General features: G+C 41.9%; 2 protein-coding genes across 4 annotated transcripts; one reads left to right on the plus strand and one right to left on the minus strand.

The window, feature by feature from the left end:
• Positions 1-3,336: 3,336 nt before the first annotated feature.
• On the minus strand, positions 3,337-27,040 carry ACTA2 (actin alpha 2, smooth muscle). 2 transcript variants are annotated; one of them, XM_061635426.1, is made up of 9 exons: positions 26,983-27,040; positions 17,960-18,130; positions 14,594-14,722; positions 12,850-12,960; positions 9,148-9,232; positions 8,895-9,056; positions 7,687-7,878; positions 4,988-5,169; positions 3,338-3,723 (listed from the first exon to the last, which is right to left on the minus strand). In XM_061635426.1, exons 2-9 carry the CDS (start codon positions 18,086-18,088, stop codon positions 3,580-3,582), a joined length of 1,134 nt encoding a protein of 377 aa, XP_061491410.1. In that variant the 5' UTR covers positions 18,089-18,130; positions 26,983-27,040; the 3' UTR covers positions 3,338-3,579. The 2 variants fall into 2 exon arrangements, with proteins under 2 accessions (XP_061491409.1, XP_061491410.1); XM_061635425.1 differs by lacking the exon at positions 26,983-27,040 and having other exon boundaries at positions 3,337-3,723.
• Positions 27,041-54,565: 27,525 nt separating this feature from the next.
• On the plus strand, positions 54,566-86,031 carry FAS (Fas cell surface death receptor). Of its 2 annotated transcripts, XM_061635428.1 has the most exons (10): positions 54,566-54,802; positions 61,166-61,217; positions 71,569-71,743; positions 74,933-75,070; positions 76,596-76,707; positions 79,704-79,768; positions 81,550-81,648; positions 83,605-83,666; positions 83,969-83,993; positions 85,044-86,031. In XM_061635428.1, the coding sequence occupies exons 2-10, from the start codon at positions 61,200-61,202 to the stop codon at positions 85,322-85,324; spliced, it is 975 nt and encodes a 324-aa protein (XP_061491412.1). In that variant the 5' UTR covers positions 54,566-54,802; positions 61,166-61,199; the 3' UTR covers positions 85,325-86,031. The 2 variants fall into 2 exon arrangements, with proteins under 2 accessions (XP_061491412.1, XP_061491411.1); XM_061635427.1 differs by lacking the exon at positions 61,166-61,217 and having other exon boundaries at positions 54,568-54,802.
• The last annotated feature ends 58,148 nt before the right edge of the window (positions 86,032-144,179 follow it).

Below are 144,179 nucleotides of genomic sequence, written 5' to 3' on the forward strand. Positions count from 1 at the left end.
AATACTTCTCTCCCCTTCCTTCACTGCCATAGGCCTCCAAGCTCAATTGTGAACTGTTTTTAGATTTATACTGTAGGGCCCTGCTTCTCAGTGTTCTGCTAATGCGGGAGCTCCCTGAACTCCAGCTGATCATGCCAGAGGAGGGGAAGATCAGCTGTAGCGTGCTACAGCTGATCATCTCCTCGGGGACGGTCAGACTCCCACACTCCAGCTGATCACGCCTGAGGAGGGGAAGATCTGATCTTCTCCTCCTCTGGTGCAATCAGCAGGTTAGATTCCAGACCCACTGCACTACAGCTGATCCGCTTTCGGGAGGTTTTCGCTTTCTGGCAAGGGTCTGGAACCTAACCTGCCGTATGAGTGGGGCCCTACTGTATCACACTTTTCTTCCAAGGATCTCAATGCAGCAGGCATGGTTCTTTTCCCACTCTCTTTTGTCCTCACAATAATGCTGAGGTAGGCTGAGAGAGAATAACTGGCCCAAGATCACCCAGTGAGTGCCATGGCTAAGTAGGGATTTAAACCTGAATCTCCACAGCCCTAGAGAGCCAGTGTGGCATAGTGGTTAAGGTGCTGGACTACGTCCTGGGAGTCCAGGATTCAAATCCCTATTCATAGGGTCGCCATAAGTTTGGCTTGAAGGCAGTCGGTTACCATTTCTTCACAGCCCTAGTCTGCCAGTGTAACCACTGCACCATGCTAGCCCTGAAAGTATTTAAGTAGATTGGCAGTTGGGAGCACAGATGGGCTTTTGTTCATGGATCCACAAAAGGTTAGAATCAACTCTGAAACTTCCTAGCCACCTTGATAGTAGTACCCATCATAGTGGAAGATTGGTGGTTTAAGGGCAGTTGCAAAAGTGCCAAAGGGTCAACAAGGAAAGTCACAAGTAGAATTGCAATTCAGACTATCTTTTCAAGGGTTGGTTTGCACAGCCATGCTTTATACTACAAGATTATATTTTTTGTAGTTACAATAAGTATTGACAATGAACATTCAAAGGAAATGAGGTCATAAGAAGTATTGAGCATGAACTGGGGCTATGGGCCACCACAAATTCTTGATATGTGAGAAAATCAGACTTGGGTCATTCTGGGATCTGAGCACCCACCAGTCAAATCATAGTACAGTGGTAGCAAATAAACCAAAGTAGGAAAAGCCATTCTAAGGGTCAGCTCAAAAGCTGGCAGTTTTTTCCATATGGCTGAGGAGATAGAGGGAGTAACAGGACTTGGTGTGTCTGTCAGTGCAGTAGTTAATAGATTGGCAGTAGCCACCATATTTGTACAAATTGCCAGAGATATTTCTTCTGTCTGATATATATACTGGTACAGTGGGCTCATTTATATGAGTGTGAACCAGTCTGTAAGTTGAAAATATGAAGATTTTTACAAGGGCAAAATCTTTTTCACATTTTGGGTGAAGGTAACCATTTCTGCTTACGGTTTCTCTAAAATTAGTATATTCCTGTCCATAATATCATGGCATGTTCACACAAATAGTTTTCAGATTTTTTAAAATCACCTGTATGCTGCTAAAATATGTAAGCAAGGGATAGTCTTTCAGTATGTTATACTTCTGATGAATCCTGACAATTACCCAGTTGTGAACTAGCTGATCATATTTTAGACATATCTGAACAATGTGAACTCATCTTCCTTTCCATTTAGTCCTGACACAGTTTCCAAGCAGTTTGTCTGAAAACACTTAAGGGGGTAGCCTTAAGTATCAATAGACTTACACCTCAGTCCTGACAGTGTGGTCCATAGTGGCAGTGTGAATTGCCCAATTCTTTTTCATCTTTTACAATGAACCAAGTTCCACTGAAATGAATGTGACTTGTTTCTAAGTTAGTGTACTTAAATTTTAGTCCCATATACTTCGAGCCTCCCACTGGAGTGCATATAGGCCCGCTTTGGAAAGGGCTTGTGTAATTCACCTGCTCAGCTGTTAATCTACCCAAGTCACTGATAAACACATTATTTATATAAAAATAAACTGTCAAGATTTGTTGCAGCTGGATTATCTCGATAGCTTTGATTGTGTGTGTAAAGCAGAGAAAGCAGTAGCCAAACCTTTTGCTCCATATTTCTGGTAATACAATCTCAGACTTGGGAATAGTCTATAGAAAGGTGGAAAAGGCTTAAGATATCACTCAGTAATATCCAATTAATGGATCAGCAGAGTATTACTGCTGCTTTCTCCTAACTAGGTATCTATACCAGGTGATAGCTAAAGGGCAGGATAATGTTGGAGGACAGATCGCATAGGTATTAACTACTAGTACTACCAGCGTCATCTGGAATGCTGACAAATAGGAGCAGCTTGGGAACTGGCCATGAGAAAGTAGCAACCATAATGGAAGGTTAGGGCTTGTGCAGAATCGGGACTAAGCTGAAAATGTGTTTTTCTGTGGAAAAAAATCCTCTCCAGTAATTTTTCAGCACTCCCTTTCACTGATGTGTTTGAATTGCTTCACTTGCCCTCATTGTCAATTGCTTTCATTTGCCTTCTGTGACATCATCATATAGCCATATCTGATTTTTTTTCAACTAACCATTTCATTTACTGACATCTGGTAATATCACCACATCAGACATAGCCTTGTCATGAGTAACATCATACTATCAATCAAATTACTCCTATTTCAGTGAGATTAACCATGTGACTAATTTACAGTGCAATCCTATCCATGCTTACTTGGAAGTTAGTCCCACTGTAAGGGTGCAGCCTGAGGGAAGAAAATGGTGAATGGCACTAAAATTATTTAAAAAAATGTTTTCCAAGAAAATTTCAAACCCAAATTTTTATCCAGAAACTGAAATACTTAACACAGTCCCATGATTAACTGCACCTTCAGCTATCTCAACATTATCATAGGAGTTCTATTCCTGTGTTCCTGGAATCTGTTCTTTGCTGGTACCGACATGTGTGTCTGTATCATTTACTTCTCAGAAAATAAGACGTTACTGTGCCTGGCTTTAAGAACTTAAGCCAGCTGGATTAGACCCAAAAGTTCAACTGTTCTAGCATTCTGTTTCCATCAGTGGCCAGCCAGATGCTTCTAGGAAGCCACACATTCAAATAACTCTGCTTGCCCAAGCAGGACTTTCCCTTCTACTCCTTCCCTTGCATGCCCCCCCCCAAATCTCTGGAGGGTTCCCATTCCTCTGGAGCTGATTCTGAGAGTTTGTAAGGGGCTGCAGAGAGGAGGGGAAAGTTCTGCTCCACAAGTCTCTTGCATTCAGAACAGGAACTTTGGATACCACCAAGAGTATTTACCTGCTATGCCTGACTATTCTTGTTCCTAAATAAAGGAATTTTCATTTGCTGCAGTTAAGAGTAAGAATAACTGGAGATGTTTTTATTAAGAAAATTTGGAAGCACCTAACTGATAGCATGTTTACAATTTATTCCTCATCACACACAAAAAATACACATAAATCTAGTTGAAAACATAGCCAGATATGAAGATGTGTGGAATAAAGTTATAAAAACAACACTGTTCCTGAATATATTCACATTAATGTACTTAGAGAGCAGGGAAAGGGGAAAGTAAGAACGAAGGAAGGCAGCAGTTTAGAAGCATTTGCGGTGAACAATGGATGGGCCAGCCTCGTCATATTCCTGTTTGCTGATCCACATTTGCTGGAAGGTGGAAAGAGAGGCAAGGATAGAGCCACCAATCCAAACAGAGTACTTGCGTTCAGGAGGAGCAATAATCTGTACAAAAGAGAAAAATTGAAGGCTATAGTTAAAATGTTGCAGGCTTGAATTGCATGAAGACATTTAAATCAGTGGAGTGATGCAAGCCATTCCTATGCCAAAATGGTAAACAAAGGAGTTGTACCTGTCCATACTTGTGTGAATGCCACAGACAGGTAAGAGGTGCTCTTAAAGTCTCTGCATATCTAAGGGTGAGCATACTGTTATGGGATTTGGGGGTTGAGATGGTTGATTTCTATGAATCCCTTTGCCAGCCTCTGATTTGGGATCTGCAAAGGAAGAAACCTGCTCTACTGGTCAGACTAGTTACATTCATAAGCTAATAGATTCAGCCAAATCTGTCAAGTGCCCCATTAACAAGTGTAAGAATCTGCCAGGAAAGCAATGTGGCCCATTAAGAACTCTTCCCCCCCCCAGCAAGTAAGTAGTTTGTGTGTCTGTTAGAGTGTGTCTGAGGAAAGGCTGGAAACTGGAAACAGACACAGAGGCTTGCTAGCTTTCTGTACCCCCTAAGTCATGCGCTTTGGGGAGCAAGATCTGATGGACTGATAATGCTGAAAATCCGTCTTTCGCTCAGGCTGAATATATGTGTAAATAAAAATCATACAACCTATAAGACCCCACAGTCTCTGCTGACCTTTCCAATGAAACCAAGCCCTGAGGAAGTGTTGACACCCCTAGAGGTCTCACACCACTCAGAGGTTAGGGTGGAGCACTTCAATATGCACTTGTTTTTGACAAGAGAAAAGTCAACACAGGGTTTCTCTCACAATAGCATCTCCATGTGATCAGACTGATATTTTGCCTTGTTTTAAAGGCAGTTTAATTTGTGTGTGGCGGGGGGAGATTTCCTGCAGAATATTTGTATTGTGCCATGTGTGTAGGGACTATCATCAGGGTACTTACATGAGCTTAACCACAATATCAGTAAATTATGTGATGACCGTTTCTTGCAAGAAAACTAAAAATGATAGTGTAAACCTGCCCTAGAATCATTGTTATGTTGGGAACTCCTAGGGGTTGATGCTTTTCTTCTTTCAGTTCCTGTATTTCCCCATTGGGGAATTAAGGTTTAGGAGTGGGATGACTTGTTTGCTTTGCTTTACACTTTACTGCATAAAAAGGTTATTAAAGGGTTTACCTGATTCTGATTCAGTGGCATTACAATTTTAAGTTAGCTAGTCACCTTGAAATATGCAATCATTACCTATAGCTGGTCTATTTGCCACTATGAATTAGATAATATCCAATAATGGAGTACCTTTATTTTCATAGTGCTGGGTGCCAGGGCAGTGATCTCCTTTTGCATTCGGTCAGCAATGCCAGGGTACATAGTGGTTCCACCAGATAGGACATTGTTTGCATAAAGGTCTTTTCTGATATCGATGTCACACTTCATGATGCTATTATAGGTCGTTTCATGAATGCCAGCAGATTCCATGCCTGTGATGGTTTGAGAAATTATTTATTTTAAATATCCTCACTTTGCCTTTCCACCTTTTGAGCTACCTACCTAAAGGTGATTTATAGTCAAATGTTAAAACAGCAGTCACAGAGAAAATAGCACCAGAAACAAAACATATTCAAAAAAATATATACAAAAATCACAAATTCAAAATTCACTTAATAGGTGCCACATGTGAACTGACAGACAAATGTCTGGGAATGGCATTCTACCCATGTCTTAAGACAGTATCTGAAAGCCAAAGACTGGGTGCCACAACTAGAAGACCCTGAGCCCAGCAGCCACCAACCTGTTAGGGTGGGGAACATCTACGCAGGGCTTGCAGAGATTACCTTCAGACACTGGCAAGATGTGAGAATGAACCTTAATGAAGTAGCCTTGAATTAAAGGCCTTCAGTGGCACCCCCAGCAGGTTGCCCAGAATCTGAGCTTTCATATTAAAAAAAATAACCCTCTAGCCCTCCAAGAAAGAAAGGAATGGAGCAAAATGTGCAAGTACCCTTCTAAGCAATTCCTATGAAGCGAGTCAGCCTGGCTGCTCCTGCCTGTCAGTGTTGTTAGTCAATAAGTGAAGTCAGAGCTGTGACTGATATGTGAGTTGTTTTGACACCACACAATATGACCCCACCCAGAGTCCTGAAGAGCTAGCTCTTTTGCACTCCCTTTTGGTGCACTTTTCCTGCTTCTGTTCCCCACCCCTCCAGTTCTTAGAATCTCCATAGTTTGCCCTTCTTTTTTCTTTAGCAACCAGGATGCATCCTTCTTGTGCTGAGTTCACCTGAGGTCTGGTAGTCTGTAATTATTTTCTGCAAATGTTACTATTTTCTGCAAACACTGCTAATAAGTGTGGATGAATGTTAAAGAATCCCTCTGCCCGCAAATGTGAACACTTTGCAAAGAGGCTTAGGCATGTTTCTGCTTTGCAGGAGCTAAAGACCAGGGACTCATTAAGAATTCACTGTATAATTAACTTATGGTACAATGGTATACATGTCTACTCAGAAGTAAGTCTCTTTGTGCTTGATGAGGTTTACCTCCAGGTAATGGGGTACAGGATGGTGGTTTTGGTTTAGGGTTGGCATTGGGGGAAAATGGGGTTCTTATGCCTTTAACAGCTGTATAGCAGGCAGAAATTCAACAGGGCAACACTTTTCTAATATGGAAATACAATTATGGGGAAAGCCTCACTATGACTACTCATTTTGTGTTATGCCATGCCCCCCGGCAGCCATTTTGTGACTGGTGCCCCCAGCACTCTCTCAAAATTTGAAATGTTTCCTCCAGTCCAAAATGGTTGGCAACCCCAGAATTGAGTTGAAGGGAATGTTATTTGAAACCAAACATGTTAACAATGTCAGGTAACTGTGTGTTACACAGAAAAACAATATCTTGCAGCAGGTTAGAGTTGGGCAAACGTTATTTGAAGTACAACAATCTGTTTATTAAAATTTGTGTCTTATAAAGCGAATAACTGTGCTGAAAGTAGAGGCACCTTTACAATTTTCAATCCAGGCTAAGAATTTCTTATATGGTTATGAATCCAGTTAGAGTTGGACTTCTGAAAACATGTCAGGTATGTAACAACTTGGGCCATTTTCTTGGCAAGGAATGCTGCTCCTATACTCATCTGATTCTCAGACACACCATTCAAAATGTTATCGCTGCTGCCAACTATAAAATTCATTTTTTAAGTCCTAGTTTATGCTATTTTTGTACACTTGTCAGGGAGCCACAAATGGCCTTAGCTCAAGTGCACTTGGTGGCAATTCCAGGTTTTTGCCACATAGTGTGTGAAATGGCCTTCATAGCCTCAAGCATTCAAACAAATCAGCAAGTGAAGTGAATTGAGGGATGGTTGTTTTCTTGGCCTAGAAGCAGGGCTGGGGAACTCCCAGGGATGATGGGAGTTGCGGGTCAGTGACACCTTGCAGGCCACAGGTTCCCTATCTGTAAGAACTAGCTGGGTGTGGCCATTTAAGGAGTGGTGGCTGAATTTCATACTAGGGTATGATATAATTAACCAAGATTAGGGATGGGGAGAAATTCAATTCAGTTTGCATTTCAGGCCAAATCTATCAAATTCACACTTTCCGAAACAATATAAGAATTGAAACACAGCCATCCTTCTAAATTCTCACTTACTTCTAATTTTGGTTGTTAACCAAATAATGTTTATAAAAATGCTTATGTCAGGGAATAGTGTGCATAAAAATGAAAATATGAGTGAAAATAACATACAAATATGTATTATATGATGATAAATTGCTTGCAAAAATGTGTACATTAGTCCAAACTTCCTGCAAAAATGTGTTTATTAGGATAAAAATGCACTAAAATGCTGGAGAATTTTTTATGAGGATTTTTTTTAAAAAAATTGCAAATTGCTGCAGAAATGTGGAGAACTAAATTTCAGATTGGAAAAATGAGAATCAGAAAGAACCAAAATTAACAGATCTTTCCATCCCTAGCCAAGATATATATATAAATGATCTTACCAATGAAAGAGGGCTGGAAAAGGGTCTCTGGGCAGCGGAAACGTTCATTCCCTATTGTGATCACCTGACCATCAGGTAGCTCGTAGCTTTTCTCGAGGGATGATGAAGAAGCAGCAGTGGCCATCTCATTTTCAAAGTCCAGAGCAACATAGCAAAGCTTCTCCTTGATGTCACGGACAATTTCACGCTCAGCTGTAGATGAGATTCAAAAGAATTATCAGTGTGTGACCTGCAACTCCTTTGGCAATCATAAGAAAGAATATAGCATTCTGTCTTAGTATATAGTATTTGTATTGCTTATCTATAGTTTAGATATCGATTCAGATATTTCTCTGAATTTTGTGAAACCAAAAAATGTGTCCATTTGGGGAAAGTGTATATATAAATGTATACATTAGTAAAAGCAATACACAAAAATCCCCACTATTTGGGGAAATGCAAAAATGTGTATATTAGGCAAAACTGCATACCAAAAAGTGTGGCTTTTTGAAGATATGTATGCTAAGGTGCTGATGAATTTTCATGAGGTTTTTTTTTTTAAAAAAAGGAAATTGCTTTGCAAATGTGGTGAACTGAACTTAAAACTTCGAAAATGAGAAACTGAGAAATCAGAATTGACAGATTTACCCATCCCCACTTTATCGATGGACTATTATGTGTGTTACCAGTTGCATGCAATAACTTGGTGCATATGATTATCTCTGGATCAGAACTAGCTTCACTCTATCGAAAACAGTGTCTTTCATACAGCTTTGGGGTATTCTGGGGTCCTTAAATATAGCACAGATTTGTCAATAAGTAAGTCAGTAACAGTGAACAAGTTTTTTTTATTAACACATCTCATCTACCACCTTGAATGTTACTTTGCCATGTGCCATTTCATAAGGATTCTACCTGGGCACACTCTCAGTTCACATGGGGCAACATAATCCATGGGGCAGATAAAAAATTAGTATACTGTACGATGGCAAAATTTCATTATGATTTTTTGAAACACTCCAACTGAACTGTGTGCGCACCTTAGAATACTCTTCAGAAAATTCTGCAATATGCAGGGGGTCCTTATCAAAATGTATATGGAAAGGGTTCCTCGAAAATGGAAGATTTGGCCTTTTATATGGAATGAAACAGTATAACAACCACATATCTATAAACCTCCTAGAAATATATCATGCTGAACAAATCTCAACCCTATATATTTCTCTTACCCGTAGTAACAAATGAGTAGCCACGTTCTGTTAGGATTTTCATGAGGTAGTCTGTAAGATCTCGGCCAGCCAAGTCCAGGCGCATGATGGCATGAGGCAGTGCATAGCCTTCATAGATTGGCACATTGTGGGTGACACCATCCCCAGAGTCAAGCACAATCCCTTGATATGACACAGACAGATACCATTTAGCCTCATATCTATGTACTTTTCTTCAATTTCAAAAACCCCATAGTGGATATCATGTTCATACCTGTTGTACGTCCGGAAGCATAGAGGGACAGGACAGCCTGAATAGCAACATACATAGCTGGGACATTGAAAGTCTCAAACATGATCTGAAAAGCAATGGGGGAAAAGTCAAAGGAAGTATTGGGCTTGCGATGCTATATTGTCTTCGGTATTTCATGCAATAGGGTTTAAACTACGGATGGGATCCATTGGCCGGTACCACTTTGAAAGCATTCCGTTGACCTGAGAGGTGTTACCGATTTGTGTTTCTTCTTTGTCCATTATTCATTGCTTTTATTGGTCCAATTTTTTCTCCCCAAAAATAGTGATATTAATATAATTGTTTCCAACTATGTTTTAAAGGAAAGTGGCTTCCCTACCTCCACCCCCTACCTTCCCCTCCTCCTCCTCTGCTGTGACTGAGGCTGGTCAGTTTTCACATTAGCAAGCAGAGACCAGCTGTTTTCCTTTGGGAAAGGAAAGTGAACAGCTTTCAGTGCCCCCCCATTCCCCACCTCCTAACTGGCAAGCTTGGAAATGGAAATGGTCTGTCTTCAAGTCAATTCCGACTTATGGCAACCCTATGAATAGGATTTTCATGGTAAGCAGTATTCAGAGGGGGTTTACCATTGCCTTCCTCTGAGGCTGAGAGGCAGTGACTGGCCCAAGGTCACCCAGTGAGCTTCATGGCTGTGTGGGGATTCAAACCCTGGACTCCCAGGTTGCTTGTTCTCTAGGCGAAAGGCAAGCCTAAAGAGTCCTGCCCATGCTAAGGACTCTCTAGAGAGTCTCTAGGCTTGCCTTTTAATCATTTGATGTGTTGACACTACAGAGATTAGAAGGCAAGCCTAGAGAGGCTTGGCTTGCTTCCTCCTCACTTGGAGCTTGGGTTATTCAAGTGGAGGAGGATGAGAGATACCTCTACCGCTGTGTTGTGCTGTGAGTAAATTCAGTAGAACACAATATATTTGGGGGGGGGAATGGCGTCGAGGGAAAGCCTCTGAAGTTTGGAGCAAAAAGGATCACTCTGCAAAGATGGAGTATATGCAGACCACTCAAAAATCTGGTGCTAAATCTAAATTCAGTGGAATTCTTGCCCATCCCTAGTTTAAATCATTAATTACCCACAGCACATAATTTTATGCATTTCCCCAATCCTTCCAATAAAGACATTCAGAATTATTATTACTAGCAGTAGTAGTAGTAACAGTAGTAGTAGCATTTCATTCATTCCTTCATATACCGCTCCATAGCCGAAGCTTTCTGTGTGGTTTACAACAATTAAAAACATTAAAAACAGATATACAAATTTAAAAACACATTTTTAAAAAGCAATTTAAAAACACATGCTAAAATGCCTGGGAGAAGAGGAAAGTCTTGACCTGGCGCCCAAAAGATAACAGTGTTGGCGCCAAGTGCACCTCGTCAGGGAGATCATTCCATAATTTGGGGGCCACCAATGAGAAGGCCCTCTCCCTTGTTGCCAGCCTCCCAGCCTCCCTTGGAGTAGGCACCCGGAGGAGGGCCTTTGATGTTGAGCATAGTGTACGGGTGGGTTTGTGTCGGGAGAGGCATTCCATCAGGTATTGTGGTCCTAAGCCATGTACGGCTTTATAGGTTAAAATCAACACCTTGAATCGAGCTCGGAAACATAGAGGCAGCCAATGCAAGTTGTTTTGTCAAGTCGTTTTCAGACACTTTCTTTATATAAAATGACTGATCAATGGAAATAATACTAACATTAATAATAATGCATTCAGAACATAGAAATGCAACAAATAGTATTGCTTGTTTTCAATAAATGGATCAATAGAACTCATGGCAAGGAACAGAAATTTCATTTAATTTAGAGTGAGCCACATAGAGTAAAACATGACAATCTTTCCTAAGGGGTAAAAATCAATACCATCCACTTGGGGTATTTTCCACAACAAACATAAGCTGGTTTAATAGTTACTGCCTTTCCCTCAGAAAACTACCATTCCCAGGCTTCCCTGGGGAAAACATGGGGAAATGACAATTAAGATTGGTTTCAAACCAATATATTTTTATTGCCATAGAATATTAACCACTTGGACTGAAATCCCAACCATTCAATGAAAAAGTGAGGAATGATCATTCCCTTTATTATTCTTAGCAACTCCTTGAACTGTATATAAGGTATATTAAAGTGTGATAAGGGGTAATTAATCTGCACTGAGTGATCCTGAGAATGTTCCCATGAAGTGACCTAGAGAGGTGCACTTAAGGTCCATCCCTGGCAATGCAACCATGGCTGCAAGTCAAAGAAGTAAAAGCAGTGGTCGAGGTCAGCAGGTGCTGAACCCAGAATAAGGATTGTTTCATGTAAACCGAACCAATATGTCCTCTTCTCAACATGCCTATCCCAGAAAACAGAATGAGTGTAGATGGGGTAGGTAAACAAAGAGAGGTCCTCATATCAAATGGGCTAAAAGGGGAAGCAAGGTCTGGCTTTACATTCAAGAGTAATACAAAGCCCGTTTGCAAAATGTGTGGAATGGATGAAAGAAATCTGCAACTACATTCCCAGTTCCGCATAGTACAGCCATATGGAGCACCTGGGATTGAAGGAACAGACACTTTTAAAAATTTTGTTCCTAGGGAATTTTATCAATACTAGCTCAATTTTCAAGGGGAAAGAATCTGACTTAACAGGGTGAGCATCAACTTGGAATGCTCATACAACTATCCCAACACAATGTGTGATATCCAGTTAAGGCATATTCATAGTAGTAGACCCACTGAAATAAATGGGTGGTATTCAATGCTAGTCTTACTCAGAGTAGACCCACTAAATTTAATGGACATGACTAACTTAGGTTTGTTAATTTCAATGGTCTACTCCAAGTAGGATTTATGTTGAATGCAACCCCAACAGGTTTAAGTTACTTATCACCCAGGGGGCTGCCCAAGCTCAGGGCAGTCCACCAACCATGTTGGGTAACTCACCAAGGTCTCAATGAATCTGTTTTCTGCTATCTGTAGAACTGTCAAGCATTTAAGAGGTCACAATCCATGGAAGGTGGGCAATACTGGGCTTGTTGGGTCACAGGCCTGATGGAGATATAATGAAGGAATTCTGGGAGCATTCATCACAGGAAAGCAATCTGGGTACCACTCTGAAATTTGGAAGTTCAGATGCTTGGTGCTATAATACTTGTAGTACTTTCTAATTATTATTTAGGAATATGCAGATGTCCCCTCATCCTTGTTATTGTTGATCCATAGGTTAGTTTTGCTCCAGGTCCCCTCTGCCTGCCCAAGTTTAATTTAGATAATTTCTAAATTTGAATTTTGGAATTGATGCATGTCCAGTTTGCTTTGGTTTTCATGTTGCATCTAAAGCTAATCAGGATCATTTTCTACAAACTCAGAAGTAGGAACTACCAAAACCAGAATATAACACCCAGCAATAATCAGAAATACAGCTGGTGTCTGCACTACACCAACTGTAGACATCTCTCTTCACCAAGGCATTTGGGGCCAATTGATCAGTGTTGCCCATTTGTAATGGTGTACTGCTTTCTGCTGTTGGTTTAGTATGAATTTTGGTACTGTTTTAATATGTTACTGTGTCTTATAGCTGTAATAATTTAATGTGTGCCGTCCATCATGATGCTATTTATGATGAAGGGCTATAGACATTTATTGAAGAAATACATAAATGATTAAAAATTCTTGAAGCTCTGAAGATGCCGGTTACCTGTGTCATTTTTTCTCGGTTAGCTTTGGGATTCAAAGGTGCTTCTGTAAGCAGAGTTGGATGCTCTTCGGGGGCAACACGCAGCTCATTGTAGAAAGAATGATGCCAAATCTATATTAAAAGGCAAATTGAACTTTTATTATTGTAATAAACAATGCCATCACAACCAAGCACCACCACACCACCTTAACAAAATTTCTAAAGCTGTGATAGGTACATAACATTTCCAGACACTAGAAACTGTGCATGTTTTATATGCGGATGAACAATCTTTTTTGGGGGGAATTGAAACCTAATTCAGAATTGAGGTAGTAGTGGCCTCATTCAGCAGCTTAGCTTCATTTTCAACACAGAGCACCATTTATGTGAGCAGTCCTCACACAAAAAAATTAAAATGTTTACCATATTGGAGAAAATGCTGGTTTTTAACTCTGGATTGTTAGCATTTTTGTCTAACAAGATAAATGTTCTGTGGTGGGTCACCATCTACACAGTGGCTGCTTCACACAAGAAAATACAGTGGCAACATGACCATGTGAGAATTTTACTACGTTAGAAATAAGCATGTGCAGCAGTCCTTAGAATTATTATTGAACCAGTAGGCTGCAAGACCCATATTAGTTAACAGAAAAGATCCACAGAGTTGCTCTGATCCCATGCACCTTTTACAAATCACCTAGAGATGCATGGTTGCTACAGGTAGTGCCATAGCCATTGTTTCTCCCATGTGTCTAGGTGGGTGGATTAACAGAGGAGAACATCTTCATCAGGGGTGGGTAGACTTTAGGCTTGTGGGATCTACTTTGTTTTTCACTGGAACCCCATGGCTCAGAAAGGCGGGCATACCATTGCAGGCCCAGGCGTCTCTGGACACACTCAGCCCAGGAATATGCTTTCAAGTACAGAACAAGTGCGTACACACAAATCTAATCCTGTTTTTGCTAAAGCTTTCTTAATTTCAGCAGCCTAATTTAGGAGAGGAGAAAACACTTTTTTCTTTTCACTGTTGTTAAACCACTGGGATCCTGTGCAAATCAGGAACCCCTTGTAAATCCTGATATATATCTTTTTCCCACCTCTGATATACATCTTCTGACCATGTGGGTAAGCGGATCACATAATTTAGTGCCATACTAGCAGTGTCTAATTCACTATGGAATACAGTGGTGTTCCCCATGTGATTACAATATTTATCACAACTGCACATGTGATAGCAATAAGGAGCAGTTCCCAGTCAGCTTACTGTGTGTGAAGCTGACCTTATTCAGTTTTTCTCAGTGCCTTCTATATTCGTTCTTATGTAATTCCCTGTCACAGTAACAATCTGCATTCTTCAGGTGTACTTATTGAAAGAACTAATTATTCAAATATCCACTGGCCATTTAGCTAAATGACACTAAGCTCCACATTAAATTCCAACAAGCAAGATAAAATGTGGAATGAATTAAGGGAAGTTAAACTATTAAGATCTGGATGACTGGCCCATCAGGATTCTTGAGTTTTCACACACAGATGTGCACACATGGTATGTTCATCCTTTTAATTATGCACATACCGAGGTATGAAATATTCCACTTTTAAGTGTCCAGAAAATGAAAAATCCTTCTGACAGAAGATATGCAGATTGTGTTCACCAAAAAGACACATGCAAAACACAAACAAAATAAAAGCACAAATCCCTGCTTCTGCTTTTTATTCATTTTGTACTGAAGTCTGTGTACCTTCACATTTGTGATTTAAATACCTTCTCCATATCATCCCAGTTGGTGATGATTCCATGTTCTATGGGATATTTCAGGGTCAGGATCCCTCTCTTGCTTTGAGCTTCGTCTCCTACGTAGCTGTCTTTCTGCCCCATGCCTACCATCACACCCTATGTGACAGGAGGAAAAAATGACTACATCAGGCTCATAAGCAAGCAAACAGCGAAATAAGATGGCACGTATCTTTTATTTTTAAACAAGAGGCTGAGGAAAACTGCCTCAGTTGTCATCCCTCCCTCACAAGCATTACTATAACAAGCACAACAGAATAGGGTTCAATGACATATGAAACTTACCTTATCTTGGGTCAGATCATTCGTCCACATAGCTCAGTATTGCCTACACAGATGGATGGTGGCTCACAGCTTCTTGGGCAGGGATCTTACCTGGCGTTGCTTCCTGAAATCCTCGCAACCAGAGTTGCTCAGAGACTAAACCTGAGGCCTGCTGCATGCAAAGAAATGCTCTGCCACTGAGTTATGGGTCCTCCCTGTTTCTTGTATCACTGTTTTGACCATAAAAATTGATTTACATTGAGTCAAAAATGCCACTGCACTGAGATAAGAACAGAAGAGCCTGCTGGATCAAGCCAGTGGCCCATCTAGTTCCTCATCTTGTTCTCACCATGGCCAACCAGAAGCCTATGGGAAGCCCAAAAACAGGCCCTGCGTGCAACAGTGCTCTCACACTTAGGGATGCAATACACTGTTGTGTCCCTTTTTGTTCACTTTGTTCGTTTCATCTTCAGTCGATCCCAGTTCATAGCTGTTTGGGTCTCATGATTTTATGGCTTTTTCATTCCGGTTTACAGTGGCTTGTGAAGATTTCATAATTTTCATTTTGCCTTGTGGAGGGCAAATGCCTCTTATGTAACTAATGCTGCAATATTTTCTTTGTTTACACTACTCTACTTAGGTTCAAGTAGCCATCAGGCTTATCTGCTTTCACACACACCTTAAGCATCTTTTTTTTAGTATCTATATGTAGTTATTTTGTAAAGTATCAAATTCAGAATATTGTCTGCACAATCGTCCATTTCTTTCATTTGCCCCCTAACACACAGTTTGTGTGTGTGAGACTGTGATGCTGAGGAGGGGCTGGGGGATGTGTGTGTGTGTGTGCAAATTTGAAGCCAAAACGATGTGTTCTTCTCTCACCTTACCTATTACACCCACATGAACCAACCCAAACTTTATAATGCTTGATCCACTTGCACAGTAATGAACTCTTTTGAAAATCTCTTTTGATATTTGTGTGTGTGCATATATATATAGCATTTTATGTATTTTAATTTATTTTACATATTTTAATTTATTTTAATGTTTTTATGATCTTTATTGCGTACAATTTTATTATATATGTAGGATAGAAGGGCAGGATAGAAATATTGTAAGTAAATAAATAAATAATAGTCGTTTTGTGATAAATATGAAGTAAAGAGCCATCTAGTGGCAAATATTGAACAGTATATTCTTTCCAAGTGCTCCACGTCCACAGCCCAAATTGCTAGCTACATTTATAGCCTGCTCTCTCAACCATGTTTACTGAAATGTAAGCTCCAATTATTTGTTAGATTTACTTCTAAATAGATATAAGGTTGCAGTCGATGCTAGTCCTACTCAGAGTAGACCCATTGAAATGAAAGAATATGACTAAATTAGGGCCATTCATTTAGATGTAAATAACTACATGAAACCGCTGGGAGAGGTTGTCTGGAGATTTGGGGTTCGGTGCCACCAGTATGCAGATGTCACCCAACTCTACTTCTCCTTTCCACCTAATTCCAAGGAAACTGTCTCGGTTCTAAACCAGTGTCTGACAGCAGTGGTGGACTGGATGAGGGTGAACAAGCTGAAGCTTAATCCAGACAAGACAGAGGTGCTCCTAGTCAGTCGAAAGGCGGATCAGGGAATAGGGGTTCAGCCTGTGCTAGATGGGGTTACACTCCCCCTGAAGACGCAGGTTCGCAGTTTGGGTGTGCTCCTGGACTCAGCCTTAAACCTGGAGGTCCAGGTCTCTGCGGTGGCCAGGAATGCTTTTGCACAGTTAAGATTAGTGCGCCAACTGTGCCCGTTCCTGGAGTCGTCTGAGTAAAATTTAGTTGAATCCCTATACTTGGGATTGCAATCTTACAATGAAAAGAAACAATTATTTCTGAATCATTTCTTTAAAAATCTCTATTAAAAATCTAATTAAATATGTGCATGTTCTATTCTTCTTAGGTCACAAGAATTATATGATACATGCCACAGTTCCACTGATCTGTCAAGTGATCAAGGCGTGCAGAGGCTGAGCACCTAAGGGCCGCCCATCTCAGGTCTGTAGCTAATAGATCTCTCAGCAGTTTCAGGGTCTTCTTAGGCTGTGGATTCAAAGTTTAATGACATGGCTATTTATATTTAGGAAGGGATATGTAAATGAGCTCAATTAGCTAATATTATTGAAAAATGGAAATGGACTGCCTTCAAGTTGATTCTGACTTATGGCAACCCTATGAAAAGGGTTTTCATGGTAAGCGGTATTCAGAGGGAGTTTACCATTGCCTTTCTCTGAGGCTGAGAGACAGTGACTGGCCCAAGGTCACCCAGTGAGCTTCATGGCTGTGTGGGGATTCGTAGTCCAACACCTTAACCACTACACCATACTGGCTCTCCAGCTAGATACTTGATATTATTTTGTACTTCCTTTCCCCATCTCTACAGCAATCCATGATTAGTCTGCTAGCTGACAAGATGGTCTAAATTTGTAGTCGACCACAAAAATGGAAACAATTTTATTTGTTGATCAAAGTGCCCCCACTCCACCTCAGCAAAAATAAGAAAGTGCTGAAATATTTTCTGTATATTATTTATTATATTTTTCTGTATTAGAGGCAATTCTTTTCAGCTTTGAAAGAGACTGAATTGAAATTGTGTTAAAAAGTGAAATGACAATGTATTTTTTAATTTGATATCATTGTGATTGGATTGTTTATCAATGTTTATAAAATCCATAAAATCATTTAAAAAAGTATTTTCCGTACATTTATTGCTGCACATTGATTACTGATCTTTTTCAAATAAAAGAGATGGGCTGAAGAAAAAGGGTTGCTATTCTCCAGAGAAAGATGGCTACCTTTAAGATGGCTGGTCAAGAGTTTAAACTGAAAATGTGTTAGAGCACAATATGGTGCAACCCCATTCATATCAATTGGACTAATTTCAAATGAATTTTATAAGGACTGTGGTATTGTAAATGGTGCCATTTTGGGGGTGGGGCTCTTTCTTTCCAGGTTCATGTTACCAATTCGAATGAATCTTTTGGTTACTGTACCAAACAATGTTTCAACAGCTGAACCAGACACTCACCTGGTGCCTGGGACGTCCCACAATGGAAGGAAAAACTGCTCTCGGAGCATCATCCCCAGCAAAGCCAGCCTTACAAAGTCCCGAGCCATTGTCACAAACCAGTGCAGTGCTGTCTTCTTCCTCGCACATCTTCTATAGCAACTTTCTCAGACCTTCCACACAGTTACAGACCTATAAAGAGAACAGAGAAGGCCCAGTGTAATAAAAGAAAATAGAAGAAGAAGAAAGGTTAACTGTGAGAGTAAAGTGGTCTGGCTTCACTTAGAATTCACAACAGTAGTTAAAAAATCCCCCCCTCCATTCTCTGATGTGTGTAGCAGAGCATTTCATGACTTTAAAGAGCGGTGGCTTTCAGAACTAGTAGTTTTTCCATGCCCCAAATGGCCACCACTCTTTAAGTCATGAACTGCTGCTCTGCAATGCTTCAGGAAGGACAGCGAAGGAAGAGTCGTGTTACCATCTCCATCCTTGCTTGGCAGTGGGTAAAGGGAAGGGTTGGGAAGATGCTTTTGAGATGGGAGATAGTTGGCAGGGACGGGGGGAACTTTTTTGGCAAGGTTGGTAGGGGCAGGGGGACCTTTCTCTGGCTGTCCAGCATGGATTTTGATCTGAGAAGGAAGAGTTTGGGGGAAACAGAAGCTTGCCTCTCCTTTGAGACAGCCTATTAAGAACCCTGCTTGAAGTTCATTTCTGAGTCATGTTCAGGTGGGTGAACTTTTATCAGTATTGCTAGCAAGCAACAATAGAAAGAAGAGGGGGGAAATTGAAGGGGATGTGCGGAGGTTGTGCACCAGTGGGATACTGTAACTGGGCAATGTAACTGTCACCAAAATCTTGCACAAAATGTTGGCCCATTTGCTATTTAATGTTACATAAGCTATTCCTTCATATAAGTGTCACATGCTTCTGGGATGCCAATTCTCTCCATCCAGATTTTACTACCTAGTCATCAACAGCTGACTTTTTGAAGGGAGCAATGTAATCACTTAGGAACAAAGGCCATGCGTCAAAGCCAAGCTCTGTGCTTCTTAATTAGGGCCCATAGAGCCAGAAGAGTACAACCAAGGGGATCACACACCATGCCCAGTATAATGGTCATTATTTACTTAACATCTTCTTCCAAACCAGCTCCAGGACATGTATGGTAGCCTAGCCTCCAACTCACCACACATCTAACATGCAGAGGCATCAGAATAGATCAGGGCCAGTTCTAAACTTTACATCCTCCTCATGGTTTTGGAGTTCTTACATTTTATTTATTTATTTATTTTATTTTATTACATTTCTAGACCACCCTATAGCAATAAGCTCCCAGGGCGGTGAACAGCATAATAAAACAGATTAAAATACAAGCGGATGTAAATACAATACAGTACACAATAAAACATAATTAAAATTCCAAATTTAAATTCAATTTTAAAATTTTAATTTTTTTTTAAAATGCCTGGGCAAAGAGGTAGGTCTTTACCTGGCGCCGAAAAGATAACAGAGAAGGCGCCAGGCGTATCTCGTCAGGGAGGGCATTCCATAGTTCGGGGGCCACCACCGAGAAGGCCCTAGGTCTAGTTGTCGTTCTCCGTGCCTCCTTATGCGTTGGGACACGGAGAAGGGCCTTCGACATCGAGCGCAGTGACCGGGTAAGTACATAGCGGGAGAGGCGTTCCGCCAGGTATTGCAGTCCGATGCCGTTAAGGGCTTTATAGGTAAGAACCAACACTTTGAATCTGGCCCGGAAACATATTGGTAGCCAGTGCAGCTGGGCCAGAACAGGTGTTATATGATCAATTTTTTTAGTCCCAGTAAGGACTCTGGCCGCAGCATTCTGCACCAGCTGAAGTTTCCAAACCGTCTTCAGAGGTAACCCTACGTAGAGTGCATTACAGTAGTCCAATCTAGAGGTTACCAGAGCATGGATAACTGTGGCGAGGTTCTCCCTCTCCAGATAGGGTCGTAGTTGGGCTACCAGCCGAAGCTGGTAGAATGCATTCCGTGCCACCGAGGCTACTTGAGCCTCCAGTGACAGGAGCGGATCTAATAAGACCCCCAAACTACGGACCTGCTCCTTTAGGGGGAGTGTAACCCCATCTAGGGCAGGTCGGACATCATCCATCTGGGCAGAGAGCCCCCCCACCAACAGCATCTCAGTCTTGTCAGGATTGAGTCTCAGTTTGTTAGCTCTCATCCAGTCCATTATCGCGGCCAGGCAGCGGTTTAGTACATTAACAGCCTCACCTGAGGAAGATGAAAAGGAGAAGTAGAGCTGCGTATCATCAGCATATTGCTGGAAACGCACTCCAAATCTCCTAATGACCTCACCCAGCGGCTTCGTATAGATATTAAAGAGCATGGGGGACAGAACTGAACCCTGTGGGACCCCATATTGGAGTATCCAGGGGTTCGAGTAATGCTCCCCAAGCATCAACTTCTGGAGACGATTCTCGAGGTAGGAGCACAGCCACTGCCAAGCAGTGCCTCCAACTCCTAAGTCCGCAAGATGTCCCAGAAGGATACCATGGTCGATGGTATCAAAAGCCGCTGAGAGATCAAGGAGAACCAACAGAGTTACACTCCCTCTGTCTTTCTCCCGACAGAGGTCATCATACAGGGCGACCAAGGCTGTTTCTGTACCAAACCCTGGCCGAAAGCCCGATTGACATGGATCCAGATAATCAGTTTCATCCAAGAGAGCTTTCACTCATTTGCATCACATGTATCACTTGTATCTTTTGGTTCCCACCTCAGGAATTTCATGATAGTTTTCCGTACTATTCTATTTGCATTGTAATTATAACATTTACATTAAGTTCATATGTGACAGGATTTGAGAAGAAGCTGTTTGTCTGCAGTTTGCAGAGCAGGTTGTGTGATGGCCAAACTGGCTGATTTTGCAGGGATAACCTAGCCCTCTCTTTTCCTATGGCTGTATGTGAAAGAACTGGCACAAAGGGAGGGGCTCATTCAGCTGTGCAAGCACAGCAGCCATGTTAGGTAACAGCACACACTACTGCACAGAGACAGATGGCAAACCTTATGTTTTAGGACTATCTATGACTGATGTCTACACGCACACGGGATAGGGGCAGAAATGCCACACATCACACAATCCTCATTTAGAACAGGGACAGGGAACCTGTGGCCCTGTGGATATTGTTGAATTCCCATCAGCCTCAGCCAGCATGGCCAGTGGTCAGGGTTGATAGGAGCTGGAGTCCAATAACATCCAGAGGGCCACAGGTTCCCCATCCTTGGTTTATAGCAAAAAAAACCTGTGACAACCTTATACCTCACTTCCCATGCCAGCACCTAGCAATGTGGTTGAGTGCAATGTTTAGACTTGACCTAGTTTGACCAATGAATTTACAGTAATACTTACTGTCACATTGGCCTGAGTCCAAGATTGAGCACTGGGGAGACTCTCATATTCAGAACTTTTCCCCGCTGTTCCACGTCTACAGTGTGGCTCATTTTGTTTCCATGCTAGGCATAAATAATCCTAGTCAGGAGCTCCACTCTCTATATACTGCAGTATAGTGGGCTTGCTTTTGGGGGGAAATTCAGTGGTTTGGAGATGCTGCATGCCTCAGGCTCAATGAAGTTAAGAGAGATGTTTAAAGTGATTATAGCACAATCATTGGTTATTAGAAAATTTGTATTTAGCTTGTAATCCTTGAAAAATAATAACAGGCCTTGGGAATTTAGCAACTGCAAGAGTGAGTACTGCTTTTGTCAATCCAAGCTTGCAATAGAAAAGGAGAGCCTTCAATTCTGAGCACTAGACTGAGGCAGATTTGTGATTTACAATTTATGTAAGGGTCAACTTTCAGTTCATCAGTCATTGTCCTTCATTTAGCCTTTGTAGCAAAAATGATTCAAGGAAGGTGGTGCTTCTGTTTCAATATACAGAGCTTAAACCTTTTCCCGTCATTTGTGGGTGCAAAGATGAGATCTCCAGCAGTGGCAGCTGGTGGTTCCATGTTAGTGGGGCAGTGGAATCTGCTCCAGGTTTTAGTCTGAACTGTCAAGGAGCTGTCCAAGGTGGGAGTAGGTTTCAGCTCCTTGAAAGTTCAGACTAAAACCCAGAGAGGATTCCATTGCCCCACCGACATGGAGCCACAAGCTGCCACTGATCTCCAGTGTATGACCCATGTTATTTTAGGTTGTTCAAAACAGCATTTCCATCTAACTGCTGGGAAGATTAGACAATCATAATGACAGGTAGATGGAAAACTTAGCATATCTTGCTTTCATAAACAGTTGGAGAAGGGTCATAGCTCAGTGGTAGAGCATCTGCTTTGCTTGCAGAAGGTCCCTGGTTCAATCTTTGGCATTTCCAGGTAGGGCTAGGAATGTCCTCTGTCTGAAACCCTGGAGTGATGCTGCCTGCCTCAACAATACTGAACTAGATGGTCTAATGGTCTAAGTATAAAATAGCTTCCTATGGTTTTAAATAAACTGATATGCTGGCTCTTTCACCAACCCTCAAAAAAGGTGTGTGATTTGATTCCAGTTTGATTCTGGAGAAACATGGCATACATAACTAATCTTCAAAATTGTATTTTCCCATGATGCAGTGAGAGTGAAGATAAAGCAAAGAATATGGCTATTGGGTGCAGAATTAATCTTCCTGAACATCCCAAATGACTAAGAAAAATAAAGCAAAATTTCTAGCCATTATCGCTACAAAAAGTATTATTTGTCATTACTTACATTTATTTATTTCATTTATACCCCACCTTTCTTTTTTCATGAAATGCAAGGTGGCTTACATATGGTTTCCAGGCGGTCTCCCATCCAGGCACTGACCAGACCTGACCGTGCTTAGCTTCAGCAGGGAGCTGGCCTTATGTGCCTTCAGACCATAGCCTGGGACTATGGGATTTATATCCCATCCTTTCTGCAAGGGGTTCAGGGCTTTTGTCTGTGTGGAGGACTTTAATGCAGTATTTCAATTTGTTTGTACAAACAATTAAAAGTGCTGTCGCTAATGTAACTTAACCCGATCCCATACTGCCACTCAGCTCCTTCACCGCAGCCTGCAGTGCTGGATTCCAATTGCCCTGAGCTAAAGAGTGGCAATGTACTGGGCTCTGTTAGTATAAATTCCTTATAAAGGACTTTATGTTCTCTCCTGAAACAGGTACCATGAAACGTCAAACTGGCAAAGATAAAATTGAGTTGTCTTATATGAAGACAAAGAACACAGACTCTGAAGACCACTTAAGAAACAAAGGACAGTGTTTCTCATGCCTTTCCATTGGTATCCGCTGTCACTAACATTTCTAGTGCAATTTATTCTACTGTAGAATTCAAGGTGAAACATATGGGATTTCCAGGTGGCTTCCCATCCAGCCCCATTATCTTTGCTTCAGCAAGGTGGTGTTATCATGTGCCTTCAATCAGAACATACCTTGGGACTCAGGAATGTGAACTAAGAGGCTGCATTCAAAGGAAATGCTTTGTGAGCCAGTGAACAAATTGCTTTTGATTTGAATATGAAAGAGAACCAGGCTCAAATGCCTACTCAGCCAGGGTCAAGAAATATTTAAAGAAATATTTATACCAAAACATAAATATAGATAAAGGCTACTTTTACAGACATTACACAGGGAAAACTGGGGATATATCAGGACTGCTCAGCAAAGAACTCCAGCTATTGGCTCCCTGATAGGTGGAATGATACCCACATTTGTGAATATATGTTTGTCACATTTACAGTTTACATATTTAGGTGTATACCTCAAAGAACATGATGGCTGGGTGAATAAAAACTGGATAAAGATATAATATAGTTCATCTGAAATGCTTGGTACAGGATAGGGATTAAATTAAAATATTAATAACTATAATAATTAGAAGAGTTTTTTAAAAATCTGTTTTTAACTGAAAAGAAATATTTGATTGCATATATATTTTGTTAGTATAGGGGCTACATATAGTTGAGAGCATTTTACTTCAAAGCACAGAGTACCTAGCATGGGTGCCTCTAGCCAGATTGGAACAAACCATTTCCTAATTAGGAAACAAAGTCTTTCAAAAGTCTGTTTTTGGAATAGAGCTGGAGAGGTCAAGGGGGGTTGCTCAAACTCAAGCCAACTGAGCCAAAAATCCTAAGAGGGAGGGGGAAGGCGGAATGCTGCTTGTCTGCCTGAGCAGGGTGAACTCTCTAAAGGAAACCATATTTAGTATCTAGCAGAAATTCACAGAAATCAAACCTTTGAAACAAGTCTTCTAGTGACAGCCAAGCAAGCAGTGATTTGAAGCCCCAGGGATGCTCCAGAGTGCAAGGATGATAATCTGCGGTAGCTAATTTAATGCAGAACCCTGCAATAAACCTCTAACGTGCATCTTGCATGAGTGATTAACAGAGCAATCCCATGCATGATTACTAAGAAGTTAAGCACCATCTCATCCAATGGGGCTTACTCCAAAGCAAGGGTTCATTGTATCCTAACAGTTTAATCCTATAGACGTCTACTGTGAAGTAAGCCCTATTGAGGGCAAAAGGACTGGCTGCCAAGTAAATGGGGTCCAGGACTGAAGCCTAAGGGTACCTTCCCCAACCTGATGCCCTCCAAATGTTGTTGAGCACAACTCCCATTATCCCTGACTCATGCTGGCTGGGTTGAGCTGGAGGTCACCAGTGGTGTGGGGGCTGATTTAAGGTATGCAATTAACTGCTAATTTCTTGCTTCTAGACAAAGCTGAAAGGTTCCAGTGTTCTACAGCAAAGGCAAACCTCATTAGAAATATACTATCTGCAAGTTGCTCCTTACTGAGAAATAATAATAATAATAATTAATAATAAAATAATAATAATCTGATTTATCCCATTTTTCAACCTAACAGGCTCACAATAAGTCAGAGCAGTACAAATGGAAATCTTTAACAAATACAATTTGAAATGACAAAAATCAACACAAGAACACCAAGAAGTACAAAAACAGCACGACTCTAGCTAAGTATCACTACCCCTTGCAGGTGCTAATCTATGCTATGAAAGGTCTTACAAAGAGGGGAGTTGCCCTCCTATAAACCCTGAAATGAGCAGGCCAGACAAGCCTCTTTTGGAAGGGAATTCTATGGAGAAGGCTCTGGGCTTTATCCTCTTTTCCCCACCGCCCACCTCCATCCAAACACTGGGCTGCAGCTGGAGGAGGCCTTTCTTGATGACATTCAGCCTCAAGGTGGGGAAAGCTCAACGCAAGCACTTTGGAGAGTCAGACAGACCCGGGCAGTGAACCTTTGGAGGAAAGCAAATAACGGACTCTCCTCAGTGGTTTAAATGTAAATGAAACAATATACAAGTCTTGTAATGATAAAATGCCCAAATATATTACTGTAGCCAGGGCTTATCTAGAGTTCAGCAAGTACAAAATCACATACAGGAGAACAGCAACTGTGTAATAATGAAATGCTACAGTAAATATTGTGGTATGTAGACAAACTCTCCTCACCCCAGTTCAAATATCAATGTCTTTCAGCCATGATGTAATGGAACTGAACCTCATATGCATCAATTTGCTCCTTCTGTGTTTCGGGGGGGGGGTTGCCTTTGCACTTCTACTAAAAGGGGATGGAGAGGAGGTTGTCTGTCTTGGATTATGCTCAGAGCCAGTGCCTGTGAGAGATTCTAGTGGATGTACTCTCTATTGGCACTGGACTATCTCTAAATCCCAGCTAGGTATAGGGCATCTATGAAAATCTAGACTATGGCTATTATTAGGACAGCCAGATGCAAAGGGGGGCAGGGAGTAGAAGAAGAGGGGTTTTCAGCAGTTGTTGCTTGCATGACACAAGCTACACCTGATGAAGAATTTCCCTTTTAACACAACATGTGGAACTCTGTCCCCTTTTGCATTTGGCCACCCTAATTATGTTTTTTGCAGTATTTACCCTATAGAATTTAATTTTACCCTAGTTAGTTGTCACCTATACTTACAGTGAACTCGAGGTATAGTGAACTTATGACCCACTATATTTTTATGGTTACTTCTAATGAATTTCCTCTAGATCTCCCTTAAGAATAATAGCAGCAAGTATAGTAGTAGTAGTGGTAACTTTATTTGTGCAGCACTATCAATGTACATGGCACTTCACACCAGGACACAAGTCAAGTTTCTGCCCCAAGGAGCTTACATATCTCCTCTTGCTCTGAATTTAAGATCACAGCTAGAAATAAATGCATCTACTGCCCTTTGGGCAAACCAACCAAACCAACCATATGAAAAGTCCACATATATATATTCACTTAGGCCCCAACAAAGCAGTGGAAAATCCTTTTCAGGTTCACAATGCAGAAGCAAATCATGCAAGATTCATGTCCACACAGCATCTAAAGAGCAAGTATACATTAGGAACAAATCTGAACCATAAGAGAGAGAGAGAGAGAGAGAGAGAAGAGAGAGAGAGAGAGAGACACCCCACCCCATCAAGGATGCCTTTTAATGGTGCTTTAAAGAAATAAATACATGGCCAAAAACAGCAGAAAAGCTTACAGAGGCTTAGATATAAATGACATTTCTTATACCTGTTCATCTTGAAATACAAAACACTCATTCTAGACAAAAATATCAACCAGCATTTAATTGATTTCATTGGAAGAATTAAGCATGAGCTTAAATTGTCTCAGTACATTAAATGCTTAACTGGTTTATGTCAAACAAGACAATCCTACGCTTGTTAAAAATGTTTAAAGAAAGCATGCCAGCCCAGTAATGTTTCCTTAGGATTGCAGCACACTTACTTGGGATTGAACTCCACTGAGTTCCGTGGGACCTACTTCCCAGTAAATGTACAGAGCATCACCCAGCAGGATTGCAGCCTGAGGATGCACTCCACATTGCACGAAGGTATAACGGCAAACACTATTAATGGGCATGGATTATTTATTGTGGGATGAGATCTCAAAGACACCACCAATATATTTGATCAAAACAGGAAGGCCATTCCCTTCCCCCCTGCTTTTCTTATCTAAACAGATCAGGCAAATCCAGAAATCATTCCTTTGGTTCACTGCCACTTACCCTGTCAGTGCTTGATTGGGGAGAGCTGCTCTGGGATGGTGGACTGGGAAACTGAACATTCACTGCTTATATAGCTCCTTGGCCTTTTCCCCTCCCACCAGCTTTCCAAACAAGGAGCAAACCCGGGCTCCATCTCTCTCTCTCTGTCAAACAGAACCATATAGGGGCTTCTGCACAAAACTCTCTGATCTGGGTGGCCACAGGGCCCTGGGTCTCCTCCGCTCTGCATTCCATTTGGCTGTTCAGAAAGCAGCAGGAGGCTTCAGCTGCATGGTAACATAAACACAGCTATGTTTCAGGATAGCTGCCGAAAGTCTACTGGAGTAGCACACGAGGCAGCATCTGGCCAGGAGTGTCTGTTTCAGTAACCCATCCCATGGCATCCTCCTTGGAAGTAAGGCAGCTGACAAATGGGGCAAGAGGATAACTGCTACTGCCTTGACAGGCAAACATCCCGCAGAGTTCCCATTTGCTGTGGGCTTGGCACGAATTGTTCACAGATTTAAGAAGCCGAATGCCCCACCCTGCTCAAAGGGGTGGTGAATAGAGCTCTCTCAGGGGCCTACATTTTGTTTTATAAATCTAGGGTATACAAAACAAAGGAGACCAAAAAAAAGTCTCAATTTTGAACTATTTTTTATTTTTAAAAAATTACTCTAAGTATGCAAAGCAATACTGGGGGAAAACACAAACAAAACATTATACCTGTGCAGGGATGGCCAAATCTGTGAATTTCAGGTTCTCTGTGTTTCTCATTTTTCCACTCTTCAGTTCTCCACATTTCCATATCAGCATTTGATTTTTTTAAAAAAAGAGTGCTCATGAAAATCCAGCAGCATTTTAGTGCACGTTTCTCCAAACAGACATATTTTTGCAAAGCAAATTTCACTAACAGAATGCATTTTGTATGTTATTTTCACGAATATGTGTGTTTTTATGTAGACTTTACCCATCCCTAGTATATGCATTTTTGTACACTTTACCTGCCTGGAGAACTGCATTGCAAATGTCAGAGAAAGTCAAATTACCAAGGATGGCTGTGTTTTGGTTCACATAGTTTCAGAAAGTGAATTAAGGTTTGCCTTTAAATATGAACTGAATGAAATTTCTCTCCCATTTCTACACCTATCCAAAAACACAGGATGCAACCATTTCATAAATTCTAAATCTGAGAATGCCTCCCATCTGCGATCCTGTACATATTAACCTGGGCATAAGTCCTATTGAGCATGGAGGACCTTTCTTCTGAATAACATACCTAGGATTATACCCAGGGGTCAGAAGCCTGTGGCCTTCCAGGTGCTGTTGGAATACAACTCCCATCATCCCTGACCACTGGCCATGCTGGCTGGGCCTGGTGGGCCACAAGTTCCCCTCCCCTGTATTGTACTATTAAAGGCATGGTTGTTTTCTTTTATGAAGCCTACTGCAATCATATTTATTTATAAAAGTATTTCTATACTGCTCTCTCCCAAAACATCAAGGTGGTGCACAGCAGCATAAAAACATTGAAAAGCAATACAAATCAGTTATTAAAATGACTGGCTACTTAAAAAAGAAAAAACATTTTAAACAGCTGCATAGGCCTGACAGCACAAAAGAGTCTTCAAGACACGTCTGAAAGTTAAATGCGAGGATGCCTGCTGAATTTGGGCTGGAATAGTTTTCCCCAGCATGGGACTGGAGACTGGAGAGCAGTCCAACTTAGTGGAGGCTGGCAGAAGAGAAGGCGGGTAAGGGGCCATCTCCGTTCAGGAGCCACTGGGAAGGAAGGATGCTGTTTGTGCTGGCAGAACTTTGCAGAAGGAAAAGAAAGTCGTTTTCTTCTGCCATGTCTTTTCCCAATGCATTGACTGCCAATAGTGGGGACTGCAGGACCAAGCCAAATGGGCTCAGGACGTGGTATTTAAGTCCCCCTCCCCTTGGTTCTGCCCCAACACCCCCCCCCCCAGAACACTCCTTTTTTCAGGCCTTCCACCAGCTCCACTTGCACCGGTCTTGGCTGAGCCAGCTGGGCCCCTGCTGCACCCGGGCAGTGGCAAAGTTCTCCAGCTGCACCACAGCTGTGCTGGGGGTGTGATTCTGCCGGTGCCACATCCTGTTTCCCCTGAGCCTGGTGGATTGCACCCTAAATCTTTATGTCAAGAATATTTTGAATATCTTTATCTTTATATGCTTATCTGTTTTACCTTTGCCACTTGTTTTGATGCGCCTTTCGTATGTTTTATTGCTGAGCTGTTTTATTTTGCTTTTATTCTTGTGGAACTTGGTTATAAGGCAGCATATAAATGAAATCAACCAATCCATAAAACATTTATTTACACATTGGGGGTTGCTGCTCCTGCTCACTTCGCTCACCAACCCCCATCTACTGTTGCCAAAACTCCCCCTCCCCATAGGTCGCTGAATCTCCCCTTTACCCAATGGGTCAGCAAAGCTCCCCCCTTCCTCCTCGATTTGTCATCACAGCCCCCTTCCCCCCATGGGTCACCAAAGCCCCCCATCACCCTCAGGTTGCTTAAGCGCCCCCCACTTCCCCCACAGGTTGCCAAAGTTTCACCTGCCCCCCGGATCACCAAATCTCCCACTAGCTTCCCTTCCACCCACCCACCAAGTCCCAGGCCAAAACTTTCACATCCACTATCGCCTCTGCGGCATCCTTTGCCTCTATGACCTGCATATCCTCCGCCACCACTACAGCCTCCCCCTCCATGACCTGCATGCCCTGTGCTGCCGCCTTGGCCTGCACTGGATAGCCCACCTGTGCCCTGTCCCCACTGTCACGCCATGGGACAAAGTCAAAGATGTTGAGAAAAGAGCAACCAAGATTATATTGGCAAATTTATTTTCAGTTCCTTTGCTAATGATCCTTAACACAGAATTCACCTTTTTAATTCACACTGGGTTGACATTTTCATTGAGCCATCTACCAAGAACCCAAGATTGCTTTCTCATCAGTAACTGTCAGTTCATACTTCATTGATATATATTTGAAGTTAGGATTCTTTTGTCCCAATGAGCATCCTTTTACACTTGCTTACATTGAGCTGAATTTGCCATTTTAATACCCATTTACCAATTTGGAGAGATCCTTTTGGAGCTTCTTGCAATCCCTTTTTGTTTTACCAACTTGAATAATTGGGTGTCATCAGCAAACCTGGCCACATACCTCACTGCTCACCTCTTAACTCTGTATCATTTACGAACATTAAGAAGTACTTGTCACAATACAGATCCTCACACTTCTTACATCCCCCCATTGTGAGAGCTATCCACTTATTCCTACTCTCTGTTTCCTTTTCTTTAACCAGTTACTGATCCATAAGAGGACTTGAACCTTATCCCATGACTGCTAAGCTTATTCAAGAGTCTTTGGTGAGGGACTGTATCAAAACCTTTTTGAAAGTCCAAAGTACACAAGACCATCCCTATCCATATCCTTATGACACACCCAAAGAAGTCTAAAAGGTTGGCGAGATAGGACTTACTTTTGTGGAACCCACAGCAAGAGTTGTCCTTTAATATGTTTAGTAATTTTACCTTTAATAATGTTTTCCACCAGTTTTCCTGGAACAGGCATTAAACTAACCAAGTTGCATTTTTCCAGATCCCCCCTCAATGAAGACATTCGTGTTGCATTGGTGGCTTTCTAGTCTGCAAATGCAGAAGCCGATCTTAGGAACAAGTTACAAATTTTTTGTTCGAAGATCAATTAACATTTGAATTCTTTGAGAACTTTCAGGTGGATGCCATCTGAACCCAGTGATTTGCTCATTTTAAATTTGTCTGTAAGTCCTAGAACTTGACCTCTTGTCCTTGCTATTTACCTCAGTTCCCTTGCTGAAAAGATTTGTTCAGGCACATGGATCTGCCCTCCATCTTCTACAATGAAGTGGGATGCAAAGAATTCATTCAGCTTCTCTGCAACCTCATTTTTTCCTTTAGCATATCTTTTACCCCCTTGACATCCAAAGGTACAGCAGCCTCACTAGCCAGTTTTCTGCTTTTAATGTATTTAAAGAATGCTTAAATTTTGGTCAGTGTTCTTAGCATTATCTTCCTTGAAATCTTCTTTTGCATCCCTTATTGGAATGCAGATTTAAATGGGAAGAAAGTCAAGCATCACTGTAGCCAGATCCATCTCCTTAAGGAAGGGATGCAGCTGGTATACCAGTTGAAACTGGCAAAGCAGGGCTGGTGTCAGAGTCTGGGAGGCCCTCGGCACAGTGCCATCAATGGGGCCCTCAACACACCCACATCTGATGTGGCTGAGCTCCCCTCCTCTGCTGTTGATGCCATAGGTTTTGGGCAAATTAAAATAATGAGTGGCAACTATGGATGGGATTTTGCCTCCTGCTCTGCCCAGTGCTAAAAGGGTCACCTAGGGACCTAGCAAGGAGGGTGGCAAGGTGGCCCATACATGTTAGGCCAGTAAGAGGCCCTTCCGAGCCATTAGAGGCTTTGTCGATGCCGACTGCTTATGTTGAGCCTGGAGCAAAGGTACTAAAGGCCCTATCAGTCATCTGAGCATCCAGAAGAAATGCCAGATCCAGAAGCACTCCAAAGCTATCGACATGATCCTTCAGAGAGAGAGTGAGAGAGAGAGAGCAACCCCATCAAGAACAAGCTGTTCTCCCAACCCAAGATTGGATTGTCTACTGATCATGAGAACTATGGCATATTCATCAGAAACATCTGGTATGGTATGTATCCCTATAGCATGGGATTCAGAGGTTCTTTTCTGCATGGGGAGTTGGGCTAATGAACCATTTTCATCATGAATGGATAATCTAGCTGCATCCAAATAATTTCTTTTACGTGCAGAAACCTGATTCAGAATGCTAATTGTGCAAGGACATTTTAGGTCACACACAGAACGACACGAACAACATTATTTTCTTTCTATCTTCTCATGGAAAGGGCTACAGTGGAGAGGGTGGGTAGCCACAATATTAAGAGGCTAGGCGGCAGATGTTGGAAAGGTGTGGGTGGCAGGCCATGCCAGTTTAGGGGAACAAGGGATAGATGCTTAATATCCATTCCCTGTTCCGGGCCTGTTCATAGCCAGAAGACAACTGGGGGATGCGTGACTCCATCCAACCTTCGACTGCTGTTGTGTAATGCCAGGTCTGTGGTACAGAAAACAACACTCATCCACGATATGTTCGTGGATGAGAACGCAGACCTGATGTGTATTACGGAGACCTGGCTGGATGAGGCCTCAGCTCCTGTACTTGAGGCCATGTGTCCAGCCGGTTTCCAGTACGCACAGCAGCCGAGGGTTGGTAGGCGGGGAGGGGGAGTGGCAGTTATCTATCGGGAGTCTTTGATTTTTGCCAGACCACCTCTCCACGAGACCAAGTTTGTTGACTGCATGTACTGGAGGTTGGGCCCAAAGGGCAGTTTAAGGATTCTGCTTGTGTACCACCCACCCCGCTGCACAGCAGACTCCCTGACCGAGGTGCTCGAGGTTGTCTCGGCTGTGTGGGTCCTTTGCCCCAGCATATTGGTTTTGGGGGATTTTAACCTGCACGCCGAGGCGGCTCTCATAGGAGCTCCTCGGGATTTCATGGAAACCATGGCTTCCTGGAAACTGCACCTTAGTAATATGGAGCCCACCCATGTAGCCGGTCATGCTCTTGACCTTGTGTTTGTCTCGGGAGGGGGAGGGAGTGCTCTGAAGATGGGGGCTGTTTCTCTTAACCCCGTGTCATGGTCAGATCACTATTTGGTAAACATAGACTTCTCAATGCCGCACACCCTCCGCAGGGGTCAGGTACCTATTAGGATGGTCCGTCCCAGACGCCTGATGGAGCCCAAGGGATTCCTGAAGGCGCTGGGGGATTTGGAGTTCCCTGAAGGTCGCCCAATTGAAACCCTGGTGATGGAGTGGAATAGGGAGCTCACCGGGGCAGTAGACCGGGTGGCTCCGAAACGTCCTCTCCCCCTGAATAGAACTCAGATTGCACCCTGGTACACACCACGGTTGCCGGGTCTGAGACAGGAGGTGAGACGACTAGAGCGCCGGTGGCGGGAATCTCACTCCGAGGACGACCGGACACTGGTTAGAGCAGCAATAGCGGCCTACCAAGTGGCAACAAAGGCAGCAAAGAGGGATTTCTTTGCCACCTCTATTGCGTCCGCAGAGTGTTGTCCCAGGAGGTTGTTCCAAGTGGTCCGCAGCCTGGTCGGTCCAGTTGCGCAGGAACCCATGGAACATTCTAAAGCCTCCTGTGACGCATTTGCTCAACACTTTGCTGATAAAATTGATCGCCTGAAGAGTACGATTCCATATGCCGTGGATACAGGAAGTGGGCCAGAGTCGGCCAGTTGCATTCTGGTCAAGTGGGATCGGTTTCAGCCTCTTCCCTCTGAGGAAGTGGACAAGGTGCTCTCTACTGTAAGGCCGACCACTTGTCTGCTTGATCCTTGCCCCACATGGCTTATTATGAGCTGTAAAGAGAAACTGGGTGAAGGGATCATGGCAGTGGTGAATGCTTCCTTGGAAGAAGGTGCAATGCCATTAGCCCTCAAGGAGGCGGTAATAAAGCCCATTCTGAAAAAGCCCTCCTTGGATACCCAAGAGTTGAACAACTTCTGCCCAGTCTCTAACTTACCATTCTTGGGCAAGGTGATCGAGCGAGTGGTGGCCAAACAGTTACAGACACACTTGGAGGAAGCAGATTATTTAGATCCGTTCCAATCGGGCTTCAGGACTGGACATGGAACTGAAACAGCCTTGGTCGCACTGGTGGATGATTTAAGGAGGGCGTTGGATAGGGGAGAATATGCCTTCCTCGTCCTCCTGGATCTCTCAGCGGCTTTTGATACCGTCAACCACGGTATCCTCCTGGATCGCCTGGAGGGAATGGGAATAGGGGGCACTGTTCTACGGTGGTTCCGTTCCTATCTCTCAGGCAGGCATCAACGGGTAGCGTTGGGGGATGAGGTTTCAGACCCTTGGCCTCTCAATTGTGGTGTGCCACAGGGTTCTATCCTCTCCCCCATGCTATTTAACATCTATGTAAAGCCGCTGGGAGCCATCATCAGGAGATTTGGGCTGCGGTGTCACCAATATGCGGATGACACCCAGCTCTATCTCTCGTTCAAGTCCTCACCAGAGTTGGCTGTGGATACCATTTCCAAGTGCCTGGAATCCGTAAGTGAATGGATGGGAGGTAATAGGCTGAAACTAAACCCTGACAAGACCGAGGTGCTGCTCATAGGGGATAAAGGAAGGTTGGGAGATATAGACCTGGTGCTTAACGGGGTGAAATTGCTCCTGAAGGACCAGGTCCGTAGCCTCGGGGTCATTCTTGACTCCCAGCTGTCCATGGAGGCTCAGGTTTTGGCAGTGAGCCAGGCAGCTTGGTATCAATTACATCTGATACAGAGGATGCGACCCTACCTTCCTACCCATCTTCTCCTGCGAGTGGTTCATGCCCTGGTCTCCTCTCGCTTAGACTACTGTAATGCGCTCTACGCTGGGTTACCCTTGAAAACGGTCCGGAAACTACAGCTGGTACAGAATGTGGCAGCTCATTTGATTAAGAACAGCCGTCGCCGTGATCATATCACTCTGGTGCTAGAAGACCTACACTGGTTACCAGTTGCTTACCGGGCCCAATTCAAGGTGTTGGTATTAACCTTTAAAGCCCTATACGGTTTCAGCCCAGTTTATCTAAAGGAGCACCTCCAACATCACCAAATATGCCGCCTGACAAGATCAGCCACTCAAGACCTTCTCTCAGTCCCACCAGTTAAAACAGCTAGGCTGGTGCGGACCAGAGAGAGGGCATTTGCGATTGTGGCCCCCACCCTCTGGAATTCTTTGCCCTATGATCTCCGCCATGGCCCCTCCCTGCCAAGTTTTCGTCGAGCCTTGAAGACCTGGCTATTCAGGCAGGCCTATAAGATCCCCGGAGTAGATTAATCTTATCTTGATACAGTGGTGTATGGTTTTAGATTAATTTTAGATTGAATGTTCTGATTTCTATGTTTATTTTATTGTTGTATTCAATTTTAATTGTACGTCGCCTAGAGTGGCCGCTGACCCGGCCAGATAGGTGACCAAGAAATAAAATTTTATTATTATTATTATTATTATTATTATTATTATTATTATTATTATTATTATTATTATTATTATTATAGAAACCCTATTACACAAGGCAAGGGCCCCTCATCCACACTTGATAGCAAATGAATATGACTTCTCATGCTCCACCTCACCCACAAAGGGTTATCAATACTATGAAAACATCATCATCATCATCATCAAGTTTATTGTAGGGCCATAGGCCAACACAAGATACAATACCAAACATTTAATATATATTAATAATTTTAAAAGTATTAAAAGTATATGTATATATAAATCATGTAAAATTTAAAAACGTTGAATTGTGCCAAATCTAGTAAGCTCTCACATGGTAACAATCCAATAAGAATTAAATATAGGCTGCTATCTTGTTTGTAATTCTAAAACAAATTTAGCTCTTAATTTTTGAACCGCTAGTGCAAAGAGAGAGACGTCATGAGTAATCTCTGGATTTAAGTCAGAGAGTAAGAGGAATATTTTGTCTACTTCCGTGCTCGTCCCGCCAATGTCAAACCACTTCCATAGCAGTTTTGCTCTAGGGATCTGGTATATTGGGCAATTTAAAATTATGTGTGGAAGGTCCTCTGCCCCATTATAGCCGCAAATACATTTTCTTTGATCCTTAGGAATGTTTAATATTCTTCCCTCCCTTTCTGAGTTGGGGAGAGTAAAAAAACGGATTGCCGTAAATGCATGCCTAAGGTGCACAGGTAGTGTCTGAAGAAGATAAGAGGAGCATGTGTGGTCTTGCTTGAAACGCCAATACCAGGGGGCAGTTCTGCAATTGAGAAGGGACAAACGATCTAAGTATTTGGAGTGTTGAAACATCTTTGCTCTAAGGCTTTTCTGTGAATCTATTAAATTAAATTATTGTATCGTTATATGGTATCTGTGTAATATGGCTTCAATTTTAACACCCCAAATAATTTGTGAATATGGGTGATTTAGGCATAAATTTAATAATTCCCTACCTTTCTGTAACATAGAAGATCTTATAAATTTTAACAGCGTTAAATGAATACAAGCACCTAGCGATGGTAAACCTGTCTCCGCACGAAGCATTGCCGCAGGAGTTCCTTGGGGCTGCGACAAAAGGCGCCTCAAGAAATTAGTTTGAATTGTCTCAAGGGCCAAAACTGCTTTATCATCCCATCCCCATATCGGTGTGCCATACAGAATCTGGGAAACTACTTTGGCCTCGAAGATTTTAAGAGCCGGAAGAATTAAATATCCACCGCTGGTGCGGAAAATTTTTAAAATTGCACCCACTGTTCTTATTGCTAGTTGCTTAGTCGATAGCCAGTGAGGTTTCCAGCAGAGGGTGTCCGAAAAAATCACCCCCAAATATTTAAAAGTATGGCACTGCTCTAGTTGGTGCTTACCTATCAGCCATCTATGGCTCACCGGTCCTTTCCCGAAGACTAAAACTTTTGTCTTCTGGTAATTTATGTTAAGCCTCTCATGGTTACATAGAGCGTGTAGTCTTCTCATCTGTTTTCTCAGACTGATTGGTATTAAAGAGAGGAGAACCATATCATCTGCATAAAATAATGCAGAGATCTTCCTGTGGCCGATGGAGGGAAGAAAATATTGGGGATCCGATAGATCAGCAATTATGTTAGTTAAAAAAAGATTAAACAATAAAGGGGTGAGAGGGCATCCCTGCTTGACACCCCTCTCAACTACAATTGGAGACGACAAATTCCCCTGACGGTTTACTCTCACCTGAGCTACAGTATCAGTGTATAGGGCTTTGATTAAATACAAAAGTCGACAATCTATTTTCATATTGTATAATTTTGTCCACAGTCTATGCCTATCCACAGAATCGAAAGCTGCGGATAGATCTGCAAATGCCGCATAAAGATGTTTAGTGGGGCCTGTTATGGTCTGGTTTGCCAAAAAGTTCAAAGTTTGGCAGTGGTCAATTGGAGAAGACCCTCTCCTGAACCCAATCTGTTCTGGGGGTATTAGATGATTTAAGTCGGCCCACTGCTCTAGCTTTTGCAGGAGGTATTTGCTGTACAATTTGGTTGTCACATTCAATAGACTGATTGGGCGATAGTTGGATGGATCCACCGGGTCATTTTTTTATATATATTGGGACTATAATACTCCATCTCCAACCCTCCGGGATTATACCAGAATCATTGATTCTGGTAAACATAACAGCTAAAATGGGGGCCCACCATTCAGGAAAATGTTTAAACATTTCCGGAGGCAGAAAATCATTGCCTGGAGATTTCCCTTTTTTTAACGAATTTATTAAAACTGAGATTTCTTCGATGGTTACAGGGGGCCACTGTGGTAAGGACGAGATAGTTAAATCCAAAGATGTAGTTTGAGGGGGTGAGAGAAGAGAGTATAGTCTCTCAAAGTGACTGAACCAGTCAGAAGATGTAATTTGCTGTGTTATAATGTGGCTAAATGATCCCATTCCTAGATTAGCTAGCTGCCAAAAAAGACGCTCTTGTTTTGCCGAGACCGCTTCAGCTAATCTCTGCCATCGATAGATAGCAAAATCTAGTTTTTTTTGTCTCAGCAAATTTCTATACTTAACCTTGGTAGTTTTGAAAAAATTTACATAGGCTTGGTCACTTGGATTTTTGAGTACTAGCCGTAGATGGTGTTTAAGTTTTCTTTTTACCGCTCTACATTCCTGATCGTACCATGTTATGCGTGAATATGATCTATTTGTTACTGGCGGTTTCCGAGTCAGGAAGGGTTTTAGCAAAGAAAGAATGTCCTGAAATGCCAATATTGGATCGAGTGTTCCATCTAATATTCCCTGGTGTATCAGTTGATATGGATTAGAGCTAAGTTGGAATGCTATCTGATTCTTCCTATTCTCAGACCAGAGAATCCTTTTCAATGGACTAGGGGATTCCGTGTGGGGTGATGGAAACTTAACAGAATTAAAATGCATTAGATTTAATTGAAGAGGGAAATGATCACTCTCAGGTCTATATACGACCTTGAAATCGGCTATAGCTGACAGCAATGTTTGAGATGTTATCATGTAATCAATTAAACTTGTCCCCAGAATAGATCTATAGGTAGCAGAGCCATGGGAGGAATCTACTGGAGAACCATTTAGTATTTCTAAAGAGTGTGCTGACACTAATTCTAATAGGAGCGGGCCCTGTTTATTTGTCTTATGGTCTTGAAGAGATCTAAATTGATTAGTATTTTGACCCTCTGGAGCCCAGTTCGATGCATTGATGCTAATCTGCCGTGGGTTCCCAATTCTAGCATTAAAATCCCCACTTAAAAGGAGGGAGTCATTTGGATATAGATCTTCTAACTGGTTAAGGATTTCATTCAGTTTACCCCACACATTGTTATCCTCTAATGCTAAAGCATCTGTTGGAGGAATATAGACGTTAATGCAAATCAGGTTCTCATCCATTATATCCCTAATCCTGAGAGCCAATATTGTATGAGATAAAGGGGTTGGTAAAATGTTTACTTTGGATGAGTACATACTTGATATTAAGGTTACTAGGCCTCCTTTTGGGCGGCCTTTCCCTGAGGGTTTTACGGCCGGCATTAAGAAAGATTGGTAGTTAGGAAGGAGATGATCTTCAGCAGAGGTGATCCAAGTTTCTTGTAAGCAAATAATTTTATATTTGCTCAAAAAATCTAGAAAATCTAAGTCATCTTTCTTATTTGCCCATCCATTGACATTCCATGATAAGATGGGAATCTGTCACAAGGCCGTAATCTCGTCAAACAGAAATGGATGGGCTATACTGCCGTTTGAGGGGTCAAGCCGCTTATAGGGCCAAAAAGCACCTGGCTGGCTGTTATGTAGAGGTTCCACCTCCCTAAGTTCTAGAGGAAGGGTTAATGTCCCTAGTTCATGTGCCTCCAAAAAGCACATGCTTTCCCACTTACCCAGGGGATCAATTTTCGCATGTCTAGCGAGTTCATATCGAGGGGAGTTTTCCAAATTATTATCAAAGTAACTAGGAGGAGGGGAAAGATTTTCCGCTATACCCCTCTCGTTTGATCCGATTGGGGCAATCTGATTTGGTATATCACTGTCATATTGAATTCCCAATGGACCATCCATCGATCTATATTGAGTTGGTTTTAATGGCTTTACCAGTGATTTCGGAGTTGTTATTAGCTTTGACATTTCCGAGTGGGTTGATTTTACATTCTGTAGCCTTAATTCAGTAAGACACTTTTTTAAGAAGTCTAATCTAGTAATTATCTCCTTTTGGGATGATTGTGGTAAAGCGCCAAATGTATCAAGTAATGAAAGCTCTTCATAAATAAAAGGTTTATGTTTCCCATGTGACGAGGAATATAGGTCCTGGGTAGAAGAGTGATCTTCTCTTTCAGTTTTAAAAGTAATTAGGGGCTCATATGAGACTGGTGCAACAGCCTTCGGGCAATAAAGTCTATGTGAAATTCTGACATTGGGTGAAATTAATTGAAGAGATGAGTTTGGGAAAAGGGGTAAGGGAGGGCCTTTGTTTTCAAAATATCTTAAAATATTAATACCAAAAATGACTAAGGTTGATCTAGCTGCTAGTATCTTATTTGCTACAGTTTGGGAAGAGAATCGGACCACAGCCCGAGCTTTGTGTCCATTGTAATACAGATATCTTATCTGTACTACATAATTAGGACATATTGATACCCTTGGTTGTAATAGGTCGCAAAAGTGCGCGATACGCTGTTGTTGCAGGCAGCCCCACGGTTCAGGGAAGTTTTCAAAAACTAACTGATGTGGATCTAAAACTAATGTCCAATGATTACTCATCTGAGTCTGTACTGGTGATTATCTCAACAAAATATCAGTCCAAGGGTCTTGAAGATATTCTGAGGGGTCACGAGCACCATTTTGGAAGCTCATAGAGATATTAAAAGAGTCATTATTTGTTGGTTGGGCCGTGATCTGAAAATTTGGAGCTAAGTCCTGAGAAGCGTTATTTCCTTTGGGGAGACTAACAGTTGGATTTGTCTTATCCTTCTTACCATTCTTTCGAGGCAGAAGACCAGCACTTTTTTGATTATTTGCCGTTGTATTTTGTTCCAGGAGCTTGAAAAGTTTCTTAAAATTCATTTTCCTTTCTTTACGATTCTTATAACTTTTGACATTACTTGATTTTTTTATTTTATTTTTGTTTTTTGTCGGCTTGCGCTTGTTTTTTAAGTTCATTGGAGCTGAATTAATTTTTTTTGAATCACTGTTGTCCCCTATTTGTTTCTTGCTAGAGGGACTGGTGGTAAAGGTTGATACTGATCTCTCTTTGATGTTCAGTATATTAAGAACCGCTGTTAAAAGACGATTAGTTTCTTCAAGAGAGTTCTTCATTGCATCCAAATCGAAAGCAAGCATAAGGAGCCAACCTGTAATCGTTGGTCCAATTTCTTCTGGTATATTAGTTGGAGTTGCCTGTGTACTTTTCAAGTCGGCCTCTTCCTCTGTCTGAGGTTTTCCTTCGGTTGAGTCAGTCACCTTACATGGAGTAGGAAATGCGTTCAATTTTCTGAACTGGCTCTTTGTTTCAAGAGGAGAACTTGATCTAAGTGGAGGGTGGCTGTTTCGTTCTTCTGGGTTGCTGAATGTATCCGCTTCTATGGGGTTCCAAGTAGATGTAGGGTTGGAGAATTGGGAGTCAGCTTTAGCACATTGTAAAAGATGTTCATTGGAAAGTAAAGCCGCAGTAGCTAATTCCTCTGCCAGGTTAGGTGCTCTCTCATCAAAAAAGATTTTATAGTTCTTATCAGAAATATTCGTGATGGACCAATCATAGTTTGTATTAGTTGTATGAGATGCACTTTGGGGCTCCTTTAAATAGATCTTCTCCTTAGGTGTAGTGCAAAACTGTGTAATTTGCAACTGTCCCTTTAAATCTGCTGGCTTTAACTCAGCTTGGTGTAAAAGTGCTGTCGGAGGCTCTTGAGAATTATCTTTGCTGATAGCATTCTTTTTCTTCTGTATAGTCTTCTTGTTTTGTTTCTTAATAATCTGAGAACTTTGAGGTAAGTCTCCCAGAGCTCTCCTTTCGCTTCTTGTCAAGACCATAATGTTATAAAAGTTATCTTAAAATTATCTGAGGAGTTAAATTGGACTTTGTTTGCTACAGTCAAAGTTTAATTAATAAATAGTCGGGCAGCTCCCACACATCCTTGCTTCTTCACTTCCTCATATCTTGGCTCCGCTCAAACAGTGAAATGCAGTAGAAATGAAGGAGTTTTTGAGTTTTTGAGAGCAGGGAAAGTCTTCTATAGAGTTTCTTATCAATATTGATAACTAGCAGAATGGCTATTGAGTTGATTAAAATAATAAAGAACAGAGAACAGAGAACTGGAACGAAATCCAAATGCTGTTACCCTGTCGCCATCTTGATTACTCTCTCATGAAAACATCAAGGGTTTGCATATCATCCAAATCTTCTGTGCTTGATTCCCCCCACCGACTACCCATAGCAGTGTTATACTTAAGTAGTTCTTTCTTTCAAATAAACTTTGTGATGTATTGCAGAAGCTTTTGGAAGGGAATCTTTTCTAGTAGTAGCAAGGGTCATTGCAGTACATTACAGTAAATGTTGTTGAGAACTAGGAGTGCACACACTGCCTGTGATCCTATTAATGTTCATATAATTACTAATAATATATTAGTAGGAGGAATGCTGCTACTAATAAACTATAAATACACATTATAATAAATGTGATTATTAATAATAATAATCTGCCTTTTAAGAAAAACTCCACACAAAGCAGCATAGAAATTAACCAATCATAAAAAAGAGTAAATATCTTATAAAAGAGCCAGGACAAAAACTGCCCAGCAAAAATGCAGTACTGACAGACCAGAGAGGGAGAGTGTGTTTGCAACCCTATTTAGACTGAACCCTAAAGGAAGCAGAAAACAGATGAGTCTTCAAAGCCTGTTTAAGCATATTGAGGTATGGGGCTTGCCTAATCTCTCATTTGTAGTTGTACAATTTTTAATTTGTAAAAATTGAATACTACAAATCTGGGGCCATCACCAAAAAGGCCCTGTGTTCACAGGTGGGCACTTAAGCAGGGCCTCAGAGTTAGGACTAAGAAATGTGACTTACATTTAAAGCATGCATACTGGACTGACAGACTCATTTCTGCAGTTTTATTACATGATGATTAAAATGATCATGATAATTATAATCACACTGACAGTTTACATGACAATTACTAAAATAATATGCTTTTTCAATCAATATAAGCTTCTAAAAGTGGCACCCAGCGTTATGAAGCTGGGTGCAAAACAGCTCCACTCCTCTAAAGGGAGAAAATACATACATGCTTTTGCTTTATAAGGCAAGGAAGTTGACTGTACATATCCAAGGGTCATTGTGCTGAATTGGGTGGTCCTACTAAAAACATCTTTGTCTCCCTTTTGATTTAGAAAGTGTCTGTCATTTTGCAAGCAAGCAAGATTTCAAAATGCAGCTGCTTCACCATAAGTCATGGAGGCTCTTATTAAAACACGGTTAAAAGAAGAGACACAGAATAGTTAGGGAGAGGGAGAGACTCTCCTAATAGCTTGACTTATTGCAGCTGCCATATAGTCTAGTGTGTTTGTAAAGCATGAATCAAAGGTGTATAGACAGACTCAAATACAGCCTCTCTGAAAACAAAGAAGAAAGCCTAAGTTGTGCTGTAGACTTAATGTAGACAAGACAGAGCAAGACAGAGAGAAAATGGAAGTGGAAACTAAAGGAAGTTCATCTTCAATTTGAAGTCAGAGTGATGCCACTCAATTTTTCTCACTCTGTGAAAACACCCCTCCCTTACAGCAACAGGAAGGGGAGGCATTTTCAGTGTTGTGAGATACTACAAAGAGAGCACTGCCACAGCACAATCCCTACCAGCAGAGGCTCATATGGTGGGTGGAGGGCACTGGAGGCAGTGGCATCTTCCCAGCAGTAACAACGCTGTGCTCACACGAGTGAGGATGGGGCGAGGATGGGGCGAGGTTGGGGCAGCAGCGGTGGCAGCTCTGCAGATTAGGGTTGCCAGGTTCAGGGCCTGAGACTGACCCTGTATCTTTAGGAGAAGAGAAAGTCAGCCAAGTGCAGGTGTTCTTGCAATGCTGTAATGGGAAAAACCACAAGATGGAATTCTCCTTTCCCCCTGCACAACTTTTAAAGATACAGAAAACCTCTTGGTTGCCAGGCCCAGCCTCCAAGAGGTCTTCTGTATCTTTAAAAGTTGTGCAGGGGGAAGGCAGAATTCCACCCTGTGGTTTTTCCCATTACAGTGTTGCAAGAACACCTGCACTTGGCTGACTTTCTCTTCTCCTAAAGATACAGGATCAGTCTCAGGCCATGGACCTGGCAACCCTACTGCAGATACATATGCATCTGTGGTGCTTGCTGATGTCAACTGTGAGCTCCTCCAACTTCACTGCCTCCTTGTCCTGCCCCATCCTAATGAGGTCAGTGCTCCCACTGGCAGGAGGATACGGTTCCCTCTCCTGCCCCCCTCTCATGAGCCACTGCTGATCCCCAGCCCTCTTTTTCTATACTCAGGTTTGGCCCCACCATTAAGCAGGATGAGGCAGTTGCCTCAGCTGGCAGGGAGTGGCTGGCAGGGAGTAGCAGTGAAGTGTCGAAGGCCACCACTGTGTGTATGTCTGCCTGTGTCTCCTAAACCAGTCTGCTTCCACCCTCAGGTGTCATGGGTTACGCTATCCTCTCACGAGCATTGAAGCAAGATTCAATGCCAGTGTGGTCAGCTTCTACCTGTGAAAGGGTGGGGGCACCATCCTGCCCTTTGCTTCAGGCAGCAAAATGTCTTCAGCCAGTCCTGCCTACATTTCAGCTGCTGCCAGGACCAGTCCCAGGTGTGACTGGGCCCTTCAGCACCAGCCTGCCCCAGGCCCACAGTGTCATACAACCCAACACCCTCCAGCGATACCAGCCACAAGGCTTATATAGGCCTGGGTGCCCCACCTACCTCTCTTTTCAATGTGTATGCTTGCCAGCTGCCTTCAGCCAAGATGGCAGTGGGGGCATCAATCCCTTAGGAATGCCCCCACTGCCATAATGAGTGATGGCAGGCAGGCATGCACACTGACACACTAATGCACAAGGTGAGTAGGGCAGGTGGTCTTATTGAAGCCCACACTGTCTGTATAATGTATGTGTGCCTGGGAGCTCCCACTCCACAATGCCATGGATCAGGAGCGCCACCCTCCCACCATAAGGAGGGGCCCCTCTGGGTCACAGGGGCCCTCAGCCAGGGCCCAATCTGGTCACACACTGGTGCTGGGCCTGGTTGCTACTCCCTAAATGGCCATAGCCACCTGTTTCTTACAGATGGGGAACTTGTGACCTTCCAGCTGTTGTTGAACTAAAACTACCATCATCCCTGACTATTTGCCATGCTAACTGGGGCTGATGGGAGGGAGACATGATCCCCATCTCTGGCATATGTAGTCCAGTGAAAGCAGCATGGTTTTGATCCCTCCCAGAGAGGCTGTGTCATCCTTTGCTTGCCAAGAGGAGAGCTGATGTCCCTGATTGCCTAAAATCATATCTGAGTTTGATCAGTCTAGGAAGCATTACCCTTCATCTAACTCATTTGGTTTGTTCTTAGTTACATCATCTCACTGAGCACATGGTCCCTGATTGGCTGGGCTTGCCTGCAGATGAACCGACATAAGAGAAGAAGAAAAGAGGGGACACCTCTGGCCCCTGCAATCTTGTTACTCTTCCTTAATCTCCAAATAGTTAATTGAATGAGTGAAAGTATCCTTCATTCCCATTCCCAGCTCAGTTAGGAAGGTTACATTAGTATGCATAGCTAAGAATTACATTGCCACTTTAATTTTATTTATTATTTGATTTATATCCTGCCTTTCCTCCTAGCAGGAGCCCAGGGCAGCAAACAAAAGCACTAAAAACACTTGAAAACATCATAAAAACAGACTTTAAAATACATTAAAACAAAACATCTTTAAAAACATTTGTTTAAAAAGCTTTCAAAACATCCTTTTTTTAAAAAAAATTACAGCCTGTTTTTGAGTCACTCTGTGTTCTGGGTTTACTTATTTATTTATTTAATTCTCCTCCAAGGTGGTGTACAAACATGATTATTTCCCTCCTGATTTTATACTCACAACAACCTTGTGAGATAGGTTAGGCTGAGAGACAGTAACAGGTCCAAGGTCACCCATTGAACTTCATGGCCCATTAGAGATTTGAACCCTGGCCTCCCACGTCCTAGGCCAACACTATAACCTCTACACCACACTGGCTCTCACTGGATTCCAAGCCATTCTGTATAAAATAAAGCTTTGTGTTCCCCCATTCACTATAATCAGGAATCTAAAAATGACCATAACATTTTCCTCCTCTGGGAACCTGCTGGTGAAGAGCAGATGATGATAACAACCACCACCACCACCAAAGTGGATGAAATTTCCAGGCATAGGCTGGAATAGTAGCTTCCTGGCAGGGGTGTTACTCCTCTTACAGAGAGAGGGGTGAGGTGGCGGTGAGGTTGGGGCTTTGCATGTACACTGGCAGAGCCAATCTGGCAATCCTGCCAGTGCACCTACTGTTGGAAATACATCAGAGATCATTCATTGTGTAACTTGAAGGGTTACTTCTGTTATCCGTAAGCCAGCTAACTAAGAACATGGTAGTGGTGAAGGAAGCTCAGCAACTAGGCAGAGTGGCATGATCTTTAGTGAGAAAGCATGGGCTCTGATTGGCTGTGTAGTTCTGGGGGAGTTTTTCTCTGTATGTTTGGTTGTATGTCTCCCTGCAAAGTACAAGGCCTAAGAAAAACAAACCCTCTCTCTAACTCTCTCCTGAAATTATTCACTGTTCTTGTTCAGTTTGCTCAGTAAAATGTTATCTGCATTATTTAAGTTACTTTGCTAACACCTACACAGCCCCAACTTTACCACTTTTCCTTTCTCACTTCCAGTAAGTGGCAGTGATGCTGCTGCCAGGAAGCTATTGCTGTGGCTCCACCCCACCAGGCAAGCCATTCCTGCTCCATAGTGGATTAAGGCTTCATTTTCCTCCATAATCTCTTATTGCCTCCTTCTTAACTTAAAAGAATCAAGTAGTGGCTGAGCAGTGTATATTCTTGCTTATACTGTATATTTTTTAAAACTGAGGCTCCACACCGGCCTTTCTTTCTGTTGGTAGTCTATATCCTCCAGTAGGGTTTATAGATCTCCCATTAGGCCTTTACCAGGTCTCCAACAGCCCATACAATGTAAGTCTGCCTAGAACCCACACAGAGAGCTGACACACATTCCAAGTACCTTTTCCCTCCACTCCCTTTTCCATCTGTGTCTTGTCTTTTTAGTTTGCCAGCCTGATGGCAGCTCCCTCCTTCTCTTTTTTTTTTAAATTGTGTGAGCCATTTTGGGAGACAATAATCATCTGAAAAGTGGGATAAAAAGTACAGCAAACAGTAATATTCAAATAAGTCGTGATCCTTGAACTAAAGGACTGCCTGCTCTCAGATGAGCTTGCCCAGCCATTAAGATCAGCATCAGAGGTGCTCCATCTGAAATTAGGACAGAGCTTTCTCAGCTGGGGGAGTGCCAGTGTAGTGTAGTGGTTAAGGTGTTGGACTACGACCTGGGAGACCACGGTTTGAATCCCCACATAGCCATGAAGCTCACTGGGTGACCTTGGGCCAGTCATTGCCTCTCAGCCTCATGAAAACCCTATTCATAGGGTCGCCATAAGTCAGAATCGACTTGAAGGCAGAACATTTACATTTTTTTCTCAGCTGGGACACTTCATGTGTAGAACTTCCTTCCCAGAAACACTTGCTTGGTGCTATCATTATTGCATTTTTGGTGCAAGCGAAAATGGTTTTATTTGCTCAGGATATTTTTAAAGTTGCTTGTGTTTGGTTTCTTAAAAAAATTGTGCGAGACTTTGTAACAGCTGCTGCATTCTGCTAATGTTGCTTGATACTGTATTGTATATTGGGTCTTATGCTGTTGGCTGCCCTGAGAGCCAAGGTTCAAGAGCAATGAATGAATGTTTGTGTTATTAAGTAAATCAGTACTAAATATACATTACATTTCTGATGGAAAGTTATCTCAGAGCTTGCAAAGGTGCAATACAAAGGTCACACTAACTGGGAAAGCCCAGGCAGAGGATTCTTTTTGTAACATTGACTGTTCACGGAAGCCTCATGGCTAAAATAATCTAGATACTCTGAGATAGAAATGCATTTACATTTAAGGCTAATGCTGCAGTGATTGGCTGTGAGCATATTCAGGCATCAAGCCAAAGTGCTTTTTTGGTCTAAGGAAATGCTTGGACTATTTGAGGAAAAATGTTGATTCTACTGCAGACAACGTGCTGATAATTTTCAACATATGGTTATACGGTAAAACAAATTAAATAACATTCTGTGTAACACATCTCCCTTTTAGTCTCTGTCCAGCTGCTACAGGGTAATGGTAGGCAGTAATCTTTGGATCTAACCATCTACTACTTATCCCCAAAGGGACCATTTAAGGATAAAATGGTTCTCCAAGGTTCTTCAGCTGCATTGGCTTCATTGGTACTCAAGTTGGATGGCTTCAGGTTACATGAAGAGGCTGAAGTTCTGTAGCCTGAAGCCCAACTTATATTAAAGACTTCAGGGTGTATTAAACAATAGTCCTACTCAGAGTACACCCATTGAAAGTAATATACATGACTAACTTAGGTCCATCGATCTCAATAGGTCTATCTTATGTAAGGGAGCAATCCTACTCCCCACCAGACTGGCAGGGTAGCAGTTGGCCTCGGATCACCCCAATGCTATCACATGAACACCAGTTTCTAAAAACTGATCAAGAACTGCCCCTTAACAACATTATTTCTATGCTGATGTTCAGATAGCAACGAAGTGCAGAGAGATGTTCTCAGCAGAGCTTGGAAAAGTTACTTTTTTGAACTACAACTCCCATCAGCCCCAGCCAGCATGGCCACTGGATTGGGCTGATGGGAGTTGTAGTTCAAAAAAGTAACTTTTCCAAGCTCTGGTTCTCAGTCTCTGCCACAAAGTTACAGAGCTTGGGAGATTTGCCAATGTCTGAGCTTGATCAACTTTCAGAAGCGTTAGAAGAACGATTTAATTAGGCTGACTATTGGAGGTTGGGATTGAATCATAGGGACATAGGAAGCTGCTCGATACTGAGTCAGACAGAGCCTTGCTCCATCTAGCTCAATTAGCCTACACTGACTGGCAGCAGCTTCCAGGTTTTCAGATAAAGGATATTCCCATTCCTACCTGGAGATTCCTGGGATTGAACCTAGGACCTTTTGCATGCAAAGCACATGCTCTACCACAGAGCCACGGCCCTTTCCCGAGTATTAAGGAGAGGTGGGTGTTCCATCTCCATTAGGGTTGGAAAGGCTGGCTTGGAAAGTATGACCTGAGTGACCTATCTGATGCTTTCATAACAATGGCTAAACTCAGTTCAAAATTGGCTTTGTATTTTCAACCTTTCTCAGTAAGTACTCAGAGGAAAGTTCACTTGTTTCTGAGTTTTCTCATTGGCTCATAATGTTAGTACATGCATGCTAATGGTCCTGTTCATGCCACATGTCTTTTTCTATTTGCTTCTGGGAATTGACGTTCCCAGCACCAGTTGTGCCAGACAGCCACTTGGAAAATCAGCCAGCCTTCCCTGTCAAAAATAACACACCTCAGAAACAAGACAGCTTTAAATCTGTTCATGACTAATCACATAAAATACTAGCCAGAAATAATCAAGATTATTAACCTAAAAAGCGAGGAAAATATACTCACCTGACAAAACAGCCACTTAGGGCTCATCCAAACGGAGCGGGATAATCCACGTTTTCCATATGCGATTCCTCTTCTGACAGTCCTCACTTTGCCTGTTTGTTCACTCTTTCCCAATTAAAAAAAACACTTTTTTTGTGCCCACACACGCAGCGAGAGGACCCGTACTTCTTCTCGCTTTTTCCCACCTCCGCCCATAACACTTCCCCCATCAGCCAATTGGTCCTCAAAAATATGACTTATGCTCCTCTCCCCCTTTGCAACAAAGCACAACAAGGCACATGCGCTTGAATGTACAAGCGCGAAAGTTTGAATTTCCTGATGGTTTGGTAGTAGTGGCTGTAATGGAGTTCCTTGTCGCTCATCACTCTGGAGCAGCGCGGGCCGGCGGGGTGTGTGTTTCCAGGTGCCCCTGACCATCCAGGGGGATTTTGGGCAGTGCAAGGGATCATCGCTTGTAATCGCCGGGCGAATCCCCCCGTAAACCTTGGGATCATTCACTGCAGGGTTCAGCCCTGGACCGTTATGAGGCTCGGCGGCAGGAATGCTGCCCCTGAGGGAAGCAAACAGCCCCCCCAATGGGTGGCCACTCTTGGCTCAGGCAGGGAATGAGGGCAAACAGCCCTGCGTGCTGCTGTGTCAATCTGCGCTGAAGCGACCAGCACAGGCTTTGCGGTGTTCCCTCTGATAAAAGAAACAAGCAAACCACTTATATGCCTATAATTCCTGTATTTTTGTTTGTTTGTATTTGCGATATTTCGCAAAACCAACTGTATGCTTTTCTACCTTTAACGTTTCTGGAGATACACATGATTGCAATTCCACTTATTTCTCCAAAACAGCAAGTAACGATGTGTCATGTCTAGGAAGGTAGACCACCAGTCTCTATGGTTGCGGGTGGCTGAGACGTTCTAGCAAACCACTTATATGCCAATAATTCCTGTGGGTTCTTTGCTTGTATTTGAGATATTTTGCAAAAGCGACTGTATGCTTTTCAGCTCAGCTGGGCTGCAGAGAACCTGCAGGCTGTGGTTGAAATTGACAAGACTCAAAGAGAGTAGCCTTGCAGGCAGGAAAGCAAAATTGACTAAGGGTGTGTGAGTGTCTGTAATCCAAGAGGAAAGCTTCTATTTCTCTTCTCCCCCCTTCTCCCTCGACTCTGGATGCCTGGAGGCAAAGACCAATACGTTCAAGGAGGGCATTTGATGCAGGCGGGGGGTGAGGGGTGGGAAGTGGAGGTTAGGCAAAGATAAATATTTTCTCCCTTGAAAAAATTTACAAACAACCACAATTGCAGATCTCACCCTGAGTGGCTGCCCAGTTTGCAGGCTGGCTAAAAATTAACCGCTGTTGCTGCTTCTGCGCAAATGCGCTTTTTTCCATCTGCGCAGTAGAAGTTGCAGCCCCCCCCCCCCAACACCACACCATTGCTCTGATAGGTTCCTTTTTCCCGGGCTTTCCCCGGACATTTGCACACATGTGCAACAGTGGAAATACGTGATTGGCTGAGAATGCAGGAAGGGATATAGGGAACCGCCCATCAAACACCCACAGCTGCAAAGTCTGCGGTATTGCATCCGAGCGCCTGAAGGTACAGCGGATGATTCCTGGTTTAAAAAAGCAAACTGCATGATTTGCGGTATTGCAGGAGCGGATTGAACAGCGCGTAAATGCACAAAAGCGCGCAGCGTCATATGGACAACTGAAAAATAATGAAAACACAAAGCAATCATGTCACATATCTTACAGTCATCTGTATGAGCCCTTAGTCTGGTGTTCTGGTCGTATAGATCACAACAATCAAGAGTTTCATTAAGAGTAAGAGAGCAATCCTACATTGAGGAACCCAGTATAACATAAGCCGGCTGAAGTTATGCCAGTTTAAAGGATGCCAGATACTAGCTCCATTCAGGAGCCCTTAGGAGGGAAGAATGCCAGCTCAGCCAGCAGAGCCCTGTGGGAAGAAAATAAAAGCAGCAAAAATAGAGGTATTGTGTGCTGTTACTTATACCACCATTTTCCCCAGCTTGATTTACACTGGCATTGGAGGTCACATGATCAAGCTGAGCAGATGTAGGATGTTTGCAAAGATGTTTTTAGAAACAATTTTTCTTTCCATCCAAGACCCCTTCTGCACTATAGACTTAAAACACTGTGATACTTTTAAAAAATCAAGGCTTACCCCAAAGAATCCCGGGAACTGTAGTTTGTTAAGAGTGCTGGGAGTTGTTAGGAGACCCTATTTCTCTCAGAGAACTACAGTTTTCAAAGTGGTTTAACAATCAATCCCTCTTCCTAGGGAATTCTGAAAACTGTAGCTCTGTGAGGGAACAGGGGTCTACTGCTATGGGTTAGGGTTAGGGTTGCTAATCTCCAATGCCAGGATATCTGTGTTATCAACTACTCTCCTGCGTTCTTCTCCCCCAGCCCCCTTCATGAAAGACAATCCTAGGATCAGAAAGGAAATAAACATCTGGCCTTTTTCAAAGTATTCCTAAGCTTTTTGTTTTAATTAAAATAATTCTACTAATTTCTTGTTCTTATCCCTATGGGGGTTAATTATCTTCCATAAGCCCATTTCAAATTTTCAGATACTTTAAAAAAATAAAAATAAACCAAAAAGGCCCAGCGCAGTCTTGGGGCAGTTTGCCACCAAGCTTCTCCTCTCCCATCCTGACAATAAAAAAGGTTCAGTCTAGGTCCAGTTAGGGTTGCCAGGTCCATGGCCTGAGACTGATCCTGTATCTTTAGGAGAAGAGAAGGTCAGGCAAGTGCAGGTGTTCTTGCAACTCTGTAATGAGAAAAACCACCAGGTGGACTTCTCCCTCCCCCCTCCACAACTTGGCAACCAAGAGGTCTTCTGTATCTTTGTTGTGAAGGGGGGAGGGAGAATTCCACCTTGTGGTTTTTCCCATTAGAGTTGCAAGAACACCTGCACTTGGCTGACTTTCTCTTCTCCTAAAGATACAGGATCAGTCTCAGGCCAAGAACCTGGCAACCCTAGGTCCAGTTGTGACGTTCCCTCCTTTAGCTCCCCCTGTCAGGTTCCCACCTGCTTGTGGCTACCGCCTTTCACTAGGCACCACCTCAGGACACCACCAGTCAGGATCATCGTTTGTTTTTTTCGTCACTCTGCTCTAGCACAGATCTCACAAGATCCCACTGCTAGGCAGCACCACCAGCCACTCCCTGTAAACAATACCGCTAGAGACTTCACCTCAGTCTCTCTATAGCTTGTTACTTTGTGTCTGGGTGCCCTTGCTGTCCACAACCCCCTTGTATCTTTGTCTATAAAGCATACAATCCTGGGTTGCTCTGGATACTTGACATTGTTACAATATCTCCCTTCACTGCTGCCACCATATGATACAGTTTCCCTTCAGCCCTTCTGGTCTGTGTATTCCCAGCCAAGGATCAGGCTTTTGGTAAACCAATAAAAGTATTTATTTGATAACACCAGGAAATAACAAGATTACTTTAGGAATGTTTAATAAGCATATGGTTTCATATAGTGTCACTCTTTATGTTTCTGGTCATATATATACTGTCTAAATATCAGCCAAATATAATCCAACCCTCCCTCAGAACTGTGCCAACCAACCCATCCAAATAACTCTCCACTTGACTATCCAACAACTCTCACCAACCGACCCCCTCTCAATTGTCATCCTCCTATTTATACCTTCAGCCGTTCAAACACTCAGCCAATCATCATCCAGCATTCTCCAGCATTCCCCGCTCTCATTCAATTCACTTACCATATATCCCTTAATAAACCCGCACTTACCATATTTACAGGTTTTAACATATAAGGACATCATACCAGTCCATGAAGAAACCAGACACTATATCTCCCTCTCACTCACTTATGATGCCAGCCAAACATTTTTTGGGGGTGGGTCGCCACCAAGAATCTCCTCTTTCCCCCACCCTGCGTACCAATAAAAAGGCCCAACTTGACCCATGAAGAAACCAGCTTCTCCCCCCTCCTTATGATGCTAGCCAAACATTTTTGGGGACAGTTTGCTACCAAGAAGAATCTCCTCTCCCTTTCTAGTCCCCTATAATAAATCGGGCCCAGTCTGGCCTATGAAAAAAACTGGTTTTAGAGTAATTTACCACCACTCCTCTCACTGAAATGTCTCCGTAAGTCTGAGCATATTCTGAAACAATGTGTGATTCTGAAGCAGTTAGACTCCTCCCTAATGTGCTATAGTGGCTGTGTTTGAGAGGCCTCCTAACCACAGATGGAGTAGAAGCTTTCTAACAGGGCTGACAAGCAAGCAGACCAAGGAGAGGGACCTCTTTGCTGTAGCTACACTTTGGAATACGATTGGCTGAGTGATGCAGAGAGCTGATTGGCCAGAGAACAGTAGACTGACATAAATATTTGCAGAGTTTCTCTGAGTTTAAATAGAAGTATAAAATGTGTGTGGAACAAGAAAAACTGTGGATTATTTTTGGAGGGTGGGGTTAAAAATTGTTTGACATTCTCTTTGGGAGGGCTGTTCCCCAGTAGACCCTATGGACCAGCCCCCACTGGTTCCCAGGATGCTTTGGAGGAAGCCATGGTTGTTTAAAGTGTTATCGTAGTGCATTAAATGCATAGTGTAGATGTGGCCCTAATTTCAGCAGGGAAAAGGGGACCTTGCAGGGAAGGCCTTTGGTGGCACACATATACCCACAGATTAGGGTTGCCAGGTTCCTGGCCTGAGACTGATCCTGTATCTTTAGGAGAAGAGAAAGTCAGCCAAGTGCAGGTGTTCTTGCAACATTGTAATGGGAAAAACCACAATGTGGAATTCTCCCTTCCTCCTGCACAACTTTTAAAGATACAGAAGACCTCTTGGAGGGTGGGCCTGGCAACCAAAAGGTCTTCTGTATCTTTAAAAGTTGGGCAGGAGGAAGGGAGAATTCCTTCTTGTGGTTTTTCCCATTACAGAGTTGCAAGAACACCTGCACTTGGCTGACTTTCTCTTCCCCTAAAGGTACAGGATCAGTCTCAGGCCAGGCACCTGGCAACCCTACCACAGATGCCAGATTGGTGAGCTATGAAGTAATGACAAACTTTGATGACATAACATCCCTAGTTTTCACTGTGACATGAGATCTGGCAATGGGTTCTGCCGTAGTCTACTGAGGAGCTATGACATGCTTTTTTCCATTGCTGTCTGCCTGATCATGAAACCTAACAGTAAACACAAAACTATCTTGCCTAAGCAAACTATGGAATTATGTTTTCTGCAGAAACAAGGTGAGCTTTTCCCCCTGAGTTCTCACCATCCCTTCCAAACATTTGTTTTTCGTATAGATGGCAGCTAACTATATTCTGGGAGAGTATTGTTTAAATAGAGTTTGAATTTTTAAGGTAAGCTGTGTTTTGTTGTTGTTTTTAGCGTCTTCTCCCTCATGGATGTGGAACCCTGCCTCTTCACCAACACTCAATATCAAATTTATGTATGATATCATAGACCAGAAATAACGGAGTGGAGATGATTCTATACAAAGTCTTTCAGAGGCAACGGCCAATTTTCCCATCTTAAATAACATACTTTACTTTTTGTGAGCTGAGGGATGACATCTAGTGGCAAGGGCAGGTAATATTATCTACAACGACAAATACTGTACTTCCTTTAAGGATCCCTTTGTTTATAACTTTGCCCACTGCAGGAATGACACAGCAGAATTTGAATTGAGATATTTAAATTGTCTTGGGAGCACAGCTGTCCATAGTGCTGCAGTGGAAAGGAATTTCCCTGTCTTGTGATAGCACAGACTGTTTAAGGCAGAATGTGTGTCACCTGCCCTTCAAGTCAAGTTTACATTGCTGACAAAAAGGAGGAGGAACTCACATATCACTTTCATTTCACTGGAGGCAGCCTGCCCTGACACAACATGATCAAAAAAGTTCTTCTCTACATCGTAATCCAGTGTGCTGTAAGTATTTTTTGTGGATTTTTTTTTTTTGCACACATTACTTTCCTGAAATCATAGAGAATCCCATTATTAGGCTGTGGGGTATTCTTCTTCATGACAGTTCTGTCAGTCTGCTTGTTTCCCAGATTGCCATGAAGGCTACATGAGAGGTGGAAGTTAGACAGCAATAGGTTTGACAGCTGTATCTAAAATGGTTTGGTTGGCTGGGGCTTTGAACAGCATGGTAAATTGACACAGAAATACTTTGGGTTTTCTTTCATAGTGTAGAGAATGTACTTAGAGAAATTTGCACATCAGGAAAGATTGTTAAAGCCTCTTTAAAAAAAATTAAAATGTTATTACACAAAGTACCAGATGTAGCCTGCACAGTAAATTCTTTTTCTTATCTCAAGTCTAGCTGTGCAACAATGACCACCACAAGGCTGCCCCCCCCTTCAGATGACTAGGGCAGATGAAGTAAATGCATGGTATACTTAGTTTATTATGATGCAATTCTGAGTTTGTGTAACTAGGAAGCTGGCCATTGTTATCAACAGGGCAGTATTTCAGTTTTATTCTGCATCATGCACAAATGCATTTTAGAGAAGCAACAAGAAGCTCTCTCTTAAGGTGATGCACATTAATGTGGTTGATTTTCAAAATGATGGTAGTTTTAAATTAATCAAAGGGGAATCCCAAGAAAAGTTGAAGGAAAGAGGTAGAGGTCATATGGTAACTGTCAACTCTGAGCATATGTCACTGAACTCAAGTCAAGAAGAAAGGAGCTGTGAGTCATTTTGTGCTAAAGTATTTGTGTTCAGGAGAATCATATCACAGACTTTTTTTTTTTTTAAACCTACCGTTTCAGGCTAAATAGGGAACTTTTGAATGTTGTCTTCTGTGGAAAATGCCCCTGCAATTAAATAAACTAACACATCAGGAACAAGATTCTTCCTGTTGTGCTAACTTTCTATTTGCAGGGACATTTTCACATGGGGAACCATTCAAAGATGCAAATCTCCCATCTTTAGCAATCTGAAGCAGATAATTCTGCACTGAACATGATGAAGATCAGACACAGTTCTTTGGATTCACACGTATTTGGACAATGTGGCACATTATAATCACTTTGTTATTATTATTGTAAGCATTATGTGGAAGTTGTATTACATATAAGCTCAAAATATAAGGTACTGATCTTAGGAAAGAGAAACAAGAAATCTTGCTGTGGGGGAGGGGAAGAAGTGTCCAGATGCAGCAGGTTTCTCAGTAAGATAAAACAGAATACGAATGTAATAGAAAGAGGTCTGTGATACATCAGGATGTTAAGTGGCAATTTGTGACAAACTACTGTTTGCACCTGCAGTATTGCAATACTAGTAGTTTCCCTGTACACTCAGATCTGAATTCACCAATAAAAGACCTTGCAGCTTAAGAACCTAGCTATAGCCACAGATATTTCTATCAAACTTTAAAAAGCAGGGAAATTGGGCAGCTATAGTGAATGCACCAGGGAAGCACCTGACTTCCTGTCTGAGATATTGTACTGCCCTACAAATTTGTAACACAATTTGGGTTGGTCTTTCACAGTCCAATCCACTTGCTGTGTAGCTTGGAAGAATTTGGTAATATGTGCCTCTGAGCATATATGGTGAGTGCTGGGTTTCCAGCCAGATGGGCGACTAATAAATCGAATAAAATAAAATAAATAAAATAAATAACAGAAACAAAACATGTGCTGTGCTGGTCTCGTTTTAGCAGGGAGGAAGCAACAATATAAAGACAGTTGATGTAGTTTAGATATTCACTTTAAATATGTTTGATTTACTTTGCAATTTTAGTGAAGTTTCCCAAGATAAAATCTTTTCTTTTGCTTCTGTTTCTGTGAATATGTGAAATACAGCAACACTTTGTATAATTTACATTAAAAACCTCCAAAAACAATTGTGGAATGATATATAAATTTCTAGGTGTGCTCTATTTTTTAATGTACCATGCCCACCTTTTCTTAACTGGAGTGGTTTAAGCGTAGCAGGGTGAATACATGTAGCTTGGTCAGGTCAAGTTTGCTCTAATTCTTCATCCACTCCAGGACTTGAGGAAATAATAATACCCACTGGAAACTTGAACCTTCAGATCAAAATAAATTACACTACATATTATAGTATACAATACTATGCATATAAAGTAAATTTTTTCTGTTCTACATAATGCATTTTCTGGACAGGATTTGAGTTTCTCAAACTCAAAGGCCCACCTCTTCTCCCAACAGACTGTCCTCCATCTGTTTTGAATTAAAACTCCCATCAGCCACAGCCAATATACTCACACGAGGGGAAGCTGCCCTAGATGGTGGCTATAGACAGAGAGAAGTAGGAAAGGTAAAGATTACCAAATGAGGAGAAGAGGTGGGCCTCTATGCACAGCTCAAGAACAGAAAGTTGGGAGGAAGAGTCTGGCTGGGAGAGCACCCCTAGCTGAGTGGCAGGGCTCTCACAGTTTGCATGCAGAAGGTCCCAGGTCCAGCCCTGGCATTTCTGCTTTACAAACACATCTCGTGTAGAAGCACTGTGTACTTTTATCTGAGACCTTTAGGGCTGCTCCCAATCAAGAGTAGATAATACTGGGCTTCTTGGACCAATGGTGTGGCTCAGGATAAAACAGCTTCATGGATTTTGCTTGCTATGTAAAATTAGCCTGACTTACAAAATGCTAGGTACTGTAAGTTACCAACTTGGAGGTCTAAACACCACCCCCAGGAAACTCAAATTCTATCTATCCATCTATCCTCTATCTACCGCCCCATAGCCGAAACTTTCTGGGTGGTTTACAGTAACTAAAAACATTAAAAACAAATATACACATTTAAAACACATCTTTTTAAACACAATTTAAAAAATTTAAAAACACATGCTAAATGCCTGGGAGAAGAGGAAAGTCTTGACCTGGCACCAAAAAGATAACAGTGATGGCTCCAGGCGCACCTCGTCAGGAACATCATTCCATAATTTGGGGGCCACCACTGAGAAGGCCCTCTCCCTTGTTGCCACCCTCCGAGCTTCCCCTGGAGTAGGCACCCGGAGGAAGGCCTCAGATGTTGAGCGTAGTGTACGGGTGGGTTCGTATCAGGAGAGGCGTTCCATCAGGTATTGTGGTCCCAAGCCGTGTCCTATATATAACAATCACAATTGTTCTGAAACTCATTGTTTACCATTACTCAAAAGTAATCTCTACAACTACTGTTATTTTTTTTTTTAAAAAAAGCTAGAGTGTCTACAAAGTACTGACCTTGGCTGCTGTACACCTAAGGAGCCTAAAATGACATTAAAAATAAACACACACAGCCAGCTAGCAGTGGTAGTCTCTCTACCAGTAAGGGAGGAGTGGAGGGAGGCAGAGTCCACCGCTCAGAACTTTGCACACCAAACCAAGTCCACCCCCCCACTCTCTCAGCCAGCAAGCATTGTCTTTCTCAACCATCTCCCAGACCCTGCCCTACCACCAACTAAGGCACACCTGCCCAAGCAAACATTTTCCCCTGGGGTGCAAAAAAGTTAAAACACTGTAAATGCAGAAAAGTAGACAGGGAGGGGGGTGGAGGTGGCTTCTTGTGCCAAGTGCAAACATAGTATTAACTAGGGTTGCCATATTCCAGTTCCTCAAATCCAGGCAGGCCAAATCCAGGCAGGCTAATTTGTACATTATGTAAATATTTGCTAATTATGCAAATTAGGCATATTAAGAGTTGCATTGTCCAGTTGTTTTGTTTTAGTACCTAGTAATTACCACGAAAAACTGAGGGAGGCTCTGAACAATCTTTTTTAAAAAAGTGTACATGTTCAGCCTTAAATGCCTAAACCCTAGTTTGCAACACCATGGAATATTCATTTATTTGGTTAAAAGGATTTATATCTGCCTTTCTACTGTCAAAACACAGCTCAAGGCAGCTCATAAACATAATAAAAAACAAATGAAAATAAACAATATAAAAACAAACACACACAAAAACACAAAATAGAAACAAACATAAAATAAGTGAATGCAGCAGTATCAAATGCAGCAAAAAAACAAAAAGCTAGCGAAACATCAATAAAAAGCAATATTATGACCAAGACGTTGTCTGTTCCAACAATTAGGAAAGATGAAATGAACACACCACTACCACCTGTAACACAGATAGAAATCAAGATTTCAATATTGTCAGTTCAGTCAATCATCTTATCTAAAGTGAGTAGTGTTTGAGCATGTGAGAAATGTCTTTAGTACACTGATTCTCACACAACAGATCAAGGAGAGGGGAAACACAGCTTTCTATGATAAAGGCTGGAACTTGACAGAGACTTGAGTGCTGGCAGCTCTTTTTTAAAAATAATAATAATGCAATGAATTCTAGAGAACTAGCAAACTGTGCTACCATTAGACAGGGCAACTGTTCCATTCCTGTTGGTCTTAAAGGGTGAAAAGATCGCACCTCCCCTGCGCTGAATACACTGTATATATGTCTGACTGTGTGTATGTATATTAGGGTTGCCAGGCTCAGGGCCTGAGACTGATCCTGTATCTTTAGGAGAAGAGAAAGTCAGCCAAGTGCAGGTGTTCTTGCAATGCTGTAATGGGAAAAATCACAAGATGGAATTCTCATTTCCCCCTGCACAACTTTTAAAGATACAGAAGACCTCTTGGTTGCCAGGCCCAGCTGCCAAGAGGTCTTCTGTATCTTTAAAAGTTGTGCAGGGGGAAGGGAGAATTCCACCTTGTGGTTTTTCCCATTACAGTGTTGCAAGAACACCTGCACTTGGCTGGCTTTCTCTTCTAAATATACAGGATCAGTCTCAGGCCCTAAACCTGGCAATCCTAATGCATATGTGTGTGTGTGTGTATATTAGGGTTGCCAGGTCTCCGGTTTTCTGCCGGAGTCTCCAGCAAAAGGGGGCCATTTCCGGCCTCTGGCAATACTTCATTTAAACTGGTGGATCTCCGGCTTTTCATTGGCCCCCTCAGGCACGCATGTGTGATTGACACACGCATGCGTGAAGGCTGTGGCTGGCTGCCTTCCCGCCCTTTCTGGAGAGACAGGAGGAGGAGTTGAGGCGGTGCCCTGCAGTCTCCATCGCGGCCGCTAGAGCACCTCATCGTTTGAATCAGCTCGGGATGAGAAGGCCGCTTTTCATGAGGAGCAGGTTGGAGGCCGGTTCGTAGGCTCTTTGGGCAGTGAGTGAGTGTGTGAGTGAGTGAGAGAGAGAGAGTGAGTGAGAGAGAGTGTGAGAGTGTGTGTGGGGGGCAGGCAGGCCCTAGGCAGGCCCTAGGCAGGCAGGCAGGCCCCAGGCAGATCCCAGGCAGACCCCAGGCAGGCAGGCAGACCCCAGGCAGGCAGGCAGACCCCAGGCAGGCAGGCCCCAAGCAGGCAGGCAGGCAGACCCCAAGCAGGCAGGCAGGCAGACCCCAAGCAGGCAGGTAGGCAGACCCCAAGCAGGCAGGTAGGCAGACCCCAGGCAGGCAGGTAGGCAGACCCCAGGCAGGCAGGCAGGCAGACCCCAGGCAGGCAGGCAGGCAGACCCCAGGCAGGCAGGCAGGCAGACCCCAGGCAGGCAGGCAGGCAGACCCCAGGCAGGCAGGCAGGCAGACCCCAGGCAGGCAGGCAGGCAGACCCCAGGCAGGCAGGCAGGCAGACCCCAGGCAGGCAGGCAGGCAGGCAGGCAGACCCCAGGCAGGCAGGCAGGCAGGCAGGCAGACCGACCCCAGGCAGGCAGGCAGGCAGACAGACCCCAGGCAGGCAGGCAGGCAGGCAGGCAGACAGACCCCAGGCAGGCAGGCAGGCAGGCAGACCCCAGGCAGGCAGGCAGACAGACCCCAGGCAGGCCCCAGGCAGGCAGGCAGGCAGGCAGGCCCCAGGCAGGCAGGCAGGCCCCAGGCAGGCAGGCAGGCAGGCCGGCCCCAGGCAGGCAGGCAGGCAGGCAGGCAGGCAGGCAGGCCCCAGACCCCAGGCAGGCCCCAGACCCCAGGCAGGCAGACAGACAGAACCCAGGCAGGCAGGCAGGCAGACCCCAGGCAGGCAGGCAGGCAGACCCCAGGCAGGCAGGCAGGCAGACCCCAGGCAGGCAGACAGACAGACCCCAGGCAGGCAGACAGACAGACCCCAGGCAGGCAGACAGACAGACCCCAGGCAGGCAGGCCCCAGGCAGGCAGGCAGGCAGGCAGGCAGGCCCCAGGCAGGCAGGCCCCAGGCAGGCAGCCAGGCAAACCCCAGGGAGATGGGCTGCATAACCTCAGAGGGGGGACAGAGAGAGCGGTGGGCTGCATAACCTCAGAGACAGGGGCGGCGGCTGTGGGCCGAACAATTCTCAGCGCTGATGTGCCTGTCCCTCCACCTTTATCTTGCTGTAGATAGCCGGGATGAGGTCCAGAACAGCCAAGAAACATGCACAGCAGGATCTTGGTAGGCATGCCTTTATGGAATCATATGGCTTCCTTTATGGAATCAATCCATGTCTTGTTTGGCCTTCCTCTTTTTCTACTCCCTGCTATTTTCCCAAGCACTATAAAAGATTATTCTTATTTTGTATAACCTTTTATAAGACGTTTCATCTTGATGCAATTAAAAACCATTCAATTGCTTCAGCAGGCAAAAAAGTCATTAAGTAGTCTGCCAAGACCCTCAGTAATGTTCAAGTAGTGGTGGTGGTGAGTTTGCAAATCCCTGGTCTATCGCCTTGCTGTCTGGTTGTGAGCTTACAGGATGCAGTGGACACAGGATGCTGGGTTTGAAGAACATAAGGAGAGCCCTGCTGAATCAGCCAAAGGCCCATTTAGTCCAGTGTCTTGTTTGCACAGTGACCACCTAGATGCCTGTGGGAAGCCCACAAACAGGACCCGAGTGCAGCAGCGCTGCCCCCACTTGTGATTCCCAGCAAATGGTACACAGAGGCATATAGCTTCTGATATGAAGGGCCTTTACTCTGATCCAACAGGGCTCCTCCAGCAGCATTGTGGCATACTTGTGTGCAGGGCTGGATTACCCACTAGGCCCCTGCATTAGTGCCTATGAAACTCCTACAGGCCTACAAGAAAGTTTGGGTTCTACAAAATAATTTAATTAATGCAAATTATTGTCTGATGTAGCAGTTTACTCAGCCTTCACCCAATGAACAACAAACATATGTCTTAAGTAAATGTAGATTAAAAACTCACTTTGCAGCTGTTGTTGTTAGCAAAATCACAGATTACAATAGAAGAGCACAAGCCAAGATAGCCATGAAGCATTCTCAGTACATGAGATTTTGGCGTGAGGGACAAGATGATAAAATCTGACAGTGAAGCAGTTTGCTTCTCTTCAAGATACCCAGCTTATAAATGATGAGTAATAAAAATAGAGCTCAACCCACAAAAAGAGTGACTGGAAAACCAGCCAGATGGGTTTTCCCAGCATTGTTGTCTTTTCTAATGAATCACGTCTTCTCATGATGTGTCCAAAGTATGATAACCTCAGTTTCATCATTTTAGCTTCTAGTGATAGTTCTGGTTTAATTTGTTTAACATGGCTGCAACCATATCTACTCAGAAGTAAGTCCTATTGAGTTCTATGGGGCTTAGTTCCTTAATAAGCATGTTTACAGTTGTTGCCTTCAAGGGCATCCATCTGTGCTCCCATCTAACATCTCTGCAACACTAAGCTCCTTTCTTCCAATAATGGCCTGGCCTGAGGGCACGTAAACCCTTCTTGCCAGAAGCAAGTAAGCTAGATTAAATGTTCCCTAAAGGCGTTGAACTGTGACCTGGCAGACCAGGGTTTGAATCCTCACACTGCCATGAAGCTCCCTGGGTGACCTTGGGCCAGTCACTGCCTCTCAGCCTCAGAGGAAGGCAATAGTAAACCACCTCTGTCTGAATACTGCTTACCATGAAGACCCTATCTGGGATCAACTTGAAGGCAGTCCATTTCCATTTTGCATCACCATAAGCTTGTGAGAAAGAATGACCTTGTCACTTCAGATGGACCGAGGAACACCCTATTTTAGGTAAGATTTCTATTTTAATCTCCAATCAGAGAATTTTTTTTTGAATGGTATGCTCCAAGCAACTGTGGTTGATACAATGTGTCATGTTTAATGATGTCACTATGGCCCGCCCCGTGACGTCACCAGGGCCCGCCCCGTGACGTCACCAGGGCCCGCCCCCATTTTCTCAGGTTTTTGGATGGTTCCGACCTGGCAACCCTAGTGTATATACACACATCAATCCATCTGTCTCTGGGGAGGAAATGAAGTAGGGCGATCTTTGGGGAGGAGATGCCTGCCAATTATTTTGAAGGATAAGTATTAAAGTACTTTTTAGCCTTTTCTGAATTGCTTAACAGAAGTTCTGCTGGACAACAGAGTGAGTGAGGCTGCATTTCAATGCAACTTTACTCGGGAGTAAGCACCATTTAATAGGGTGGGGACAGGGCCAAAAAATGCAAATACGAATACCTCAACTTTTTCTACAGAGAGGTTTGCCTTTATATCTTGTATTTGTTCAGGGGAGGGAGCATTTGTTGTATTCAAACTTCCTTATTTCATTCTCCATGATGGCAGGCTGACACTCCCATTGCATTTACCACTTAAGACACATACCCTGATACACAGAAGCAATTGGGATGAAGGCTGCTTCTCCTTGTTGACTCAGCCAGAAAGTGAACTAGTCTCTGGATACAGGGTGGAGCTACACATGTTGATCAAGTGAGCATATGCAGTTTTCTAAACTGCCTAGATTCTGCATATGCAGCAGGCTGGCAAGCAAAAATTTGATTTTCCAAGAATAGCTGTGGTGTCCCTCATTGGCTAAGAACAATGGAAGGTGGGAGCAGTGCTTTTTGTAAACAATGTGGTGCTGATACTCGCATCTTGATAAATTAGAAAATGTCTCTCCCATCCCTCCTCTCTTCTTGTGCCTCCTCCCCAGTGCCAGGTGATAGTTATTGGACCTGGTAGGGTTGTTAGGAAGTCAAAGTGTTGGCAATAATTTCACAGGGGCATAGCCAGTAACAATCCTGCTCTGGGCATTCTCCCTGTAGCTTCGGGAGGGTAAAGGGGTGGATTGCAAACTGAATGAAGGAAAATTACTTTAAATCAAGCTGTGCCTGTAAACAAATGGCTTCAAATAGACTCTACTCAAGGCAAGAGATAACAGAGGGCTTGAAGTTGAAGCTCCAGGGAGTTAAGCAAATGCACTAGCCCAGGGAAGATGAAGCTGCAATCCAATATAGACTTACCTGGGAGTAAATTCCATTGATTCCAATGGAGCTGAGTAGACATGTTTTGGATTGCAGCCTTAGACATAAAAAGAAAAAAAACATGGAGAAAAAGAACATTTTTGAGAACACACCTCCAGCAGTCATTCCACATGAAGTGCAAGCATACAACACCCCACAGAAAGACATGACAAGGACCCCATCCCCACGCATACCAAGGAGAGTTTTTTTTAAAAAAAAGCTTTGGAGACAGGAAACAACACAGAATTAACACTTAAGACCAGGCTAAAAAGCACACATGAGAAACACAAGCCTAAACAGTTTGAGCAAGCAATGGTAGGGCACTGCCTCACAGTGAGAAGGCACAAGTAAAAGCTGTTCTGATGCAGGTGGGGGACAGGAGGAGGGAGTGCTCCCCTCCTTTAGGTCTAAATACTCATGGGGTGCACTATCCTTGACTCCAATGCAAATTTTCTTTATTAATATAAAAACAGCTTTTTTTTTTTTTACTTCTAAATGCCTAAATATTAAGGTCTGAGGATGGGGCAGACTCAGGGATAGCATTATAGGTTGTCTACTGCCGCCCCTGACTTTTAATGAATTATGAGACCTTTTCCAGAAAAAAGTCCAAGAGGCTTCTTGATTTCCCCCCCTCACATTTTCCCCATTGACTTGTGGATTTTCTGTGGAGGGCATTGTATCAGCACGAAAACTCCAGGGTTGTAGAGCAAGCAATTGTGAGTCCAGCAGTATAAGCCTTATAAGCTTTTTTGAACTGTGGGTATACAACACACCAGAATGATATTTTCATTTAACATGGTAGAATGCGAAAATTCCATACTGGCTATAGTATACAACTGTTCTGTTTTGAACTGGTAGAAGTGCAGGGGCTTTTGTTGCAGGGATGTTGCTGATCAATGTGTTGTTTTGCTACAGTATGCTTTCATGGAGAATAAGGCTATCAATGGCTATTAGCCACGATGGCTATGTTCTACCTCCGCTGGTGGAGGCAGTATGACTCGTGATTCCCAGCAACTGGTATTCAAAGTAGGCAGTGTTGGAGTCTCTAGCTAGCTAGCTGAACGTAATTGTGATTAACCAAACAGAGATTTTTATTATATTAACAAAACGTTTCAGCTTCCGTCTTCATCAGCTGCCAACATACAAATGCTGTTACCAAGGTGGCAGTTATAGAGCTTTGAGGATGGAATGCTCAGAGGGGCTTCATTTGCAGAAGCTAAGTAGTGGTGGTACTGTCCTCCAGGTTCAGGCCATGTGGTGCCAATGTGTCCAGAGAGTATATCCAAAAGTTCTCCCTTTTGGTCAATGCTGCTGGATCTGCTGGCATCTCTATCGCTGTAATGGAAAAGTCCAACAGGCTGTGACCCTCGATGTTAAAATGCTTTGCAACTGGTTGCTCCACTTTTTTTGTCAAAATTGCCGACTTGTGGTTCCTGAAGCATGTGCATAGGTCAGTTGTGGTCTTTCCTACGTATTGGATATGACATCCTGGTCTTTTGCACTCGATGATGTAAACTATATTGCAGGACCTGCAGGTGATGTTCTGTTTGATGTAATATGTCCTGCCTGTCCTAGTGCTTGTAAAAGTGGCTGTCTCCCTGAGGTACACACAGGTGATACAGCGTTTGGAGTGACAAGGATGAGACCCTGGATTAGTGATAGGTGTCTTAAGCACAGCTCTCACCAACAGTCTGCGCAAATTAGGAGGTTGGTGAAATGCTATAACAGGAGGCCTGCTGATGGCTCTGGTAAGATGTTCAGAGTTTGCCAGCAATGGGTAGCTCTCCTTGATTGCTCGGTGATAGTTAGGAGATGCTGGATGGAAATCTACCACAAATGGAATCCGTTTAGATGATTAACGGAATCCTTATATGGATCCAGAGCAAGCTTGAGTGAAGTTCTGTTTGTTGCTTTCAAAACTGTCTTATATATATATATATATATTGCAGCAGAGTGCAGAAATAACTATAGACACATATGTAGCCACTGCAGAGCCATGAGGTTTGCACTCTAACTAGCAAAGAGAGGAAGTAGTCTGAAAAAAGCCAACAAGTAGTTTAGGGAATAGCGAGGGAAGAATAGGGGTTGCCTTTCTGTCTATTGCCCCCCACTGGTTCAGGTTGCATGTTACAAGCATTGGTGCTTTACTCGCAATAGGCAGAATGCTCTTGCATTTAGGTTCTGGTTTTAGGCTTCCCTTGGGCACCTGGTTGGCCACTGCGAGAACAGAATGCTGGACTAGATGGGCCATTGGGCTGATCCAGCAGGCTCTTCTTATGTTCTTACGTTCTGCAGCTTTGCCCATCACCTGGAGATTAAAGCTGCAATCCTAAACATGCATACCTGGGAGTAAACCCCAATAAACTCAAAGGCATTTGCTTCTGAATAGACAGTACAGGTTTGTGCTGTAAGGCAACAATCCTAAACGTATTTACAAGGAAGTAAGCCCATAGAACTTAATGGGATTTACTTCTGACAGAGCTGCATAGGATTGCACTGTTGATACTGTACTGTTTTGTTATTCTTTAGTCTGTTGTTTTGAAAGGAAAACTAAACAAGATTTATCCATCCATATTTATAACTGCGATTAATTTCATGTATAGTCTCCCATATATGTTTTGCTTTCTTTATTACATATGCATAATAGTAAATAGTTAGTAAAAATTACAATAAAAAGAAAAAGAAAAAAGAGCAGCTTGATAGACACTTGTTTTCTACTGAATTAACATTCCGTTTTTTAAAATTAAAATTATTCTACACATGAAATAACTGTAAATATATTTAATTGCAATGTTTTATATTGAATTTGAATTCAGCATTGAATTTAAATGTTGCCACCTCCCCAGTGTATTTGTTATGCTCTCCACTATATGTCTGGCTACTGGCCTGATGATGAAAGGGAACTTTTAATGAAATGGCAACACCAATTAGCAAAGCAAACCTAATGCCCAATCTGCAATAGTGGATGGTGGGATGGAGTGACAGTGCCTGCCTCACCTCATAGCAGATGAGGTGCTGCTATTTACCAGGAGGGAGAATGGGAGGGGCAAAGTGGCAGGGAGGTTGGTGCTGTGCAAATGCCCTGCAGGAGTACCTTATTGGTTCCACTGGTGTGTTTGCACAGTCTCAAATTCCTCATCACTTTGCCCCTCCCACTCATCTTCCAGGTAAGCATCAGCAACTCTGTTGCCAGGAGGTCAGGTAAACACCGCCACTCCACCTCTCTGTCTGCTACTGCCAATCTTCACTATTGGTACGCAGGTCTGGCCCTAGCGTGATGAATGCTTTCGGTGACCCCCCTCCATGATCTGCTTTGCAGAGCCACCCAGACGGTTTATGGGGCTGGTGCAGGTGCAATGTTGCGGGTCCTGCTGCTGGCCCCTACACGGACCAATGCATGTGTGTACAAAGCTAGTGGCCACATATGAGAATTATTGCATCCATGAACTACATGTGAGAATTCTCTCCTGCAGCTCCTTCTTCCCCTGGGAACAAGCAGAAGGGCAGATGTGCTTCATTTTTTTCTTACATGAGGATAAGGGAACAGGGATCGGGTTGTGCTTCTCCTGAGTACCTCCTCCAAATTCCAAACCCCTTCTGGCAGAGCTTACAGTCTCCCATGTCTTCTAGTTCTGGCCTGCTGCTAGCCTTCTCCACTGCTCACTCACTCAGGATTCCTTCCTTAAGGCTGTCCTCACACCACTCATACACCTTTCTTGGTGGTATCTGCCACAGAAAATTACTCCTCAGGGGCATCTTGCCTGAAAATCTTAGGTGGTAATCACTCACTCGCCCACTACTTGAACTCTTTCCTGTGTGGGCCTGGATCTCTTTCTGTACCCAGAACAGGCGACACACTCTGCCAGAGAATTCCTCCTTAAAGCATTCCTGTTCTTTCTCTTCTTATAACAAACTCTGTAACCAGGGCTAATTGGCCTGGGTCAGGCATAAGCCGGCCTGACAGATCTTACCTCTATTGCTGCCCAGACATAAAGAAAGATTTTACCGTATTGTGATTGGTTTAGACTACCTTACAGTTGGGCTGCAGGCCTACCTAATAAGCCCTCCCTTCCAGCCTCTCATGGATGAATTCTATAGCCAGTTTAAGCCTCAAATTAGCATCTATTCTGTTTTATACACAACCATGTAAAATATTTACTTCATCATGGCCTGGGAGAGGTCCCATTATGTATTACACGCTGAGATTCAGTGTCATCTTACATTCTAATATATTATTTCTTCTTTTTATGAAAACTTTAAACAAAATACCAGGAATTCCGGTGAGCAGTGTAGCAGGTTAAGGGCAAGTCCACTAGTACACACAAGAACTGAGGCAGGACCCCCCTTGCTTTGTGTGGGCCTGGGGTAAATTGCCCCAATCCCCCTCCCCAGGCAGCCCTGCAGCTTTGCAGTGTTAGTTGTATGGTTTGTACAGGACTGCAAAACATAGTGGTGTAACAGACCCTGCTACTCCCTAGCAATGCCTATGAAAAAGGCATTACTTCTTATTTGCTGCTCTCCTGCACCAGTTCTAGGATCCCAATGAAGTCTGTCATGTGGTGTGGGTGGCTGTCAAAGGATAACTTTCATGGAGTTGTAAGCCCCATGGAGTTGTAGGCCTATATTCTTTATTATGTTCAGCACCTACACAAAATGGCTTCTTCAGCAAGCTCTCCTCCCTGAGCTCCAACACTTCCTCCTCAGCTATTACAGGTCTTACTTTCAATAATTTTTGTTTTCTAGCATTTCCTGTCTTTTTGAAAACATTCTTTATTTTAGAATATCCATTATTTTATCTATAAAAATAATAAAGAAATGTTATAAATAAAAAGCTATCCAACTGACCTTTTACAGCTTAAGGCTTTATTTTATTATTATTTATACAGTGCTTACAGTGTTTATAGTATTTTAAGTGCTAAGTGCTCAGTAACATTGCCTCGGAGTAAAGGTGGGTTCCACTGATTTCTAGCACAAAGTAGAAACTGAGAAAAATATTTTAAAGTTAATTGAAGGAAGATCATTTTTATAGTTAGTTCCCAAACAACTGTAGAGCCGGGGGGGGGATGGTTACAGATATTTGCTTTTTGTCACCCTAGCTCACCACAGTGCATTAAAAAACACAGCCACTGAGCTCTGCTCCGTGACCCCCTCAGCTCAGCACCCTGGGCCCTGCGTGTGTGTGTGTGAGGATTCCACTGAAGAGGCCCCTGTTACACCCACAGTGGAGTGCATGCTGCCACTGGCAGAAGGCCCCCAAAAGATAATTGTGCAGGTAGATCGGGGCCTGTGATGGATCCATGCTTTCCAAATGGTCCATTTCCTGGTGAGGAGCCCAATCTGAATCTCTCTACTTCACCAGCCTGATAAATGGCCAGTAAAAAAAAAAGAGAGGAAGAATTAACTGCCCGCACTTCCTGGCTAACAGGAGCCAGCAGGGTTGTGGAAGTGTTAGGAAATCCACTTACTCACCCTGTCCCGGTTAGGATTGCTCCCTAACATTATGATGTCATCACCCTGGTTTTGTCACTGAAGTTTGCTTCCACTGGTGTTAGAACAAATTCTGTTGTGACCAGTAGGAAACCAGTAGAAATTGGTCAGATGCACCAGAAATAAAATGTCCTTGAAACAAGACTGGTCTTTAGCAAGCCTTTCTTACAGGAAATCAGTAGAACTTCAATTATTCTAATACTGTTTGTTTTAATTGTTTTTTTTTATTGTGTGTTTTTTTTTAAAATGCTTTGAATATTGCCTTGGGTGCTATGGAACATGGAAAAGTGATTTTTAAAATTTGAAGATAAGTAAAATATATCAAGGGCTTATTCCTATTCTAGTCATACTCTAGAGTCTAGATGTTTGTAAGCAGATCTAGATATGCATCCCCACCCATTTCAGTATCAGATGCATCTTCCATAGGACTCTGGTAAATATCACCACGTCTCTAGGGATGTGCTAGAATTCTGCTCAATTCAGATTTGGTACCATGTTGCAATTTTCTGTGGCTGTTTATGGGAATGGGTTTTTTTAAAAAAAATCTGCCATAATATTAATATTTCTATTTTTATTTATATTTCCATTAATATATTGACATTCCCTTTAAAATATCAATGTTTAAAAATATTGGTATTGATATCAAATTTTTTTAGGGGAAAAATGGATCAATACTAGCCTGTTAGGTCAATGGAATGCTTTCGATCCCATCCCAACTCTACCATACCAGCTGAACATGTCATGCAATTTTCTTGCTGGACGGCAGGGCTGCCCCAGGCATTCTGGGGCCCTTGGGCACCAGTTTGCCCCAGGCCTCAGCATGTGCATGCAAACGCATGCACACATGCATGCGCACGCATGCACACATACATGCGCAGTCACCAACATGCACCCCACCTACCTCTCTCCTGTCTTTTGGGGTTATGTGGGCTGCGTGCGCAGCACTACCATTAACCAAGATGGTGGCCAAGGTTTCCCTAAGGGGCTGAAGCCTCCATTGCCACATTGGTTGATGGCACTCATGTGTGCTATGTGTGTGCATCTCTGCCATCAACCAAGATGGCGCAAGGGGCAACAGCACCTTGGGGAAACCTCTGCCGCCATCCTGGTTAATGGTAACCACAGCCACAAAAGAAGTCAGCAGAGAAAGGTAGGTGGAGCAAGGGAATGGTGGGTGGCTCGGAAGCTCTGCAGATCGCGGAAGGGGCCCTCGGCCAGGGCCCCACCTAACCACCCTTTGGAGCCGGTCCTGCTGGACAGAGGCACAAATATTTTGCTTGGAACAAGGATATGGCACATGCTGTTGAAGGGAGAAATATAGCGTCTGTACTAAATGTGAAGGCACCCCTCTGTCCTGACTTCCTAGCTGAGCATACTCTGGTTTCCAGATGGGGAAAGGCTTACAACGTTCACCCAGCTTCTAATTTTCCTCAAAGAAAGGCTTAAGCTCCTTGAGGTCCTTAAATCCTCTTTGGGATTATACCAGTAGCCAAATTTGTTCCCAAAACGACCCACAAGGAAGCCTCCCCCCTCAACCTCCTGCCTTGCCCTCATCTATAAGCCACACAGACTTTATAACCCCTTCTGTGCAGCCTTTTGTCCTCCCCTCTTTCCCATACTTCAGTGGTGGAGGCATATAGAAGGCCTCAGATTCAATCCCTGGGAAAGTCTCGGTCTGAAATCCTAAAGAGCCACCGCCAGTCTGAGCTAGGTGGGCCAATCGCCTGATTCAGTATACGGCAGCTTCCTGTGTTCCTGATTCCCACAGCCTTCACAGCCTTTATCTCATTTGTGTCAGCACTCTTGCTCTCTGGTCTTGTCTTCAGGCTGCAGCTTGGCTTTGCCACCCATTTCCTCACCTTCTCCACCCTCTCTGTATGGTAAAATTTGCTAAATGTCTGTATATCTTCACAGATGAGTTTCTTCCATAAGGTCCACACTGTAGGTGGTAAGGGAGTGGCAGTAGCAGAACACCACTGTATCAAAAACAAAAGGGTACACACCCATAATATGCTGAAATCCAGTAATTATATTCCCTTTCTCTCTCTCATAGGCATTGGATCTGATTGCTCCTGGATCTTCACATAACAGTGATTCTGTGCCTGTGACACACAGAGCATATAAAAAACTTGCAGCAGTGAAAAATGTTTCTAAACGGGATGTTCCTGTGTGTCAAAATTACACACAATATGTGTTTGGAAATATCTGTTGTGATGCTTGTAAGCCTGGTAGGTATTATCGTACAATAACTGAGGACTGTTTTAGTTTTTAGAGTTCAGTTTTCAGGTACGGAGAGCCAAAATAGGGGCACATTTTGTAAATATTTTCAGCCCCATGAAACACTAAGCCTTCCTAGAGATTTTTATATCCCTTTCCTTTTGCATGAAAGTGATTGTAAGGTAGTAGATGTCTGGGAAAGGGATATTGCCAAAGCAATCAGGCCGATGTGCCCTCACTCTAATTCAGTTGGAGCAAAATAGAGATGGGGGCACATATTTGGAGTCACAACTGAATCCACATCTGAAAGCATCTGAAGCCCGGTTCAGGCCCTGTTCTAGTTCCTCACACAACAAGGGAGAAAAGGTGTCCTGCCTGAAGTCGAAAGATTCAGATTCATACTCGGACTCGGCTGTGACTTTTTCTCTTTTCATTAAAGTAATAGATACATGCAAAGCAGTTCGCCTCATTAATGTAACTATTCTTTCTAGGAACTCAACTCTGCTCTAGCTCTAACTAAGCATGACTTTGTGACTCTAAGATGTTGACTCAGCAACTGGGTTCCCCCTGAGCCCACTTCAATAGGCTTGGATCGTGCGTGCAAACAAAGACTCTGCCTCAGCTCAGTCTGCTGAACTTCCCGCCTCAAGTGCCTCTGAGCATGGGGTGAAGGTGGTTTGATCTCAGCTTCCCCCTCCAACAGAAGGGGGCTGCTAACTGACAATTCGGGCATGGGAAGCTGAACAGCACTTGGCTGGGCAACGTCTGACGTGCAAGGTTGAAGCTCTGGAAGTGGTGGCATGTCCAGTTGGAGAATGTCAGATGCGCCAGGTGGCGCTTTCACAGGAGGTTCAGGAGCTGAGGGGGCTGAGCTGTCAAAGACGGGTGCTGGGGTACCCTGTGAGTCCACCCCGCTCTCTGCCCTCTCCCTGCATGGCTCCCTGAGTCCAAGTCCTCATCCTCTGTTTCACCCTCGTCTATCTGCCCCCTCCCTGCATGGCTCTCGAAAGCAGGGTTGAGTGTGCTAGCTATGCCCTCTGTCAGTATCTCCATCACCCTTCCTGAGTTGGAAGAATAACTTCTGAAGCAGGAAACCATTTCTATCCAGGTTGCCCCCCCACACTTCTATAAATCATGCAGGGAGTCTACACAAATAGAGAGTTAAGAGCACTAAGGTAGCATGTTCTCCTTCATGCTGCTCATGATATTTTAATGGTGTGGGAGATTAGAATGCCGAAACAGGGCTTGAATCATGAGCACATTCCATCCACGCTGTACTACTTTAGATGGCATACATCAGGATTAAGGAAGGATTCATCTGTTACTCTCAATTTGTTTCAGTATCTCATTTTTCCAGTCTTAAGTTCTGTTCACCACATTTCACACATCAATTTGCAATTGCCCCCTAAAGGTCACACATAAAATTTACATTCATTTTTGTGTGCATTTCTCCTAATATATTCATTTTTATATGCAATTTGCCTACGATATGCATTTTTGCAAGCAATTTTTCCTAATATAGTGCATTATTGTGTGTGTAGTCTGCCCCCCCGCTCGTCCACCCCTACCAGTAGGGTAGTGGCAAGTTCAGAAGTGCAGGGTCTCTTTGTGTTAGTCACAGCCACCCCTCCCCCCTTTTTGCTGCTGAGTTGAGAATGAAATCCTTATTAATGCCTTCTCCCACAACAGACATCCCTAGGAGCCAATAAGCATTAAATCATCATCATCATTTATTTATTTGTATGCCGCCTTTCCACAGCTGAGCCATGCTCAAGGCAGCTCACAACGTCGAAAAATTACATGATTCATTCTAACAGTTACAAAAATAAAACAAAATATAGTCAAACCACAGTCATAAACAATAAACTAATGAAATGGGTGTGTTAGCTACTGAGAAGAGTCTTCTCAGTGGCTGATTCACCTCCTTTCACTCTGATTGGGTACAATTCACAGAAAAGGATAAGGAAGTATGTTATAAGACTCTTCTCAGTGGCTAACACACTCCCCTTTCATGCTGATTGGCTCGTAGGATACCAAAGACATAGTGACCAGGCTCCCCCAAAAGTAAAGGGTCTAAGACCTCACAAGACCCTGGACGACTACTCCCAGACCCTACACCCACTAGTCCCAAATTCCAACTCCCTACTCTCCCTGCCACCCCATAAGACGCCCCCACCCCTCACCAACCCACTTGCCTTGCCTTTTCTTTTACTGACTCTGCCACGCTCTGCCACTGTCCCAGACAAACACTGCTGCCGCACAATGCACCTAGGTTGCAAACTTGCCTCCTGCCCACCCGCCCAGGCTGCTGCTGCTGCTGTTGCCTAGGCCGCCTAGACCACACATTGGCCTCCCTCCTGCAGCACCCGCCCACTCAGGCTGCCACCACCACAGCTAGGCCACCCACTTGTTTGGCCGCCAAGGCTATCACTACCACCTTGCCTGCTTGCCAAGGTGGGTGGTGGCATGCAGAGCGAGTGGCGTGCAGGTGACAGACCAGAAGTATTCACACTGCAGTTCTCAGGGCCACCTGTCTGTGGCACTGCAAACTGCACAGTGTGACACTTACATGTTTATTATGTGTATAGATATTCACTAATAGGCAAAAAAACCTTGCGGTTTAAGAATGTACGTATAGCCCACAGATATTTCTGTCAAATTTTAAAAAGCAGACAAATTGGGCAGCTATAGTGAATGCACCAGGGAAGTAGAAGACCTGACCTCCTATATTTCACAGTCCAATCCACTTCCTGTGTAGCTTGCAAGAATTTGGTAACATGTGCCTCTGAGCATATGGTGAGAGGAGGCACACCTGCCATCTCCAAAGATGGAGAATTACATTTTTGTATGTTTGTTGGTGTTCTTACTTTGCTGCTTTTCTGTGTTACTACTGTTTCTACAAAGAATCTAACCTAGAAAATTATATTTCTCTCATTATTCATAGTAGAAATCTCTGTCAAATTTCTTTTTATTCATTTCAAAGCCTTTTTATTGGTCGATGTCATATGATGGTGAAGATAGCTTTGTTGTTTCAAACTGGTTATGCTCTGTTTCTATTTTGGGCTCATTAACAATTGAATCTGAAACTGCAGTTTGATGTTTTTAACAAAATAGTAGTATAGAAATATTTTTATAAATAAATGCATACAAATGGATTGTACTGGCCTCAGTCTTGTGTTTAAACTTTTTTTTTTTTACAGGTTTTGTTGCTAAAACGAAAGGTTGCACAAAGGACACTAAAACTGATTGTAAAACATGCACTGATGGGCAAGAGTATATGGATAAATACAATTTTATAACCAAATGTCTGCGTTGCGGTCACTGTGACACACAGCATGGTATGTTTGCAATCTAGAACTGTTTATTACAATGGACATTGGATAAGGAGAAAGGAAAGAATGGTCCACCTTTGACACACAGAGAGGCTTCTTGTTCCTGTGGAGCTGTATATCTATATATGCAGCAGACTGACACTGATTGCATGCCATGAGGGTAGGGGTGGTGTAGTCATTGCACGCACTAGCATCTAGGGCACTGTTTCCCAATTGTTTTTCCCATGGACCACTTGAAAATTGCTGATGGTCTTCGTGGACCACTTAATTATTTTTTTGCCTCTTCTAGCTATTGTAATGGGATGTACTAAATGCTGTATAATTTTTAGTTTTTTATTGCTTCTTTTTATTGGTGCTGTTGTTGTTGCTGCTGCTGTTGTTGTTGTTATTATTATTAGTTTATTTATACCCCGCCTTTTGGCCAAAGGCCCTCAAGGCAGCTTACACAAAACGCAAATATAAAACAATATAAAAATGCATCAGGTAAACAATACAAAATACAATCTTCAAAAATTAAATAACAATACACATAATAGCTCTTAATGGTGGCTTTATCCATGGTACTGAGAGCCAGTGTGGTGTAGTGGTTAAGGTGCTGGACTACGTTCAAATCCCCACACATCCATGAAGTTCACTGTGTGAGCTTGGGCCAGTCACTGCCTCAGCCTCAGAGGAAGGCAGTGGTAAACCCCCTCTGAAGTCCGTTATTTCTTATATTTTATTGTATTACAATTTGCATTTCATAGAATTCAAACTGTAATAGAATAAAATACAATATAAGAAATAAAAGAAGCAATCAAAATACAATTAAAAATCAATATAATATTTAATGCAGACATACCTGAATGAAGCTTGTGATTAATGATGGTCCACAAACCACAGTATGGGAATGCCTTATCTAGGGGAAGGGTATCAAAATGACTGAAGAGGACTCTTATTTATTAAAACAAGTATATTGCTGTAGTGAAGACATATAGACACATGGAATGAAACAGAACACAACGGGTGCAATCTAGAGAAAGATAAGTATGCTTCTATCCTGATTTTCATCAGTGAAACTTAAAGCACTTACATTTATGCTCAAGACTTTGGGTTTCACAGAGCCTCAAGAACAGTTAGAATCATAGCATTGGAGGAGGCCTTGCAGATCATCTGTATGATGATCATCCCCTCCCTGATGCAGGAAACCCACAACCCTCAAGTGATGGCTGTCTAGCCTCTGCTTAAAGGAAACCCCCCCAAATCCTCTAAGTAGTTGGTTTGACGTCCTCTTACCATTTACATGTTTCTCCCAATGTTCAACTAAAATCTAGCCTTCTCTAAATTAAACTCACTAGATCTAATCGTGCCCTCTGGGACAGTAGAGAACAAGCCTTTGACCTCTTCTTTGTGAAAAGATTCCCTTCAGGAATCTGTTTTGTTTCCCTTGAGAGTTCAGTCTAATTCTTCTGAGTCTTAGAACCTGCCCACTATAAAAAGAACCAATTCCTTCTCAAAAAATAATTTAACAGAACGTTTCAATTTATTTTAGGTTTGGAAGTTGAAAAAAACTGTACGATCAACCAGAATATAAAATGCAGGTGTAGGCCGGACTTCTTTTGCAATTCTTCTGAACCTTGCAGTCACTGTAATCCATGTGATAAGTAAGTTTCCTGCATAATTACTAATCGTTAAAGGTGAATTTGAGAGGAAAATGGAGTCTGGACACATGATGCAAGGCATATCTGCTCTTAATATGCATAGTCTTAGAACTGTCCTTTGCTCTTCTTTGAAGACTCAATGCTACCTCTACAGTTAGTTCCAAAACCCTAGTTGTTTGATGGCATATAGGGTTGGCAGCAGAAATGTGCACAGGGGTAGGCTCCTATTATTCATATTCTGACTTGTGGCTGGGTGTGCAAATATCTGAACACAAAAACAAATTGCAGAGACTACGGATGGATAAATCAGGCTAGATTTGTTTTGTGTGTCGATTTTACATGTATTCAGTCATAGGTTAATTCCGTTCCATTTTCTGTTGTGATTTTTTTAAACTACATTAAAATTTTGTATTTAAAATTACCACATTTTTGTGTAAAATTTCCCCTACAATGCATATTTTGTATGCCTTTTATACACATCTTGCCCCTCAAATACATTTTGTATGCATTTCCCCCTAAAACACACATTTTGTATACATTTTCCTCTGTTAAATATTCATTTTATGCATTTCCCCCCATAAAAATGCATTTTTGTATGCATTTCCCCATAAAAAATACCTACCACAAAATTCAGGGATGTGTACAATTCAACAATTATTTGCATTACAACCCCCATATAAGTCTGGGAAATGCACATTAGGTCAGTTTTCCTCAAAATACAAACAGAACAAAATTCTCCTCCATCCCTAGAAGAGACCTAAATTAAAATTCTCTGTTAATTACAACTGGAAATACAAAGGTCAAATAATTATGTTCAGAAACAGAGAGGTTGGCTGGATGTCATTGAGATACCCTGCCCTATAACTGTTTGGATAACAGGAATATGATCTGGTCCTTCCCTTCTTTAAGTGCTTTCACTTACCATGGGGAGCATGGCTATTTGCACTGTAGAAAGCAACACCAAAAAGTTCTCTGTAGTATCCTCACAAGACGTTATGGATCATGAGCTCCCTTAGGGCAAAATAATATTATGCCATTACACTGTGTGTGAGCAGAAACGGGTCATGCCTTCCTAAGTATCCCCAGGAGCAGGGATGGGGAACTTGTGGCTCTCTAGCTTTTGTGCGACTACAACTTTAATCATCCTTGACCATTGGTCATGCAGACTAGGGCTGATGGAACCCATCAACATCTGGATGGCTACAGGTTTACTATCCCTGCTCTGTGTTCACCTGAATGCGGCCCTCCTTGTTCTGCTCTGAAGCAAATTGCAGATTATTTCTTCAAAGAAGATCATAAAATGAATAAATTCAGAAGGAAGAGTAAGCCATATAATATATGAGGAGATAATCATTCAGTCTCCCTTTCCCTTTTACACACACAGAGAGAAAATGCACACTTGTTTCCAAAAACCAGGCAGTGTACTCGCTCTGCTCCTATGCATTGTGCTATTTCAGTCCATTCCTTGGGGATGTTTTAGAATGGAATCCTAATTGAGCATATTGAAACATACCCACTCTCATTTTTGATAAAGGGGAAGCATTTTTGCTAACGGCATAATCCAGGTGTAATTAATGTGCTGCCCTCCACAACTTCCCAAGCCAGTGTGGCCAATGGTCAGGGATGATGGAAACTATAGTCCAACAACATCTGGAGGGCACCACGTTTGGCTCCCCCTGGCATAATCTATGTTGTACCTTTTCTCACCTTGTAATAGGGATGCTTGAGAGATTTTTCTGAATTTGTGTATCAAATGATCTGATTCTGCACTTGTTAAGATTAATGTGCAGATCAGAATTTAGCTATCCACAGGATGTTACCCTTCTTCAAATGTTGCAAAATGCAGATCTATTTATGTATTTTGAGACAAAATACACATAAATACATTCATATTTAATGCTCACTTAAATGTTTTAAAGTATCTGTTTGAAATATGTATTTTGAGAGGATGTTTTAAAAATTCGGATTAATACAAAAATGGAACTATGTATAAAAATATGCAAAAATGACATGAACCAGAAACACACAGGTTCCCTGTCCCAACAAAATGACCCTATTTTAGAATATTAATAACTTTTCTTCACATGATTATAGCTGTCCTGATTTTTTTTTTTACTATTTTCTCTCAGTTAATGAAAATAGAAGTTGAATTCTAAAATTATTAAACAGAGATAAAATTTCAGTGATAATCTCATGTGTGAGGTGGAATTTTTTTTGTCACACTTTACTTTTTTCTTTTGAAGTGGCTGAGGGATGTTTGTGGATGTCCTTTCTTTTACTTTATTTATTTAAGACTTAATATACCATGTAATCGTTAGTATGTCAAAGCACTACAAATCATCTACCAGAGTCTATACTCTACAGCTTCCCCAACTTCCCACACTGCAATTGAAGCCCAGGAGAAGACATCATGAAGTAACTCCTTCTACAGGCCTTTTTCAGTTTAGGAAGTGCAGGTAGCCAAGGAAGCTGCAAAGTCCTTTTCTGAATCAGCAAGAAGTACTAGATTGGCCGGGCATGGGTATATAAATACTAGGAGCCTGCTCATCTTTCTTTGCATAGGCCGGGGATGGGGAGCCTGTTTCACTCCAACTCCCACCTTCTCTGATCATTCCCCATGGTGGCAGGGGTTGATGGGAGTTGGAGTCCAGTAGCATCTGGAGGGTCACAGGTTCCCCACCCCTGACCTAGCCAATGAAGCATTGCCTTCTGTTTCTTCTGCTTCAGCTTCCAGCTTCCAATTCAAGCCATTGACTTGATTCTGAACTGGAAACTTGGAAGATCAAGATGGGGTACACCTGTTGATAGGTTTAGCCTGCCCCTAACACTGCCATTGAACAATGAAGGGGATACATTTCTCCAAAATGAACTTCAAAACGACAATATCATAATATATATCAAAAACTCAATAAGCAATAACTTGAGCTGATAGAACATTTTGCTTTGTTCCTTGACAGATGACCTAATCTTTCCATTATTTTCAAATAATTTATTCACAGATGTGAACATGGTATAATTGTGGAAAACTGCACACGGACCAAAAACACCAAGTGTAAAAAAAAAGGTAACTGTTGAAATCTTTGACTAAAATGCTCCTCAGACAATGGAATGATTGCAAGAGAAGAGCTGGATTTGGAACTGTAGGAGGCGTTGTTGTTTCTGACCCATGACAATTGCTGTTTTCAATGAGCCAAACTTTGAGCCATGCTGTCGCTGGTCAAGTGCATGCTGATGAGCTGAAGGATATTCCTTTGGAATCAAAACACATACTTGAGAAGCTGTGGTTATGATTCGGTGCAGTCTGTTCCCAAGAACACTGCACTCTGTCTCCGGCAATGACCAGCAGCAAATGGCAGTAAATACCATAAATGTGTTGCATGGAAAAAAATCTTATTTGAGTTTGTCTTAAGAACACTAAGCATCCCCTATCATCATCTGTCTTTTGTGCATGAACAGGTTGCCCCTTAGGGGATTTAAAATAGTTTTTGTGCATCTGGAAATCTCAGGGTTCCCCCAAGCTTGCTGATGCCTCCATCTTGTAGTTCCATTTTGACTCCAATCCTGCACTCACCACCTAATGGGTTTGCTAATAGAACATAAACTTCTAGAACTTGGCATAATCCAAAAGAAAACTGATTGATACTAAGTCAATTTCTGTCATAGACACAATTGATACTAAGTTGATTTCTGTCATGGATTCTGAGATCTAGGTAACTAAGAGAGAGAAAAATTATTTTCTCTATTCACTATCTCCATTCACTTTGCAGCCAGATAGTCCTCCATGACCTGCCACCCACTCTCTCTTCCCCAAGAAGAAAAAAGATCACACTTTGGGGAAGGTGGTAACAGACAACAGAAGGCTCTTTTGCACACAATGCAGACCTTAAGTTTCTCCTCTGGCTGGAAAAGATGTATGTGGTGCATTTTCTTGATTGTTGGATGGAATGGGCTAGTCAGTGGAAAGGCCTGAGCCCTCTCCTATATGTAACTTTCCACTACTATCGCTTCCCCAAGATGAGCCTTTTTTCTTCCATTGGAAGAGGCATGGCAGCTAGCAGGGGACAAGCCAGCAATCATTTGCCAGATGTGTACTAGTGAACACTTGTCAGCCTCCTTGAGGGTTTGTGAGCATTTGTCAGTAACCCTTCTGGGATGCACTATCAGCATCCATGTGACTGGGTCAGTCTTGGGGTGGTGGGGTGGGCAAGTGGAACTCTGCATGGATTGAATAAAAACTTCAGCAGCCTTAGGGTAAAATAAACATTTGTGTAAACAGGCTCTCACTTGTATTCAATCTGACTCTGTGGTATTTAAGGGAGTGTTTGTTTTTGTACTCAGGCCCGGCACTAGAGGGTGGCCAGGTTGGGCACTGGCTGGGGGTCCCTGTGGCTGAGAGGGGCCTCTACTGCTAGGAATGGGTAGATGTAGCTCCAGCTCTGTAATCCATGCTAGCATCAGGTCATGGACAATGCACCCCGCAACACGATGCTAGCATGGATTGTGGAACGGGAGCCATCCTCCCAGGCAACACCCTTCCTCCTGCTAGCATGGGCTTAAGATAGGCCACTTCTCGTGTTGCCACATTAGTGTGTCAGCGTGCTGTGCTGCCACTGCTGTGGGCCCACTGCAGTCTGGTGCCCAAGGGCCTTTTACAGTTTGGTGCCAGCCCTGTTTGTACTGATCATGGCCCTGGGTTGCATTTGTTATCTGGTCATTCTGTCCTTAAAATGCTTTTATTTCAAGGTTGAACCTCATGAAACAGAAAACTGCAATGTGATCCATATAGATCTAAAATGTTTATTAATAATAATAATCTTGTATGAAACTTCACAATATCTCGAACAGAGGATTCACAACAACATTTCGGAACTCCAGCTATTGTAGCCATTGTGGTCACTGCTGTGGGCACATGCATTGTTCTGATATGGATCATATGGAAGTATGGTAGGTTGATGGGCCCTTTTATTAAATTACATTAGTTGTGCTCTAAGCTTTGATTTAAGATATTCAGCAATCTGCAATGCATATTTAAGGCTAGTGCTTTAAACTTACAGACATGGATCCTCACACCCAAACACTTTTAAGTGTTTTGAGAGAATATCTTGAGATGTATCTGAATGTATTCCTAGAGGACTACAGCAGCAATACTAACCCCATACTAATACTAATACTTACCTGGGAGTAAGTTCCACAGAATTCCTACTTTCTCTCTCCTTTCTCATTGTGCTTATGTTATAATTTTATGTTAGAGGTGGAGGAAGGGACATAAGCAGGAGGTGCAGGGTTTGTACTGCAGGAAGGAGATTATACTCTCTTTTTGGGGGGGGAGCCATGAGAGAAAGCTTTTTTACAAAAATTAAAATCTGCTTTCCGCAGAATAGTCCCTCAACCCAACTAAAGCTATAACAGAAGTTGCATGAAAGTAGTAGAATTCAGCTACTTGTAATGAACTTGTTTTAATTAAATATAGTCATGTTGATTTTTAACCAGACCAATGCCTAGGTCTGTAATCAGTATAAGGATGATGATGATGATGATAGTATGAATCAAATTTGGTAAAAAATGTGCTCAATTTTTGTAATTTATGGTGGAAAGTTTTAAGGCAGCAGGGTAGCAAAGGTGATACCCACCAGATGTTGCTGGAATACAGCTCCCAGAATCCCTGACCATTAGCTAGGCTGAGTTGGGCTGGTGGGAATGCAATGCAAACCATCTGGAGGGCACCGCCTTGATTGCCCCTGCTTTTTAAAAGTTTAATTTCTGAGGGGAAGAAAGGCCAGGCAAGGACGGTTAGTCCAGAGGAAATTTTGAATGTTGGTGGACATGGCAATTGCCCAGAGAGTGCCATCAACTGGTTTTGAGTATACACCATCAAGTAAATATGAAAAATAATTATAGAATGCTTTGCACACCAAAAGTACTGGTATATGTAAAATATGACCCTCCCTAACCTAAGTCCATGTAAAACTACCATGGTAGAACTTTAAGGGGGTTTTGACCACTTGGTTGTTATTTCTTATATCTGAGTATTTTAATTGTATTTGTGTGGAGAGGTTGTATTGTACATTATTATTTGTTGTACATTGCCTTGAGGTGACCACATCACAGGCGGTATATAATTTATTTTTTTTTAATGAATGAATGAATGTATCTCCCTGCTATTTGGCACAAATCATGAGGGCTAGGTTCCTGTTACAAAACTGAAATTGTCAGGAGTTGCACAACTAAAAAATGTTAGATGGTTGTATTTCACACAACGTGGGTACTAGGGCAGTGCATGGGGGGGGCAATCCAGCCCTGATCCAATTCTTCGGATCAGCCCTGATCTGGGCCAATCCAGGGCTGATCCAGATTCAGGCCCTAAATCAGTTCAGGGACCACCCTAGTGTTTTAATTAGGATTTTAAATCCTATTAAATATATGGTCAGGAAGGGAAAGATCAGCCTAAATTGGCTCAGCCCATCCAGAGCTATCTGGGCTGTCAACAGGTGGGGGGGTCAGGGGAGAAGGTAGGCAGCCTCTGCAAAGCACACTGCAGAGCTGTTTGAAAGCCCTTTTGTGAATAGCCCTGTGCAGCTCTTTGCCCCTGCTCTCCTACCACCCCTAGCCTTTTGACAGCCTTGGATCACCCTGGGTAGGCTGATATGTTTCATGGTGATCCAGGGTTATCTTGACCCAATCTGGACAAAGCCTGGATCCTCCCAAATCAGTCATATTTGGGGAGATCTGGACTTTGACCAGATGGAGTGCACAGCCCTGATGGGTACTACTAATGGATACATCACTGATGGGTACAATGATGTAGAATGCTAGGTTTACTTCTAATACCACTTCTGTTATTTTATAACTGCCTAGTAAATTTTTTTAAAAATTGTTCTTTATATTCCTCTGTGGCTGCAGTGATCAAAAAACGGAAGAAGTCAAAGTTCACAATCAGAGATGACCCCAGGCAAAAAGAAATTGTGAGTATCCTTTTGAATATGAATAAAATGCATGATGTACTGTTCTGGGATTTTGGAGGAAGGGTGAGATACAAAATAAATATATAAGAAAACAGAAGATAATGTTTTCTCTTAGATAAACAATATAATTTTACTTGTGCTTTGGACACCTATTATGTGCTGACAATCAAGAGACCGTCACACTGGCATACTCTGTATGAGCCTGTTTGGATCAAATCTCATCACCCAAAACAATTTGAAGTAGGAAACATGCTTTTACTGTGTAGTGTTCATTAATCGCTTTTTATTTTGTGTCCTTATAGGAAATGGAGCATCTCAATTATCCAGGTATAGAAATAATAATAATGTCACAATGTATGTGCAGTAGGGATGGAAATATCTGTCAATTTCTGTTCTCTCAGTTTCGCATTTTTCCAGTCTTAAATTCAGTTCTCCACATTTCAGCAGCAATTCTTGATTTTTTTAAAAAAATCCTCATGAAAATTCTCCAGCATTTTAGTGCAAATTTCTCCTAAAAACAAATTTTAGGCAGTTTTGACTAATATACACAGTTTTACAAGCTTCTCATCATATTTCTATATGTTATTTTTACTCATATATACATTTTTATGCACACTTTCACCTGACATATACATTCTTGTCAACATTGGTTGGTTGGCTAACTGCACTGCAAAATTTCAATAAGTTAAAGGATGGTTGTGTTTCAGCTCTCACATTGTTTCAGAAAATGTGAATTTGATAGATTTGGCTTGAAATGTGAACTGAACTGAATTTCGTGCCCATCCATAGTGTGCAGTGTTAGTGTATGCCTAGATATTGCAGATCCAGCCATGATAACATCTAGTTTAGCTTACGACAATATATGGGCCTTTTTCAAGGTGTCTGAAAACTCCAGTTGTTCCAGGATGTGGCAGCTATGTTATAAACTGTGTTGTTGGCAGCATGTAACTTGTATGGAATAGTACTGGTTTTCAGTTATTTCTGGGCCCAATTCAAAGTGCTGTGATGGCCTTCAAAACCCTTTATAGTTTGGTTTGAAGGGTCATTTACCCACATATGAACCTGCCTACATCCTAATCTCATCAGCAGATGCCTTCTTTTGTGTTCCATCAAGCTCAGTAGTCTGTCTTATTAGGAATAGAGGGCTCTGCAACTCGAGAGGCTTATTTTGCAACCTCTCTAATGGTCTTCCAACATATGATGAAGAAGATCATTCTTTTTTTGAAAGGCCTTTTGTAAAGACACTTGTCAGCTCTGCTTTAATCTCTTGTTAATTAACTGTAATAGTGGGAAAATGTTATTTATCTATGTATATGTGTGTATGTATAGATGTAGGTATAATTAAGATGTCATGCATTTCTACATTATTGTTTTTAGATATTGACCTGCTCCCTCACATTTCTGAGATTGCAGAGCTGATGACCCTACAAGAAGTCAAGGCACTGGCTCGGAAACTGAATGTGCCACACATTCGCATAGATGCGATCATGAATGATAATTTAAATGACAGCACTGAACAGAAAATAAAACTGTTAGAATATTGGTACCAAGAAAAAGGGATACAAGATGCTTATCGCACTTTGATCAGCACACTGCGAAGCCTTAATTATCATGCTACTGCTGATAAGATTAAACAAAAAATAGAGGACATATTGTAGACATGTAAAATATGTAGTCAACAGTGTTGAAGAACTCCTCTCTATTATTTGATTTATATACATTGTCTTCTGTTGTTCTTATCATCAATTGGTATTCTCTTGCTTTCAGTGATGTCATCAAATAGCAAAATCTGGTTGACCCTGTAGTAGTATGACTTCATTCTGTTCTCTTGATCCCTTATGAAATGGGATCGCACTAATTCAGGGAGGAGAAAGAAGCAAAGAGAATCAATAGTAGAAAGAAATAGTGCCAAGCAGCTGCCGGGGAAACAAAGTGGATAGTCAAGGGGGGGAAATGGAATTTTCAACGCAAAAATAAAAATTAGAGAATATTCACCACAGCTTTGTTTCCAAGGTGCTGAGCTGATATTGCTTGCAGACCTGCACTGTCTCTGTGTTTGTTTACCATTGGGAAAGTGGGGCCTCAGTGGTGGCACCCTGGCTGTGCAATACCCTCCTCAGAGTGGCCAGACTGCTGCGTATCTTGGTGTCATGAATGCCAGTCAAAGACCTCTTTTAATCTGTGTCAGCTTTAAGCTGTTTTTACTCTCTGCAGATACATTTATACTTCTTTGTATTGTTACTGAATTTCAAACTGTTTTATTTCTTTTTGGGAGCAGCTCTTAGCTCTGTTATGGCTGCCTATAAATCCTGCAAATACATAAATTCCCATCTATTCATGTGTAAATAAACAGTTTATTACAAAAGGTTACCGTCATTTTTCAGTATTCTCTTCTCATAAAGAAAGGGATCCTATTATAGTTACGTTTGAAACTTATGATTTTTCTAGCATTTTGATCCTAAACATATCCAAAAACTTTCTGCGGTTTAGCCACTGCTTCTGAACTTCCTCTGTTGTTATGTGCCTTCAAGGCAATTACAACTTATGGTGATCCTATGAATCAGTGACTTCCAATAGCATCTGTCTTGAACCACCCTGTGCAGATCTTGTAAGTTCAGGTCTGTGGCTTCCTTTATGGAATCAATCCATCTCTTGTTTGGCCTTCCTCATTTTCTACTCCCTTCTGGTTTTCCCAATATTATTGTCTTTTCTAATGAATCATGTCTTCTCATGATGTGTCCAAAGTAGGATAACCTCAGTTTCATCATTTTAGCTTCTAGTGATAGTTCTGGTTTAATTTGTTCTAACACCCAATTATTTGTCTTTTTTGCAGTCCATGGTATGCACAAAGCTCTTCTCCAACACCACATTTCAAATGAGTTTATTTTTCTCATCTGCTTTTTTCATTGTCCAACTTTCACATCCATACATAGAGTTCGGGAATACCATGGTCTGAATAATCCTGACTTTAGGGTCCAGTGATATATCTTTACATTTGAGGACATTGTCTAGTTCTCTCATAGCTGCCCTCCCTGGTCCTAGCCTTCTTCTGATTTCCTGACTATTGTCTCCATTTTGGTTAATGACTATACCAAGGTATTGATAATCCTTGACAAGTTCAATGTCCTCGTTGTCAACTTTAAAGTTACATAAATCTTCTGTTGTCATTACTTTCGTCTTTTTGACGTTCAGCTGTAGTCCTGTTATTAACTTTTATCAGCATTCATTTCAAATCATTGCTGGTTTCTGCTAGTAATATGATATTGTCTGCATATCTTATTGATATTTTTCCCTTCAATTTTCACACCTCCTTCATCTTCGTCCAATCCCGCTTCCCGTATGATTTGTTCTGCGTATAGATTAAACAAGTAGGGTGATAAAATACACCCATTTCACACCCTTGCCAATTTGAACCAATCGGTTTCTCCATATTCTGGCCTTGCAGTAGCCTCTTGTCCAGAGTATAGGTTGCGCATCAGGACAATCAGATGCTGTGGCACTCCCATTTCTTCTAAGGCATTCCATAGTTGTTCATGATCTACACAAAGGCTGTGCTGTAATCTATAAAGCACAGGGTGATTTCCTTCTGAAATTCCTTGATCCATTCCATTACCCAACGTATGTTTGCAATATGATCTCTGGTGCCTCTTCCTTTTCTAAATCCAGCTTGGATGTCTAGCATTTCTTGCTCCATATATGGTAAGAGCCTTTGTTGTAGAATCTGGAGCATTACTTTCCTTGCATGGGATATTAAGGCAATACGATAATTACTGCATTTCTTGGGACCCCCTTTCTTTGGAATTGGTATGTATATTGAATGCTTCCAGTCTGTGGGCCATTGATTAGTTTTCCATACTTGACAAATTTTGTACAAAATTTGGACAGATTCAGTCTCAGTAGCTTGTAACAACTCTATTGGTATGCCATCGGTTCCTGGTGATTTGTTTCTTCCAAGTATTTTAAGAGCAGCTTTCACCTGACATTCTAAAATTTCTGGTTCTTCATCATACAGTTCTTCCATGAATGAATCTGTCATCCTTGCATCTCTTTTATAGAGTTCTTCAGTGTATTGCTTCCATCTTGCTTCTTAATTTCTCATTTCCTGCATAAAATATTTTGTAGTTGCCTGATTGAAAATGTCCCATTCCTATCCATTTTAATTCACTCACGCCAAGTATTGTAATGTTGATACGTTCCTTTTCTTGCTTGACAATTTCTAACCTTCCCTGGTTCATGCTTCTCACATTCCATGTTCCTATTATGTGCGTCATACAACTCCGGACTCTCCTTTCGCATCTGTGCGCATCAGCCTCTGGGCTTCCTTTCGGCTTTGACCCAGCTGCGTCATTAATCACAGCGCTACTCATACTTGTCCTTTGTTCTTCCCCAGTAGTTCGTTGAGTGCCTTCTGACCTGAGGGTCTCATCTTCTGGCACTATCTTGTGTTGCATTTTGGATACTCTGTTCATAGGGTGTTCATGGTAAGAGTTATTCAGAGGTGGTTTACCATTGCCTTCCTCTGAGTATGGATGCATCTTAGTGTGGTGTCTCAGCTTTGACCAGTTTGCCTTGGGTGCCCCTGCTAGGATTCTAGCCTCTTGGTCTAGACTCCTGACGGCATTGCTCTCAACTTCTTCTACACTCTCAAACCCCCTCACCACATTAAGGTGTGCATCCTAGAGGGGGAACTTCCTCTAAGGGCCAAAAAAGACTTGAAAACAGAGCTGTGTGAATGCAACTCAACTATTTTTACACTTTTGCAAATAACAGCTGGGAGGGCAGGGAATCCAGATTGGGACACAATGCAAGAAGATTAACCCCTTGTCCTCTTGTTCTGGTTCCACTTTCCAAAATGAAAATCACTTTCCCAAAGTTGTGTTTTACCCCACGGAGGAGACAGATATTTCCACATATTTATTTCCAGTAGGGCAAATTACAGCTTTAAGGAAGACATTTCCACCAGGATCCTGATCTGGATTCCTTTCCCACGGTGGCTGGTACCTGCAACTAAACGATGCATGTGCACATCTCCACCATCACATTTAGTTTGGCCCTAATTTGTGCCCCTTCCCCAACCTGATGCGAAAGAGTTGCTTCACATTGGAGAGATTCTCCTGCAGTTGCCTTCAGCTGCGTGCAAAGCTCTATGGACTGTACAACATGGAACAACATTATAGCACTGGCATTGTAAGAGGACAGAACCATTACACTGCCTGGCCCCATAGGACAACAACCATGAGGTAGGGATGGGCGAATCTGTCAATTTTGGATTTTCATTTGCAATCTTACTTTCAATACCACATTTCCACATAAGGCTGCAATTTTTAAAGAAGTCCTCATGGAAATTCCTCAGCATTTTAGTGCAAATTTCTCCTAATGCACACATTTTGGCACAACAATTTCCCCAAACATAACACATTTATGTATATTATTTTTAGTCATATATGCATTTTTGTACACAGCACTTGGCTGGAGAACCTCATTGCAACATTTGAAAAAGCATGAATGTTGAATGATGGCTGTTTTGGTTCACATATTGTTTCAAAAAGTCAAACACAAACTGAATCAAATGTCTCCCCCATCCCTTTCATAGGGCTGGGAAGAAGCCTCCCCCTTCCAAGAACTGGTCCTGTAGATAGGGGCACCCTGCCTCCAACTTCCAATGTACATGCTCTATGATTGGATGTTTTGGATCAAGCAAAAAAAAAAAAAAAGGAGGGGTTGGAGAAGGAAATGGCTCAGATATTTCAGAAGCCCAGCCAAATTCTCCTCCTGCTCACAAAGGAGACATGAAGCTGATACAAAATGTACATTTTCCTTTCTAAAAGGTGCATAGAACTTGTATTTCCTGCTGGTGGTGAACTTTAGACAGAATGGAATTCCCCCAGCAGCACCTGCTATTAAACTTTTTCTTAAAGAAAAAAAACCCTCAGGAATGAGTCATTCTCTCTGAAAAGAAAAGTGCAACTCTGATCTATATAACAAATGAGGGCTATTTCGATGGCATGAGTTAATTTTCTACACAGGACACACATTTGTGGAGGTAAAAGCATGAGAATAAGTCTTCACTTTTAATGAAATGTTTAGCCTGGAGAAGAAGGGTGGGGGAAGAGAGATATTACAGCACTCTTTTAATACCTGAAGAGCTGTCATGTACAAAAGGGTAAATACTTGATCTTTGCTGCTCCAGGTGGCAGGACTAAAGACAATGGGCTTATGTTCCAGGAGGGTAGATTTCAGCTGAACATTTGTTGGGGATCCTCTAGCTTTGGCTTGCCTGCATCAAGCAGGTGGTTGGGCTCACTGGCCTACAAGATTTCCTCCACTCAGTTGCCCCTATTTTGCAGCATATACAGATGATGGGAAGGCACAACTGTACACAGAGCGTGTCCATCATAGAGTTCTGTGAAGTTATCATATGTGAGGAAAACCTCTTGAAGCTGCCATGCTTTTTTCTACATGGAAGTATTTCCATTTGGAAAATTTCCAACGTAAGACCTGATGTGTTGCAACTTAATTAAACAGCTTGACATTTCATTTCTATATTAATAACCATTATAACATAACATTTCTATATGAAGACTAATTGGGTCAGAAGCAGGGAATGGTGTAGAGAAAATTCATGGATTACATAGAAAGTGCATAGAAAAAAACCTTTCCCCATCTCTCATAATACTGAAATTTGGGATTCCCCAAACAAACTGATCAGCAGAAAATTCACAAGGAAGTACTTCTTCACACACACAATGCATAATTAATTTATAATTAACCGGGTTAGGGCCAAAGTACATGAGATGGCACAAGATCCACAATTCAACCCCTGCATTCTTCTTAAAGAGCAAGTGTTGCCATTGTGTGTGTGTGATTCACAGAGCCATCTTATACAGTTTTACTCTGAAGTAGGTCCCATTCAGCATTAAGGGACTTACTCTGAGATAAGTGAATATGTTGTTCAGCTAGGGACCATGGCATCAGGGGTGGATCTTTTCCACACACCATTTTTACAGTTGAAATCACACCCCCACCCAAGCTGCTATTTCCCTTGCACAGCAAAACCTATTTGCATGGTTTTCATGTTTTGCCAGTGGGACATTGTAACTTAGGGTTGTCAGGTCCATGGCCTGAGACTGATCCTGTATTTTTAGGGGAAGAGAAAGTCAGCCAAGTGCAGGTGTTCTTGCAACTCTGTAATGGAAAAAACCACAAGGTGGAATTCTCCCTCTCCCCTGCACAACTTTTAAACATACAGAAGACGTCTTGGAGGCCGGGCATGGCAACCGAAAGGTCTTCTGTATCTTTAAAAGTTGTGCAGGGAGAAGCAAGAATTTCACCTTCTGGTTTTTCCCATTACGGTGTTGCAAGAACACCTGCACTTGGCTGACTTTCTCTTCTCCTAAAAATACAGGATCAGTCTCAGGCCCTGGACCTGGCAACCCTATTGTAACTGGGAAAGATTTTGTGAACTGAAAGGCTAAAACTCACCTCCCCAAATGTCATCATCTTGATATGATTCCACAGCTACATTTGCTTTTAAAATAAACTCAGGTGATGCAATCCTACATTTCCTGCCATCTTGTCTAGTTGCAACCAAATTGGAGGATAGGCCTGCAAATAACTATTAGGGATGAATGTAAAATAAAACCTTCATTTTCTGAATACCATTTACTAGGCAACAAACAATAATAAAGGACTGTTGCTTTCACGGCCTGCTTGCAGGCTTCCAGGGGACATTTGGCTGGGCAGTGTTGGAAACAGGATGCTAAAGTCACAATATGGACACTTGGTCTGATCCAGCAGGGCTGCTCTTATGTTTTCCATATATATATGTTTTCACTGAGTCACATTCATTCCTAATGGCAATTACTTGGTTTATACTGAAGCCCATAATAAGGCCCCAAACAGTGAGAAGCCTCTGGGTGACTGTAGCAGGTAAAGGTTCAAGCAGCCAGAGGTTGGAAAAGTTACTTTTTTGAACTACAACTCCCATCAGCTCCAGCCAGCATGGCCACTGGATTGGGCTGACAGGAGTTGTAGTTCAAAAAAGTAACTTTTCCAAGCTCTGCAAGCAGCTATTACAGTAGCTGTAGTAGCCGTTATACCTCCTCCCTTCCCACCTTCTCTCAGTAGTCCAAGAAGCAAAAGTCCTGCCAATTTGCTTTTTTCCTTTTCTTTCAAAACTGAAAGGGAGAAGGAAGGAAAATGGAAGCAAAACAAGAGGATTATTTATTTATTTATTTATTTATTGCACTTGTATACCGCCCCATAGCCGAAGCTCTCTGGGTGGTTTACAACAACCAAAAACATTAAACAAATATACAATTTAAAAAACATATTTTAAAAACAATTTAAAACACAATTTTAAAATTTAAAACAATTTAAAACATGCTAAAATGCCTGGGAGAAGAGGAAAGTCTTGACCTGGCGCCGAAAAGATAACAGTGTTGGTGCCAGGCGCACTTCATCAGAGACATCATTCCATAATTTGGGGGCCACCACTGAGAAGGCCCTCTCCCTTGTTGCCACCCTCCAAGCTTCCCTTGGAGTAGGCACCCAGAGGAGGGCCTTTGATCTTGAATGTAGTGTACGGGTGGGTTCGTATTGGGAGAGGTGTTCCATCAGGTATTGTGGTCCCAAGCCATGTAAGGCTTTATAGGTCAAAACCAGCACCTTGAATCAAGCTCGGAAACATACAGGCAGCCAATGCAAGCGGGCCAGAATTGGTTTTATATGTTCGGACCGTCTGGTCCCTGTTACCAATCTGGCCACTGCATTTTGCACAAGCTGCAGTTTCCGAACCGTCTTCAAAGGCAGCCCCACATAGAATGCATTGCAGTAATCTAATTTGGAGGTTACCAGAGCATGGACAACTGAAGACAGGTTATCCCTGTCCAGATAGGGATGTAGTTGGGCCACCAACCGAAGTTGGTAGAAGGCACTCCGTGCCACCGAGGCTACCTGAGCCTCAAGTGACAGAGATGGTTCTAGGAAAAACCCCAAACTACGAACCTGCTCCTTCAGGTGGAGTGAAACCCCATCCAGGACAGGTTGGACATTCACCATCTGGTCAGAAGAACCACTAGCAGCATCTCAGTCTTGTCTGGATTGAGCCTCAGTTTATTAGCCCTCATCCAGTCCATTGTCGCAGCCAGGCACCGGTTCAGCACATTGACAGCCTCACCTGAAGAAGATGAAAAGGAGAAATAGAGCGGCGTGTCATCAGCGTACTGATGGCAACACACTCCAAAGCTCCAGAAGACCACACCCAACGGTTTCATGTAGATGTTGAACAGCATGGGGGACAGAACTGACCCATGCGGAACCCCATACTGGAGAGTCCAGGGTGCCGAGTAATGTTCCCCAAGCATCACCTTCTGGAGGCGACCTGCCAAGTAGAAGCGGAACCACTGCAATGCAGTACCTCCCACTCCCAACTCAGCCAGTCTTCCCAGAAGGATACCATGGTCGATGGTATCAAAAGCTGCTGAGAGATCAAGGAGAATCAACAGAGTCACATTCCCCCTGTCTCTCTCCTGACAAAGGTCATCATACAGGGCGATCAAGGCTGTTTCCATGCCAAAACCAGGCCTGAAACCCGACTGAAATGGATCCAGATAATCGGTCTCATCCAAGTGTCTGGAGCTAGTCTGCAACCACTCATTCCAGGACCTTGCCCAGGAATGGAACATTTGCTACCGGCCTATAGTTATTAAGATTTTCTGGGTCCAGGGAGGGTCTCTTCAGGAGTGGTCTCACTACTGCCTCTTTCAGGCAGCCAGGGACCACCCCATCTCGCAGAGAGGCATTAATCACTTCCCTGGCCCAGCTGGCTGTTCTATCCCTACTAGCTTTTATTAGCCAAGAAGGGCAAGGATCCAGCACAGAAGTGGTTGCACAAACCTGTCCAAGCACCTTGTCAATGTCCTCAAGCTGCACCAACTGAAACTCATCCAAGAAATCGGGACAAGGCTGTGCTCTGGATACCTTGCTTGATGCACCTCCTATAACACTGGAGTCTAAGTCCTGGCGGATGCTAAAGATTTTATCCTGTAAGTGCCTAGCAAATTCATTACAGTGGGCCTCAGATGGTTCTATCATGTCCCTGGGGCCAGAGTGTAATAGCCCCCAGACAATTCTGAAGAGCTCCGCTGGGCGGCAGATTGATGATTTTATAGTGGCAGCAAAATATTGGGTTTTTTTGCTGCCCTCACTGCCCCTAAATACAGCTTAACATAGGCACTTACCAGTGTGTAATTGCATCCAGCAGGAGTTCGTCTCCATCTGCACTCAAGCCATCTCCTATATTGTTTCATCGCTCTCAGCTTTGGGGTATACAATGAAGTCATACGAGCTCTACACAGGACAGGGCACTCAGGAGCAATCATGTCAATCGCCTGGGTCATTTCTGTATTCCACAGTTCAACCAGGGTTTCGACAGGAGCGCCAGCCCTATCAGCCGGAAAACTCCCCATAGCCCTTTGGAAACCATCCGGACCCATTCGTCTCTGGGGGTGGACCAGCTTAGTAGGTCCCCCACCCTTGAAGAGGGGAAAAGCCACTGTAAGTCTAAACTTCAGCAAGCAGTGATCTGTCCATGACAGAGGGACTGATGTAAGGCCCCCCACATTCAGATCACCAACTCCATGTCCAGATGCAAAAACCAAATCTAGAGTATGCCCTGCTACATGTGTTGGGCCAATGGCATATTGGGACAGTCCCATGGTTGTCATGGAGACCATGAAATCCTGAGCCACCCCAGATAAGGTGGCCTTGGCATGGATGTTGACATACCCCAGAACCAACAGTCTGGGGGTTCTCAACAGTACACCCGAGACCACCTCCGTCAGCTCAGCTAGGGAGTCTGTTGGGCAGCAGGGTGGGCGGTACACCAACAGAATCCCCAGATAAATAAAGGCAAGCAGAAAGTGGGGCATGAAAAATGAGATGTGTGAAGTTTCCCCCCCCAGAAGTTGTTAGGCCTTGAAAACAACCGGAAGGAAGAGTTGAAGGCTTGGGAAATGGAAACTAGAAGTAAGGAGAAGGTGAGATGCAATGCAGTTTACATTTAAAACTGAATCTATCAAATTTGCACTTTCTGAAACAATACGAGAACCGAAACACAGCCATCCTTTGAAAATTGTACTTTTCTGAATTTTACAATGCAGTTCGCCAACAAAAGAGTATTTACAAATACACATATATTGGGGAAAATATGTATAAAAATGATTGCATATTTCTGAAAATAACATATGAAGATGCATTATATTGGGAGGAAATTGCTAGCAAAATCTGTACATTAGTCAAACCTGCAGACAAAAATGTGTTTATTCAGAGAAATTTGCATTAAAATGCTGCAGATTTCTCATGAGGGCTTTTTTAAAAACAACAACAAATTGCTGCAGAAACTTGGAGAACTGAATTTAAGATTGGTAAAGAAGAGAAACTAAGGCTGCAATCCAATACATGTCTACTCAGAAGTAAGCTCCATTGGGTTCAATGGGACTTACTCTCATGTAAGTGTATATTGGATTGCAGCCTCAGAGAAAGAAAATTGACAGATCCTTCCATCACTAACTGAAAGGAACTTCAGAGGAGCAGCAAGAGGGAATTCTGCTTGTTCTCTTTTTTCTTTCTACCCTTAATTACAGACACAGGAGGGTGAAATTGTTGTTACTGGAGACCCAAATTGCCATGGAAATAAGCAGCGCTAACTGGCATTGGCTTGGCACACCCAGACACACCCAGCCCAGCCAGAAGGAGCTCAGGACGCTGAACGAATGAAATGTTGTGAAGGGACAGATAACTTTGTGGCAAAGGACTAGGACCCTGCCTTCAAATTTTTCAAAGAAAATTCACCACCATCCCCCAGAAACTGATATGCTCCAGCAAAAATGGAGAGAGAGAGTTCAGCCCAGCGCTAGGATGTACTGTATGCCATAATGAAATGGAACTGAAGAACCCTGCTTGCTCATAGTAGGAATAACACAGAGGTAGCCAACATAGATACCACAACACTGTCCAGGGTAAATAGGACAAGATGACCAGTTGCTCTGCAAATCAGTCTTGTCTTTAAAATACACTATAAGTAGCTGCTTTATGGTTGGATTTATATAGCAGGTTCTTTATTAACCAAAAAGAGGGAAGTGGGGGAAAGATGGAGTTTTGAACACTCTGCCTGTATCTGTATTCACCCATAAGGTGAATTATCCCCATCACTCTGTTATCCAGATGCACCACTGTCCTAGACTGACCATTTACCAGTCAGAGTAGCTATTCCTGGTAACCAAACCCTTGCAGTGTGGGTTTATGACAGCTCTTTGATTTTCAGACCTTTATTCAATAAATGTGGTATTCTTACCTTCACCCCACCCACCACCAAAGAGTTTTGCTAGTTTGTTGAGGTGGGATTTTTGTACCACAAAATATGAAGCTCCTGCAGGAACTGTGGGTGTATCATATAGCATATCTGCCTGTAAAATCAGGGTGAAGACCTGAGAAATATAATACCCTAAGAATTGGATTTCAGGTCCTGCTTGAATATAGGACCTTATTTCCACACAAACATGATGCTAGTTGCATCACTGGTGCTTTATTCTTTATTGAATTAACCCTTTGTACTCCCTCCCACAGTGAGAAAGCAAAAATCCCCCCTTTCATGATGGCACCAATAGAACATTTTTTCCTAAGTCTTGCTGCAGTGCAGGGTGGGTGGCTGATTTTCATTATCATCATAGTGTTGGGGGCGGGGAGAGAAGGGTTAAACCTTCACTTCCTGTGCTCTGCATTCCCAATTAAAACTGCCTCGCCTTCCCCTGCAGTTAGATACATAACTATTATAGGAAATGCAATTCGCATCATGTGCAGTTAGCCCCTTAGTCAAGAACAACCCTATGTGGTATCCTTGCAGTGTGAGAAAACAGGACATTGGATTTAGACTGCAATTTGATACATACTTAGCTGAAATAAATTTCATTGAATTCAATGGGACTTACTTCTGAGTAGACACCAGGGCTGGCACCAGTAGTCAGACAGGTCAAGCACTGGCTGAGGTCTCAAAGGTTCAGAAGAGCTCCTCAGGGGCCCAACCTGCCTTACCACCAGCCCCAGGTAGAAATATGTGGGTACTCCCTGAGGTACCAACACAGCTCCCATTTGTGAGGACAACCTAGCTGTATGGGCTCTAGTAAAGGGCCAAGGGGGGTCTTTCTCAGGCATTCTGCATAAGGTGGCCTGGGAGATGCCTTTGCTAATTTTAAACTCAGACATTTTAAAAAAGCTCTTTGGCCCTTTCTCAGTGCCTGGAGGTTGTGAGGAGCTGCTATTGCTGTGGTGAAGAAATGATACATAAAGTATTGGAGAGGGGAAGGACAATGGTACAGCTGCCCTCATAAGAGTGGGACAGTTCTCCAGCCTAATAATGTGTACAAAAATGCATTTACTAGGATAAAATGTGCATGAAGATGCACACATTCATGAAAATAACATAGAAAAATGCATTATAGTAGGGAACATTGCCTACAAAAATGTACATTTTTAGGTAAAATTGCATTAAAACTGTATATTAGAAGAAATGCACATTAAATGATGATGAACTGGTCATGAGGATTTTTTTTATAAAATCACAAACTGATGTGGAAATGTAAAGAACTGAACTGAAGACTGGAAAAATGACAAACTGAGAGAAACCAAAACCAACAGATTCTCCCGTTTGAAAGTAATCCCACTGAACCCAGTAGGACTTACAAACAGATCTACATAGCACTGGGTATTGTATTCTGAGATAGCCAGCCATGCTTTTTTTTTTTTTTTAATTTAAAGAATTATATAACACTTGTGTGATGGGTGAAAATCACACATTCTTAACATAATGGAACTATTGAAGATTTTTTCCCTTTGTGAGAGTATCCACCAGATGGCAGCATTCTACTAAAAATAAAATTGAGCAAGTTAGTGTAGTTTTTTTTTAAAAAAGAAGGATTAAAACTACATTTTAAAAAAAGAAAAGTGATGTCGAGGCAATGTTCTAGTTCCCAGCTCTTTTCTGCCACTTACAGAACTATGGATAAGTGTAAGTAAATCTTGCACATTGGAAATTTTAGCTTCAATTTTCTGCAGAGTAAATTTTGAGAGAAGATGCACCAATCCATGTCCTGCAAACCCCATGCTAATCTCCAGAAGCAGCTCACAGAGTGGGACAGAGCTGCTATAGTAGCTTCCTAGCAGACAAGTTGCTGTTGCTTACTGGAAAGGGGAAGGTGGTGTGGGGCAAATGCACTGGCAGGAACACCAGATAGAACTTGGATAATTACTTTTAAAAAGGAATAAATTACAATTACTGTTGCACGGCCCCCAAAAGGAATAAATTACAATTACAATTGTTCTGAAAGGAATTGATTACTTTACTGTTACAGTACTCAAAAGTAATCACTACAATTACAGTTAAGTTATTTTTTAATACACTTGAGTGCCTACAAGATGCTGGCCTTGGCTGCTGCACACCCAAATAGCCCAAAACAACATTGAAACAGCACACACAGAGGGTAGTAGAATGGTTTTTTTTAAATCCATAAGATTGCAGTGGTGGTTGCTTCACTGGCAAGGGAGGCAGGGAGGGAGGCAGAGGCCACCGCTCAGAGCTTTGCATGACAAACCAATGGAAACCTCCCCACACTCTCTCAGCCAGCAAGCGTCATTTCTCTCACTCAACCACCTCCCAGATCCTGCTCTGTCACTAACTAAGGCATACCCACCCAAACATTTTCCCGTGGGGTTCAAAAATGTGTAAACACTACAATGCAGCGGTGGAGGCTGCTTCATGCACCAAGTGCTAACACAGTATTCACACACACACCCCGTCTCTCAACTCCAAAGTCCTTCATCTCGATTCTGCTACCGCCTCCTTCTCAACCTCCATCCATGTCCTTGCTCTCTAGCTGCTTCCTCCCTCCACTCCATTCCTATCCACCACTGTCCATTTTTTAAACAATTTTTTCTTTCCACTCCACCGACATCTCGCTCTCCACCTCCTCCCTCGCTGCCTCCTAAACATCCACAGAGCATGAGGGAAGAGTGATGCTGCACAGAAGCCCAATTTAAGGAGCATGATTTTCATCCATGAATCAGAGGAGCAGAATACTTGCTCCTACCCCCCAGTAACACCCCAAAGTAATGCTGGAAACATTACAATTACACTTCAAAGGTAATAACATTACTCATTCTATTACAATAAAAATGTAAAGAAATTACCCGCTTGTTCCTCAGAAAAGTAATAAACTACAAGTAATTTGTTTTTCCTGACAAATTACTTCCAAGCTCTGATACCAGATTGATGTTCTTCCTGCAACTTTGGACTTCCCATCTGGCTGGCATAGCCTATGCTGCTGAGGTCCCCAGGGCAATGGGGGAAAATTGGGAATCAAGGTAGGGCTCAGGGTGGAGTCATTTGGGATGGGGCACAAGTGTGGCATCTCTGAGATGGGTCTCATCAAGCTGCCTTTGGACTGGTGTGGGTTTCTCCATTGGCCACCAACTTGGATGGCTTTAAAAGAAGATTAGACAATCATGGTGGAGAAGGTTGTCAATACTAGCCACAATAGCTATGCTCTGCCTCCATGGTTAGAGGCAATATGCTTCTGAATTGTAGTTGCTGGAAACTGCAGGAGGGAAGAGTGCTCTTACGCTCGGGTCCTGCTTGCAAGCTTCCTATGGGCATATGGTTGACCACTGTGGGAACAGGATGCTGTACTAGTTGGCCACTAGCAGGCTCTTCTTATGTTCTTATTGGAGAATGATATTTCAGTTATAAATAAAGTTCTTGGGTCATATTTGACGACTAATCCACTATTATGCTTACTGAATAAATGACCAAATGATACCAAAGAATTTCCGTATTCAGCTACTATATAACATTAGCAAGGATTCTATTTGCAAAGGCTTGGAAAGAGGAGCCCAGTAAAATAGAACTGGTTCATTGTTTATGGGAGCAGATGGTAGTAGTTCAGTTCACAATAATGCTAAATAAACACAGAAATTATAAATAAAAGTAGGAAGAATGAAGGCTGGTAGTGCAATATATAAAAAGCAAACTGGAGATTGCTGGGATTGAGGTAGACTTTACATGGTTATATTATAAGCAAAGATAAGAAAAGATACTACATGTTCATTAGGGCGTTTTGCTAATAGGCAAGAAAGATTCGGAATTTCAGAAGGCAATGAATCACACTGGTGGAAGAAGATTGACTGGTTTATTTGAGATAGTGGTTTAGCATTGAGTTGCAGGCAAGGTGATAAAACAATAAACCAGAGATAAAAGCAGCTAATAAGTCCCTCCCCCCAATCTCACTCTTCAGTTGCTGGAAGCCCTGAAAGCAGCAACTGTGAGATCTCTTACAAACACAGTACCATGCAACCTCAGCCTATGTTGAGGCTTGCTGATCAAGAGTTAGGGGCTTTATTTATACCCAGAAGAGTCCCTGGACATGGGCACAGGTTTGCACCTATGACTTTAACTAGCTATACCTTTAGAGATGTTTTAATTATGCTCTCATCCTTCTGTCTTTGTTTATTAATTCTGCTGCTCAATGTCCTTGAGTTTTGAATCAGCATGATTCATAACTAGGGTTGTCAGGTTCAGGGCCTGAGGCTGATCCTGTATCTTTAGGAGAATTGAAAGCCAGCCAAGTGCAGGTGTTCTTGCAACACTGTAATGGGAAAAACCACAAGGTGGAATTCTCCCTTCCCCCTGCACAACTTTTAAAGATACAGAAGACCTCTTGGAGGCTGGGCCTGGCAACCAAGAGGTCTTCTGTATCTTTAAATGTTGTGCAGGGAGAAGGGAGAATCCCACCTTGTGGTTTTTCCCATTACAGCACTACAAGAACACCTGCATTTGGCTGACTTTCTCTTCTCCTAAAGATCAGTCTTAGGCCATGAACCTGGCAACCCTATAATCATTATACCTTTCTGAAGGCTTTGTTTCTCAGCCCTCTGCAGGGTGGGAAGACACTCTCCCTAACAAGCTAACGCCCTAACAAGGCATAAACAGAGGAAGAGGATATACCCCCAGAAATGTTTCAAAAAATAATGGAAGGGATTAATGCTATAAAACAGGAAATTAAACAGGAAATGAAAATTGAATTGACAGATATAAAAGACTATATTAAAACACAAGTGGATGAGATTAAAGGGACAATTGGGCAAATAAAGGAGGATGCAAAAAATACTAAAGAAAAGGTACAAACCTTGGAGAATAGAACAGATATACTAAATCTGGAACTAGAAAAAAATTTGGACTATTTAGCTATGACTGAAATGAGAAATAAAGAGCATTGTTTGAGATTCCGTGCAATCCCTGAGGAAACAGGTGAAGACATTAGAGACAAAATTGTTAATGCTTTAGTAAAATTTCTGGACTTGAATGAAGATAGGATGGAATTTGAAATAGACAAAGTTTATAGAATTAACTCCAGATATGCAACAATGAAAAAAATTCCAAGAGATGTGCTTGTTCACTTCGTAAAGAAAACGACCAGAGATATGGTTTTACAGCAACACTTTAAATATACCTTTAAAATTGATGGTAAGGAAATACTGGTGATGAAGGAAATTCCTATTAGACTTTTACGTAAGAGAAAAGAATATGCTTTCCTTACAGAAAAACTTAAGCAATGCAAAATTCAATTTAGGTGGGACGTTCCAGAAGGAGTGATTTTTACATTCAGACAACAGAAATATAGATTGAATACTGTTCAAAAAGCAAGGGACTTCTTGAGAAAAGCTTCAAAAGATATGGAAGAAGATAAACTCAAAGATATGGATACAGTTCCTGGGAAACAAAGTCAACAAGGATACGCAGAGGAGGGGAAGGAAGATGATGGATCAAAAGGAGCATCAGGCAAATTTTAAAATACACGCTTAACGATGGATTACAAATACCTAACTTGGAATATAAATGGAGCCAACACGGCGCAGAAGAGAAAGAAAGTGTTTCATTATTTGAAAAAATTAAAATTGGATATAATTTGTCTACAAGAAACTCATATTCAGAAGAAAGATTCTAAATATTTGATTTGTAAAAATTTGGGTGAAGAATTTATTTCAGCTGGACCAAAAAAAAAAAATGGAGTTGTTCTCTATATTAACCCACAATTGCTTCCTAAATTGGTATTATTGGACGATAGTGGTAGATTTGTGGGGGTTGAAATTACTTTACAAGGTACAAACATTTTGATAGTGGGTATTTATGCCCCCAATGAAGATAAAACAAGGTTTTATACAGGACTTATGGAAAAATTGTCAGAGTTTTCATATGAGCATTGGTGTGTCATGGGTGACTGGAATGGGGTAATCTCACCAAAAATTGATAGGCTTTCTGAAAAAAATATCAAAGAGACACAAGGTAAATTACCGAAGATTTGTTTTGAACTCATGGAACATCTAGAATTGGTGGATACCTGGAGATATATAAATGATAATGCAAAGGAATTTACTTATTTTTCAGAAAGACATAAAACATTTTCGAGGATTGATATGATTTGGATGTCAAAAATTTTAGCGAAGGATATTTTTAAAATGGATATATTACCAAAAACTTTTTCGGACCATAATCCTGTGATATTAACTTTAAAAAAAAAAAATCTTGGATTTAGATGGAGACTAAATGAATCTTTATTACAGAATGATAAAGTAGTACAAGAATGTAAGAAGAAATTAAAGGAGTTCTTTGAATATAATTTACATAAAGGAACAAGTGAAAATATTGTTTGGGATACAAGTAAGGCATTTATGAGGGGATACTTTATTAAATGTAATTCTGAATTAAAAAAAAAGAAACAACAGAAAATGCAATTAATTTTGGAAGAAATAAAACAAAAAGAGGAAGAATTGAAAAAGAATCCAGCTAAAGTTTCTATTGTAAATCAAATTAAAATGTTACAGAAGCAAGTATCAATGTTGACAGTTAGAGAAATTGAAAGGAAATTAAATTTTGCTAAACAAAGGACTTTTGAATTTGCAAATAAACCTGGGAAATGGTTAGCATATAAATTAAGAAAAGAACGTCAAAAAAATATTATTTTAAAGATACAAGAAGGAGATGAGACGCTGACAGACAATGTAAAAATCAAAAAGATTTTTCATCAATATTACTCAACATTGTATAAGTGTCAAGAAATTCCATCTGAAAAAATAGAAGAGTATTTATTTAAACAGAATTTGCCTAAAATTACAGATTTTCAGAGACAAGTTATTAATGGCCCTATTACGTCAAGAGAGATATCTGAAGCTATAAATAAAATTAAATTAGGAAAGGCACCAGGACCAGATGGGCTATCTGCAATGTATTATAAATGTTTGGAGGAAGAACTCCTGCTACCTTTACAGTCTACAATGAATTCTATTTTGCAAGAGGGAAAGATACCGGATAGTTGGAAAAATGCTAATATAACATTAATACCTAAAGAGGACCAAGATTTAACTAAAACAAAAAATTATCGGCCAATATCTCTACTGAATAATGACTATAAAATTTTTACAATGATTTTGGCTGAAAGATTGAAAATAATATTGCAACAATTTATTCAGGAAGATCAATCAGGGTTTTTACCTAAAAGACAATTACGTGACAACGTCAGGAATGTTTTGAATGTGTTGGAATATTTAGAACAACGAAATGATAAACAAGCAGCTCTGATTTTTTTAGATGCTGAAAAAGCATTTGATAATTTGAATTGGAAATTTATGTTCCAGGTTTTGGAGCAAATGGACTTTGGAGACAACTTTATAAAATGGATTAGATCGATTTATACATCACAGAAGGCCCAGATAATTGTTAATGGAGACTTAACGGACTCATGTGAAATACAAAAGGGTACAAGACAGGGATGTCCATTATCTCCCCTTTTATTTATTTTGGTTTTAGAAGTGTTGCTTAGAGATATAAGGCAAGATAAAAGGATTTCGGGATTAAAAATAAAAAAAGAAGAATATAAATTGAGAGCATTTGCTGATGATTTGATAATTGTACTAGAAAACCCTTTGGAAGGAATTCATATACTGATGGACAAATTAAAAGAATTTGGACCTTTAGCAGGATTTAAGATCAACAATCAAAAAACAAAGATGTTGGTGAAAAATTTAACTTTAAGGGAACAGAAAGAGTTAATGGACAAGACAGATTTTACAATAGAAAAAAAGTTGAAATATCTAGGCATCATCATGACAAATAAAAACTCAAAGTTGTTTCACAATAATTACGAAAAATTATGGACAGAGATTAAGAAAGACTTGCTAAGATGGGATAAACTACAACTGTCATTAATGGGTAGAATATCTGTGATAAAAATGAATGTATTACCGAGAATGATGTTTTTGTTTCAAACAATACCTGTAATATCCTCTGATTTACCTTTTAAACAATGGCAAAAAGATATTTCTAAATTTGTATGGCAAGGAAAAAAACCAAGAGTTAAATTTAAATTACTTCAAGACGCTAAAGAAAGAGGAGGACTGGGATTACCAAATTTGAGACTTTATTTTGCTGCCTGCTGTTTAGTCTGGATAAAGGAATGGATCTTATTGAGGAATAAAAGACTATTGGATTTGGAGGGCCACAATCTGAAGTGGGGATGGCATGGATATCTATGGTATGACAAAGTAAAAGTAAATGTAGACTTTAATAATCATTTTATAAGACGTCCTCTGTTGAAAATATGGAATAGATACAAACCAAGGTTTTATTCGAAAATACCATTATGTGTCTCAAGTCAAGAAGCATTTTATAGAAGAGAAATGTCTGGAAAAGAGAAATGGTTAACTTATCAAGAACTATTAGAAAATGTACATGGAGAATACATAATGAAAGAGAGAGAACAATTGATAAAGGAAGGATATAGTTTTCATTGGTTTGCCTATTTACAATTGTTAGAAAGATATAAAATGGACAAGAAAATGTATGGGTTTGAAATAAATAAATCTGATTTTGAAATAGGTTTGTGTACAAATGATGAAAACATAATTGCAAAAATGTATAAACTTTTATTGAAAATGGATATGGAGGAAGAACAAGTAAAAGAGTGCATGGTAAAGTGGGCAAAAAATTTTGGTCATAACATACAAATGGATCAATGGGAAAATATGTGGAAAAAAGGCTTGAAATTTACATTATGTTATAATCTTAAAGAAAATTTTTATAAAATGATGTACCGTTGGTACATGACTCCAGAAAAGCTGTCAAAAATGTATAGTAATGTCTCTAATGTTTGTTGGAAATGTAAACAACAAGAAGGATCTTTTTATCATATGTGGTGGTCATGTAAAAAGGCGAAATTATTTTGGGCACAGATAGGTAGGAAGATGCAAAAAATTCTAAAGATAAATATTCAGTCAAAACCAGAATTTTTTTTATTGGGTTTTATGGATAAACAAATAGAAAAGAAATATGGAAGAATAATATTATATATGATTACGGCAGCAAGATTATTATATGCACAAAAGTGGAAAATGGAATCAACACCAACAATGGAAGAATGGTTATTGAAATTAATGGACTTAGTAGAAATGGATAAATTGACATGTTTACTTAGAGAAAAATCGACAGATACATTTCTTAAGGAATGGAAACCTCTCTTAGACTTTTTGTTGAAAGATCAAAATAAAATGATGATACTGGGATTTGACGATTAATTAAGACAGCCTATGGAGAAAAGGGACTCTGTATGTATACATTAAGGGACAGGTTTGATGTATATTATATACTTATAGCTGATCTGCGACAAATCGGAAGTCAACTATTTTATTTTCATTTTTTTGTTGATGTATTGTTATGTCTTTTTGACTTTGTTTTGTTTGTTTTTGGAAAAATTTGAATAAAAATTATTAAAAAAAAAAAATATAGAAAAGAAAATTCAAACAGAATGAGTGTGTGGGGAGGGGATTAAGGAACAGAATGGACTGACTATGGATGGAGGGAAAAACAGTATTAAGTGTCTGCTTTGGCCATGCCTATTTTTATGCCTCAGCTGTGGCCATGCCCATTTTACAATGCTGAGCTTGTGGCTTGGACATAGGTCAATGCAGCCCTCAGGCCAAAAAAGTTTAGCCACCCCTGTCGCATTGTACTCTTTCATTATCTGACTTGAGCATGGTGAGTAGGGTTGCCAGGCTCAGGGCCTGAGATTGATCCTGTATCTTTAGGAGAAGAGAAAGTCAGCCAAGTGCAGGTGTTCTTGCAACACTGTAATGAGAAAAACCACAAGGTGGAATTCTCCCTTCCCCCTGCACAACTTTTAAATATACGGAAGACCTCTTGGTTGCCGGGCCTGGCCTCTAAGAGGTCTTCTGTATCTTTAAAAGTTGTGCAGGGGGAAGGGAGAATTTCACCTTGTGGTTTTTCCCATTATAGGGTTGCAAGAACACCTGCATTTGACTGATTTTCTCTTCTCCTAAAGATACAGGATCAGTCTCAGGCCCTGAACCTGGCAACCCGAATGGTGAGTACCCTTCTCAATGGCTGTTCCCAGGCTCTGGGATTTCCTTCCTAGGGAGGTCCATCTAGCCCCACCTCTGATGACTTTCTGTTGACCTTTTTATTCAAACAGACCTTTTGGCCTGTGCTATCATCTGACCTTCCTACTGTTGTTTTTTAACATAGGTTTCAACTGGCTGCTATTCTGTTAGTTGCTTTTATCTCACCTTTCGTATTGATATGGATACAAATATATAATCTTGTTTTATGATTATTGCTGTTAGCCATCATGGGTGTGTGTGAGGAAGGGCAAGATATAAAATTTGGGGAAAAAAATAACATAGACTTGGACGGTGTCGTGTCCAGTGCTGGACTCAGGAATCACACCAGTTGATGAAAGCAATTCAGTTTTTATTAATGTAATATCCAGACAGAGACTACGTCTCCTCATGAAGCAACACAATACATGTGTCCTGCGACATGCAAGAGAGTTGACAGAACAAAGGAATTTTTGCCCCCCCTTACCCTTATTAAGGGGGCTTTCTGGCGCAAATTCTCTCACTCCGCCTTAGGGCACTTTCTTCCCTGCCTCCTCTCTCTCTTTCCCTGGTGCGTTTTTGTTTTCTTCGGGTTCGTGGTGATGGGGGCAGTTCTACCCCCTCCCCTTCTGAGGATTTTCTCTCGGGTATTGGAGAAAGAGGGGGGTGAGCATCAGGCGGGCTTTTCTCTGTCTGAGGAGGGAGTGGAGCTCCCCCTCCTTCCTGGTCTGACTGCTGTGGCTCGATGAGGGGGGTGAGCGTGGGAAATTCCTGAGAAGCGTCTGTAGCCTTGTCTGTAGGAGTTTCAAGGCTTCTTCGGCTGCTGGGCAACACTATCTCTGAGAGTTCTCTCCCCCCCCCTTCACTCAGCTCTGGGAAACTGATTTCCTCCTCGTCTGAAGTGCTAAGGTCTCAATCCTGCATCCTGACAGATGGAGGAATTTAGGCTTGGTTCAAATGCTCTAAGATACCCTTTTCCACCTGGCATCTTCCATGTGTTTTAAACTGATAAGAGTTTTACTCCAAAACATCTGGAGGACCCCAGGCTCAAGAAGCCAGCCCTACAATCTTCCACAGTGAGGAGCTCAGTGGCTACACCTATGAGGAATGAGTAAATGTACAAGTTCTGCAACTATGTTGGCTGGAGTTATTTCCCAGAAGGGAAATGGATGAATCAGGCTGCAAAGAAAACATGCTGCCAAATTCATTTCTAGCAATTAGTGACTGTCACATAGCATGCCAAAGTTATTTATCATTACTAAAGGGATGCATATATACAGCCATGAAATGATATGTACAAGCTACTTTGCTAAAGTCACAAAATTCGAATTCCCAGTTGCGGATGCCACACTAAACTTAACTTTAATTGTCTGTAACTTTAACTTTAATTGTCTGTAACTTTAATTGATTCATTGGTTAGATTCACCTCTTTAAAAGTTGTTGATTGATCACAAAGGTGCCCCAATTAATCATCAAACAATTTTAAAAGTAGTACTTTTTATTAAAGGTACAGATAGCAAACACTGTTTTCAAAAGGTTTTTCTCCATCTTGCTCACCATGGCCAGTGGCAGTAGGTAGCCAGGGCACTGGCCAAAGTCTCAGGGCTCACAGCACCTCAGGCTGGACACTGTTGCCGGACTCTAACCTTGCCCTCAAAACAACAACAATAAGCCATTCAGTTTTCCAAGAGAAAAGAAACAAAGCAAAACTTCAAAGCAATTTCTAGCTACTCCTGTCTTTCAATGTTTTCAGCTTATAACCAAAGTCAGAGCTATAATTGATGAGTGAGTTGTTTTGGATTCTGGGTGACAGGAATCCCTGGAGTCCTAAAAAGCTGCTGCTTGCTGTTTTCTTTCCTGTCTCATTTTGTAGTCCTTAGAACCTCCATAGAAGACCTCATTTCTCCCCTTGTGTGCCATTGTCTTGCCTTTCTTTACTGCAACCAGGTTGCCAGGCCTGGCCTCCAAGAGGTCTTCTGTATCTTTAAAAGTTGTGCAGGGGGAAGGGAGAATTCTACCCTGTGGTTTTTCCCATGACAGTGTTGCAAGAACACCTGCACTTGGCTGACTTTCTGCACCAGTGCCTTCTCCAACTTGGTGGGGCAGGACCTGGCCATATGCTGTGTCTTCCTGCAATATAGACATAAACCCTCCTTATGCCACTTCTCCTTCTCCTCCTGTGTTAGATGAGGCTGCACCCCCCATTTGCATGGGCTCCACCCCCAATGGCAATAAAGTTCCCATACTGGGTGGATTGTGGATGCAGGGGGGAGGTAGGGGGGCAGAGATCTAGCCGTCTCAGCCCTGCATTCCTGGCAGCGACCTTCAAGCTGACTGTCAATCTGTAGACAGAGCTGGACCAGTTCAGGGAAAGTGCTGGGGGGGGGCTTGAGACAACTCATCCAATACCTCTGGATTGAGCCGTTGGCAGTATAGGAACAGCAGTCCAAAGTTAGTAAAGTCTGTTTCTTGAGCCAGGATGCAGAAGGAGTTGATGTAAGTTCCAACCAAGTTTTGCCTGGACACCATTTCCTTGCACTGGGGATTCCAGAAGATCTCGGGCATGGTGTTAACGAAGGCAGTATACTGGGTCAAGACAGGATCGTTTCTGAGCAGCAATGGGGTGGCCCACTGGGCCGCCTCTCCCTCTAGAAGGCTAATGATGAATGCCACTTTCACATCTCATTGGGAAATTCTGACTGATGCACAGGCATGTATAATTCACACTAGGCAAGAAATGTAGAGAACTGGTTGACTTTTTTCCCATAGCGGGCTGGCATTCCCACCAGGGGCTTGCTATGGGGTGCCAGCTGGAGCTGGGTGCCTCCCTGCACCTGTTGCATGGAGAGTCCTTGAATAACCAGTTGAGACATCTGGAGGTGCAAGGCTTGGTTCTCGGCTTGAAGAGACTGGGTTTCAGTTCGAAGGCTCTGAACTTCGGTTAGCATGGCTTGCATGGCTTGGTGAAGGTCCTCCCCTGCTCCGCTGCTCACTTCCATCCTTTCGGTCATGGTGGCGTCAGAGGGAGAAGGTTGTGTCTGCATAAAAGTGTCCTGCCTGAAGCCAAGAAATCCAGGTGCACTCGGTTCTGTGAGTTTTTCTTTTTATTAAAGTTACAGCAACTTCAAAAGCCTTACAACTCATTCATCTATCTATGCTTTCTACAAACTACTTTCCCTTACTAATTCTGACTAAGCGTGTCTTTGCAGCCACAGAAGTTAATGCAGCAAGAACCCCCCCCATGTGCCTCCTTAAGAAGGCTTGACTTTCGCGTGAAGCCTCTGGCTCCTCCTTAACCCCAGCCGCTTGGCGCCTCAGAAGCCTTTGAGAATGGGGCAAAGAGGGTTGGATCTCAGCTCCCCACTTTGACTAGTGGGGGCTAGCAGTCTGTTCTGGTGTGGGAAGTTGTTGGGTACCAGGCTGGGGATCAGTGGGCTGACAAGACATGTCAGACGCGGGTGAGGGGTGTGTGTCCAAAGAAGCAGTCTGTGACAGCTTGCACGGCGAAACCACGAGGGGCAGGTGACTGAGCAAGCTGCCCACTCTCCTTCCTCAGCTCTTCAACCCAGTCGTCAAAGTCAGTGTTCCCCTCCTCCAAGCCACCCCCCTAACCTGGGACACAACACCCATGCAGGTGGGAATGCCTCTTCTAAGTTGTTGTTATAATTAATTAATTACACTTCTATCCCGCCCTTCCTCCCACAAGGAGCCCAGGCTGGCAAAAAAATAACAAAACACTAAAAAATCTTAAAACATATCAAAAACAAAACATCTTAAAAACATTTTAAAAAATCTTTAAAACCATCTTAAAAAGCAATTCCAAAACAAATGCAAACTGGGATAAGGTCTCTACTTAAAAGGTTTGTTGAACGGGGAAAGTCTTCAATAGGTGAAGAAAAGATAATAGAGGTGGCACCTGACTAATATTTAAAGAGGAGAGAATTCCAAAGGGTCGGTGCCACAACACTAAAGATCCAACTCCTATGTTGTGTGGAATGGATCTCCTGATAAGATGGTATCTGCAGGAGGCCCCCACCTGCAGAGCTCAGTGATTGATTGGGTACATAAGAGGTCCTGGTCCCAAGCTTTATAGGGCTTTGTACACCAAAACCAGCACCTTGAACTTGACCCAGCAGTTAATGGGCAGCCAGTACAATTATTTCAGCAGCAGGGTAACATGTTGGCAATATCCTGCCCCAGTGAGCAGTCACAACGCTGCATTTTGCACCAGCTGCAGCTTCTGGACCAAATTCAAGGGCAGCTCCACATAAGCGCATTACAGTAATCCAGCCTGGAGGTTACCAGTGCATGGACAACAGTGGTCAGGCTATCCCAGTCCAGAAACAACCACAGCTGTCTTACCAGCCAGAGCTGGTAAAAGGACTCCTAGATACTGAGGTCACCTGGGTGTCTAGTGACAAAGATGGATCCAGGAGCACCTCCATACTGTGAACCTGCTCTTTCAAAGGAGTACAACCGCATCCAAAGCAGGCAATTCACCAATTATCCAGGACTTTCAGGACTTTTGGGGAGGCTTAATATTTTTCTGTTTTAAATGCCTCCTATTATGTATTGCTTGCTTTTATAATTTATATTATTTCACTGTATTTTGTACTGTATTCTGCTATATTTATTGTATGTACGTCGCCTAGAGTGGCCATTGGCCAGATAGGCGACACATAAATTAAATTTATTATTATTATTATTATCCAGGCTTGGGAACCACCTACCACAGTGGTTTTGTCTTACTAGGATTCAGAGTCAGTTTATTGGCCCTCGTCCAGCCCAACAACAAGTCCAGACACTGGTCCAGAGCTTGTACAGTCTCTTTGAATTCAGATGTTACAGAGAAATGGAGCTCAGTACAATCTCCTGATGACCACTCCCAAGGGCTTCATATTGATGTTAAACAGCATGGGGAACAAGATGGTACCCTGCAGCATCCCACAGCACAACTGCCAAGGGGCCAAAAGACAATCGCCCAATGCTATTCTCTGAAACCGATACCCAGAGATACGATCAGAACCACTGTAAAACCATGTCTCCGATACCCATCTCACCAAGTTGGCTCAGAAGGATACAATGGTCAATGGTATCAAAAGCCACTGAGAGATCAAGTAAGAATAACAGGGTTACACTTCTCTTGTTCTTCTCACAATAAAGGTCATCCATCAGGGTGACCAAGGCTGATTCAGTCCTATAACCAGGCCTGAACCCAGATTGGAATGGCTCAAGATAATCTGTTTCATCCAAGGATACTTGCAAGTGCTGCACCCCAACTGTCTCTTTCATCTTCCCTAAAAGGGGGGGGTATTTGCTACCAGGAGGTAGTTGTCACAAACCAGTGGCTCCAGGGTGGGCTTTTTCAGGGACGATCAGATCACTGCTTCTTTCAGGGCGCCTGGGACCACTCCATCCTGCAAAGATACACTAACCACATCCTGGATCCACTCGGTCATACCCCCTTGGGAAGCTTTAATAAGCCAAGAAGGGCAAGGGTCAAGAGGACATCTTGCTGGCCGCAACATCACAAGCACCTTATCCACTTCATCAGGCTGCATCAACTGAAACTGATCCAAAAAAGGTACAGCAGACTTGCACTGGTTCTAGGTAAATGTGTATTGGATTACAGCCTAAATCTCATGTGATTATTTGCCTTAACAATGCAATTCTGTAGATGCCTGCTCAGAGAGCTAAGTCCTATTACATTCATATGAGCTTACTTCCAGAAAAGTGGCTATAGGATTACAGCCTTAAGACTTTTAATTGGATGCCAGCTCTACTTAAACTCTGTTGCCACACACACACACACACACACAATTGCTCCAAAGTTGAAATTAGAATTTTGTACAAAGAACAATATAAACCTTTCTCTTAAAAAAGGGAGTTGCAATAATAATAATGTTAACATTATTGCTATTGAGTCAATGTCAGAATAACACTAGCAAATTCTTCTGTGGTGTTTTAGAAGTTTGTTTGTCAATACACTGCCCTGAGGAATCTGTTTTAGAAAGAATCTACAGGAGGGCGAGGCTTTGGTGGTGGTCATGGGACTGAGTGGCAGTGGTGGTGGTGAGTGGCCTCAACGGAAGCCTTTAGGTGCCAGTTATTCCTGGTTACACTGGAATAAGCTGTTTTCACTGACCACAGATAGAATGAGGCGGATGTGCATGGTTTGCGAGCCTTGGTCTTAATTGCTGGGGGAAAAGAACAGCATCTCAAGGGCACTTTATTTGGGGAAGTGGCTTTGGGGTTCATAAATAATATTTTAATTGCCACCAATGTGTTTACGTTTCAACCCAAGATCTGGCTTTCTTCCATGCTGCTCATAAGGTCTACGTGACTTAAGACACTGTACTGGGATTTTCTATTTGCTGTGCTTGTTGGGATTGTATACTCAGTACTCCACTCCACTTTAATTTGGCAAGACTTTTCAGACTTCATCTGCCCATTGAAGCACAGAGCTCTTTTTCCCCCCAAGTTTGAGAAAAAGAGATGGGGAACTATACAACTTTATTTATTCATTTATTTTGTATACAAGTATTTCTGTATCACCATTAGGGATGGACAGATCTGTCAGTTCTGGTTCTCTCAGTTTCTCTTTTCCCCCCCAATATTAAATTCAATTCTACAAGTTTCTGCAGCAAAATGAGAAAAAAAGTCCTCATGAAAATTTTTCAGCATTTTTGTGCGAATTTCTCCTGCTAAACACATTTTTCGATGAAGTTTTGACTAACATGCTTATTTTTGCAATTTCCCGTAACTTAATGCATTTTTATGCTATTTTCACAAATATATTCATTTTTTCCCTTAAGTTATGCATGTTTGTAAACATTGTTTGGTTGGAGAACTTCATCGCAAAATTCTGATAAATGTGAATTTTGAAAGATGGCTGTGTTTCACCTCATTGTTTCAGAAAGTTTCAAGGCAGACCTTGGCGAATTTATAATTACCAAGATAAGCTGTGAATTGTCTTAGTGCCAAGGACAAATAGTAACTTATTAACATGGTCCTCACCAGACAAAAATGTAAAGACCTAGGAATTGCACTGGATAATGAGCACAGGACACTGACAATCGGTGGGGAGCAAACTAAAATTACACACTTTTATCAACCAAATATGAGTGTAACGAAAGCAGAAAAAAAGCTGGAACCACAAGAAACCCTGCAATATGAACCACTGCTATTGGACTGGGAAATAAATAATTTACCACCTTGGTCCCCACAAAATGGAGGGACTAGTTCCAAGAACATAGCCCAGGAAATTGATGAGGTGGAAGGGAAGACAGGGCTCTTTGATATATCTTGGACAAGAGCTGAGACTAATATATCACTGTGCAGCAAAGAGAGTTCAATGCCACCGCTTGAGTCCTCAGATGACTATAGGGAGTTTAAATCTATCATTAAATATGATGAAGGATTAAATGAACATGAGTCATTCAATGCTGCCTCTTTAAGAGAAAAGGAAGATTGGTGCCAAACAGTGACGCAATCACTTACTCATATCTCTAAATTTGTTGCAGAAGCCAATTCTTTATTAACAACCTTAACAGAATGTATTATGAAAAAAGATTTCAATAATAATATAAAGACAATCTCACAAGCAACACAGACTATTCAACGAACACACCACCATCTAGTGGAGGAAAAGAAAAAAAACAGCAAACCTCCACCTCAGGCTGGGAAAAAGAGCAAAAATATTAAAAGTAATAGAGCACATAAAAAATGTCACATGAAATTTGAAAGACTATTTAAATTATTAGATCTACGAGAAGACCCTCAAAAGAAGAAAAGAAAAAGAAAAAGAAAGAGAAAGAGACAGCAGACTAAAGGAACAACTAAACTACAAGAAAATGTTTCACCAATGTCAATTGAAAATTTACTAAATATAGAAACCGATAATTCAAGTGATAAAAGAGAAGTGACTATTCCTATTTCTATTTCTACTCCTATATGGCAAAATCAGGATACAAGTATGAATGAACTGCCACCTATATTTACAACAAACATAAGTCCTCCAGCATTAACCCAAACCTCTAATGTTTGGGACTTAATATTAAATCCAAAAACTTTGGCCGTAAGTAATTATCCAAAATTAAAAGGACATCAGTCGCTGAAGGATAGAAAGCAACATCTACTAAAGATAATAAAAGAAATATCTCCTGGCGCTATTAGGATGGATGACATTACAAATGTTAAATATCTTTTTTACAATTACATAAACACAACAGCCATGATAACTTTCGTGGATGAAGATAGAGCGAATTTTTTCTATACCAAAAGAGACCTGTTATCAGAATATAATTTACATCTTACTCGGGTGTTTGAAAATCGAGCCCCTTTACAAAGACTAATTATACATTCTTGTAATACTGATAACTCGCCTTCTATATCCCGAAAAGATGTTGGAACGAATATGCCTTTGGAGGGTATGAATGAAGCTGAAAAAAACCAAAAAGAATTAGAACAATTTTTACCGGAAGAGTTAACTCTAATAGATACCGTTACTACATTGCCGACGGAGACAAAATTACAAATACGGACTAAATTGGGAAAACTAATATCTACACTTGAAAAATTAGAACATAAAGAAGAAAATCAGGACCAAGTTACCCTAAATAATATAAAAAAGAGTGATCAACAATCCCCACAGAAGTCTGTAAATGAACATATCATCAAAAGTGGGAAGATGGAAGTTCGAACTGTACCTTTGTACAATAAAACTAAAAACTGACAATACGAAAGCTCAAAAACACACAATTTGAAGATTGTATCATGGAATATGGCGGGATGGAAGAATAAAATAATGGACCCAACTTGTATGAATTTTTTAGATCAATTTGATATCATATTCATACAAGAAACTTGGGAATTAGAAGAACTGCGTCTAAATGGATATTCGATATATCAATTGGAAGCTATGCCTAGCAAGAGAGGGGGACGCCCAAGAGGAGGCCTATGTATTCTCATTTCTACTACAATTAATGTGCCAATTGTTAAATGTGATCCATTACCTGAATTAGCAATTGCGGTACTCTTAAAGCTCTCTTGTTATACCCTGATGTTACTCAATGTGTATTTACCACCGAGCAAAAATAACGAAATGGCTAAGAATAATATAGCTAAGTTGGAACGTTATATAATAGAACTAAATACATTACATCCTGAGGCCCTATTATTAATAGCCGGTGATTTTAATGCAAGAATGGGACCATCAGATGAAATATTATTCACAAAATATCAAATGACGTGCCCCTATTTGGACGGCCCAAATATTATCCCAACAAGGCAGGCAAAAGACAGGGGTGTAAACTATACTGGCTTCTGCCTAATACAAATGATAATAAATTTAAATTTAATTCTTTTAAATGGTCGCACAAAGGGAGATCTAGAAGGGGAATATACTTTCATATCCAGTAGAGGAACGTCTACAATAGATCTGGGAATAGTGTCACAGGAGTTGTACCAAATTGTTGAGAAATTTAGGATAATGGAGCGACCTGAAAGTGATCACTTACCTATAACTATTGAACTTTCAGGTGGTGAAAGTCAAATCTTTATTGAACCAGAATCTTTTCCGAGCACTGTTTATGAGATTCATCCAAATAGGATACAATGGAGACCCAAATTGGAAAAAGAGTTTATATCAAGGTTAAATTCACATGATTGCCTTGTTTTAAAGGAATCTATATTGTTAAATACTCAACAGACTAATCCATACCACTATTTTCATAAATTGATAAATATTCTCCAGATGACATTTGTTTCGGATACAAAGACCAAATATAATAATAGGCTGAAGCACTCTAAACCCTGGTTTGACCAGGAATGCGTAGATAAAAAGAAATATTTAATAGCCAACTTCAAAGCATATAATCAGGATAGACCCCCTGAATTACTACAGATCTATTGCGAAACAAGAAAACAATATAAACAATTACTAAATAAAAAAAAGAAAACAGAATGTACATTACTCTGGCAACATATTATAAATGCTTCAAAATCAAAAAATTCATCCTTGTTTTGGAGCTTAATAAGGACAAATTGGCCAAAGACTTACACCAATATAGACTCCTATATCCCGGCGCAAGTTTGGGAAGATTATTTTTCCAACATATATAGGAACAATATGCCCGAACAATCTAACATCAAAAGAACTAAGTTGATGCCTCCGGAATGGGACCCCGTTTCTAGGAAAGAAATTCTGGATCTAATAACACAGTTGAAACCAAACAAAGCCCCAGGTCCAGATAACATACCTGCGGAAATTTTTAAATCGAATGCAGAATGGTGGGCTCCAATATTGGCGGTCTTATTTACATATATTGACCGTACTACGCAAATACCTAGAGACTGGGGTGGCGCTGTAATCATTCCAATATATAAAAAAGGATCAATATCTGATCCGGCCAATTTTAGGCCTATTAGTCTACTAAACATAATTAGTAAACTTTATGCGGCCCATTTACATAATAAATTAAAATTTTGGATTGACACTGAGCATATCCTAGCCCAGGAACAAGCTGGCTTTAGGACTGGACGCTCCACTACTGATCAATCTCTTATCCTCCAACATTTGGTAGATAAATATTCAACTAAAAAGGGAAATATGCTATTTACCGCTTTTATTGACCTAAAGTCAGCTTTTGACTCAATATCTAGATCTAGATTGTGGGAAAAGCTTGGCAAAACTAATATAGATCCTCGATTGCTCCTATTAATTAAAGGGATGTATGAGAACACCTATCTTCAAGTGAAATGTAATAATAAAGGACATCTTACAAAGCCAATAGCCACATTCAAAGGGGTCAAACAAGGTTGCATCCTGGCTCCACTTCTCTTTAATATCTACATAAATGAGATAGTTGACTTTCTAGCACCTGTCATCTCCCACCCTCCAAGGATGGCTGAAATACCAAGAGACTTACTTCTCTATGCAGATGATATAATTTTGTTCTCGAGATCACCTACTGGCTTAAAACGACTATTGTCAAAGCTGGCGACATTCTGTACAAACGAACAACTTGAAATAAATTATGGAAAATCAAAAGTCATGATCTTTAAAAAGAAACAAAATAGATCAAAACACCGCTGGCAGATAAATGGGCATTTAATAGATCAAGTTACTACCTTTAAATACCTGGGAATAACTTTTCAGGCTTCAAATTCATGGCAAATGCATAGGAAGATGATAGTTATGAATGCAAGAAGAACTCTTAAAGCTCTGCTATCCTTTTTTTATAATAAAGGAGGACAAATAATACCATCAATTATTACAGTCTTTAAGACAAAAATAATACCACAATTGATCTATGGCATGCAAGTCACTACATGTCAGAATTTTACAACTCTGGAGGCGATACAAAACAGTTTCCTTAGATCTATCTTGGCTGTTCCTTCCTGCATACCTAATTTTATTTTAAGATTGGAAGCAGGATTACAAACAATTGAATCCAATGTTTGGGCCCATAGAATTATATGTTGGTTAAAATTATTGTTTAATCCCGAGATGTTGGTATCTTATATATTAAAGGATAGTCATCAATCCACCTGGAAACAAATGCTGATAAATAAAATAACATCGTTAGGTTTTTCCATACCAATAATTTTAGAGCTGGGATATGTAAAAGCTAAAATAAATATTCTGCAGAGAATTAAAGATATAGATTATCAGCAACATTTGATGTTAATGCGAAAACATAGGTATAATTTAAAACCTTTAACACCTATGCCATATTTAGCCAATCTTACCATACCAAAATGGAGAAGGGCGTTTACACTGGCAAGATTTAATATCTTGCCATCAGCGCTGTTAGAGGGTAGATACAAGAAAGTTCCTTATAATGATAGAAAATGCCCTTGTGGAAATGGAGAAATTGAAACTGTCACTCATGTTCTATTTTATTGTCCCTTTTATTCTGAAGTTAGATCTCAACTTATCGCGCCTATTATAAATTCCCTTCCGGGTAGAACTGATGATTTTTATACGGAATATTTATTAGCAGATCGCTGTAATGATTTAACAGAGAGAGTAGCTAAATACTGTGTCATAGCCATTAAATGCAGGAAAGCCTTAATAAAATGATGGTAATATTGTAGCCATAAGGGCTTAAGCTAAAATAATTCGCACTTTAAATCCATGGCAAAACTGACATTTTGGGATTTAGATAGAGAAAATGTCTAGATAAATGTCTAGAAAAGACCTGTAGTCTATGCTTGCTCCCAAACGAAGTTTTAATTATTTTGACTAACATTGTGATGATTTTAACATATTCTGAATTGGTATATTAATTTTATTATTTTTGTTGCATATAGTGTTTTAATATTTTAACCTTTCTAGGAGATAAAATGTATATATATATGGATACTTATCTGGTCAATGACCGTAATAAACTGAACTGAACTGAACTGAACTGCTCACGGCCAGAGTTCAATTCCAACGGAAGAAGGAAGTTGAATCTCCGGTAAAAGGGGTCGAGGTCCACTCAGCCTTCCATCCATCCTTGGTCGGTAAAATGAGTACCCGGCATATGCTGGGGGGTAAAGGAAGGCCGGGGAAGGAACTGGCAATCCCACCCCATATATACGGTCTGCCTAGTAAATGTCGCAAGACGTCACCCTAAGAGTTGGAAACGACTTGCACTATGTGCGATGACACCTTTACCTTTTTTTTTTACTGTTAAAATACATATTTCATTACATTTCTTTATTTAAATAAATGTGTGTTTAATTTAATTTTAAAAGCCCTTTTATATTATTTTAAAGTGCCATTTTGAGTTTGTTCTCCTCAGGGAAAATTCCTTTTTTAAAAGTCCAGTTGCACTCCCTCTGTCCTCTCCCAATACAGGCCATCCATCAGGGTGACCAAGGCTGATTCAGTCCTGAAACCAGGCCTAATCCTGATTGAAGCAGATCCAAGTAACCAGTGTCATCTAGGAACACTTGAAGTTGGTTCACCACCACCCTCTCCACCACCCTCCTCAGCTTGCATCAATTCTGAAGAAGATGAATAAAGTCTGAAGAACGTATGAACAAAATATTTGGAACCAGGAGCCAGAAATTGGGGAACACTGATTCCCCATAAGGATGGACAAGAAATTTGATTAGTTGACATTTAAAGGCGATCCTCCCGCATTTGCACATTCCAAAACAATACAAGAGCTGAAACACAGCCATCCATTCAAATTCATAATCCTCCACATTTTGCAATGCAGCTCTCCAGGCAATTAATGTATACAAAATGTATATACTGTGGGGAAGTGTGCAGAAAACTGCACATATTCATGAAAATAACATACAAAAAATCATTACAGGGGGGTTGCTTTGAAAAAAATGTCTATATTAGGAAAAAATCCTTACAAGCATGTGTATTAGGAGACATTCACTCTAAAATGCTGATGAATTTTCATGATGATTTCTTTTTTAAAAAATAGCAAACTGGTATTTGCTGAACTTAAGAATGGAAAAATGAGCGAACCCAAAATTGACAGATTTGCCTGTCGCCTAAACCCTTTCCTTACTGCTGTATAGCCCTTGCTCTTCCCACAGCCCTTTCCTGGACATTGGAGCTCCAATATCAGTTATTCTTAAAGGGGGGGTTGTCAGCGAAAGACTAGGTGAAGGCTTGGATCCAACCCCTTCCCAATCCTGTGCCTGACCCAAAACACAGAAGAAAATTACACCAGCCCAAGAGCAATGTTCCCACTGGGAGGGAAGCACAGGAGTGCTCCTCTACCCTTGCTTCTGTCCTGCCAGAAAGAGCCCAATGCAGGATGTTGGATAAAGTAGAAAAACTGCCTTTGTACATCTCCCCTCCCCCACAAGCCTTAGGACTGCAGCCTTAAGGAACCCTTCATCTACATTTATCTGTCTGTCAAAGAACACCTTTGTATATGTATTGCAAAGCATTCTGGCTATGCCCACAGGCTTGGTTTAAACATGAGGCTGAGCAGGTAAACAACTCATAACTGTGCAAGGATACACATAGCCTGGGTCACTTCTAATTCTCGTGCCTAAAATATTTGTTGAACTGTCAAGGGCGTATTGTAGTACATTTTTATTTCTTATGGCTAGTGTGCCTGAGCAAGCATGGCAGATCTTGTAAGCATTCTCTTAAAGCTTTAGTTATCAAGCAGGTTTCTGTCTTCTCTCAGCAAAGAAAACACTATTAAAACACAGGCCACTGATTTCTACTTGGCTCTCACTGCATGGGCAGATGACATATGCAATCTGGCAATGAGGAATTCTTAACTAGAAATGCCTGAGGCATTCAGTTTTTGCATATTCGTATGCGAAATGAGCTCATCCACACCTCTCAGACTAATGTCTTGATTGGAACTTAGCTAGCTGTCAGATCTTGCACTTCTCTGAATGTTGTGAAACAGGTCTTGACAAATATGCATTCCAGTACAAATTTTGAGAGAATATTCACATGTAAATAAAAACATTTTGAAATATGCTTATGTATTTTGAGAGATTTGTGGTGGTTGTTTTTTAGACCCTCACATTAATGCAGAAATAAGACAGAATGGAATTATGGGTAAAAGCTTGCAAACATGGCAGAAACCAGAAACAGATTCATCCCTCCCTCCTCCTGATGAGTTTCCAGGAACTTTAGAATTTCTTGGGACACAATTTGAAACCTGCTTTTCTAGACCCTCTCACGCATACTTATTTTAAGTATTAACCCTCTTCAGCTGAAAAGATACCCAGAATAGCTCACACATGATCAACAACCAATAAAACACTCCCTGCCTGCAGACTTAACAGTGGAAAAAACATGAGACCAAAAGACAAAGTAATGGGGTCTGAAAATGGAAATGGAGGCACCAGCTCTTAAAGTTATAGCTGCAATGGAAGGAGGAGGAAACTCCAAGTTGAGCTGCTCTCCCAGCAGTGAGAGGAAACATAGTTGTATGTATTACTCACAAAACAGTCCCATCAATCAAGTCTTCACTTTTCTATCGAATTTCCAAATGCTAACAATCCTATGCATGTTTACTCAGAACCTAAATCTTATTGAGTTCAGTGAGGCTTATTCCCAGGTAGGTAGGTATAGAATTGCAGCCAAAATAGGTGTTGATTAGGGTTGCCAGGTTCTTGGCCTGAGACTGATCCTGTATCTTTAGGAGAAGTGAAAGTCAGCCAAGTGCAGGTGTTCTTGCAACTCTGTAATGGGAAAAACCACAAGGTGGAATTCTCCCTCCCCCCTCCACAACTTAAAGATACAGAAGACCTCTTGGAGGCTGGACCTGGCAACCAAGAGGTCTTCTGTATCTTTAAAAGTTGTGTAGGAGGAAGGGAGAATTCCACCTTGTGGTTTTTCTCATTACAGGGTTGCAAGAACACCTGCACTTGGCTGACTTTCACTTCTCCTAAAGATACAGGATCAGTCTCAGGCCAAGAACCTGGCAACCCTAGGATCTCTTCAGGAAGCTTAAATGCAGGCCTAGCTCCAGGTTTTGGTGCCTGTGCGCCCTGCCCCATCACTGACCGGCTCATGGGCAGGCTATGTACCTGCCTGTAATGGCACTGCTGAGCAGAACTCAAGGCCTTCACGATGTGCCTGTCTTCACCTGTGATGCCATTATAGCAAAAGTTTCTGGATTGCATTTGTCAGGCTTGGGTTGGCATAGTTACAAGAAGTGCTAGTGAGGACAGAGCATGGGTCAAGAACTCTGTTCAGCACCACTACCAGGCCACTTTCCCCGTCTCTCTCATCTGCCCGGTGGCAGCAGTGGTGCTGGTCCAGCAGTGGCACTGAGTGGAGCTCCTGGCTTACATGCCTGAACTTGCTGTTGCAGCCACCTTAATCATGCTGCCCCACCCTGACACATCAGGTGTGTCACCAACACAATTAAGGTGGTGGCACCAGCAGCTTAAGGCATGCCATGTGGGCCTAGAACTCTGCTCAATCTGTCACCTGGCTTGTCTATCCCCTCCATCCTCGACATCACCCATCTGAGACACGCAGTGGTAGTGGATGTGGCAGTGGGTCCTGCTAGAGCTTCTGGGCCTCTACATTTGCCTGAGTATGATGTGTGCTGGTGCCTGGCCTCTTTAAGGATGAACAATTTATTTCTGTTTGTTTTTTTAATGAGAATCTTGGATGCTGTTCTAGTTTTTCATTGTATGCACAATACTATTCTTCACAGCTTACTGGACTGGCAGAGGCCCAAAATCGCTCCATAATTTCCCAAAGATGAATTTCCCAGTTTATCAAATCATGCTGAGTTTTTAAAAACATTCCTTTTGTCTTTCTTTGCACATCCAGTAATGTGAAATGAAAAGTTTTCCAATTCCTGGAACCTTAAATAAAATTTAAGATTCCTGTGTGCTGATAAATGAGAGACAAAATCATTTCAGTTGTTCGCAATTAAAGCCAAATCTAGATCCTGTAGCATTGGACAACTACCACCTGGACTTTAATTTGCCATTTGGGGGGCAAGGGTTTGCAACTGGCTGTGGCTTCACAACCTCAGTCAGTCTTGGATGATGCTGATTATTTAGATCCATCTCAAGGCTCATCCAGACAACTGCAAAATGTGTGACACGCCCGCTATGTGTGTTCATTATTTTTCAGTCGTCCAAATGACGTCTTGCGCTGTTATGCATTTTCGCGGGTTAAATTCGCTCCTTGCAATACCGGCAAAAATGCGATTTGCTGTTTAAAATCGGGAATCATCCGCTGTGCCTTCAGGAGGTAGGATGCAATACCACAGACTTTACAGCTGATGGGTGGTTCTTGGTGGTTCTTGGTCGTTTCCACTTGCCCCTTCTCATTCCAGCCAATCATGTATCTGCACTTTTGCGCATGTGCGAGAATAAGCCTGGGAAAATTGAACCAATCATCGCAATGGTGGGGTGTTGGGGGGGGGTCTGCAACTACTGCGCAGATGCATTTTATTTTTTGCCAGCCTGCAAACTGGGCGGCTGCTCTGGGTGAGATCTGCAATGCACAGCAAGCGAGAAAGGGGCTGCTGGTTGGTTTCACATCTGCCTCCAGAAAGCTTTGTCAATTTCATACTACTGGCTGGGTTTTTTGTTTCAAATCATTTCGCCGCGGGAAGGAAAGGGAGAAGGAGGGGTGTGTGACATGTTTCTTGCTTTTTTTGAGAAATAAGTGCAATTGCAAACTGAATATGGAAACCATGGATTATCCCGCTCCATTTGGATAAGCCTTCAGTCTAGCTGCTCATCTGATTATGGAACAGAGATGGCCTTGGTTGTCCTGTTCTATGACTTATGCCAGAGAATGGGCAGAGGAGTGCTACCCTGTTAATTCTCCTGAACCTCTCAGTGACTTTCAATACCATAATATCCTTCTGGATCATCTACTGGGTTTGGATTTGGGCTTGGGAAAGGTATTGTTTTACAGCAGTTCTGGTTGTTCCTCAATAGGTATTCTCAGATTATGGTGCTGGGGACTCTTCCTTTGGGTTACAGGTTGATGCTCTATATCGTCCCCTGTGCTTTTTAACATGAAACAGCAGTGGAAAGTCATTTAAAGTTTGGGGTGCAACATCATTGGTATGGTGCTGATGATGTGCAGCTCTAACTTTCTTTTCCATCTTCTGAGATCAGGGAGACTTTTGAAACTCAGTCTAAAGCAATAGCTGGAGGCACTTCAGGAATGGATGAGGGCAAACAAGCTTCAATCCAGGCAAGATAGGAGTGCTGTGGATTGGGAGATTCCTGGCTTCAAAAGGAAGATTATAACTGGTGCTAGATGGTGTAGCACTCCCCCTAGAAGCTAGGTCTGCAGTTTGGGAGTGTTCCTGGATTTGGCTGCCTCTAAAGATGGTCTGGATACTCCAGCTGGTCCAAACTCCGGCTGCCAGAGAACTGATGGGTATAAGGTGATCAACTTCAATAACACCTGCATTATACCAGCTACACTGGCTCCCAGTGTGTTTCCATGCCCAATTATGACTTATGGCGACCCTATGGATCAGCGACCTCCAATAGCATCTGTCGTGAACCACCCTGTTCAGATCCTGTAAGTTCAGGTCTGTGGCTTCTTTTATGGAATCAATCCATCTCATGTTTGGTCTTCCTCTTTTTCTACTCCCTTCTGTTTTTCCCAGCATTATTGTCTTTTCTAGTCAATCATGTCTTCTCATAATGTGTCCAAAGTATGACCTCAGTTTCATCATTTTAGCTTCTAGTGACAGTTCTGGTTTAATTTGTTCTAACACCCAATTATTTGTCTTTTTTGCAGTCCATGGTATGTGCAAAGCTCTCCTCCAACACCACTTTTAAAATGAGTTGATTTTTCTCTTATCTACTTTTTCCACTGACCAACTTTCACATCCGTACATAGAGATCAGGAATACCATGGTCTGAGTGACCCTGACTTATAGTGTTCAGCAATACATATTTGCATTTGAGGACCTTTTCTAGTTCTCTCATAGCTGCCCTCCCCAGTCCTAGCCTTCTTCTGATTTCTTCATTGTTGTCTCCATTTTGGTTAATGACTGTGCCAAGGTATTGATAATCCCTGACAAGTTCCATGTCCTCGTTGTCATCTTTAAAGTTACAGTAGGGGCCCCACTCATATGGCAGGTTAGGTTCCATATCCCGGCCGCAAAAACTGCCGAAAAGCGGATCAGCTGTAGCGTGGGGGTCTGGGCCTAACCCGCTGATCGCGCCAGAGGAGGAGAAGATCAGCTGTAGCACGTTACAGCTGATCTTCCCCTCCTCTGGCGCGATCAGCTGGAGTGCAGGTATCTGATCACGCCAGAAGAAGATCAGCTGTAGCGTTCTACAGCTGATCTTCCCCTCCTCGGGTGAGATCAGCTGGAGTTCAGGGAGCTCCAGCCCCCCTCCAGTTGATTGCCCCACTGGCTTCGTATTAGCAGAATGCCAAAAAGCGGGGCACCGAGAAGCAGGGCCCTACTGTACATAAATCTTCTGTTGTCATTACTTTAGTCTTTTTGACATTCAGCTGTAGTCCTGCTTTTGTGCTTTCCTCTTTAACTTTCATCAGCATTCGTTTCAAATCATTACTGGTTTCTGCTAAGAGTATGGCATCGTCTGCATATCTTAAATTATTGATATTTCTCCCTCCAATTTTCACACCTCCTTCATCTTCGTCCAATCCCACTTTCCGAATGATATGTTCTGTGTATAGATTAAACAAATAGGATGATAAAATATACCTTAGTCTCACACCCTTTCCGATGGGGAACCGATCGGCTTCTCCATATTCTGTCCTTACAGTAGCCTCTTGTCCAGAGTATAGGATGCGCATCAGGACAATTGGATGTTGTGGCACCCCCATTTCTTTTAAGGCATTCCTGATCTTTCATGATCTACACAATCAAAGGCTTTGCTGTAATCTATAAAGCACCGGGTGATTTCCTTCTGAAATTCATTGGTCCACTCCATTATCCAACATATGTTTGCAATATGATCTCTGATGCCTCTTCACTTTCTAAATCAGCTTGGACGTCTGTCATTTCTTGCTCCGTATATGGTAAGACCCTTTGTTGTAGAATCTTGAGCATTACTTTCCTTGAATGGGATATTAAGGCAATAGTTCGATAATTACTGCATTCCCTAGGATCCCCTTTCTTTGGAATTGGGATGTATATTGAATGCTTCCAGTGTGTTAGTCTTCCATATTTCTTGACAAATTTTTCTCAAAATTTGGACAGATTCAGTAACTTGTAGTAACTCTATTGGTCTGCCATCTTGTTCCTGATGATTTGTTTCTTCCAAGTATTTTAAGAGCAGCTTTCACTTTACATTCTAAAATTTCTGGTTCTTCATACGGTTCCTCCGTGAATGAATCTCTTTTATAGAGTTCTTCAGTGTATCGCTTCCATCCTCCTTTTATTTCATCTTAGTCAGTCAGTGTATTCCCCTGTTGATAATTCAACATCCCTACTCTTGGTTTAAATTTTCCTTTCATATCTCTAATCTTTTGGAATAGGGCTCTTGTTCTACCTTTTTTGTTGTCCTCTTCTATTTCTATACAATAATCATTGTAATAGTTCTCTTTGTCCCTACATACTAGTCGCTGTATTGTTGTATTTAGGGTTCTAACCATGTTTTTATCTCCTTTTGCTTTTGCTTTCCTTCTCTCTTTAACCATTTTAAGAGTTTCGTCAGTCATCCATTGAGGTCATTCTCTTTTTAACTAGAGGGATTGTCTTTTTGCATTCTTCCCTGATAATGTCTGACTTACTCTCCATAATTCTTCTGGATCTCTGTCAACTAAGTTTAAAGCCACAAATCTGTTCCTTATTTGATCTTTATATTATTCTGGGATGTTATTTAAATTATATTTTGGCATTATGATTGCTTTGTTGGTCTTCTTCAGCTTTACTCTGATTTTTTATATGACCGGTTTATGATCTGAACTGGAGTCTGTTCCTGGTCTTGTTTTCACAGAAAGTATGGAACTTCTCCATCTTCTGCTACCAATTGTATAGTCAATTTGATTCCTATATTGACCATGTCGTGATGTCCACATGTACAGTAGTCTTTTCGGTCTCCTAGGCCCCATTTCCCCACAATTCCTAGTTCTTCTCTGTTCCCTACGTTTGCATTCCAGTCCCCCATGATTATCAGAACATCTTTTTTTGGTGTGTGATCAATTTCTTCCTGTACTTCTGTGTAAAATCTCTCCAATTCCTCTTCTTTTGTGTTTGCAGTTGGAGAGTAGACTCGGATGATGTTTAGGTTAATAGCTTTCCTGTTACATCTCATTGATATAACTCACTCAGACCTTGTGTTATAGCTCTTAATTGTTTTTGCTATATCACTTCTCACTATTAAAGCAACCCCATTTCTTCTTAATTTCTCATTTCCTGCATAAAATATTTTGAAGTTGCCTTATTGAAAATATCCCATTCCCGTTCATTTTAATTCACTCACGCCAAGTATTGTAATGTTGATACGTTCCATTTCTTGCTTGACAAATTCTAACTTTCCCTGGTTCATGCTTCCCACATTCCATGTTCCTATGATGTGCGTCGTACAACTCTGGACTCTTCTTCTGCATCTGTGCTCATCAGCCTCTGGGCTTCCTTTCTGCTTTGACCCGGCTGCGTCATTAGTCACGGTGCTACTCGTACTTATACGCTGTTCTTCCCCAGTAGTTCGTTGAGTGCCTTCTGACCTGGGGGTCTCATCTTCCAGTACTATCTTGTGTTGAATTTTGGATACTCTGTTAATATGGTATTTGTGGTAAGAGTTATTCAGAGTTGGTTTACCATTGCCTTCCTCTGAGTTTGGATGCATCTTAGTCTGGTGTCTCAACTTTGACCATTCCGCCTTGGGTGCCCCTGCTAGGAGTCTAGCCTGTTTGTCTAGACTTCTAATGGCATTGCTCTCAGCTTCTTCAACACTCTCAAACCCCCTCACCACATTAAGGTGTGCATCCTAGAAGGGGTGAAATGTCACAGACACATTGTAAATTCACAAAACAAAATAGTATTACTGTACAGACATGCAAGTAGGGAAGCACATTCACATGATAAAACATGTTCTATTTCCCTTGGGATACACAATATCACTTTTTAAAACTTCATGGGATGATTGCCATATTATTAAAACCAGACATGGCCATGGAGCACAAAGGAGACTTAGGGGCCAAATTACTTACTCTTGAAAATACTGTTACAAAAGAGGTTGCGGGGGGGGCTAAGGTGAAGAGGCCTTAATTATGTTACTGTCCAAATGTGGAAACTGTTGTCGTCATCATCATCTACCTTGTTTAATGGGAGGTTAAAGGTTTTCCACCTTGGCATAAATCCAAGTCTACAGCATAGAAACAACATTGGGAAATTCTGAACTCTTATCAAAGTAGAGAATGAATCACTGTTTCCCACTTTAATGTAATTCTGGGGAAATGAGAGAAAGCCAGGAAGATGGATTCAACAACTGTTGTATCCTTTAATACCTTACTAGAGTTAAAATGTTTAAGAACCACAAATTGCTATTTTGGGAAAGAATAAAGTGTTAAAAGAACTTCCTGGCATAAGCCGGGATGTTTGTTTTATCCTCTTCAACAGCTGGCATGTGTCTGCAAAAGGGCAGAGTAATCTTTTCCAGTTAGGTCGTGTCTTCACCAGCTGGCTGGCTTTTTCCAAGGAAGTGATTTGCAAACAACCAAGGCTGCAGTGCTAAACACACTTGCTGTACCATTTGGTAAATGTGCACAAGATTGTGCTGTAACCCCCTCTCCAAAAAAACCCCACACTCCATAATGTTAGTGTCACCTTAAAGCAATGTCAAAACACATGTAGACTTGTTCCAACACGTTGTAGTCACAGACCAAATAAGAAGAGGTAACAGGCACTCCATGTATTAGCTTTCTCTTTACCTGCCACTGTGGTGTGCTGTTCCTTTACGAGAACTGTAAGAAACGCTTGTTGAGCAAATGTGAATTGGGACTTATAGTTCTATGAACTGGGGCCTAGCAGTTGTGTAAATTGAACTGGGGCATACTACTGTGGTATGAGACTCTCAGGTGTAAGTGTATTTGGTGCCACAAGGCATGATAGCTACTGGCTTTAGATTTCAAAAAGGGATAAGACAAATTGAGAGAGGATAAGCTTATCAGTGGCTGTTAATTATGAAAGCAAAATGGAGCTTCCATGATTAGAGACAGTGGGTTTTATCCCAAACGGTGCTAAGTAACTTGTTCTGTTAGCACAAAATTTATGCTTGCACAATGGAACTCCCCCCTTGCTCCCCCATACACCCCTAAAACAATTGTTTCCTCCCCCATCCCTCTGGAACACATTTGGGGAAGGTACAGGGTATGCGGGGGGGGAGGGGAGAGTTCCATTGTGCAAATGTAAATCCTTATGCTAACAGAATGAGTGCACTGGATACTCCTGACTACCAGTTGCTAAGCAACAAATATTAAGGCAGGGATGGGGAACCTCAGCCCCAGGGATTAAATGCAGCCCCCCAGGACTCTCTGTCTAGCCCTCAGAACACCCCTCACTGGCCCTACTTCACACACCATGTGTTTTTGCCTGGCTGCGATGTTCAGTGTCCTTGAACTCTGATAATGCTTCTTGCTTGTCTGGATAGAGTATAGAGAGGATGTGTGGGTAGGAATGTCAGAGAACTCCGAAGAAACTGGAAACTGGAGCAGAAACTGCCAATGTTTTGCTTACTTGTCCTGTATCCGGAATGGAAATCAATTCAGCAAATACAATCACTATTCACTGTTGTTTTCAGTTTGCAAATGATATGTAACACTATGTAAAGTGATTACTTCTTTACCCCAATTTGCATTGTTTCCTTTGCATTGAAATGAATGGTGTGGAATAACATAAGGATCATGTAATTAATTGCATAACATTTTGCCGTAGAGACTAGCAAGTCAAAAACATAGCTTTTGTCAGAAGCTGCAGCAGAATGGAAACAGTGCTGTATGCAACAAATACAGGACAGAATAGAAATCAATGACTTCTTACTTCCCCTGTGTATGAGTATGTGTAGAAGTCGGCCTACAGCACAAAGGTAAACATTTATATTAATTACTCCACCCATTTTCCTCTGGCATGTGGTCCCTAGGAGGTAGAGCTTGGAAAAGTTACTTTTTTGAACTACAACTCCCATCAGCCCTAGGCAACATGGCCACTGGATTAGGCTGATGGGAGCTGTAGTTCAAAAAAGTAACTTTTCCAAGCTCTGCTAGGAGGTTGCCTAGAGGAAAATGTGGCCCTTGGGCTGAAAAAGAGCCCTGCATTAAGGACTTCATGCTCTCCTTGTGGACTTCTTGGAAACATTTGGTTGGCCACTGTTGGAACAGGATGTCAGACACACAAGAGAGACCTTTAGTTTGAAGTTGAACTAGGAACACTCTTCTTATGTTCTAGGCTAATTTCAAAAGATATATATATGGGTTGAGGTTTAATTACAAATCATGCAGATCAGCTGTGGTTCTCAATCATGATGTTCCCAACCTGGCTTTCCATGCAAAATACGCTTATAAATCAGTGATAATACTGTTCTAATTTCCCACAAGTAGTATGGATTTTGGGCTCCTTTTGGGAGGATGGGTGGGATATAAATTTAATAATAAAATAAATAACTAAATAAATTCCCAAGGCCATTCAGACAACTTAGTCTGAATTAAGGAATAAATGGCATTTCCATTATAAGATCCTTCCCTAAAACATTGAATATATCCATTTTTATATATAATATTACTTTATTTGTATGATAAAAGGTCTATGGGTGCCAGGCCAGCACAAAATTGCTGCATGGACAGTAAAAAAGAGGTACTGGTACTCCATACTGATGAGTACCATCACAAAAAAGTGTTGTTCTTAATTAAATATATGTTTATGTTTTAACTGTCTGTGTTTTTATCTGTGTGGATTCTTTTGTCACTCCACATGTCTTTCATGGCAGTGGCAGCTGGTGGCTCTTTGTAAGTGGAGCAATGGAATCTGCTCTGGGTTTTAGTCCAGACTTTAAAGGAGCTGTCCATGGTGCTTTCACCTTAGACAGCTCCTTCAGTTTGGACTAAAACCTGGAGTGGAGTGGAGTGAAGTGCCCTACTAACATGGAGCCACCAGCCACCACTGTTTTGTGGATGTACCTGAGTAAGAATATAAAGGAAGAGTCCTACATCGCTATGTAAGTCAGTAGGTGGCGTAGCAAATATTTTAAGGGGAGTCTGGAGCAGAGCTTGGAAAAATTACTTTTTTGAACTATAACTCCCATCAGTCCAATCCAGTGGCCATGCTGGCTGGGGCTGATGGGAGTTGTAGTTCAAAAAAGTAACTTTTCCAAGCTCTGGTCTGGACTGTTGGAATGTATGAGGTTCCAACTTGGTGGGTTGAGGCTGCATGGGGTTAACAAGGGTAGCTAGAGAGCTAGACCTCTTGCTGGTTGAGGCTATACCTATCCCTTTGATCTTCTGCCGTCTCTCCCCTTCCTGCTAGGCTGATAAGCAAAGGAATGTTGATCCCAGTTCCTTCCCACCTTTCTCTGTGTTCTTTTTCTCTCGAGAGGGGAGCAGACATCTTCTCTTTGTCTCTCCTCTCAGACACGATGAGGGCCAGCACTGGGACCAGTGCAGGCTGCTCCAGCATAGCCACTTAGCTAGATATAGAACTCTTTCCTATCAAGCATGTACTTCCAGAATAAAGTAGTTGTTTCTTATTTTAAAGCTTAAAGTCTCTGTCTGACTAATTTGCAGGGAAGTTAGAATCTTAGCAAAGATTCAAACACACACACACTAAGCTCACTCAATACTCTCTGTTCCGCAGCGCTACGCAACTCTGCTATGCATCTCAATAGAGAAATTCCGACATGGACTCAGTAGAGTAGCTGATGGACTAACCTCCTGGGGACACGGCTTTGTAAGGGACCTCAGGAGTTTCACAAATACCTTGTGCCTTTTTGTTATTTGGGTTCTGAAATCACCCTGAATGTCAACGAATACCACTAACTTCCTAGTATGCTAAACACAGTTTTCTAAACATTTCCAGACATTAGTGCATTGTTTTACAGTGGAGTGGAAGTCAGACACCTGGTGTGTGGCCTAATTGGAGACTGGCAGGAAGATGTTGTCTTGTTTTTTCCACCTGGCATGACTTTAGTTGCTTCTTTGCAAGCAGCACAAGTTAATTTTGATAGAAAAGTATAAAGAACTAGGACTTGACTGACATGTAGTTTGCTGCAGTACATTCCTGATCACTTATAGAGAAACAAACAAACAATGAAACAAGACATTTGTAGAACAGATGACTTGAAGTGTAGACATAATATTTAACTGGAGAGCAAAGGTTATGTTTGTTCAGAAGAGTGCGGAAGTTAAAGAAAGCCAAGTCTAAACCAAAATGCTGCATTAATACACCACAATTTAAGGAAATAATAGTTCCACTTTATTCTGACCTAGTCTGGAATTCTGTGTTCACTCTGGGTGCCACACTTTTAGAAAGATGTAGACAAACTGGAATGGATTCAGAGCAGGGCAATGAATATAGTCAGCAGTATGGAAAAGAAGCCCTATTAGGAAAGGCTGAAGGAACTGAGTATATTTAGCCTGGAGAAAAGGAGGCTAATGGCAACATGATAGCATTGTGCCAATACCTGAAGGGCTGTCATTTAAAAACGAACAAGTCACAAGAAGACATGTTCATTTTTGCCACAGAAAGTAGGACTAGAAGCTTAAGTTAAAGGAGGGTAGAATTTGGTTGAACATTAGGAGACATTTCGTCATGGTTTGACAATGGAACCAATTATTGATTTCCCATCCTTCCTCCCAGAAGGAGCCCAGGGCAGCAATTACTTAGACAGGTAGTGGGCTCCTCACTGAAAGTCTTCAAGCAGAGGCTGGAAAGCTTTCTGTTCTGCATGTTCTAGCTCTGGATTTCCTGTATTGAAAAGAGGGTTGGACTAGGTGACCTACAAGACCCACAACTTTTAAAGATACAAAAGACCTCTTGGAGGCTGGCCCTGGCAACCAAGAGGTCTTTTGTATCTTTAAAAATTGTCCAGGGGGGAGGGAGAATTCCACCTTGTTTTTTTTCCTGTTACAGGGTTGCAAGAACACCTGTACTTGGCTGACTTTCTCTTCTCCTAAAGATACAGGATCAGTCTCAGGGATTGAACCTGGCAACCCTAGCTGGGACTGATGGGAGTTGCAGTTCAACAAAATCTGGAGAGATACAGGTTCCCTACCGAGCTTGGAGATGACCTTCTCCTATATGTTCCATCATTAACTTCTAAATTGAGTCTTATAAAATCTTTATCCCAGCTGGTATCTGTCTTGGATTTGATTTTTTTTTGTATCTGCTGTTGTTTTATTTTTATTTTATCTTTTATTTTTTTAAAATTTTATTCAAGATAAAGTAAAAGTACAAAATGTTCCAGTTTGATTACATAAAGCATTACAAAATAAAGCAATAACAACAGCAAAAACAAAATATGAAATGAACAAAAGTAATAATAGGTAATTATTAAGGTTAATGTCTTACCCCTTCATATTTAAGCATAATAATATAATACAACAGTTTCCTATATTGAGGTAAATAAATTAAATGGAGCTATTTCATCTATCACTTTATCATTCTAGAATTGTATAAATAAAGCCCATTTCTCTTCAAATTTATTTTGATGGTTATAATTCATCGCATTTCTATTATAAGTCATTTTTATCATTAATACTGTCTCCCAAGTTTTTTTCAACCAATCCATCAATGTTGGGGGTTTGTTATTCTTTCATTTTTGTGCGAAACATATTTTTGCCACTGTGAGCAAAGTAGCTACTAATTGAAAATCTACATTAATAATTTCTTCACAAAATAAGCACAAAATATATTTTTTAGGATTTCTGGATAACATTTGACCTGTAATATTCTGTATTATATCTAAACTTTTGGTCCAAAAAGGTTTTATTTTAACACAGCTCCAAAAAAGATGTATCAAATCTGCGTTACTTCTTCTGCATCTCCAGCAGTACATATTTTGATTAATATTTTGCTTGATCTATGTGGTGTTAAGTACTATTGATAAACTGCTTTTAAAAAAATTATTTCAAATTACTGTGTGATAATGTGGTTGGGATATTCTTAAACAACCAAATCCACTCTTCTTCCGATATTGATAAATTTCTCTAAATCTCTGCTCCATTTCTTTTTATATGTTGGATGTAATTGTTGTATACTTAATGAGGAGAGGATCTGATATATTTTAGCAATAGCATTCTTTTTCTCTGATTGTAGTAAAAAAGTCTCAAAAGCTGTAGGAGGACGTGGGTTTCCGTGTTTTGTTTTTATTTGTTCTACTATATGCCTTAATTGAAAGAATTGTTTGTATATGTACAATTGTTTTAACTGGTGTGTGTGTGTGTTTTATGTCATTAAATTGTAAATCACTCCAGGATGTTCCTGTGAAGTGATTCATAAATTAATTAAATAAATAACATAAGATGAACCAAGAGAATCTTCTTGACTGTACTATCCATAGTTTCAAACAGTCAGAAAAGCTAGCCTCAAAACTTTAAAACACCCTCTCCCTTGAGATTTTCCACATTCCAAGCCTGATTAGTAGACATTCCAAAAAGCACTGTAAAACAGCATTATTTGGGCTGCTGTTTGGAGACGGGTGTAAATCAGGATGGAGTGAAGCAACTGTAAGGTTTCCCTGTTGACCATTTGTAATCATGTTGAATTTATTCTCTTGTGCTTTAAAACTTTTATTTCTTTTTTTCTCATACAATCTAGAGGGAAGCCTGGGTAGAAAGCAAAATAATCAAAAACACCTGAACAGAGCAAGAACAAGGAGACGCAAATAGAAAATGGAAAACAAACAAAAAGGTGACACGAGAGGCTCATGAGGTCAGTACCTGTCACTATAGAAAAAGTAAACGTCTTTGTAGTCACAGTGGGAAATTTTCCAATTTGGCAGAACATTCTATGTTCTTAGGTAGGCATGTTTCAATCATATTGTAATAATGGATAGGGTTTAAGCACCCAGTTACATGCTTCACTTGACTTGACTTACTCTAACAAAAACAATCTGGATTATGCCCATTTATTTAAAATACTTACTGGAAAGAGACAGGTGTTAATTTATCCCTTTGACACTGTTGTCATCTTGCCCAACCAACATATTTATACAAATACAGGACAGAAGGTGAAAAAGCAACAGGTGCAAAGTTGTTGGTTTGAAAATCTCAAAGCTACAGACACTGTCCTGTTCCACACACATTTTATAATTTCTTGAATTTACAAAAGGGTTGTGCAGGCAGTTCTGTCAATTTCCTGTCCTCTGGCCAATCATTTCTTGTTCTCTGGCCAATCAGATCTCTGCACCAATCAGCTAATCCTAGTCCAAAAGTGTAGCAATGCAAAGCGTCTCCTGCCAGAACAGCCTGCTTGTCAGCCCTAGTAGGAAGGCTCCTACTCTGTTCTGTTGTCATGAGGTTTATCCAGCACAGCCAGTATAGCAGATTGAGGAGTCAGGGAGTAGTCAAGCCTGCTTTAAGAACAGCCCTATGTGGTAGCCTTTGTCTGGGTTTGAGCATGCTTAGAGCTGTTTCCCTGAAGCCCAGACATTTTCGTAGGTAACTAGAGAAGCAACAGGGAACATTTCCTACTTTGAGAGTCTTCCGCCCCCCGTTTAGTATTTTTCTTTGTGATCTTGATAGAGAGAGAGAGAGAGAACAAGAAGCAAACAAGCAAGGGACAGTGAGTCACTTTCTATAATAAATATCATTTTTTTACTTAATCATTTTTGCATTTATTTCTGTGAATTGGGAGAAGAAATAATGGATGGCTCGTGTATGTGTTGCAACAAACTCTGTGTTAACCACTTCCCTGCATTCACTTGTTAAAAGCTGGGTGCAGCAGGGCAGGTTCATCTGAGTTACTTGCAATTCCAGAATGTTTCCAGAAAAAGTGGATCTGTTTCCAGCAAGCTCCTCTCTTAGTTTAAGTTCAGAATATCTTGAATGCATGGTGCTATTATTTCTACCTTGGTTTTTGGTGAGTTTTGTCAGTAATTTCTAAAATGAAAAGTTTGGGTCCTGTGTCTATCTGGATATGACTCCATATCCTTCCCCAAACCTAGAAGATATTCTCCCTAATCTCAGACATTACAGTTCAGGTGTGATGTACTCTGCACATGAGCAAAGATTATTACTTCACATTTTCAGGACTGAGCCATGCATTGCAAATATGTTTTGTTGTCCTTTCATGTGCCCTGGCTCAAATAAAAAAAATTGTTTTGTCTATTGGTTAGAATATTTTGTTCTTTTAATCTAGAAAAAAGACAGATAACAAAAAGCAAAATTGATTCAGGGGGAGGAAAACTGTATACAACTGGAATCAAGTGTTCCTCACATTTTTCTGTTCATGTTTAGTTTTTTGGCAATGAACATGTAGGTGTAATCAATACATGAATTCAAAAACTTATGTGATGTGGTATGGCTTAATTTAAGAGATGTGGAGTCAGTTTTGTCTGACAATCATACTTGGCTCTTCCTTTGTCCATTGATGTACGGAGAACTGATATATTTTTAGTGAGGAGGTAGTGGCACTCTGCACATCTGTAATGGCATACTTTCCTAAATATGTGCTATACAAATCCTATTGTGATGAAAACAGCAAGGTTAAAAATTGCAGCTCTATAAAGCCAAAATGTAATCAGCTGCCACCGCTTCCAATACTATACCTAAGAACATAATCTTATACATGTCTTCGCAGAAGTAAGTTCTGCTGAGCCCACTGAGGCTTATTATGAGGTAAGTGTGTATAGGATTGCAACCTAAATGCATAGGTCTGTAGAGATTTTCAGTGTGTTCTTCAAATTAGTCTCAACTACCAACCATAGTTTAGAGTAGGGATGGGATTTACCTCCTGCCGATCTGTTTCATCCATGGCATCATGGAGAAGGAGGAGGCAGGAGAGAAGGGGCCCTCCCCTGCTGAAAGGATAGCCTCCAGGAGCAGGGCCAGACTGCAAAGGAGGAAAAGAAAGAGAAGGCACCACACCATGGGACAATCACCAGGCTGCAGGCTTGGGTGGGTGAAAAATGCGCTTAATTCTGACTTGGTAGTTTTTGCCTTAGTGGTGATAAATGGCAGTAAAAAGCCAAGCTGAATTGTTATATGGGAACACAGTTTCTGATCTGTGCTAGCCAAAGTAGAGACATTTCACTTCATAGAGCAGCACACTAATGTCATCTGAGGCCTCTTCAATAAACCCCACAGCTTGTTGTTTCAGACCTGCAGGAGAGAAGAGGAAACAGCAACTGAAGACCAGCTTATCCAGCTCTCTGCTGTTTCTAACTCCTAAATATAGGGAAATTATAAAACATTGCTGAAGGGATAATTATGCCTAAGACCCATGGGTCAATGGGAATCCAGACACTGTTAGGAGTTGCATCAGCAGTTGGGAACCTCTGGTTCCTGATTCTGTTTGGGCCCAGCAGGGATATATGGCATCAGGTGCAGGGACAGGTAAAGATGTGGCTGCAAAGAAACAATTGGAAGCTTAAAGTGTGTTGACAGTGCCAAACAGCTGATGAGAGTGAGTCCCTTGCCTGAAGTCATCCCTTTGCAGGCATAGTTTGGATTCAAAATGCTGACAGCTTAGCCAGACTGCAGAGGGAAAATGCCAGTTTGCATGGACAAAGCAGGGCTCACTGTCATCACCAATCAGCTGATTGGCATTGATAGAAAGCATCTTTTGTCACCTGAATTATAATGATGGCAAGTGATTGACAGTTGGATGGCCCAGCCTATCTGTCAAAAAGGGCCCATGTAAAGTGTGCCAGTTCTTGATTAGTTTTGGTCTCCTGCTATTCTAATTCAATCTAATAATATCTTTTGAGATCAACAGTAGAGTACACATCTCTTGGCTGAAGAACTGCATTGCAAAATTCATAGAAGTGCAACTTTTGAAGAATGGGTGTGTTGTGGTTCACATACTGTTTTGCAAAGTGCAGATTTGGTAGGCTCACCTTTAAATGTAAACAGAATCTAATTGCTCCCCCAACCCTACCAGAGAATGTCTTACTTTTTAAAAATGAAAGCTGGGTCAGCTACTTCTCCAAAGTGGCACTGGATAGCATGCTCAGAATCTGGGCAAACCTCTGAAAACCAGACCATATGCCAACCCTATTCAGGAAAGCTTCCAGGTACAGCAATGCCCCCACATTCCTCAGAAATTTCCCCATCTCATCTCAAGAAGCAGCAACTCTAGATATCAGTTGCCACTCTCACCCGACCTAATTTTAAAGGGTGTTTTCAACCTCTTTGCTCTCTTAGCCTTGCCCGCTACTCCATGTTTTTCACTCTCCCAGCAGCAGCATGGTCAGAAGAAGCAGTTTATAATTCACTTAAGTCTTGGTCCAGCTCCAGGAGTTGTTAGTCCTTTCAAGTCTGTGGATAAATTTGGATTTTTGAGAGAGAGCTGTGGGCACCATACATTCCAGTCACTTTGCTACCCTCCCCTCCAGATCATGCCACCCTCCCCTCCAGATCATGCCACCCTCCCCACCCCCGCATGCAGAAAGAGACAAAGCTCCTGCAAGCAGACCTTTGCTTTTCCAAGGGATCTGGGTAAAAGTTGGATCCGGGAGAATTAATGTAAGTCTTGAAAAGCACATAGAGCTGAAAGAGGAAGTGGGAAAGTGTATAACTCTTTCAACTTACTCCTTGAACTCCTTGTACTTTTCAAGGGAAGAAGAAAAGATAATCAACCTCACCACTTCATGGCCAAGGGGGTAGTGAGGAGGGACTCCTAGGCTTTGTGGGTGTCAGGGGAAGACCTTAAGGCCATTGCATCCTCAGGTAACGTGGGTGCACCCCTGGCTTAGACAAAGGGAGAAAGGGGGAGGAAAGGATGCATATTCTACTACCATCACCGCTGCTACCACAGAGGGAGGGGCCATATAGGAATCACCACTGGTTGTGACAACTATTCTAAAGTCAGAAACAGTACAGTCCAAGAGCTATAACTTGATGATGATTTATGACAACCATCCAGCACATTCTCCCACTGGTACATAAGATATGCTGTCCACACTAGAAACTACTGATACGTTCATTGTAGCATGAGTGCAATAAGACCTGCACCAGCAACTGGCTCTTCCAGGAGGCTGGAGAAGAGAACTCACCATCATTGCCCTCCCCAGTATTTTCCTTTGGCTGCTGTTAGTCTCTGCAGGAGCACAGATGAGGGAACCATTTGTAAATAATCTAGCCCGTTGAAAAGGCCCCCCTGTCTCTGAACTGTATGTAAGCCAGGCTGCTGAGGTTTCTTGAGCTGCAATAAGACATGTACCTCTTGCTGGAACTTTATTGTCAGTTAACTTTCTTTTCAGTTTGTACTAGATTATTCCTTTTGTAATATTGAATTTATTCTATGTTTGCTAAACTGTTGATTTTTGTCTTTATTATGTGAATTTATGTGTTGCAAACTGCTTTCTCCCCCAACCTCCACCCCCAATGTTTTGTATTTTGATAACATGAGGGTGCCTGTTGTAAGCCTCTTTGGGTACCACTCCCTGTGGAAATGCAGCAAGTAAACTAAAATCAATCAGTGTTTGTTCTACTCATAAGCAACCCTGGATTCCGGCATATTTGTGCACAAGAGCTTGCAAAGGGCATACAGGTATGAATCTTGTACTGGTACAAATTCTTACCTGCCTAGCAACATTCCTCTAGAGCAGCCTTTCCCAACTAGTGGGCCACCAGTTGTTGTTGGACCACAACTCCCATCAGCCTTAGCCAGCATTGCCAATGGTCAGGAAAGATGGAAATTGTGGTCCAACAACATCTGGTGGCCCACTAGTTGGGAAACGCTGGTCTAGAGGCTGCCTCCTTTCTTCACTTCCTGTGAAAGGCCTGGCAATTTTCTTTTGTCCCCAGGTGTTACAGAGCAGGGGTAAAGTACATGCATGCACATATGAGCACATACACATTGCCCTCTATACAACTCTTTCACAATCAAGCATGCCACAAATTCACTTTATGTCAGATTCATTATTTTGTATGTTGATCTGTTTTCACCCTCTTCAGCCCACTCCACGCTCATTCTTGCTTCCATTAACCACCAAGATATGATGACTATGGCTTCCTCCTTGGACTATGGCTGAGTAGACACTCCCATTTATTCTGCATCCAGTGCTGGTTGGGGAAGCAGAGTACACACAATGTTAGCCACAACCCATATCTATCCTGTTTCTAGCCTGTAATTTCTTATGAAATACTGCTTTTTGATGAGTTTTCCCCAAATCAGCTTTGATCCGAATTGAGAAAAAGAGTGACCACACTGTGTTTTAAGCCAGAAACATGAACACAGCCTCTGAAACCAAAAGCAGGAGTTGGCAAGTGAGATCTCGCATTTAAAACCGCCCACCCAAAAGACTCCTCTGGGCTGGCATGGATTTCAAATCAGGAAATAGGGTGAATGGAATTCTGTTTTCCTGGCTTCAGGCAGGAAAAGGAGGAGGAGGAGGAGGGACTGTTGGTAAATGCTGAGTTCCTTACTGTAGTAGACTTCAACCTTTTCCTACCAGGAATTCAAAATTAACTACAACTTAGGACAGACTCAAATGTATATTGATGTATATCTTTTCTGTCTCAGAGTGCCCTGCCCAGGTGTTAGGGAAGAGAAGGTTCCTGTGTTTTTAATACCTACATAGCATGTGTGAATTTTACTAGATGCAGCTTGCATGCGGGGATGAGAAAGCTTCCCCCACTGAAATTCCTTTTTCTACAACTACCATTAAAGATTCAGGAGCCTCCTTCCCTTCTGGGCACCTGTTCTCTGGTATTCTGTGGCATACCGCAGGCTCCTCCAGATGATCTAGTGTGATGGGCTGCCAGGGCTCGCTGGTCCTGTGCCAGCAATTGACTCCTTAACTAGGCCCCAGTCCACACCAGCACGCAACATCCTGGCAATGACTCTGGAGAAGACCTCATTTAGATAGTGTGTGGAGATACTCCACCAATAAAAGAAGAGCAGAACACTTTTCCTCAGCTGCCTGATGGCGGAGTAGCAGCCCAGCTATTGTGGCTTAGGTGGAAGGCAGTGAGGGGAGACAGGGAAGATATAAAAGTGCTCAGAGAGTGGGAAGGAGGGAAGAGAGCCCTGTGGAGAAACAGGGAAGAGGTTGGGCCTTTGCTGAGGTGAACTTTACTTTCCTGGGGGAGGCCCTCATCAGGCTGCCCCCCCAAGCTTTATTGCTATGGCTTGAGCAGGGATACTGGTAGCCCAGGCTTATCTAGTTCCCCTGGACCCTGGAGTCCCTGTTTTAAGGTTGTCAAGGGCACTGAGGCCTAAGATGTCTGTTGGTGAAGAACCTCCACTGGAACGCTGAAGCAGCCCTGAGAAGGAGAGACCAGCTAAAGGCTGTGGGGCTGAGAGGAACTGAGGCCTTCAGCAGATAATGTGAAGTAACATTTCTGTTATAAAGAATAGACATATGCTGGTGCCTTTATTTGGTATAGCACAGTAGGGAGGAGAGCCTGGCTGGGAGTCCAAAGTCTGTGAGTTCAAATCCTCGCTTGTGTCTCCTCGATGTCAAGGGCCAGCTAAAGATCACCCCCACAGTGAGTGGCTCAGGGGTTACGTGCCCTGCCACCGGTGCAGCCGTGGGCAAGCGCATAGTCCCAAGGAGCCCAGTTGCTCCCCAGTTGGCAGTTGCGGACAAGGAAGGGGCTGGCTTGTGCAGCTGTGGCACTCTGAGCAGGCCCTAGCCAGCTGGGGAGGACTAGCCTCAGAGGAAGGCAATGGTAAACCCCCTCTGAATACCGCTTACCATGAAAACCCTAAGTCGTAGGGTAGCCATAAGTCAGGATCGACTTGAAGGCAGTCCATTTCCATTTACCAGGAGAACCCCTATAATGTGCTCCTTCCCAAGGGACATCTGTTATTGAGCGTTCATCCTGATTTGCTTGCACAAAGCTTATGCAGAGGATAGATTATCCAATCCTTATTCAGCATTCATTCTGATTTGTTTTGAGGAGAGGTTATGTGACAATAAACATTCGTTCTGATTTGCTTTTGCAGTATTTTTGCGTGTTCCCGTTAGTTATTTGTTCATCCCACACTTTTCAATGCATTTCCTTATCACTTTAACCACAAAAAGGGGAATTATTTAAAAGTGGATTTGGTGTACTAGGCCAACAGCGCACTTTAATCACAGCAACCTAAATTTCCCACATGCACTTGAATCCCTCCCACAAAACAATAGCACTCTGGAACGGATCTGCCTCTGATCCTGGCGGTAGTATCTATTATCTAGTCATAATGGTAGTAGCCATTGATAGCCCTATCCTCCATGAATCTGTGTAATCCCCTTTTAAAGCTGTCCAAGTTGGTGGCCATCATTACATCCTGTGGTGGCAAAGTCCATTGTTTAACAGCAGTGGCATCGCAATTCCACCCCCATTTTTTAAAAGGATCACTTAAAGTACTTTCGGGGGGGGGGGAGTTGCAATGACACTGTTGCTACTTACTTATCTTACTTGTGCAACCCAACAATGCACTTGTGAATGTTCAAGGTCTGTTCTGGATACAGTTGAAAAGATTACTGAGTGAAATTATCTGGTGTTATTACTACACATACTCAAGAGTCCTGCCTTACTGATGTGGGTGAATACATTGGGTTGTATCCAATTAAGTTATACTCAGAGTAGACTTAAGTGAGTAATGTCCATTAATTTCACTGGGTCTACTCTGAGTAGGTTTAACATTGAATATAACCCACAGTATTTGTTTATACCACAAACGTATGTTGCTTTTAACTATCATGACACACACACCCCCAGGATTCCTAGGAGCTGCAATTTGGTGATGCTGCTGAGAATTTCCTGTTGAAGATTTCCCCTCAAAGAACTATTATTTCCTGGGGATGGGGGGTGGATTGATTATTAAACCAATGTAAATTTCAAGAGTATGAATGCCCATAAAATACAGTGGATAATACTCCACCACCACCACAAAATAATCAGCCAGAATCAGATCCTGCCACCCTTGGGTAAGCAATGTACTGTCCCGGTCCTGACCGAGGAAACAATGTACTCCCTTTGACCTTCTTCAAGCTGACTATTACGCAAGAGTTTCTCTCCACAGACAGATTTGGATCCAATTCTAGGGGAGTCCAAGAACAGGCTAGAGAGAGAGAGAAAGGTTTTTCTGACGGCAGTCATAGGGGAAGAAATGTTAGGGAAAGGCTATACTGCTTTGGTGGAGTTCACGCTTTGCGTGCAGGAAGTCCCAGGCGCAATTCCTGGCATCTCCAAAGAGGGCTGAGAAAGGTGAAGACCCCCTGCCTGAAACCCTGGGGAACCCCTTTCAGTCAAGATTTGGCTAGATGGACCATGGGTCTGGCACAGGGGCAAGCAATCTTCCTGTGTTTCATTGTGTGTGGGCAGAGATTCTGGATTGCATCTGTTGGCTCTGCTCCTGACTTCTCATTCACGTCTGCTGCTGCCTCCGGAGCCAGTGAGTCCCAGCACTCCTTGTGCTCAGAGACTACATCGTCTCCTCCTCTTGACTTGCTCCAAGTTCCAGGCAGAAACAGGGCATCCTTGACCCCAGGAGGCCCAGCAGTTTGGCTGCTAGCTTGTGCACATCATGTTTTTAAGAGAGGTGCAAATGCCTCTGGGAAACTTGTTCCCATTTCTGGATATACTACAAAAAAAGGCTGCCCCTATGGACCTTTTTATTCCTGTACAATGCCCACAAAAACGAGAACTTTCCTGGGGGCATTAGAGGTATCGTTTGTGCCACAGGGCAGCACAGAAGCCTTGGCGATTCTCCACATTTCTGCAGCAATCTGCGATTCTTTTTTTTTTTTTAAATCCTTGTGAAAATTCTGTAGCATATTAGTGCTAATTTCTCTTAATACACACAATTTTGTCTGCAGCTTTTACTGATGTACACTAAACGAATGCATTCTTGAATGTTATTTACACTAATATATTCGTTTTTATACACATCCCACTACTATGTGCATTTTTGTAAACACTGGTTGGAGAACTACATCACAAAATTTGGATAAGTGTGCATTTTGAAGGATGGCTGTGTTTCGATTCTCATATTGTTTCGGAAAGTGTAAATTTGCATTAAATGCGAACTGAATCAAATTTCTCCCCCATCCCCAATGTCATATAATCTAGAGCAGGAATAACCTGCCCTCCAAATACTGTTAGATTGACTACAACTTCCAGCATCCCTGACCATTATTGGCCCTGTTGGCTAGGACTGATGGGTAGTATAGTCCAACAACATCTGGAGGGACACAGGTCCCCACCCCCCTTACTGTGGAAAACCCAGGGGAGGGAAAAAGAAAGCCACAAATGCTACAGTTGTTAAGAGACTGAAGCAAGTTTTTCAGGACAGAAATGGCAGAACAAACTGAAGGGTGAGCTGGTAGTTAGCAAGCTATTCAATAAAAAGAATTCTCATTTTTACAAGCACAGTAGCAGGAAAAGAAGGAGCATTTATCATCATGTTTCCACTTTCAGTGTTTTAAAACGTGTAGATGGTCTAAATAGGAGATTGCCTTATACAA

Source organism: Rhineura floridana, chromosome 7 (assembly GCF_030035675.1).
Source record: "Rhineura floridana isolate rRhiFlo1 chromosome 7, rRhiFlo1.hap2, whole genome shotgun sequence".
NCBI lineage: Eukaryota > Metazoa > Chordata > Lepidosauria > Squamata > Rhineuridae > Rhineura > Rhineura floridana.

What these genes read in the sequence shown, in the direction of transcription:
- ACTA2 (XM_061635425.1), bottom strand. Translation starts at nt 18,088, where the DNA reads ATGTGCGAGGAAGAAGACAGCACTGCACTGGTTTGTGACAATGGCTCG. An exon ending in CTACTCATTTGTTACTACGG is followed by an intron (nt 7,879 to 8,894) that starts GTAAGAGAAATA and finishes TCTCATCTACAG; the next exon opens with CTGAGCGTGAAATTGTCCGT. An exon ending in CCAGCACTATGAAAATAAAG is followed by an intron (nt 3,724 to 4,987) that starts GTACTCCATTAT and finishes TCTTTTGTACAG; the next exon opens with ATTATTGCTCCTCCTGAACG.
- FAS (XM_061635427.1), top strand. Translation starts at nt 54,761, where the DNA reads ATGATCAAAAAAGTTCTTCTCTACATCGTAATCCAGTGTGCT. An exon ending in TTGTGATGCTTGTAAGCCTG is followed by an intron (nt 71,744 to 74,932) that starts GTAGGTATTATC and finishes TTTTTTTTACAG; the next exon opens with GTTTTGTTGCTAAAACGAAA. An exon ending in ACCCCAGGCAAAAAGAAATT is followed by an intron (nt 83,667 to 83,968) that starts GTGAGTATCCTT and finishes GTGTCCTTATAG; the next exon opens with GAAATGGAGCATCTCAATTA.